This window comes from Nelumbo nucifera, chromosome 3 (genome assembly GCF_055504915.1).
Source record: "Nelumbo nucifera cultivar China Antique chromosome 3, China Antique-T2T, whole genome shotgun sequence".
Lineage (NCBI taxonomy): Eukaryota > Viridiplantae > Streptophyta > Magnoliopsida > Proteales > Nelumbonaceae > Nelumbo > Nelumbo nucifera.
Window position 1 is genome coordinate 92,438,833 of NC_142651.1, and position 144,179 is coordinate 92,583,011.

Consider the following 144,179-nt stretch of genomic DNA (forward strand, 5'->3'; position numbering starts at 1 on the left):
TTTCATTCTCATTTCCACAAAAAATACAATTTATCATCCTACAATAAACCCCAATAGGATATCTTGCTTCTAGTGATTATAAATCCCTTGAGAATTCTCCATAAAAGAGCTTAAATCTAGGAAGAATCTTTAACTCCCATATCATCTTTAATGGAGAAGGTATATGAGGGTCAATTTGCTCATTTTCTTGCTTTCAAATTGTGTTGTAAAAATCCTTCGTAGAGAAAACCCCTCTAGCATTTCCATCCACACTACTTTATCCATCTCCTATTAAGGAGATGTGTAGACAAGTCCACACTACTTTGTTCCACTCCACATCAGTCTATCCTACTAGATTACAAGGCCTCTGGCCTGAATATTCTTCCATTCCTTGGGCTCAGGACCCATCAGACATTAGTTTGTCCAAAACATCAACCCTAACCTGACCCAAAATAACCAAATCATTTATCCAACTTAACTCTATTTTCTTCAATCTGTGTTTGTGTTGGTCTAACCCAATTTAAAACCTATATGTATGTAGGGCTTCTATAGCCATACATTTGTGTGTTAGTGAGTTGATTGGTCAAGTTTATGTTTGAGTGCACCCCATTAAGATAAATGTTAAAGGTTTATATTATCTCCTTTGCAAATATTATTGATGCCATTAATATCATTATGATGTCCTTACCAACAAATCTAAATGTGGTATCTAAGTTAATAATTATGTTAGAGAATTGTAAAGCTTGAATACAAACTTATAGTCTTATTAGAACATTGTTAAGCTAAGAAGAAAACTAATAACGGGTATCAATGCAGGAATTTATCAGATTTTATGTTTTTCTTCCAAGAATTTATTGTTCCTAATTTTTTTTCTTAGAATTATTTTAGTCATTATGGGTGGTTGTTCGATAATGGATATGAGGGGAAAATGGTAAAGTGATAACAAGAATGAAAGTGCAGAGAAGAGTGAAAATGAAACTAAGATGAAAAACGGGAAGAAGACAAGGTGTTAGAGGGGAGGGAAGGAAAAAAATATTAGACTTTACAAAAAAGGTAACTTGTGGACTATGCTTGGAAAGCATTAGTTGGTGTCATTCCAAAAATTTTTTAGTAGTGATATTGATTTTATGGGACATTCGTTTTTTAGATTTTGGTTCCCATTGACCAAGATACCCATGTTCTTTTTTTAGATTTATATGGGGTCCATGGAAAATTTATTTTCCTTGGATATCACTTACCCGGGTAAGTGATACCCATATCTAAAGTGAGTAAGTAACTTCCCCACTTGGGGGGAAGTTTCCAACACTTGGATGGGACAAAATTGACCATTTTAATAATGTACTTTTATGGGTAAAACAATCATTGTCTTATTTACCTGGAAAATAAAACAACATAAGTAAATGCACTTACTTGAGTAAGTATTTGTTAGGAAACACTTACCCAGGTAAGTGCATTTATCCCAGATAAGTAACTTCCCAAAAAGCGAACGAGGGCTTAGAGTTTTTTAAAGCAAATGAATAGAACCTTGAGTCCATGGACAATTAAAATATGATAGTGAGGCTAAGATGCCCATGAAATATTGTTTCAAGTTGCAAGAACCATGAATAAAAAGTATTAGAATTTAGATCTTATTGACCTAGATTTGGGGATGAACTACTAAGTAAAAGAAGCAAAAACGATGTTGAACTTGGCACTTTTGTGCACTAGTCCATCCCCTACACTCAACCCTACCATGTTTGAAGTGGTGAGTATTGAAGGAAAGACTAAGATGTTTGCCAAACCATTTCAAACACCTTATTAAACAGTTGATGCTAATAAAGCCAAAAGATTTGTTGATCTTTCTCTATCCACTCAATCTTGGTGGCGCTTCAGATGAGGATACCTCAATGGCTTTTCCCTTTCATGTTGACAGAAAAAAAGGAGGAAAACATGACCCATCTCTATAGACTCCCCTCCTTGGCACCATCTCACTTAAACTCAACCATCTTAATGACATCTAATATCAAGCTACAGCTTCCCAAGAGAAGAGATCCCAATTGGTTGTTGATTGATGCTTTTATAGCTAATTTCGACTTCATGGACCAATTTTATTATATATATTTAAACATCTACAACGACCAATTCCCCAACTATGTTTCTAGTTCAAACTTGATAAATATATTTGATACTCAAATAGATTATGGATCTTTATAAATTCTTGTAGAGTACTTGCATGGATTTTATACGGCTAATATATGTGTTCGTTTTCTTTTATCATTTCTTGCTTCTATCATTGTGTTTGTCAAATCGATTGTTTTGTAATTAAATGCATGTAATTGTTTGACTTTATGAGTTTGTTGATCCGTATTCAACTTATAAACTTTGTAACAAGATGTTGATAATAAGGTCTAACATAATGGATGCATTGCTTTGATAATTACTGATCATTTTAACTTTTTTTAGCATTCACTATGACAATGACTTCTTGTCCCTGTGATCATCTTTCATTAGTGGTAGAGGTTACTTTTAAACCTGCCATTACATATTCCACAAGCTAGAGAATGGCCACCAAGCCCTGACATTTCCATCCTCTTGCTATGAACTACTTAGTAATAATAATGCTTTTTGACTAGCCATAATTGATAATCATATTAATAGTTATTAATTTAATTATAAGTAATTGTGATATAAGGATGGGAGTAACCAAAGTCAAGGAGCTTGTGTACATGTGTGCATATTTATACACAAGAGTTGGACATCATCTTTAACTCAAATGCTTAAACTATTGAGTTGTGGATCAAGAATTGTATACAAGTCTTTTGCAACTCTCTCTCTTTCTCTCTCTCTCTTTTTTTTTTCCAAATGTGGGACTCGTAATACTCCATATACTCATACATGAATCTTAATGATCTCTCCCTCACATATGAGTCTCTTCCACATTTGATCTTCTATACTCATCTCGAATGAAAGCCATTATCATATCACCAAGTTTGACATGCACTAACTAAAATCCCTTTGCACCTGACCATAGGGAGTCAATTATAACTTATAAGAGCACATTTTCATGGGTGGAGGTCATCATGGGAGATGAACCAATCTTGGCAACTACTTGACTATGATGAAAGCTAACAAAGCCATAAAAATCACCATGTGCATCTATCAATACTTGAGCCCTATTGAATCTTTAGTTTTGATACAAGTCTTATGCAAGGAGGGGAGTAGCTAAAACTGAAGAACTTGCATACACATGTAGGATTTATATGAAAGAGTTGGACATCACTTTTAATCCAAAAACTTAAACCATTGAATTGTAGGTAAACATAAGTCCCTTGCATCTCTCTCTCTCTTTTATTTTCCAATGTGTGAGTCTTCACTCCATACATTCACACATGAATCCCAATAGTAATTCATATAGAAAATTATTATTTTCTAACCACCTAATATAAACTTTGTTTTGTCAACTTCAACTTGTGCCTATTTATGTTAGGTTGGCTTCTTACAATGAAAAACAATACTCTTTTTTCTCTTCCTATTTGAAATGATAGAACATTTGTTGTGACTTTGATCTAAGTACTCTCTTGCTATACACCAATGAAATACAACACTAGTGTTTGAAATAAAAAAAAATGGTTGATATGATGTCTTGAATTCAAATTTTATTGAGGGGTCATAAGAGATGTTGATCACAGTGATAATAGATGTGAACTCATTTGAAATGTATACTACAAAATAATTAGGTTTTGGTGACGTTTTCACCAAAAGTGGAGAAAACATCACAAAAAAGTTTTCTCGATATTTGCTCATTTGTCATAATTACGAAAGTCATGAAGAATTTTTGTGATGTTTGTTCCACTTTCAGTGATGTTTTGCCAGAGTCACCAATATCTATTAAAAAGTCGTATAAGGAGGAATTCACAATGTTTTTTAGGCTTTTGGTGATGTTTATTAAATGTTGTAAAAGATAATATTTGGTGGCAATTGCTTAATGTTGCAAAAAAATGTCACGAAAAAATTGACTATTTGTAACGTTTTATATAAACGTTGTAAAAAACGTCTTGCAAAGTTAACTATATTTATGTAAATTACAAGAAAAAAAATGTTGCCAAAAGCCCTATTTTTTTTGTAATGGTATGACAATTTTGGATCTACTAGTGGATAGGGCCCAAGTTAAGCAACCCCTAAGCTCAACCAATAAGTTACATGTATATATGGTAAATATTATTATATAATATTTAGATAACAAATTTTTTATTAATATATAAGTAGAAATGTTGACGGGGCAAGCTTGTCCACGTCCTAGGCCCAGCCAAATATTATTACACTTGATGTGTAAGCTAGGCTAGGCCAGACAATCTTAAAAATTACTAATATATTATCAAAATCTAGCTCGAGATCTTTTAATTATTTATTTATTTTGGTTGATTAGGCTACAGAATGAGACTAACCCATCCCCCATAGCTCCTTCGACTTCAATATTATCTTAAAATAGTTAAAAAAACCCCAAAAATAATGCATGCATGGGTTGCATTCAATTTGGTTTATCCTAATTATGAATGTCACATTGCTCTTAGGAGTGCAACTTGGGCGGGTTGGGTTAGGAGAGGATCAACCCAAGTCTAATCCGAAGTTTTAAACTTCAAGCTCGAGTTTAGATTAATTTAATTACGACTAAAAAAAGTTAATATAGAGATTAACTTAACTATGACTATAGTCTAATTTTTTGTATTTACTAATATTTACAAAAATTGTAACATTTAATCATTGATAAAGTAAAATAAATAAAATAGAACACTAACAAATAATATGGAAAAAATAATTAGCAATACTTTATTATTTTTTTTTAAATTATTAATATAATAAATCCAAATTACTAAATTATTTTCGTAACAAATTATTAAAAATTAAAATAAAGACTAATTATTTTAAACAACGCTACAATTCATCCTTAGTTATAAATTTTGGTTGTTTCACTTTCCATTCATAAATCTTGTGCATCGCACGGGTCCCCTCTAGTGATACAAAAAAGTCAATAGTCCTTGTGTTGGATATTGTTTGTTAAGAAAAAAAACATTGGATACATGGTCGGTTGAGAACATATAGATAACAAATTCATATACATACACATATCATATTAAGAATTCCCACCAAGCAACCCCAAAGTAGGGAAGGACGAGATAGAGATGGAAGCACCCTACAACAAGCTACAAAGAATGATGAGCAAACCAAAAGGTTCAAAGTATCAACAATACAAAATTTTGATGTGTCCCGAGTTTTGATTGGACTTGTTCATGGATTAATGGTAATTAATACTATTGTCTGGTTCAAACACAGGATTCGAGCGAATTAGGACTGACCGGTTCAGCAACAGCCAATTGGTCCTCACTAGACCTGTTCATGGGTCGGGCTTTTACTCTTCATAAACAAGATTTTGTTAGGCCCAAGCCCGAGCCCGGCCCGACAAACGGGCCTATAACTTGGGCCCGAGCCTGGCCCTAATAAAAAGCCCAAAGCCCGACCTAACAAAAAGATAAATCGATGTCTATGTCTGTCTGTGTTCACTGCTGACCAAACAAAAAGAGAGGAATAGAACAAAAGGGCAAAGAGAAAGGACTCGCCGCCGGTGCCTGAGTTCACGTCTGATAAATGAACTGAGCTGAGATTCTGAGAGTGAAAAGGAGAAATGAGAAGAAGAACAACCGAACAATGAAAAGAGAGAGTGAGAGAGAGGACTCACCAGTCACCGTTGGAGTTCACTGGTTGCGCCGGTTTTGTCTTCTTGAGAATGTTTGGTTATGTGAGGTTGTGACTCAGAAGGGAGTTTGTTCGACTAAGAAAAAGAAATAAAATAGACGGGCTAATAGGGTTTAACTTATACAAAAGTCAGGCCGAGCTGGGCTTTTTTAACAAATCCCGAGCCCGGCCCATAAAATAGTCGGGCTCAGGCTTTTAGGCCCGAGGTCAAGCCCGCGGGCTAAAATACATGCTCAATCCCGTCCGGGGACCGAGCCGGGCCAGGCTGGCCCGTCGGGCTACCCGGCCCATGAACAGGTCTAGTCCTCACCCCATAAACATTACGGGCTATCTAACTATTTTCTACACAATTGGGAGGCCCAACTTCCAACCCAAGCCCAAAACGACTCGATCCACACTGTTATATAGGTTGGGCTTGGATTTTTTGTCTTCGGATTGGGCCTACACCCAAAAGTTCAGACTTTTTTATTTTTTGGGCTTGACCCAAGCCTAGCCCTTAGGTGGTCCGAGCCTAACCTGAACCTTACTGGACCTTATCCGAACTCAAGCCCAGCCTAACCATTTCCATAGAAACATACAAAGACATTTTTTGCATGCACACATACACATGTTTTTTTTTGGTTCATACATATAAATAAATATATACATACATATAATACATACACATTTTTCAGTATACAAACATGTTATGTCAAATTTCAGTTGGGCCCAATTGCATCAAATTTCATTGCAGGTTGGACATATCAGGAGGCTCGGTTTAGACTTAGGCCCCTTAGGCCCCAATTGGACATGGGTTGAGCTTAAACCCTACCCAGCCTATTCTAATCTGCTAATCATATACCTGATTTTGGGCTACATATCAGTAGAAGAACCTCTTGCACATTCATTAATTCAATGCATCATAAGCTGAGAATTGATGGCTAAGACGACAAGACTCGTTACTTTTTCCGCCACAATTTAACATTTTCCATAACTGCAGTCTATGATCTTTCAGCTGCAAATATTAGACTGGAGATTTGTGGAAAGGATGCATTATGAGTGAAATCCCTATAATCTACCTGATTGAGTGGAGAGTTCTGAGCTAGGAAATATTCCTAATGAAAACTTTCCCTGAAAGCCAATGAGCCAAAATAAACTTGTAATATTCTTCAGTTAAAGGATCCTTGGAGTAAGGTGTCGGGTTCAGGGCGGGGATCATATTTTCCGTTCCCACCCCCGATTCTGAAACTAACCCCCATCCCAGTCCTTAATCCTCGCCGGGGATAAAATTTGTCCTCCATCCCCCGGATTCCCGACAGGGATGGGTTCCCCACTGGGACCCAAATCCCCCAATTTTTTTAGATAATAGTATTTTTTTGAAAATAAACTTACTTAAAATAAATAAAAATTTTAAATTATAAATAATGTTTTAAATATGTTTTGATATATATATATATAAATAATATATGTTTAATATAAATAACATTTAAATATATATAAATATATAATCAAGGTCGAAACGGGGCAAGGACCTCAATCCCCATCCCAACCCCAGCCCCGATCGGGCATTCCTATTAATCCCCATCCCCAACCCCCATCGAGTCAGGGCAGTCAGATCCCCATCGAGGATGGGGAAAATTATCATCCCTAGGTGATGCATTGACAGTAGAACTGGTTAGTCTACTGTAGGGGTTAAGGCTTGAGAAACAATTGGGCTTCGACAATCTAGAGGTAGAAGGGGTTTCTCAAGTAATCAATCTCATGGACCAACAAATGGAATAGCAGATTCTTTGACTAAACAAAGGGCTGGAAGTCAGCAAATGTTTTGGGCAAATCTGTAATCTTTTGTTGTTTTGGGGCGGAATTTACACCCAAGCTCTCGTAACTCCTAAATTTTCATCAATATTTTTTTACTGATAAAAAAAAAAAAAATCTTCTTCAGTTAAAGGACTTGAGGAAATCCCCTTCCGAATCAAACATGTGCTGCTTAACGAGAGTTGGCAAGCAATTGAAGTTTACAATGCATTCTGTTCAGAGATAACAGATTACATCTGAATATTGGCCCTTCATCATCCAATTAAAATTTCACAAGGAATAATATGAAGCCCGAGTTCCCATGGTTTTAATAGTTACGTCCCCATGTTTTCAGAAAATATTTGTTGAATGCTGTCCCTGCTAAAGCAAGAATAGAGCATACATGGAGGTCAAATAGACTAATGGTGCGATGTACAACCAAAAACAATGATCAGAATATACAGACAGTATTACTCGTGACAAAATTGCCAAAACAAACAGCATCAAATATAAAGCAGAACATCAGTAACCCGTATAAGATGCAACACCAATAGACTATTTTGATACGAGGAAACCCTATTTACACCGTTCAACTAATGCACTCACATAAGCATAGTTGACTTTCAACAAGGAGAGGCATCAAATTCTATAACCCTCCTATAACTCCGACCGCAAGGTCCACAACTCTAATTAGCTCACTAAAATCCACCAGCAAATTTCTTTTCTTTTTTAATTATATATAGAGATTATGCTTTTATATAGAAACCCTAAAGTAGCAGCACTAAAAATATGTTACCACTTACCAGAGCTCAAGCTCATATACTTTCTAGGTTAATGGATAGTATACGTTAAAATTTGGATAAAATACAGAGATCTATCCTGTATTTTGGGGGTAGTGACACTTAGGTCCCCGGACTTTCATTTGCAACAGAGATATCAAGTGCTTTCAGATCCTAACACTCTGCTCCCACCATTAGCATTCTGTCAGTTATGAATTTTAATGAGACAATTTTGCCCCCTCTATTGCATCTCCAAAACCCGAGTTATGGAGAGTTGAAAGCAGTAGGTCACCTGTCACTGCCGAGGAAGTACATAGTGACCAGTACTTAGGCTCAGGAGTCAGGATGTACGCAAAATAGAAGATAGGAAGAGTTCAAAACTTGGGTTTTGGAGATGCAATAAAGGAGAGAGCAAAATGGTCTCATAAAAGTTCAAAACTGACAGAATGCTAACGGTGAGAACAGAGTGTTGCAAATAAAAGTTTGGGGAGCTAAGTGTCGCTACCCCAAAGTACAGGACAGTTTTTTGTACTTTATCCTTGAAATTTTTATCAAACAAAAGCATTCTAAGTACTACAAACCTTCTATCTAGAGTTCAAATTCAAATTGGTTTGAAAATATTCAAGAAACAAATATGGGAACTTGATAGAACAAAGCAAATTTTTTCACTCAAGAACTTATGTTCTTTGTTGCAAGAAAAGTTCGGAGGAAAAAGATAGAAATAAAAAAAAAAACGACAAAAGGAAGTTTTGGACATGAATAGAGCAGAAATGTAGATGGATGACATAGATGTAAGAGAAAAGCAAGAAGTCCAACCAAAGAACATACAGAAAAATCCAAACTAAAAGAATAAACAGGAATTCCCAAGTAAAGAAAAGCTTAGCCCATGCATATCAGGGGAATTGTTTTTTGAAAAATTAAGAGGCATAAACTCAGCTCAACTCAGCATTCCAACTCTTTGCACAAGCGTACATTACAAAAGACTGTAATTTGACTTATTTGGTGGTTATACTGTGGGGATAAGGACTTCATGCAAGGCGCCTTGGAACTTGGAAGTCAATGAACGATTGGAGAACAAGGACCATTATGTAAAAGATTCACCATTTAAATTAGAAATTCATCTTTGCACCATTTATTGGAGAACATACTATTATAATGCATCTTTATGCTTGTCCTGAAACAGCTGTTCAACAACTAATTGCAGGGTATAAATAAAATCGGTGAGGATAGGGAGGAAAGGAATACTTAAGAAACATGAGGAACAAATTCCTTAGAAATTCTACAAAAAGACAAATAAAGTAATAGAGAAGGAAATTTCATATTTGCCAATCTAACCTAAGGTTGATTATGGTTTCTGACACACCATAAAATGCCCTGTATTGATCAAAGAGAGAAAGCATGCACTCCATGCAAAAAATGACAAAATCATATGAACATGGAAGACAACACCATTACAAGATCATGCCAACATGGAAACATGGAAAATATCTAATTCTGGCCCTAAAAATTACATGGGAAGCATAACAGAAGACCATTTAATCATAAGACTACTACCAATGCAAATCCCCAATTCTTAGCCTTACTTTCTCCCCAACCACAGTGACAGTTCTTTACTAAAGCATGCAAATAAATCACCCTCAGGGAAGTCTCATGAGACGAATAGAACATTAAAATATAAATATAAGTATGACGACATTGTCCGGAAAATGAAGAGGGAATAAAACTTGTCTTACCTTAGTGACATATTTCAAGAACTCATGGTTTATTTAGTCAAGAACAATAGCAGAACCCATTTGATAAATCAGTATTCACTTAATCATTCCAGTCAATAATCTTGAAAATTATGAGTCTCAATTTCCACTCAAATCTCTCAAGGCTCAGAATATTATTGAAACTAACACGAGATTGTTTAAATAATAGGTGACAAAAAAATTATTATTGTATAAGAGCAGAACTCATTGTTCTAAAGTTCTTGGATAGATAAATATCTAATCACAAATTACTGTACAAAAAGGTTCGGACATAAGAAGACATCAAACTCTCTTATTCAGAAAATAGTATTATCCATCAAAATCATTGAAAGACTTTTTCTGGATAAGCAAACAGTGAAACCAAAACAACGAAGAAACTAACCTCTAAATCAGAAAATTATATCTTCATCCTTCTCATTTGCTGCAAACAACAAGTTGTGTGCAGAATTTACTGAAATCCCTCTCTGCAGGGAAACTTTCTCCGCAAACTGCTCCTCTGCATACTGCTTAGCCGCTGCCCTCTGCCTCTCGATCTCCCTCTTCTTGTAACCCTGTATCTTCTTCAATCTAAAGAAGTCTTCCCTCTCAAGCTCGTCCAGCTCCCCCTTGATGTAACTTATTGTGTTCTCCAACCTCGGCTTCACAACATTCTCCAGAGCATTAACCCTACGGTTCGTAGTCTTGATCGCCTCATCAAGCGTCAAGAACGACGTCTGCAGCGACGCAAGCTCAACAAGGACCTCAATCGCTTTGACATAAGCAGCACGACATAGTTGAATCTGCTGTCCACCCCGGGCTAGCCCAGTTAGATCATTTTTTGTCTCACCTTCAGTGAAGTAATCAAACTTGGGGAGCTTGACGCCAGCAACGTTCTCTTGCCGGGATCGAACTTTCAGAGACGCATTCTTGACATTCTCAAGAACAGTGTGTTTGATATTCTCTCCAGCAACATACTTGGCTTCAGTTAATGCAAAGGCGGAGGACTTCATGATCTCTCCCATGGATTCCTTAGTAGAGACGATCTTCTTAAGGATGGAGCGGAACTGCACGGTCAAGGCATCACTCTTCTTCTTCAGTAGAGCGTGACCCCGCGTTGCGCCAACAAGGCGAGCCTTCATGGCTCCAAGCATTGTAACAGTGGGAACCACATTCAGGCGCTGGCTTTGGCCCGACATCTTCGAGGCTTGATCTGTGCATGAAAAATGACAACTTGGACAACTGGGAAAAATCTCGAGAACACCATCAGAAGAAAGAAAGCAAAGAAAGGAAAAGAAACACTAATCGTTCATCTTACCGAAGATCTAACTAAAATCCCCAAAATTTTGGAAATAATCTAACCCTTCCGGAATCTCAGGAAACAATTCCGGCTGACCTAAAAGGTACGGAATTCCTAAATTCCAGAATTATGGAATTCCAAAGAGAACTAAAATACTTGAAACAAGAATCCCTTTTCCTTCTTCTCTTCTTCAAGGTAAAGCAGGGGCGCACTGTTTTTTCTTAAGAAGCTAACTCTACACCTAAATTCTGAAACGATTTTCTCTGATCCATCAATCTGCTGCTATATAAATTTTAGAAGTTTATCTAAGATATCGATCTGTTTAAAGTCTATGAATCTCGAAATCAACAACCCTACAGATTCACGATTCTAGGAACCCTAAACATTAAAAGATAGATAAAGCAGGAGAGAGATAGAAACGGGTTCGTGATTGTACCTGATCTTGTTCAGGAACAGGAAGCTTTTGATCGTGATTCGTGATCTGAGAAGAATGGAACGATGAATGCACGGGTCTCGTCTCGAGATGGAAACTGGCTCGATAACTCGATTCGCAGTTGCGTGTTTGGAAGCTGGGTCCCAGACTCCCAGCTAGAGCTAGCTAGGAACCATCTGGGAAGTTGGAAGACAGTGAAAGAAAGAGTAATTGGGACACGGGTGTTATAAAAGAGTGGCGGGAAGGGAATATATAGATCGTGGATCGTCGTTGAAGTGGGTCCTACTCGAAAGACTGAATAGATAGCAGCTGCAGGTAGTAGATTGGAACCGTTGGATCTCGCTATTCTGATGGACCTTTGAGAGTGTCTGATTTTTGCCTGTGTTTTGACAACTGATGAATCGCCCTCGTCGACTCGTTGTCGTTGAAATAGCAGTTATGTTTTATCGCTCTGTAAAATTGGTTTATGTTTCTCTAATTAAAAAAAAGCACAAAATGGGTGTTGTCATTGAGTCCAATAGATGTGCTGTGGGACGTTTTGGGGGCTGATTTGGTTTCATAAATTATTAAGCACAAATTCTACATCTCATTTTAACTAATATAGTAATGCCACGTGTATGTAAAAGTCCTTTGATGTGAGACCAAATCAGCCCCATAAGATTGCCCCCCACAACGTCTCACAGACACAGCATATCCTCTCAATGACAATACTAGAAATGATGATGTCATCATTATGAAATGTTTCCAATACATGGTGGGGATGTGCTGTAAGACGTTGTGGGGGGACTGATTTGAACTCATAATTTATCTGGTTATACGTCACTAAATAATGAGATGGGCATGTGATAGGTGATGGGATATGCTCTTCACAAATGAGCGTCTCACACGCACATCCACCGTGCATTAGGAACATCTCCCGTGAATAATAACTAATAAGAACGGGAGATGTTCCCAATGAATGATAGGATGCGCGTGTGAGGCGCCTCACAGGCGCCAAGTGTGAGGAGCAGATCCGGTCTCATGTGATAGACTTGCATAAAAGAAGTAAATGTGCTTGGGGTTAGGGCTTGGTCCATCTAGGGGTGCTCACGGTTTGGGTAACCAAACCGTGGGCCTTTTTTTTAACTGAACCAGTAGTACTGATTTTTGGAAAATTGGTAACTGGAATCGAACCAAAACTAGTCATTAACCGGTTGACCGTTTCGGTTAATCATTGGTTTGGTTTGTCGGTTTTTTGGTTTTTTAGTTTTTATAATATATATTATAAAAATATAATAAAAAATTATAAATATTATCTTTTAAATAATAAATAATATATAATATATTATAAATATATATTTATATATAATACATATTTATTAATTTATAATATATAAAATATAATACATAAATATATAGAAAATATATAGAAAAACACGTATACCAGTCGATTCGGTTAACTACCAGTTTTTTATATTGGTTAACCGAAACTGAACCGGTATCTTCGGTTTTTTAAAAACACCAAACCGAAACTGAATCGACCGATTTGGTTAACCGATTTTTTTGTTCGATTTCGGTTGGTTCAGTTTTTCGATTTTTTTTTTTGTTTTTGCTCACCCCTAAATACATTCATACATGGGGAAATGCTACACATGTTTTAGAATGAATAAGAGAGTTTCCAATGACTCGAATTTGCGTGACCTAGACATCTACTTACATGATTAGGATTCTTTGATGAGCATTACATTTCTCCTAGATTCAATTTTCTCGGACAAAATGGTAAACAATGGACAATACTTTCTAACTCCTTGTTTCCTTCCTTTTCTCGTTGACTAACCTCCTAGGCTCGGCATGACAACCCTTTAGGCTGTGCTTGGAAACGATGCAAATGGAGTGTAAATTCCGGTTTAGGGTAAATTTGCACTGTGGTTCAGTTTTGCTTGTGTTATTGGCAACATTACATTTATGCATTGACAAATGACAAACCAATGCATATTTACATTGATAATAAGATGTAAAAGTACATCAATAAAAAAAAGAAGTAAATTTGCATTCAAATGGGCTTTTGATAAAAAAAGCATATGCTTTATTGAAATTTACGTTTGCATCCATTACAGTTAAAAGTCTGTTTGGTAAGAAGGTAAATTTGTCATTGCAAAACTAACCCAACTTTGCAATTTATATGAACTGTTTTACACTCTACATATTTTCATTCACCACTTATTTGCATCATTTCCAAATGCAGCCTTACTTATTTCAAAGAGCTCATCTCACGAATATACCTCAAGATTCTCCCATTTTGTAGGTCTTTATAAGCAGTTCAGTTCAATTGCACATCTTAGTTTATCCTCTTTCCTCATCTTTATATGTTAGTCAGATTTTGACTGCAATAGATTGCCATTGCTAATGGGAATCGAGCAGATCATGATACTCGGGTCTCAAGTAACTGATCTCATCATTCAAAAGTCCAACACGATCAATAACAGACTTTGCAGACACAAAGGGTCCTGGGCTAATGACCTCAACTGGACCTTGAAGGTTCCAAGTTACGACTATTACACCCCCTTTAAATGTCTTTCAAACACATATCATGTTGGAAGTCCAAGACAAACCTTTTCTTAGGTGGCCTCACAAGCTCAAATGCAACCAAGGAAATTAGGATGAATATTGCAAATTCTACTAAAGTCGTGGACACACCACTGAGGATCATTAGGAACTCAAAAATGAAATTGGGTACAACACAAGAAAGACATGACTAAGAGATGAGCACCTAAGCCTGAAAACAAGCCAACTAGGGTTGTTCATGAAATGATAAAAACCAGCCCAACTCGACCTAAGTTGGACAGTTTCTCAAATGAGTTGGTTGGTTATGGTTTCATTGAATGTTCAGTCCTCCCCCAGAATTCTTAGCTCCACCGTACAATTGGGGTAGGTGTCAATTTGGAATCGATGCCAATACATGGGAAGATATTGGTGTTTAGGATGAAGGTGTTTGAAATTTTGAATTGTTATAGGTCAACAATGGAATTCAGAATTCTGAGGTGGAGTGCAGTCTACTTATCCCTTTTGATTTTGACCGATCAAAAAGATAAGGCATAGGTCTATTGTTTTAGACTTATAATTATTGTAATATTGTAAGTTTTCCCAACTTAAATGTTCACCATTGGATGAATCAATTTAACACATGATTTTGAGCCCATCATACTTTTATTATGGGATAAATTACACTACATTAAATTTTCTATAAGAAAACAATGAAAAAAATGTAATGATGAGCAATTACCTAGTTTGTTCGTAAAAATAGAAGGGGTAATATGTAATCAATGTAAAAAAAAAAACATATATAGTCGATTAACCGATTAAATTGGCCAAATACAAAACAAATGTTTAAATCAGTTTTAGTAGTTTGTTGGCATGTTTTAGTTTGCTTAATTATCAAGCTAACAACATTGGTTCAGTTGGCACAACTAAGAAAAATTGAACCAAACTAACCCATGTACAACCCTAAAGCCAACGTCAAGAATCAAAGCTCGCATCTTGGAAGCATGAAGAAGCTTTGTATAAGTCTTAATGAAATTTAATTTTCATTCCAAATATCTTTCTTTACAAGCAAGACAACTAGGCCCCAAGCCTCGAAGGATCTAACCAAGCTAGACTTGGCAAGGAACAATGGTTGAGCAATGAAGTCGTTGAATCAAACTTTGTAAATTAACTAGTCATGTTGACAAGCCAAGGTTTGATTACCAGTATAAACCCACGTAAGCTTTATGGGGTAGAAAATTCAACCAATGAATTGAATGGTTGAGGCCACTCAAGGGAGCAATGAGGCGGTTTCCCCTAGTCATATTGACCAAGCTATCATGACGACCAAGCCACCACCTAGTGTGGCTTACCTAAAGGCCTAACCGAGTTAGGCTTGATAGGAATGACGATCAATCAATTAAGTCATTGAGTTGGACTCTACTAACACACTAGTTGCACCAATAGGCCAAGACCCAATCACTAGTATAAGCTACCTAGTTTTCCCAAAAGGGCTGAAAGGTTCAATTGAGGAATTGAACAACTTAAACAGAAAAGACCTCGTGTAGGTTAGCTTAGCAGAACACAAATGCATTGAAGAATCAAATCATCCTGACCATCAACTTGTCTTGACTTGCAAAGGCCCCAGACAAGCCACTTTAGCAAGTTTGCTCAATCAGGCCAACTTGGCCTTTGATCATGTGTAGTTGTAACGGCCTTGGACAAAACACCTTAGTTATCACATAAAAAAACTTAGGAATGTGAGATTTGTAGTCAAAAGAGCTCGATTTATAACAAAAACTTCTATTACTTTCAAAAAGTGGCCTCAAACTCTCAAGGCTTACAAAGCATAAAAAGATACAACAATAAAATTTCACAAGCGTGCAAGCCCACTACAAGACAAGAAGAAAGATGAATCATATTGAATTGGGGCACGCCATCAGTCCTTGGTGTTGCTACCTCCTTAGTAGGGAGACTTCACTAGGGTGGCCTTGGCATTCAGAAAGCTGATATTAAGATCGAGACAATACTCAACAACCTTGGCCTCACACATCGAGAACCCATCCATGAAAGTGATCACCACTACAAGAATTTTTGGTTTAGCTGGCGGTTTCCATAATTTCTTTCTAGCGGTCATAAAATTGTTGGCAGCATAGTTTCTTAAATTAAGACAAAAATGATAAAGGTTAAGGGCCCACAATAAATACTACTAGTAATGATTAAAATATAATCATGGGCTACCTTTATTCGAGAGAGTGGTGTGTAAAGAGAGAGAAACCTCTTTCTCCCCTCAAGCCTCATGGAGTATTCATCAATGGCAAAACCAAAAGAATCTCTACCTCTACTAAATTAAACCCTAATAGTGCTCTTTATGCCCTATTTGTGATTTCTTTCCAACCACCAAAATCTAAAATTTAGAAACAAAGTGATTCGAAGGAAAAGGATGACACCATTTGTCATGACCATGCCAAAACCGTAACACACTTTTTTTATTTGAACCCTATCACCATTGTTGTTGTTAACAAGTCAGAGATAGAAGGCAGAGATTGTCCCTCCTTATATCAGCAGACACAATTCCTGAACCGTCGTCGAGGATTTGATAAAAATCCAAAACATGTTTCATTCCTAATTAGTTATCGACAAGAATATTGCAGTCGTCGCCGTAACTCTATCACTAGTTGAATTGCAAGCACCTTTTGAGGGCCGTGTTGTGGGCGTTTACTAATCCCCTATTTACCCATTGTGATCAAATCTTTTAAAGTATAACCATTCACCTTTTGAGGGCAAGTGTTACACTATGACCATTCAATACTTCTTGATTATCTCGGTTTGAAAGATATATGGGATTAGTTGTGAACAAATCTTTTAAAGTATAATTTCTATGGAATGGATATTCACTTCTCTATTCCCATAGGTTTTGCTACGACCTTGTTCTAATTTTTCTAGTACATGTTGGAATTAATAGTGAATTAAATTTCCCACTCTAGCAAACTCATTTCTCAGCCATTCATTTCCATTTTCTCTCTTCAAACCCAACAATCTTGGTCTACTTGAGGTCTTGGATGACTCTAATTCTTTAATTTAGAAACTTGCTCTTTCTTTGTTAGTTGAAATGCTCAATAATCAAGTATATATCCTTTTTGAGTTCATTGTTGCCTTGGATTAATTTTTATATATGTATTTGCAAACTTATCTCTATATTGTATTCTAGAAAGAGACCATGGAAGACACATTCAAAATTGTAATTAAAAAACTTTTTTCATTTAATAAAGGATATGGTTGCCAAGGTATATATCCTGGTTTTTTAACTCTAGCTCTTAATATAAACATACATATACACCTTGATGTTTTCTTTTCTAAGTCCTATCTCTTGTTCTTCATCCATGTTTCAAATGAAGTGGAGCATTGCTTAATTATTGTGTTAACTCAGTATTGATAAATTAGTATATGAACCACTCTCCTCGGCTTTATCTCAGTGTGCTTCCTCTTCCTCACTTGCTCGAGCAGTCCATGACAATCAGCCATATTTGCATCAAGTAAAAGCAAACATTAGTACAAACACAAGTTTGGTTGGCTTAAGGCATGTTCCCACCTACTTTTGCTCGACTTAACCCAATCTTAACTAGCTTATGCTCTTCCTTGACCAGCTTGGGGTCCTTCAAGTTAGTCATAAGGGCCAACCATCACGTCAACAACCTCCATGCCTCTGGATCAATCACATAGAAAAATCACTCATTCCAAATGTGGTTGGAAGAAGGAGCTCCTGAAAACCGAGTGCCCTTGTTCCACGACACAAAGTAATACCACCCCTTAGACTAATAATGATTCTTCAACATAGAAAAGGGTATGGAATTAAGACCTTAGTAGACATACTGCCCTAATAGATTCAAATCGTGTAGATTATAGATATAAGAAGCCTCATCAAGTTCGGGACGAGCTGAGAAAAGGGTCACTCAGTGATCCATCAATACTTAAGCCACCTGCTTGTTTATGGGGAACCGTAGCTTGACCTTAAGACTATCCTCGTATGTGCACAACCAACCCATGAGGGCTTAGCAGGTCTATTCCTTAGTGCTCTCATCCCGAACTCCTCAAGTATATGATACTGTCACTGGTATCCTCACCACATCTCCCTACCCTAAGGCATTCTTGATGAGCCAAGCACCCTCCTTAGGTAGCTCTTCAGCCATGTAAATGACAAGCCTTGAGGTTCCAATCCCAAAGGTGTCCTCAGACTCCTTAGCCTCGCTCCCGACATAGGAGCAACATGCCTTGGTATTGCTTCCTCAGCCCCCACACCAAATTTAGGATCCTCATCCCCTACCGGTCTTCGAAACTTAACCTCCTCAGCCTTGAATTTGATAGAAAACTCATCCCTAACTAGATGACTATAAGCCTTAGTCTCCCTAACGTCCATGACGGTCTCTTTAATCGAATTGCTTTGGCTACTAGTCAACTCCATCACTGAGCCAAAATGCTCATATCTACTAGATGAGGACATACTGACCTCCTAGATGTTAATGAGCACTGACTAGTATCAAGCCAAACTCCTATACGACCTCTCTCCCTCTACTCTCTCCAAGATCCAAAAGCAAATGGCAAAATCCTAGTCACTTGGGACTCCTCGTTATAAAGGATCTTCAACAGCTTAAATCGGGTTGCCATTAATAGTTAAATTTTTACTCCAATCTAGCAAATGCCATGCATCCCTCGATCTATGGGTCACTCTGTCAAATTCCTCTAAAGTTGAAGTGATGCATTAATGACCAACACCTGTGCCAACTATACAAGCTAAGGCAATGTAACCCCTAAGATGGCATGCATGGCCTACACATCATACAAGGAAATGGTTGCCTATCCATAGAATGGTAATAGATCTCAAATCTGACATCTTAGTCATCCAATAGTATTACTTTCTTTGATCGAGCTAACCTCCCACTATCTGAGCAGCAAGACGATCACCTTTTGTCTCGAAAGGGGGGGGGGGTAAATGATGAGTCCCATACATATGACCTAAGCTCGTGTTGCCATGTTTTCTAGAAGGAATTGGAGAGCTTCTGATGATCCAAATTGGCCTAGTTGCCTATTTGACCCAATAATTATCTCCCTTATGGGACTTGGACTCTTTGATGAGCATGACATCTCTCCTATGTATAGGTATGACCTCAAAAAAAAAGGTATGCAATATACAAGACTCTCTAGCTCCCTAATTCCTTGCTTTCCTCGTCGGTAGCCTCCTTGACTCAGCTCGACAATCCCTTGTTCACTAACTTAAGCATTAGATAGCTCACTCCGAAGACATATCTTGGGACTCTCCTCTTTTGTAGGTCTTTAGAAGCAACTTGATTCAACCGCTCATCTTAGTCTCTCATCTTTTCTCCTTTTTATCTGTTGGCTAGTTTTTGACTACAACATATTGGATGATTAAATTATATACATTTAGTCCATTGAAAGGAAATTTAACAATGGGAAAACAAGTATTTAATATGAGGAAATGATGCATTCAAATAATGTTTCACAAGGGAAAATTGGGGTTTAGCATGATGCATTTATATAGTATTTAATGAAGAAAAAAATTGAGGTTTAACATGGGAAAATTGTTACATTTGTAAGGGATTTAATCGAATGGGATTCAAACATTAATTAATTTTTTATACAAAAACAACATTACATGGGATCAAATAGATGAAAAGGGGATTTAAGATGACATACTTGGGACTCACTGTTCATCAAAGTTAGAGAAGGTTGATGTATGACAACTTAGAGAAAAAGGATTAGGATTCAGCCATTATAGAAAAGGAGGAGGAGGTAGAGATCAATCAATGAGGGTTAATATTTAGGGTTGGGGCTTGGGGTTCTAAGAGTCGAGAATTATGAGTGAGTCAAGAGAGTCAAGAGTTGTTTCACCCAAAAAGCCAAATTCCAAAGCTTGAATTCCATCTTTTTGGACTATGGAATTTCAACCCTCAAGTGACTTTGGCCTCCACAAGTAGGGGTGTCAATCGATCGGTATTGGATCGGATCCAATCCGATCCAAACCTTATCAAATCGAATTTGGATGGTCCATTATAATTATTGGATTGGGCCAATGCAAAATAAATTGGTCCATATTCTTATTGGTCTGAATTGGACCTAAGCCAAATTCCCAATAATCTGATCATGAGGCCAAACCCTTGTTCAATTTGAAACCGATCAAAACGGAAGCCGGCATAAAATCACTTTTACTAAAACACTTCTATAAAAGTAATTTTACAAAAGTATTTTTATGAAAACACTTTTACAGAAGCAGTTTTATAAAAGCACTTTTACAAAAGTACTTTTACGAAAGCACTTTTATAAAAGTACTTTTACATGAAAGCACTTCTACAAAAGAACTTTTGTGGAAGTACTTTTACAAAAGCACTTTTATGAAAGTACTTTTATAAAAGCACTTTTACGAAAGTACATTTATAAAAGCACTTCTACGAAAGCACTTTTATAAAAGTACTTCTACACAAGTACTTTAACAAAAGCACTTATATGAAAGTAATTTTATAAAAACACTTCTATGGAAGTACTTTTATAAAAGTACTTTTACGAAGTACTTTCATAAAAGTGCTTTTACAAAAGTGCTTTTTCAATGCCAAAAGGGTATACTTTTGTAATTTTTAGATTTTCTTCATTTTAATATATTTTTGTAATTTTTTATATGTTCTGACTTTTTATATAATTTTTGATATTTCATTCGATTTGGATTGGATCCAATGGATTGGATTGGATTTAGTTTGTATTGGATTTGGATAGGATTGGGTCCAGTCCATTTGTAAGTGGATTCACATTGGACTGGATCAGGTTGGACCAAATATAGTCCAATCGACACCTCAACTTTTCTATTACTCAAACCAAACACAATATGTATGTTGTTGATGCAGACCGACATATATATATATATATATATATATGTATATATGAATATAAAATGTACTTTGAACCTTACACCTAACCTCTGCCTTTGCCTTTTAAAACTTTGGTTCTACCTTCTATGTTCCCAGACCCCAAGATTTTTGGTAAGGTAACTTAGGAGTTAGGCTTGAGAAAGTCGAACCTTTGAGGCCCCAATAACTTGCCTTCTTTCTCATACTTGAAGGTTGAAGAATCAGGACCCACATGGGTTATGCCACGCCAGTTTACATTCTCTCTATAAATATGTATCGAAAAGCTCATAAATGAATCATTGGTTCTTCAATTGCTTCATCAAAAGTTTGTTATGGTATTAGAGCCATACTAAACTTCTACTTATCTTGAAAAATCCCTTGTTTCTTGTTGATAATTCCTTATTTTTTTTTGGTGATTTCCCTCCGATATGGCTTTTGAAGGAGTGCACGGTAGTTTTTCCATTGACAACCTTACAAGATCGATGATACCAACCAAGAATTAATGATCCTTCATTTCCATGATTCTCATCTCATGTGTACTTATAAGAGAGAACTATTTAACATGGTAGAGGGTCATGTGGAATACTCTGCAAGCGAAGAACAAGCTTGCATTCATCGACAATACACCGCCATGACCTAATTTAGAGTCTCCTAAAATCACAACATGGCTTAAGTGCAACTCAATGGTGATTGCTTGGCTCTTCAACTTGATAGCGTGAGAATTGCATAAGAGTGTTGTGCACACTTACACAACTCGCTAAATATGATGCAATTTAGTTAATCGATTATTTCAAGTAACATTCTGAGAATTTATGAGCTCAAACTAGATCTTTCTCTAGATAGACAAGGTAACCAGTTAGTTGTAGCATATTTTACACCAACCTCACAACACATCAATCCTAACCACACATCAGGGATACTCCGATACTTGTATATTAGTATTCATGAGAGATATTCTCAATACATGGTGTGAGGTGTGTTCTATGAGGAGCAAATCCCAATTTGAGCTAGCCACATTATCTTCGATCCCTATCTATAATAATTGTAATGGAAGAAAAGAAATCTTGGCTAAAGAGTATGGGATCAATTTTATCAATTCTTGATGGAATTGAATGATACCTTTAACTCAATCAGATCTAACATTATAGCCGTAAAACAACCAAGAATCCAAGTGATTCCCGGAATCAACCACAATGTGATCACTATCATTGTAATGGCCACACCAAGGAAAAGTGCTAAGTAGTTGAATGCAATGGTCATTGCTGTAAATATCTTGTTTCATCCATGAATTTTGTTGGTATGTCTCCTAACTCATTTTATTTTCCGTCCTTAAAATGGATATTGGATAGTGTGGCGTTAGATTATTACATGACCACCACCTTGGATGTGTTGTCTTAACATCAAACCACTATTGCTAGTGAAAAATTTGTTCAACTACCCAATGGATCCACAATACCTATAAGGCTGTAGCCCATCTTGGTTCGGTTAAGCTATCAGTAGATATTCTACTTGACGGAGTGTTGTGTATCCGAAACTTCCACCGTCATTTGTTGTTTATCATTAAACTCACATCAAAGTTGGGGTGTTCTATGGTTTTTCCTTTTGGTTTTTGTTTGTTACAGGACCTTGTCTCCAAGAGGTTGATTAGTTTGGGTAAACTACATCATGGTGTGTACTATCTTAAATGTCTTTTCCTCAATAAAACCAGCACACTAGCTATTGTCGTGTCTTCTAATTTGGATTACATTCTATGGCATTGTCAAATGGGTCATGCTTCTCCATCCCGCATCACTACCATTTCTAGATCTACACCATCTTACAGTGGCATTTGTTTTGTTGTGAAACATGTCATCGGGCCATACTAACTTGCTTGCCCTTTCCACTAAGCACTTCTTGGGATTCCTCTATGAGTTACTACACATGGACATATGGGGTGGTTATAGAACAACTTCTCATTTTGAAGCTCATTTTTTCCTCAATATTGTTGATGACTACAGTAGATGTACATGGGTATTTGTTGTGGTATAAATCTAAGACATATACTATCTTTACTTTTTTTCATAAGATGATCTCTACTTAGTTTAATACATCTGTTAAACAAATCAAAACAATGGATCCAAATTCTTGTCTAAACCCATGCTAGAATTTTATGCCACATGGCATCATTCATCAGCATAATTGTATTGATACACCTTAGCAAAATGGCATTGTTAAGAGAAAACATCGCCATCTTCTTGAGGTGGTCATGAATTATGCTTCCAAACACATTTACCAATTTGATTTTGGGGTGAATGCATACTTACAACAACCTATCTAATAAATCACACCCCAACTCCAATTTTTTATGGCAAGACCCCCATGGAAATGTTATTTCATAAACCACCCACATATGATTACATGCGAGTTTTGAAGAAAGGGTTAGGATCCATCATATGGATGGCCGAACCATGCTACATGGCTGGGCGAAATTTCAAAAATTTTCTAATCCTTCTGGGAATCAAATTCCCTATGTTTTGAAAAACTACATTTTTAGGATTGGTCTTGCACTGAACCGGATTAGATTTGAAACCAACCAAAGAGGGAGATGTATACCTAATACAGATACCACAAACGCAGATCCCAAAGTGAAAGTTCACACCTAAATCAGTTTTAAAACTAGCCTCCACTGAAGATGATGTAGTGTATTCTTGAAGCCAGTTTAGCAACACATTTTTCACCAAAATTGCAATCCAATTGCTTGGATCGAACTGGGGAAGGTGAGCAAGAAATTCCTCTAGATTTTTCTTGCAAAAATCAGAAGAAAACTGATATCTATTAGTCCCAAAATAGCTATGGTCAAACTAGGGTTTATTGGAAGACAAAAGATAAGAAGAGAGAACAAGAAAGAGTGGTCTCTTAATCTAGTTCACCCTCTTCTTCTTTTATCTCTTTATGGAGCACTTCTCCTAATCAAATTAGGAGATTATCCAAATCTAATTTGGATCTAGACTCTATTAAGAGATAAGCCTTATCTTCTTAAGAGGATGGGTGCTCCATACCCATTTCCGAACTCATATTCGATCAAGAGCACATGATATCTTACGTTGTTATGTGACAACTTAATCTTATTAATTTTGGGCTTTAGGCCCATTTGCTTCAAAGGCTCATGACCCAAGCTGTTGCATGGCCAACTTAGGCATGATTTGTATGGCGTGGGACCCCATAATGACCTTACATAAGTCCACAGGGGTTCAACCCAGCCTCTATGAAAAGGCTTGGCCGAATTCACTATTAAACGCAATGAACCCCTGAGCACATAACTATAGGCTCAATATGAGCCCAACATTTACACTTAAATGAACCCTTAATGGCCTCTTACACTTAACCTCTCAGCCCATAATGATCAAACACTACCTGATAGGGAATGACCTCTCCTCTTGCTACAAGGTACAGTGTCGCACTCTCCACTGGATGTGCTTTGGCTCTAATCCTAGTAGTTGAGACAAACTGTCCCAACTTCTTTGGTAGCATATCAATGTTAGCCTTGACAGGATAAACTCCCCAAGTCTATCCAACGGCTGAGAATATTCTAAACTAACACAAGTTTTGTAAGTGTCTAGTTTAAGGGATAATTCATAAAAAAATACCAATATCAACATGAAACAATAATGTACTTTTATTCATTTACAATAAATGTATATGCACATCAATCTGATTGGATCTAAGGGCATACACTGTCTAACATGTTTTTGGTCACCCACATATTCCATAAACCACCCAAAGGCCATAAGCAAGTAAAGGATCTTGACTATGATGATACTTATGCACCGGTTGCCAAACTCATAACAATTAGGTGCCTTCTTGTGGTTGTTATTGCTAAAGGATGGTCCTTACACCATCTTGACATAAACAATGCCTTTCTTAATGGGGATATTCATGAGGAAGTCTACATGAAAATTCCTCAAGGTTTTTACAAGCACTCACCAAACGTGGTGTGTCAACCGCACAAATATCTTTATGGCCTTATGTAGGCCTCAAGGATGTGGTTCAAGAAATTTGTTATCGCATTCAAACAAAATGATTTTGTTCAATCAATAGCAGCCTAATCTTTGTTCCATTATCAATAATCAAATTCATAAACCATAGTGCTTGTTTATGTTGATGACCTTATAATCACTAGAAACAATCTCTCTTACATTCAAGCTTCGAAAAAGTACTTACGTTCCTACTCTCTTACATAATTTTTGGGGTTTGAAGTTATCATTCCTTATCTGGAATTTTCTTATGTCAACACAAGTACCTTGTTCTTGTTGATCTCTTACAAGACACTAGCATGGCTGAATGTAGACCAAGATCTACACCTATGGAGTAATGGCGACAAATCTATGATTCCTATAGTATATTAAGCTTGTGAGCCGACTTGTGTATCTCATTGTTACAAGCCTTGACCAACACTTATGGAACTCCACTCAAGAGCATGTGGATGCTGCCTTACAGGTTTGACGATACCTCAATATAGGGGTGGATTCAACCCGAGCCAAGCTGAATACTTGGCTATTCAAGCTCGACTCACTGAAATTGTGTTAGGCTTGAGCTCGAACTTGGCTTGATTTAAAGCTTACAAGTTCGAGCTCGACTCTACTCGAGCTCAACTACAAGCCAAGTTTTTTTTATAAAAAATAAAAAATATACATATAAAAAGTTAAGAATTATGTATGTTTATTATTATAAAAATAAAAATATTATTATATATAATAAAAATTATTTGTATATTTGTATGTATGTATGTATGTATGTAATAAAAATATACTCGACTAGCAAAGGAGCCTAAGTATCAGGCTCGAGCTAGATTTAAACCAAGTTCAACCGAACTCGAATAGCTCATGAGAAACTCAGTTTGTGGCCAGCCCTACCTCAAAACATCTCATGGCATCTTCCTCTCTTCTACAACAGACCTAGTTCTCAAGGCCTTGTGATTCAAATTGTGCTACTTGTCCTCTAACCAGGTGTTCTACAACAGGTTATGTCACCATGTAGGTGATTCCCTACGAGCTATGACAATTGCAACTGCAGAATTACTGTGGTTGAAATGAGCCCCATCTCATTTCACCATCTTTATCACTACTCAAAAGAACCTTTATTCTATCACAAATGTGCCAAGCACATCAAGATAGATTGGCATTTTATCTGCGAGCACATTGCCAAGAAAGAAGTTGCTACTCATCATCTTCCAAGCAAAGAACCTGCTGATCTTCTCACAAAAGCATTAGGTGTTGATTAGTTCTCTTTAACTCACAAGTTGGGCATCTGACTTCCACATGCTCCAACTTGAAGGGGGCTAATGAACAACAGAGTCGGTTGTTGTAATCTGTTATTTAACCACGTGGGTTAATATTCGCATTCTCTCTATAAATATGTATAGAAAAGCTCATAAAGAATCACTAGTTCTTCGATTGCCTCTTCCGAAGTTTGTTAGGGAGAAAACCATTTTACCATTTGGTTCAGGATTCTCTTGCACCAAATACTGTAATAGATATAAACTGGGCTGAAATGCAAGCTTTTCTGTGACCAAACAAAAAAAAAAAGAAAGAATGAAAGATACAACAACAACCTAATCAGACAGCACCATAATCAACTGTTCAGTAAACTTTCCACCCAGGTTCCCTCAACCTTTTTCTACAACACAACTAAAATACATGATATGGGCCTCGCCACATTGAGAACTCCGGTGTAATCTCGACTTCAGCAAGTCACATCACATGTTTCAGGAACCTTCAGTTACAGATATGAAGAAATATCTGTTTGATTTTCTAAATCCCAAATCACCACTTTGCCATCCAATCCTGTGAAATGAGATCATACTTAGGTAAACCTTACATGACAGTTATCTGTATTAGATATGACTAACCAGAAGGTACGAGGTGACATAGAAAATCTTAAAACTAACCTGAAGTACTGAATCGCTTCACTATAGCATCCCCTGCCTTCTTTAGTGGTAAGATACAACTAGAATTCCAAGAACAACACAACATGTAATTGTCTCAATAGAATGTACACATGATAGCATAGCAGAGATGAACTTAAAACATTACAGAGTAGACTGTACTTTATGCAGTTCTCATGAACACCTCCACGAGGTCTTGAAGGTTCAATTGCATCATTCCAAAATCCTTGTTTCGTTTGGCCATACAGTTTTCCAAATGCTTCAGAAAACTGCCAAACAAATAAAAAACCAAAAAGAAATTAAGGGTAATATGAAATTTAGTGATTCAAGATATGACCAGAATGGCAGAACCATTTTGGGTCCAAAATGGTCCAAAATGGCAGAACCATTTATGAAGCAAGTTTCAGACCAAGAGTCCATGTGGTTTGTCTAATATAAAATCTTTTTTCCCTTAAAACTCTTTGAATTAAAAAAAAGAAGAGTTTGACAGCCAATGTCCCTCAGTGGATGCTCCAATAAAAGGTGGAATCGGTATTTCAAAAAAGCATATTTACACTCGCAGGTTAGGCTCATTTTGTTGGGTATGCCTCACTTGAACCTAGGTGTACCTCAGCTAACTAGCTCTTTGCTATTATTTGATGAATTAACCTTGAAGTTGATGTTTGAATAGGTAATTTACCATATTGTAGATGGTCATTATGATTTTTTTAGAGTTTAAATGTTTAGTCTATGCAGGACTTGAACCTACAAGGCCACGATTTGTCAACCATCGTGTTTATATATTATATTCTTTTTTCTTTTAACTTTTTTCCATAGCTGCCTCCTCACTTCATTCAGGCAAGCATCTCATCCTTGCACCTCATGCCCCATGCTCTAGAAACCCATGTGCTTTAGATGCATTTCTTGGTTTTAAAGCACTAGGTGAAATATAAGGACAGTCACGTAGTGGAAAAGTGAAAACATAGCCAAACAGTATAGTCCCCCGTCCATGGAGCAGAATAAGCCCAAGTGATCTGATTGACTACCTTCTCTGGTACACACGCATAACATACACATCAAGATCAACTTTGATATGGGAATGAAATTATAATTGACCAAGACTTGAGGTTTACATCTTTAGTATGCTTCTTACTTTTTGGTAAAAGTTTAGTATGCTTAGTTGTTTACTTCATGTAACTTTTTGTCCAAAGGTAAACTTTGTCATGTAATTAGATTGGATTAGCAAGTGCAAGTATTCTTTCTTTAAGCACTCTAAAGAATCAGACTCCTTGGTCTCATATTCAGTATTTTGGAGGTCAAATTTAACTATTCATTGATTACTCTGCGGCATGCTGAGACAACAAATATTGAAAAAAACATAGGATTTATACAGACCTACTAATTTTGCTGAAGATATATATTGTCCAAATAGCTAACCATTTTACCAACTCACTAGAGAAAATTTTCATATCTACAGAAAGAATTGTAGAAAGAAATGACCTACATACCTGTGAACCATATTTTGAGGTTGATGATGATATTTTCCTCTCATCAAGAAATCTGACAAAGCTCCTATGACAATACAAAAAAATATAACTACAGTAACCATAGTTTCAAGGTGTTGAGGCAAGGCTAGGTAATAGGGGGGGCACATTGTCACCTAGTTGCTTAGGCAGGCTCTCTAGGTGTCGCCTAGGTGATGGGATTTTTCTGAATAAAAACAATGAATCCTAGGGTAATTCCCCAGGTTCCAATAGCAAGCAGCAACCATCTTTCGCTATTAAGGCTGTGCTTGGAAATGATGCAAATAAGTGTGAATGCAATTATGTAGAGTGTAAAACGGTCCATATAAATTGCAAAGTTGGGTTAGTTTTGCATTGACAAATTTACCTTCTTACCAAACAGACTTTTAGCTGTAATGGATTCAAACATGAATTCCAATAAAGCATATGCCTTTTTTTATCAAAAGCCCACTTGAATGCAAATTTACTTCTTTTTTATTGATGTACTTTTACATCTTATTATCAATGTAAATATGCACTGGAAAATGTGTTTTCTGCCATTTGTCAATGCATAAATGTAATGTTGCCAAACACAGGCAAAAATGAACCAGAGTGCAAATTTACCCTGAACCGGGATTTACACTCCATTTGCATCGTTTCCAAAAGCAGCCTAATTGTCCATAATCTTTGTAAAAAATGTATGAACTTCATCACGTGTCAAAAAAATGTATAAACTTCATTTAATGCATAGAAAATCAACATATTCATGAAAAGTAAATGTAATCTCTTTGAGGTGTGCAAGAAAGCATAAAAAGTCTCTTCTGGTGGCTGATGAATCCAAGTGCTATCAAAGGTGAAAGCATTAAATCCCTCCTGTTCTAAACCTAGTGAATCACTCTCATTGTGATGATTCTTGCATTTCTTTCTTCCTGCACCTTCCTAGGATAGCAGTTCTTAGGCATCTCCATGGAGTCTTCCACCTTAATCTTAGTGGGGAGAAAAAACGGATGCAATATGCTATCCTTAGACACAGGGAGTTCGATTGGTACCAAATAATGAGAAGTGTTCCCAAATACAAGTGATATATCAGCAGATCAACAAATGGAATGTGGTTTCATAGTTAGCATCACAAAGAACAAATCTACTGGAAGAGATTTTTTCTTTTAAGGTACCTCGTAAGTACTGATTTTCAAATATAATACCTCTCAACAAAAAGTCCTTGTAGGAGATGATTCCAAATTTAACAAAATGTTTCCATTATTTAACAAGGAATATCAGATTTTGTATGAAGATTATACATCTCAATTGGGGGGGGGGGGGGGGGAGGGGAGCAGCAGAGATGCAAGTAAGAAGATGCTAATCTGATGAAACCGTAACATACCATATGCCAGTTTCATCTGCTGCGAAAACCATGGGATTACAGTCAAACCCAACACCTATCACCACTCTCTCAGAAACAAATAAGACCTGGGACAAAAAAGCCCATCCAAATGGTAAGACAAACACAAACAGTGAAACAATTTGAACAAAAAGAAGAATTGAAAGATAAATAGATGTAATGTTAACAAGAGAGGATGCTGACCCACATCACGGAGAGGCAAATCACGTATTGCTACATTTTGGGCAAGAGGAGAAGGACCAACATCATCAACAAAGTATATCATAGAATTGTGACCTGAGAAGAAAACAAATTGCAACCTGATCAAAAAACTGATTAAGATGGCTTTCATACTAAAATACCAGAGGTTCATAATCAACTTAAATATCTATAGGTCATCTATGCATGGTAAGCTTGCAAATTGCAATATGCAGGCAACGCTGCAATGAACATGACAAGGTTCAAGTAGAGAATTACACACATGGTAGTTGTCTTGCAACCTGCAACTAAAAAGAAGCATGTGTACCACATAATCTTAGGCGAGCCCAAGAAGAATTTCAAAGAGCAATAAAGGTATTCTTTGCACACCTGTTGAAAGCACTTTTTGCAATTGGTAACTGATGCAAATCAGTGCAGGAAATGCAGTTCTACCATGAGGTTTTTTCATCATAAAAGAAATACAGGAGGGAAAATTTTGGTCCTACATAACCAAAGGCATTGCCACTTGGGGACCACTTCTTTCATGATAATGAAATATAGGAGAAAATTTTCTGACCTACATAAGCTAAGGTATTGCCACTTGGGGACCACTTTACACCAAATGCCCAGCTAAATGAGAGATCAAGTTGAACGATTTGCTGCATCAACAGAAATAGAGAAGAAAAACATAAAGGAAAAAACAAATGCATAAGCACATCTAATCTTATGATTCCAAATGATGATAGTCATTAAACACCCAACATTCACATGAGCCATGTTAAATATGAAAAGAACATATAAAATAAACCCCAATAAATTATATCCTACAGCAAAATAACTCTTCATAAAAAAGCATCTGTTCATAACAAAGGGTAAAATACAAAAGGTACAACTTAAATCTAGGACAAATTCTCTAATCAACAAAAGTTATTTTTCCCAATTGACACATGTTTCAGGAGTTACTCAATTAGGCTTCATCACAGATTATTCTGAAGGAATTTGAATTGATCCAATAGTCAGAGGATGGAGACCACCTTTTTTTTATTTCTTTTGAAGGATGGATGGAGACCACTTCTAATTCCATTATTCACAGAGCTTGAAGCTTAGGATTGGTTCCTCATGAAACTGTTAGTTCAGCTTTGATGGGAACTCTCCTGGAAATCCAGGTCTTCAGGGGTTGGATCCTTGGAGGCTCTTACAAAGATTCATGTAGACAATAAATCATGGTATATTGTGGTTCCATTGGCCATGTGACTGATTCAGGCTGGAATTTCCCCCCTCTGCAAGGCCCCTTTGACTGTTATACATGTTGGACTTCTCTGCTTAATGAGATTGAGGAAGACTCCCAGGATGCAGGTAATAGGCTGGATGCATGATACTTTGTATAGCAGTGTAACTAAAGCAACCAGGTGGAACCTGGGTGTTTTGAACTGGCAAGGCATGATTTGGTGTCTCATTTTTTTCATGCTTATGGCCGATCCCGTGCTGCTCAGCTTATGCCTTAAGTAAAAAATTTCGTTCTGCTATTGACCAAGAGAAAATAGTGAAAACTCTAAGTGACCCTCGCATAAAGGGTAGTATTCAATCAATGGGGATGGTGTCCAATGGGATTTATACTAATACAAGGGCATTAACTGGGTTCAAAATCCAATGACTAAAACGTATCCCAATGAGGGGGCCCTCATGGAAAATTCTTTTGAAAATTCTGCATGTAAGTAACCTCTGACCCTACAGGATACAGAATAAAAGAATACTTGAATAGACATATCCCAATGTTAATAAACAAGACATCCACCTAAATAATAAGCATGAATGTCAATTTACAAATTATAATGCAGAAATCATCTTCTTGTCAACATATTGAACTAAGCACATGCCAATGTGCATAAACAAGACATCCAAATAAATAATACCAAGCTTGAATTTCAATGTACAAATTGTAATACAGATATCATCTTCTTGTCAACATACTCAATTACGTCAGAAAAATATTAATATGAAGAGAGAAGAATAATAGAAATTGGACCTCCCCAAATTTTGAATCAGAAGAAACACTTGTTCCTGAACCCCTGGGCATCAGCCAGACACATAATATGGATAAGTTAGTACAAAATATCTCAACAGATTGATAAGTGCATAAAAGACAAACTGATATGCTCCTTCAATTTATTTAAACATACCTTGGGTCAACACCTTTGATGAAAGTGGAGAAAACTCGGCATTTTCCATCAGTAGATGTTGTTGCAAGAAGGATCTGCAGTTGATATTAGAGGATGAAAACCCAAAGCATAATACATGGTTTCCTTGACACCTAAACTAAGATTTGGAAGTGATAATCATGATGTACTACTTCTTGACAAAAGGAAATACAATTGAATCACTATCCATGGATCATAAAAGCAGCCCTTGATGGACAATATATTGGTTTTGCAAATTCAATTTTAAGTTACAATCCTTTGGAGAAGATTTCCCTTTTGTATGTTTGAGTGAAATGATTTAAAAGGTGTGCCTAGGCGCATAGGCAAGGCACATTTTAAGGTTTGCACCTTGCCTAGGCGGTTGGTGTAACACTTTCGAAAGGCACGCACCTAGTGAGCCTTGCACTTCAGCCCAGACATGCACCTTCTCAAGATTTGTGCATTTTGCTAATGTTGTTCATTCATCTTTTTGATACAAGACAATTTTAAAAGCCAAAAGAATTATAATTAAAATTACAGAACTTATCTTTTACGTACAAAATAATAATTAAAATTACAGAACTTCTCATGGGGCTTGGTACAAAGACGGCTTTTAGAATTTTTTTATCAGAAACAGCAAGTTTCATTAACTTATAAAAGATTAATACAAAGGCAACTTATAAAATTAGGAATGCAAAATGTTTAACATCACATTAAATATTTGAAGTAATGCAATTGGGAAAAAATAAAGAGCTTGAATGTTCCACATGCTTGAATATGTTTTATATGTTATGTTTGGTTTATTTTTACATTGTCATTTTGAATATGTTTTACATGTTATGTTTATGTACTTCAATTTTCTTTTGATTGAATAATCGAAAGTAACAGATTATACATTGAAGTTTCCCAAATAGACGTGTTAGATGCAGCCTCAATTACAAATAAGATTTACAATTGAGCCCAGGAAAGATGATCTTTATGCACCCCTTGTTTAGCTAAATAGTCTGCCAGCCCAGTAGCCGACCTCTTTTCCCACTGAATTCTTAGTTATATTTATAGTCCTCCATTTAAATCTTTTCACTGCCTCTCTACAAAACAGACTATGGTATCCAGTCCCTTCAACTATCAGCCTAGAATCCCCTTCAATTAGCAATCTTTCAAAATACAGCTCCCTTGCAAGCTGCGCTCCCAGCAGTACTGCTTGAAATTAAGCATGAATGGAATCCCCCACTCCTGCAGGGCCTGAACAAATGGCCAATATGTGGCCTTCGACAAGAACCCCCCCCCCCTTTCAACTAGTGATATGCATCCTCGTTTTTCTTAATATAAAAGATTTTTTATTAAAAATAAAGAAAAATGAGATTTTTCTTCCTCTTCTTCCTTCTCATCACCCCTCAGCATAAAGCCTCCTTGCGTTCGGGAGGCTTACGCGGTTACGCCTCTTACATTCTGAACTACGCCTCATGCCTCTAGGTAGTGGAATGCCTTGCATCACGCCTCTGTGTTTTAAAACATTGCTTTTGAGGCACTAAGCAATTAGGTGACTAAGCACTAAGCGCTCCATTGTCGCCTAGGTTCGCCTTGGTGCCTTGAAAACTATGTACCTTAAAGAGGAACCTACACTAGGAGTTTAAGATTAACGACCCTAGGGAGATGAAATATTTTTTTGGGCATTGAGGTGGCAAGGTGCAGAGGATCTTCATTTCACAGAAGAAGTATGTTTTGGACCTATTACGAGAAACAAGGAAACTTGGGGCAAGGCCAGCTGATACACCTATTGTTCAGAACCACAAGATGAATGCTTCAGATGGTGAGCCAGTTAAAGATGTTGGAAGGCATCAGAGGTTGGTGGGTCGGTTGTTATACTTATGCATGACACAACCAGATATCTCTTACGCAGTTAGTGCGGTAAGTTACTTACTTATTTGAAGGGACACCCAGGTAGAGGCATATTGTTTGTTGACCATGGGCATTTGAAGTTAGAAGCTTACGTAGATGCTAATTTGGAAGGGTGCCTAGATGACAGGAGATCCACATCAGGAGTTTGCACCCTTGTTGGAGGTAATCTGGTTTCATGGAAGATTAAGAAACAATCAGTTGTAGCAACGTCAAGTGCATAAACTAAATACTGAGCTATGGTACATGGTGTTTCAGAGCTCCTCTAGGTCTAGTCCATGTTAGGAGAGATTGGAATTGAGGCAAAAGAACCTATGATGCTATGCTGTGATAATCAAGCAAAAATTAACATTGCCCATAACCCAATTCAGCATGATAGGGCAAAGCATATAGAAGTGGATAGACATTTTATATAAGGGAAAAGGTGACATCCGGAGAGGTGTGCCTACCATATGTTGCATTTACTTACAGCTAACTGATGTTCTCACAAAAGGTATTGCAAGAAACAAGCTTGAGCATGACCTACGCAACTTAGGAATGTGTGACATCTGTTTCCAACTTTCAAAGCTCCTCTAGGTCTGGTCCATGTTAGGAGAGATTGGAATTGAGGCAAAAGAACCTATGATGCTATGTTGTGATAATCGAGCAAAAATTAACATTGCCCATAACCCAATTCAGCATGATAGGGCAAAGCATATAGAAGTGGATAGACATTTTATATAAGGGAGAGGGTGACATCCGGAGAGGTGTGCCTACCATATGTTGCATTTACTTACAACTAGCTGATGTTCTCACAAAAGGTATTGCAAGAAACAAGCTTGAGCATGATCTACACAATTTAGGAATGCGTGACATCTGTTTCCAACTTTAGGGGGAGTGTTGAGATTGGGCTGATAACATTTGTTTTTTGTTTATAAAGTTTAGTTAGAGTTATTGGGCCCAAGGGCCATTAGTTTATGTTTTGTTAAGAGTGTTTTCTTATGTTCTTTAGTAGTATCTGAGTTACTAAGGGTATACTTGTCATTGTATTCAGATTTTTTTATGTGTATATAAGACAGTGAAAAGGGCAGCCAGATCTTGTTTTTGGCTTTCTCCATTGCTTTTCAATTTCTCTTCTCTTCTCTGCAGAATCTTCTTTTCTTTCTTTTCTATCCCAGGTTTCATATCAGGTTGGAGTTATGCACTTTCTACTGGGGTTTCAGTATAGTGGAGAAGCAACATGAGCTGGCTCCAATAGAAATACCTGAATGTATTATAGAAAATATACATAAATTATACAGTATAACTATACTGTATATTTCTGCTAGTACCAACACTAGTTAATAACTATCAAAAGAAAAACTCTATTAACTTCACCTTCACTAAGTTTTTTTTAGTCACTTTGACCATAAAAAGTAGGATTCTTCTTTTGGAAAACTAAGAACTAAAATCCAATAGAATTATCTGTTCCCACTTACAAGATAAAGAAATAATGTGCAAGGACATCTAAATATTTCGTGACCTTCAAAAATCAAAACTATTATTTTCAAGGATGAATGCTCAAGTTAAAATCTTTATTTATAACATAATAACATGCTTATATGACCACCGGAAGAAAAATAAGAGTATATTTGTAAACTAAGAAAGAATAGAGGAGGGAGTATGAACATTATTAGGATGCCAGGCAACACCCGTCACAGAAGAATTATGCTTTTTCCTGATAAGTTTACTGACCCACCTGGAGTAGAGCAAGCATAAAAGAATTGTTAAAATTAGAAACTGCAACCAAAATAATTTGTTAAACTCAGAAACAGATATTAGAATCACAAAGATCAGTATTCACATTATTTAATCATTTACACCATATCCATACAATAATACAGGCTTTACTTTCATTGATGAACAATACACCATATGACCATATCACAAGTTTAGTAAACACAATTAAAGGTGTTAAAGGAAAAGTCATTGAAAGCAATATGCACAGCCCACATTACACACAATCACAGATCCTCAATGTTTTCAAACTAACAACCAGAAATATTTTTATGTTCTTTAAATTAAAGAATTTTATAGTGAACCATTAAATAAAAGGGAATGTTCTTTAACCAAAAGAACTTAATCAATCAAGAAATCTGGCTAACATTAGATACGTACAAGTTTGTACAGACAATACAACAGGAAAAGTCATAACACTTGTTTTTTTTTTTTTTTTGCTAAAAAAGTCAAACTGTTTAACAACTTATACCTAGAAAGCAAGGTATATGCCAGAGAGAAAACATCATTTTTTGTGCACTTTGAAAAAGAAAAAATGATTAGTTCATTTTACCTTCTTCTAATTTCATATTGCTGAATCTATGTTCAACAACACTGTCATACAGAAAGTGGTGTTTTCATCTTTTCGTTCTTTATTCTTCCTCCAAAATTTCTTTTTACTTAGCTCTAAATTCTCATAGTCCAATGTGCATAAATTGGCCCAACAGCGCTAACCAATCCAAACATAATTTTATGTGCATCTTTACAAGAGGTTTATAGCACTTAGCCACCTATATGTCATAGGAACTGCCCTATAAGATACATGAGCCAGTTTATCTCATGCCACAGGTACTTTTGGAGGAAAAACACTTGAAGCAGACCAACCCCACCTAAGTGACTTAACTCAAGTTCTATTAGGGTTTAAAAATTTTTTGATCAATAATTAGGGTTTAAAAATTTTTAGTTGGGGTTGAGTTAAGGTCAGAAAGATTGTGCTTTTCCTTGGGTTATGCTGGGCCTTGGCCTTAGGGGTCAACCCTTAGGCTTAGTTGTTCCTAGGCCAGACCTGATCCATCAAGAAAGCAAGTTCACAGAAATGTAAATTTGAGATTTAATAATATATTACAATAGATGATTGCTTACTTATATCGCATGATTGCAAGTATAATCCAACTCTTGTAAAGGCTCCTGTCAAAAGATAAATCTAGCAAAGGCAACTAAAAGTAACTACACAAGCCCCATGGTAGGAAAACAAACATTGAGAAATGAAATTATTTTTCAGTAAAAGCAAATAAAATCCTGCATCCAACAAATTAAACCCCAACAACTATTCTTGCCCCAGCTGCTGATGTGGACCAATTTGAGTTTCTCGTGACCTGTAGATTTGTACTTTAATCCTCAAAGTTGTTGATTCTTCCATATCAATAAGATACCAAATAGAAGTTTACTGATAACCATAAATACTTTACTAATGATTCAATAATATTACATTATTACTATTATTATTATTATTATTATTATTATTATTATTATTATTATTATTTATGTGAAAAATTAAAAGATAAAGATCATTTACCAAAAAACAAGTTAAAGATAAAGATAATAATTTCATAGAAATTAATGGCATCTTTAGTAAAACACCAGAATCAAGAAACAGAATAATGACATAATTTACAAGGGAAGAAGGAAAGGAAAAACACTATGTACCAATTATTCTCCTGCTCGTAGTAGCAAATACAAACAGTTTTAGCCCCACTTCCAACAGCAAACTTGTTTTCTGGAAAAAAAATATATATTTAACTCATAAGAACCACAATTGTACAAAACATTAACTGGTAAAAAAATGGCCTTAATGAGCAAATTTTCTAACACGGAACTATCAAATGCGATTCTGATGGAAGAATTCTGCTCCAATAATTGAATCCTTTTTTTTTTCTTTTTGATGGATAACATGAAACTTTTATTGAATTATGAGAAATAATAGGGACAAATGTACAAAGAGAAATGTTCCAAAAGCACCCCAGAACTACTATGAGGGCACTAGACCCCCTCCCCCATGCCAATCTTTTACTTGAGATGCAGCGTTATGTTATCTTATACACCATTTGTAGGCCCCCACAATAGATGCTCTCTGCTAGCCCCTTGTCATGCTAAAGCATCCAGCATTCTATTAGCTGTTCTATGAACCCAACTAAATGTGGCTCTTCAGTTCCCTTGCTAAGCTGGTCACTTCTATAATGGTGTGCCTATCGCACCAATGACCTTTTCTTTCATACTTCAGCCATTCAATGACAGTTAATGAGTCACCTACAGGTTGTGATAGATTAGAGCCTTCCTAACCTTCAGACCCGGCACTAGTGCCAACAAGTCTACCTTGATTTACTATGTCCCATAGGACCTGAAAAGATTGCCAAAATTGTGCCTTCCTTATTTCTGGGCAAAGTCCCTATCTCCACCAAACAAGGGTTGCCCAGGATGCACTCATCAAAAGTATTTGGTGGCGGGGGAGACTGTGTGCAACTGTTAGAGATTTTGGCATGGATTAGTTAGCAATCTGCTGCCAGCTTCTAATTATATAATCAACATTATAAGGTTCAAAGAGAGCTTTAGTCTTAACCCAAAAGGCTACCTTAGCTGCTATGTTTTCAATCAAAGCTTCAACTGTATGGCTTTCTCATTCAAAGTTCTGGCATTCTCAAATCGCCCAAAGAATGGCAGCTCTAGTACATCTCCATAGCATCTTTCTCCTATTCTTTGGGGGAAAAAGTTGTTATCAAAGAAACTAACCAAATAAGTAGAAGGGGACCACATGCATCCAAAAAGAATAAAAAAAATGCTCCCAAATTCCAGAAGCAAAAGGGCAGAAGATTAAAAAGTAAAGAGAAGATTCATTGCTTGACCAAGGCAACAAACATGGGGTGACAAGCACCAATTAGGACTCCTTTTCTGCAGATCCTCAGTAGTGTTGATCTTGTGATGAAAGACCTCCCAGCAAAAAGCTCTAGCTTTCAGTGGAGTGGGGCCTAGCCAAATAGCTTTAACCAGGAAGTCTATATTAGGACTTAGGCTTAGGAGAAGCAAAAGTTGGAAGAAAGAGGCACAAGAGAAGATGCCAGGAGAGTGAATCCAAACAAACACCCTTTAGTGATTGGATTAGGTCCATTGCCTCAGAGGTTTCACATTCCCTAAGACCCCTCCTCAATCCCAGGTCCCAAAGAGGTTTGGACAATGAGCCTGCCAGACAACAAAAAATAGATTTGTATTTTGTTTAAGGAAATAACAGAAAATGTGTGGGAAAACAGCTTTTTTTATAGTCATTGGAAAGTGAACCAGCTGGGAATTGAACTCGGGTATGTACCATGGCAGGGTACTATTCTACCACTAGATCACTGGTGTAGGACAAGGGATTTGATTAAAAATAGACAAGGCAAACAAATCTCCTATAAACTGAGGTGGGAAAAAGGAAAAAAAAAAAAACAAAGAATTACAAATGCAAATATGGCTCCTGTGTCAATAATTTAAGGTCAATACAGTTCACATCTCACTCCTCTTCAAAGGCTGTCAACTAAGGATTAGAAATTTTCTACACCCAGCTAGATGAGACGATTAGCCTTGATGCCAGTTACCTCAATGTGTATCTAACAAGTCCCCTACTCAAAAATCACCCCTCCAGGTCCATGTATGCATGTATGTGTGTGTATATAACTCATTTTAGATTCACTCTATTATAAAATCTATAACAGAAAAGGCAAAAGATACTGATACCCCCATCCCCAAGTTTGAAACCTATTAGAGCCACAAGTTTTTTTGTACCCTTAATTGTTTCCAAAGAGGCAAAAACTCATACCATAAGAAGAGTTTACTGCCTACAAAACACACTAACATGAGGTTCCTACATATTAGAAAACCACCACAGCACCATCTTCTGCTAAAGAGACAAATCCTCCTGATGGAACTGCCACAATCATTTCCACTGATGGCCTTACATCAAATCCATCTTTTTAAAAGACCACAACTCAAAAGCTTTGTCCCAACATATCCACTTCCATTTAACGAGAAATTCTTATTTTCAAAACCTGCTTACTAAAGAAATCCATTTGAATCTTCTAACTTCTTAGAAGTCTAGGCCATCATTCACTTTTCTCAAAAGCAATGTTCAGAGAACCGGGTTGGACATTGACCCAGAAAGGGAGGAGGTTCAGACGTCAGAGGTTCAACCTTGGTTAAACCATGATGATGTATATATATATATATAAAGAGAGAGAGAGAGGGAATAGCTCTCCATGATTTCTGGAGTATTTATTGAACGAAATGCCCTGTTTTTGAATTTAGTCCATCTCTACTTTGAGGGTAGAAACTGTAATTTGAATACAACTTAAATAGGTCAATCGATTATAACATAATTAAATACTAAAAATTTAAAAATATATAAAAATACAAAAAAATAGACACATATCTAATATATATTAGTCATATTAAACAAAAATAAGTGTAATAAATAATAATTATTTTTATTAATAATGTAAATAAAATACAAAATTTAAAATTGATCTAAAAATGAAACCATTTTCCTATCTAGATGGTGAGCCAATTGTCCAACCTTTTGGACCAAATGGATCAACTCATGATGTCATAATTAAATAATATATATTTAAAAAGTAGAAACATAAAAAGTACAAAAGAACTATAGAAATTTTGTAGAAAACATTTGAGCAAATCTCTAATATTATATATTCATCATATTAAACAAAAATAAGTGTGAAAAAATAAGATTTGTTTTTACTATAATGAAAATGGAATACAATAAACTTGACCCAAGAGCAAACCAATTTTTCTATCCATTCAAGTGGTGGGGCAATGGTTCAACCTTCTAGGTCAAATGGATATACCATGATGTCATAATTAAATAATAAAAATTAAAAAAGAAATACAATACATCGTAAAATTAGAAATAAAATTTATTTTTAAGTATTCATCATATTAAGAGTATAAATGTAATAAATAAAAAATATTTTTGTTAATGATGGAAACAAAATACAAAAATCAAGGAAAAAAGAGAGTTAATGTCTAACTTGTGACCCCACTAACTAGGTCAAACTGTTCAATGGTTTAAATAGTTAGGTCCCATATTGTTGATTGAAGTAAATGGTTTTTTGAAAGCAAGCAATTTGATGATAAATGAATCCAAAATACTGATCTAATGGGTCAACTGGTTGACTAGTTAATTTGACCATGAGATAGAAAACACTAATAGTATTTTTTATGGATAGATAGAAAACACTAATAAAAGACCAATGTTCTAAAAATCAACAAAACCACATTCACTCATAGTCAAAAAGTGAAGTTGTGATGTCATAAACAAATAATAAAAATAAAAATATAGAAAACATTATAAATTTACAAAAAAAAGTTAAAGCATGCCTTGAATATTATATATTCATCATACTAAACAAAAATACTTCTAAAAATATGAGAATTATTATGATTAATGATGGAAATAGCTAAAATACAAAAAAGAATAAAGAAAACAAATGTCACATCCATAGCCCGTTGACCTAGTCAAATAGGTCATATGTTTCACCAATACACACCATTCTTTGAATACTTATCTCTATTACATGAGTTCTGATAAAAACATTAAAATTATTATTACTATTGTTGTTTTTTTGTTATTGTGTTTTATTATAATACTGTTGGTTTTGTTATTGTAGAGAACACTGATGTGGGGGGCCCCACGGCGTGGTCCCCACTGTGTTCGTATGACAGCACATGTAACCTTTGTTAGTTATGTCAGTGTTAGTTGGTAGTTATCTTAGACAGCTTGTTATTTCAGTTTATTATTAGTTTTATTTGCCATGTAAGCATTAAGGGAAATTCTGCCCTTTCCTACATTTAGTGAACATAACCTATAAATATTAAGAGAGTGGCGGCAGCAGATTCATTCGATCTGTCCCTCCTTTCAAAACCCTTGTGTACTTCTGCTTTCTTCTCCTTTCTTCTCCGTCTTTCCTCTACTTTTCTCAATCCGAAATCTTTTGGAATTCAAGACTGACTGTAGTCTTGATCGACTACTTGGTATCAAAGCCTATCTAGGGTTTCTCATGTGAATCTAGTCCAGCCGACCACATGAGAACTGTCTAGGGCTGGAAGTTTACAAAGGACTGTTCATTGGCTGATTCTTGGAGGTTACCAGAAACGTTTAGCAGCTGTCCGAAGACTTGTAGAGGCTTGGAGAGTGTTTTGGTAATCAGGAAGTATCAGAGAAGGTTAGGGTTCAGGCCACGATTGAAGGTAGCGATCAGAGTTTTCTGGGTAAGTCTTTATTTTTCCCTTGAGATTGCTGTCAGTCAAGATAGGTTGGACCTATCTAGGAGGAGCGGCCGAACTCTCCTATTTTTTCTCAGAGGTGATCAGTTTTTAGGGTTTGTCATTAACCCTACGGCTAGACTTGACTGTGAATTCTTTTGGAAGGTGCTGCTGAGCACTGTTTATGTTCTCACAAAGGTTTTCCTAACCCTACAATTAAAACCCTAATTCTGCTTCAGCATTACAGATTGCTTTCTAAGTGGTTTTCAGACCTGTTTTGGCTTCTGAGCTTGTTTTGGGGGGTGAGAACTGTTATCAGACTGCTTATATTGTGATTGCCGATTGGTTTCAGATCAGATCTGAACTGATTTCATACAAATTTCTGATTGTGATCAGTTGTTTAAGTGCTGTTTTCTATTGCAGTAACCCTAATAGTTCTTAACTACTGATTCTTAACCAAGAATGGAGTTAAAAAATCAGGGAGAAGGTGTTTTTGGGAACAACAACTCTGGTAGTATGTCTGAGACTGCGTTTCAGATTACAACTGTGAGATTTGACGGATCCAATTACTTGGAATGGGCCCAATCAGCCATGATGGCTATTGGGGGAAGGGGAAAACTTAGCCACCTATTGGGAGATGTGAAAAAACCTTCCAAGGAGAACCCAATGTAATACCAAGTGGGTTCAGGAGAACTACTTGGTTATGATATGGCTGTGCAACTCTATACAGCCACATATCAGCCGAAATTACTTGTGGGCAAAGACAGCCAAGAAGATACGGGATATCATGAAAGAGACCTACTCCCAACCCCTTAATGTTGCTAGAGCCTATAAACTGAATTGTGAGGTGAATAACCTTAAACAAGGAGAGAAACCAGTCTATGTTTATTTCTCTACCTTGAAATCTCTGTGGCATGAAATTGACCATTTGGAGACTCTTGAGTGGGAAAGTCCAAAAGATGCACAGACCCATAAAAAGCAAGTCGAGACCATTAGGGTGCTTGAATTTCTGGCTGGCCTGAATTCAGATTATGACATTGTGAGACAGCAGATACTAACAAGAGACAGTGTGACCCTATCTCAAGCCTACTCTTTGGTGCATAGTGAAGAGACCAGGAGAAAGGTTATGATGCAACATCAGCCCTTCCCCCCAGCCCTGGCAGCAGTTAAACCTAAGTCTGGGGGTGATATAGAAAGGGACATGAAGAAAAGATAAACGGGACCTAGTCTGTTAACATTGCAAGAAACCCAAGCATACGAAAGATACATATTGGAAGTTGCATCCTCATTTAGTCCCAGCAAAACTGAGGAATAAAGGGGTAATGCTCATATGGCTGTGAATACTGATTCTGCATCCTCGTCGGGCACAAAAGGCACGCCCCTAGATACCTTAGCTGCTGTTCGGGCTGCCCTAATACAGTTGGAAAAGGAGGTTGGGAATTCAGCTCAATCATCTCAATCACCATTAGCCCCTGTCACATCAGCATTTGCTCATTCAGGTACTCGGGCCTCAGCTTACCATGCTTCAGCTCCAGGTAACACTGAACATTGATGGGTAATAGACTCAAGTGCATCTGACCATATGACTTAGCTTGCCATCACTGTTCACTACTTATCACTTGTCTTCTGGTAGAAATAAAGTATCCATTGCTGATGGCTCTCTTGTTCACATTTCTGGCAAGGGTGACATCAAGTTATCTGATACTATCTCTTTATCCTCAGTCTTGCATGTTCCTAAACTTGATACTAATTTGCTTTCAGTCAGTAGTATTACAAAACATCAGAACTGTTCAGTAACCTTTTTCCCTGACCGATGTGTTTTTCAGGACTTGGAGACGAGGAAGGTGATTGGGACTGGCCGTGAGACGAATGGGATCTATTTGCTTGGAGAGAGTTCTCATTGGAAAGAGCTTGTGGATAAGAAGTCTTTTGTTTCTCAGTCTGTGAGTCCGGTTATGCTCTGGCATAATCGATTAGGTCATTTATCTTTTCGGTCTTTGAAGAGTCTGTTTCCTACTTTATTTGAGTCTGTTGAGATGTCAAATTTGAGATGTGAGAGTTGTTAGCTTGCCAAACATTGTAGAACATCTTATTCCTTGAGTAATAAAAGAAGTAGTAACTCTTTTGATATTGTGCATATCGATGTTTGGGGGTCGTATCACATCCCTTCTATGGGTGGGTACAGATATTTTCTGTTGTTTGTTGATGACTATACCCGGTTTTCTTGGGTCTACCTTATGCGTTCTCGAGATGAGGTTCCTGCTCTGACCCAAAACTTTATCAGATGATTTTAACCCAGTTTGGGGTCAAAATCAAAGTTCTCCGATCTGATAATGCAAAAGAATACTTTGCCAAGCCATTGGCCTCTTATCTACTCGATCATGGGGTTATACACCAGAGCACTTGTCCTTGTACACCACAACAGAATGGGGTTGCCGAGAGGAAGAATAGGCACATTTTGGAGGTGGCTAGAAGCATTATGTTTACCTCCAATGTGCCTATCTGTTTCTGGGGTGATGCTATCCTCACAGCCGTGTATCTCATTAATCGGGTTCCTACACGGGTTCTTGATATGAAGCCTCCGTTTACCCTTCTATACCCAGACGAGGAATTGTTTACTGTTCCTCTTAAAACCTTTGGTTGTACCTGTTTTGTTCAGCTTCTTGGACCTCATCATTCCAAATTTGACCCCAAGGCCTCCAAATGCATTTTTCTCAGTTATGCACAAAGTCAAAAGGGTTATTGCTGCTATGATCCTGTTTCAGGGAGGAGATTTGTCTCGATGGATGTCACCTTCTTTGAGGAGGCACCCTATTATCCTAGGGTTTCTCCTCAGGGGGAGAGTAGTGAGAATTTGGGTCTTTTTCCTCAGGGGGAGCGCAGTGAGAGTGGGGTTAACTCATCTGAGGTTGTTCCTTTACCCATTCCATTGAGTGATGAAGGCTGTAATGGTGAGGGTTGTCAGAGGGATCAGGAGTTGAAAGTCTATCACAGGCGATGCAAGCAGGTTGATCTCGGTCATCAACAGTCCAGGCCAGCCCCAGTTCCTTCTGCGGATCCAGATCCAGGTACTACAGTCCCAAGGCCCACTGAGATACCTTCCACTGTTGCTACTTCCCCTCCTTCTGATGACCTTGACCTCCCTATTGCAGTCCGTAAAGGGAAACGGCGTTGCACCACATCCACAGCTCACTGTATTTCCTAGTTTCTATCCTATGATCGCCTGTCTCCCTCTTACATGTCCTTTCTCACTTCCATTGCTGATATTCCTATCCCCATAACAGTGCAAGAAGCCTTATCAGTTCCAGAGTGGAAAGATGCAATGAAAGTTGAAATGGATGCCCTTTTGAAAAATAATACTTGGAAGCTAGTTGACCTACCCAAAGGAAAGAAACCAGTTGGATGTAGATGGGTATTTACTGTGAAACATAATGTTGATGGCTCCATTGAAAGGTACAAAGCCCAGTTGGTTGCAAAAGGGTTTACTCAGACTTATGGTATAGACTACTTGGAGACTTTTGCCCCAGTAGCCAAGATGACCACTATTCGAGTTCTATTAGCCCTTGCAGCAAGTTACTCTTGGCCCTTGTTCTAGATGGACGTTAAAAATGCCTTTCGGAATGGAGACTTACAGGAAGAGGTCTACATGCAGTTGCCCCCTGGATTCTATGATACAGAGACAAGTAAGAAGGTTTGCCGACTGAACAAGGCATTGTATGGATTAAAGCAGTCCCCTAGAGCTTGGTTTGATAGATTCAGACTAGTCCTTGGAAAATTCGGTTATGTACAGGCCCAGTCAGATCATAAACTGTTCGTTAAAAGAGTGAACTCTTCTTTGACCTTGCTTGTTGTATATGTGGATGATATTGTAGTGACAGGGAATGATAATAGTGAGATTGAGTCCCTCAAACAGTTCCTTCATCAAGAGTTTGAAGTGAAAGATCTTGGTGCACTGCGATATTTTTTGGGTATTGAGGTTGCTAGATCTAAACAGGGGATCTTTATCTCTCAAAAGAAATTTCTAGATCTGTTGGCGGAAACTGGAAAGTTAGGTGTCAAGCCTGCCGATACACCCATTGAACAGAATCACAAGATCAGTGCAGAGGGTGGAGAGCCTCTTGAAGACAAAGTTATGTTCCAACGGTTGGTTGGAAAGCTCCTATATCTTTGCCTCACACAGCCAGATATCAGTTATGCAGTCAGTGTTGTCAGCCAGTACATGCATTCCCCTAGAACTACTCATCTTCTTGCAGCTGAGAGAATATTAGCATACTTGACGAGATGCCCAGGTAGAGGTATACTGTTCAAGAACAATAATCACATGAAGGTGGAGGTCTATATAGATGTTGATTGGGCTGGGAATGCTGATGACAGGAGGTCTACCTTTGGATATTGTGCCCTTGTAGGAGGTAACCTTGTCTCTTGGAGGAGTAAGAAACAAAGTGTTGTTTCATGCTCTAGTGCCGAAGCTGAATACAGGTCAATGGCTAATGGAGTGGCTGAAATCCTATGGCTGAAATCACTACTTAAAGAGTTGGGTATTGATTATGAGAAGCCCTTGATGTTGTATTGTGATAATCAGGCGGCTACTAATATAGCTCACAATCCGGTGCAGCATGGCAGAATTAAGCATATCGAAGTTTATCGACATTTTGTCAGAGAAAGGGGTCTCATCACAAGAAGTGTGTCTCCTGTATATCACCTCCAACATGCAGCTCGCAGATCTTCTCACCAAGGTTGTTCCAAGGAAGAAGTTAGAGGCAGACCTATTCAAGTTGGGAATGACAAATATCTATTCCCAACTTGAGGGGGAGTGTAGAGAACACTGATGTGGACCCCACGGCTGTGGTCCCCACTGTGTTCGTATGACAGCACATGTAACCTTTGTTAGTTATGCCAGTGTTAGTTGGTAGTTATCTTAGACAGCTTGTTATTTCAGTTTATTATTTGTTTTATTTGCCATGTAAGCATTAAGGGCAATTCTGCCCTTTCCTACATTTAGTGAACATAACCTATAAATATTAAGAGAGTGGTGGCGGCAGATTCATTCGATCTGTCCCTCCTTTCAAAACCCTTGTGTACTTCTGCTTTCTTCTCCCTCTTTGTTCTACTTTTCTCAATCCGAAATCTTTTGGAATTCAAGACTGACTGTAGTCTTGATCAACTACTATTATCTATGTTATTGTGTTTTTATAAAAGTATAAAAGTATTTTATAAGCTAATGGAGAAAGTTGTTACCACTTACTAATCCCCTACCCTTTTGTTGTAGCTCTTTAGAAAAAGTTTTTTGGTCTTTTTGGTGGCAGGTGGACTGAGCCTCTGCAAATCGGTAGTCTATTTGACCCTACACCCTTTAGGTGGCCTAAGAGGTAAGGTCATGTGGAAATGTGCCAGGGGCCGAGGGTGGCTCTAGTGTGGACAGTTTGGGAGGAAAGAAATGCTAGAATCTTCAAGGACAAGGAGGGAGATGAGGCTGCTGTTTAGGAGTGTATGCTTAACAGGGTCATAAATTGGGTTAAAGTCTCAGACTTGTTTTACAATTTTGCTTTGATGACTTGTGGCAGAATTAGGAAATGGTTGCAAAAGCTTATACTATCAAAGCATGTGGTAGTTTGGAGGCCCCCTGAAGAAGGTTTTATCAAGTTGAATTTCAATGGTTGCAACCTAGGCAACACGGGGCCCTTTGGTATTGGAGGAGTATTCAAAAATGCAAGTCAGATTATTACTTTATTATCTGGTGCCATTGGAGTTGGGGATGCTGTTTAACACAGAAGCCCATACAATCTTACAGGGAGTGGAGCTTGGTAGAGAGCTGGGCTTTGATAGAATACTAATTTAAGGTGACTCTGAACTGGTAATTGGGTGGCTAAGGGAACCGGAGAAAGTGGCTTGGTCCTTTAGGGGGGCTCTGTGAAGATTCAAGTGGCTAACCACAAGCATGGTAGTGAGGTTTCAATGGGAAAGAAAATTGGCAAATGGGGTGGCAGATTGTTTAGCTAAGCAAGGGGTGCACATGAATTCAAATGTGTATCTTTCTTATTGTCTATTTTAACTTAATAAAAATTCTATTGCTTATGAGGTATATAAGGAATTTGGAATTGGTGATACAACTCTTTGAACAAATGTCAAATTTGAAGGTGAACTTTGAGAAAAGCTGTGTAGTTGGTGTGAATATGGAGGAAGGTGAGGTCAGGGACATTGCAGAAGTGCTTGGGTGTGAAGTCTTTGAGTGGCCTTTGAATTATTTGGGGTTGCCGTTGGGCGACAGCCCAAAGAGAGAGAGCTTCTGGAATCCGGTGGTGGAAAGTTTTGAAAAGAAACTTGTCTCTTGGAAAAGGAATTACCTTTCTATGGGTGGGAGGATAACACTGGTTAAGGCTACTCTAGAAAATTTACCTATTTATTTCCTTTCAGTGTTCAAGATCCCGGTAAATGTTGCCAATAGAGTGGAAAAGATGATGAGAGACTTCCTTTGGGAGCCGGGGGAGGAGAAAAGGGACCATAGAGTAGCCTAGGAGGTGGTGACTAGGAGTTAAAATAGTGGTGGTTTGGGACTCGAAAACATTAGAAAAAGGAATTTAGCTCTTCTGGTGAAATGGTTGTGAAGATTCCCACTAGAGAAGGAGAAGTTATGGGCCAAGATAGTGGTCAGCATACACGGGATGGAGCTAAATGGATGGGATGCTGAAATCCGAGCTAGGACTACATGTGTTTCACCTTGGAAAGCCATTCATGAATTGTTACCAGTTTTCTCCCCTTTTATCAGGTATGACTTGAACTTGGGTAACGCTATAAAATTATGGGAACAAACTTGGGTGGGGGATGCTCCTTTAAAGGACCAGTTTCCTTCTTTGTATGCACTCTCTAACCTTAAAAATGAGCTAGTTTCATCCTTCATATCCCCCTCCTCTTCCACTTCTGGGTTTGGGTGGAATTTGGGCTTGAGAAGGGTTGTGAGAGACTCAGACCTTGATAGTGTCTTGAGTCTTCTTCAACTTCTTGACAATGTTTTCTTAGACCCTACTAAGGTGGATTCTACAATTTGGACTCCTACCCCATTGGTTCTTTCTCCTATGCCTCTTTTTTCAAAATCTTAAGTCAGTCCACTAGTCCTGTAACCATCCCTTTTCCTGTTCATGAGGTTTGGTGTAAACCAATCCCTCCTAGGGTTGGTAGTTTTTCTAGGAAGCCTTTCTGGAAAGATTCAACACTAGTGATATGCTCCAAAAGAAACCCAATACTTGCTTGTCCCCTCACTGGTGTGTTCTCTATAAAGCTGATGGGGAGACCGGTTTTCACCTACTGGTGTCTTGCCAATATGCGCAGTCTATTTGGGAGTGGGCTCTTTCCCTATTTGGGAGTAGCTAGAACCCTCCATCAAACATGCAAAATCTGTTTTCTCCTTTTTTCAAGTGGCACATGAAAAGGGGCAAGATTATGTGGAGAGGACTAAGGGCTGCGATTTGTTGGTCCTTATGGGAAGAAAGAAATGCTAGGATTTTCTCAGAAGTAGAGAAAAGCATTGAGGAGTTGAGGGCTTTGATCCTTGTAAGGGTAGTACAGTGGATGAAATCATTAGAGTTATTCACAGATTATACAGTGGATGACATGTTGAGGAATTGGGGTGAGATTGCTAGCAGCACCCAGATCAAAACAGTGATGAATGTGTCTTGGACTCCCCCCCTTGCAGATTTCATAAAACTAAACTTTGATGGGAGCTGCAGAGGGAATCCTGAACAATCAGGGGTTGGGGGTGTCTTCAGGGATGAGAATGGGGTTGTTTCTTCCATGTTCTCAGGTCCAATTGGAGTGGGTGACTCTCTCCGAGCCGAAATCCATGTGGTTATGGAAGGAATTCAGAAAGCCAAGGAGATGAATATCAGAAAACTTGTAATTGAAGGGGACTCAGAGGTGGTGGTTGGATGGCTAAATAAAGACTACAGTGGCTTATGGAATTACAGTAATATGAGGAGGATATTTAGATGGCTGGCTCAGGAAATGGAGGTTAAGATTAGTTGGGTTAAAAGATCAGCTAATTCTTTTGTTGATGGGTTAACTAAACAAGGGGTGGAGAGGGAGTCAATGTTCTGGGCACAGTTGTAATTATTTTTCTGTTTTTCCTCATCTTTCTCTCTTTCTTTTTCCTTCTTTTGGGGCTCATGGTATAGCTGGAAGATAAGAAAGTTTGTCTTCCTCTTTGTAATTATCATTGAAAAGTTTTAATGAATTTAATGAAGTGTGTTATTGATAAGAAAAAAAAAATCTATTACTTATAAAAAAATTAAAAAACGAGACAAGCATTCAAATGGAAACTCAGTTTGCAAATAAGATGTTTCCATACCTTTTGGACTCCACTGAACACACAAAGCAGCACGGTTTAGCCTAAGAATAACAAGAGTTGGTACCCATTCAGATGCTTCTTGATTCCAAACATATCTGTAAAGAAAATTATAAATTAGAAAAACAAAAACAAAAGAAAGGCTGGACTTTGAAACCAATATCCTCATGGTTTAAAGCATTCATCTCGAGCGAGAACCTTAAAAAGTATCTAGACAAATAACAAATACTCACGAGTTTCGATCATGTGATACTGTAACTATCCTGTTTGACATTGAACTCCAATCTATCCCAGAAACAATTTGATCATGCTGTGAGAAAATTGATATAAATAAGTTAAGGTATTGATAGTTCAAATGTTTCTTCAAAATTAACTAGTGAAAACTAAAATAGGCATGAAAGCAACTCGTCACCAACACTGAATTGAGACCAAAATGGAAAAATATGCATTTGTTATGCATATATTTAGATTCACTGTGATATCATGCATATACTTTATGAAAGCAAACATTTATCTTAAAAAGATTGGAGATGTCACATAGATACAGTGATGGTATAGGGAACTGTGAAATGTCAAAAATTTTACAAAAAAAAATAAGATAGACACAGGAGATCTGTTATTTGTCCTTTTTTTTCACTTTTTTCCCCATACATCTAGATAAAATTCATGAGCAATGATTGCAGAATCACAGAATTCTAACATGCAAATAGCAATAAGGTCTTAGAAAAGCCAAATCTTCTATACAGAGACCGAAAACTATAATTCATATTCATCATCATCCAAGCCTTATCCCAACTATATGGGGTCAGCTACACAAGTCCTGTTTTGCCATTCCATTCTGTTTAATGTCATATCCATTGTTAAATTATTAGCACTTAAATCATTTCTTACTACTTTGACCCATGCCCTTTTTCTATCCCTAACCCTTTTAGCTCCTTCAACTTGCAACAGATCATTTCTTCGTATGGGTGCTACCAAAGGTCTTCTATGCTCATGACCAAACCATCTTAGCCTCCTCAAAAATAATGAAATTTCTAATGTAATGTATACCAATAATCAAGCTCAGATTAATAGTAGTTTTTTATAACATCAAACCCATATTAGTAAATAATGCTATTCACATTCCTCTAATGCAATGGACATTTTTCAATAATCTTACATACAGGATAAGTAACCAGGGAGATGAAATATCATTCTTACTAATACTGATAAAAAATGTCATTCTTACTAACAAGAAAGAACCAATAATTACAGACACAATTCATAATCCCATTCTCAAACATAATCAAATTTCTAATGTGATGCATACTAGAAGGTCTAGCACTCATCACAGCAGTAAAGAGCTTAATATATCTAAGCAGAAGTAACAAAATTTGCCAATATATTATTCCACTTTTGCAACAAAAGAAAAGCCTCGAAGAAACCACCAATTATAACCAGACCAGATGATTATCCATCACAATAATTTCAGAATTCATGTTACCATGAAGCTAAACTTTGGTAGATGATCTGTTGGAAACCAGGGCCCTTCAGGTTTGAGTCATACTTTTAGGAGAATCAAAGGAGGGCTATCCTTGTCTATTCTGGAAATATCAGACATGGAGACTCTATCAGTGCCAAGATCTCAAAACAAGGGTAAGGTTTAAGGTTGATGTTTGCTTGGGTTATGATTAGGTTGGCGTGGAAGGAGACTTGAAGTTAGGATATCCAGGCATTCTGAAAGTTGTTGCTCTCTTCAATATTTGATTGGAGAAGGTAGATCTTTGGCCTCTAGGGTGAACATCTCATTCAGTTGGTTTGAGGACCACGAAAATAAATTAGTAGAGCTATTTCTTGCAATTGACAAAAGAAATAGTGGAGGGGTGAAGAAGATTTGAATGCTTTGTTAAAAAGGGGTGGAAGATGGCAAAGGAACAGAATAGGTTAAGATGGTCACTTAACAAGAGGGGGGCAGTTGTGGAGCTCCTAGGGGAGGGGGAAGATTTGCAGGGAATAGCGGCAGAAATTGGGGAGGGAGGGGAAGAGAGAGGGGTTACACCAACTCCTTCCCTTTGGTGGGGTAATTCTCCTTTATCAGATATAAGGTGGGAAAGGGCGATAGAATTAAGTTTTGGACTGACCTTTGGTGGGGTAATTCTACCTTAGCCAAATCCTTCCCTTGCATATTCAGCCTTACCTTAAACCAAGAAGCTTCCATATCCCAGGTTTTACACCAACTCCTTCCCTTTGGTGGGGTAATTCTCCTTTATCAGATATAAGGTGGGAAAGGGCGATAGAATTAAGTTTTGGACTGACCTTTGGTGGGGTAATTCTACCTTAGCCAAATCCTTCCCTTGCATATTCAGCCTTACCTTAAACCAAGAAGCTTACATATCCCAGGTTTTACCCCCTCCCCCCCCCCCCCCCCCCCCCCCATTTCAATTGAAATCTAACCCTTAGGAGATCTCTAAGGGACCTGGAACTTAGTGAAATCACTAGCTTCTTGCACACCCTGAGAGACCCATCAGGTAAGTTTTCAACCAAATCTTGCTTCAAGGCTTTAGTTAGGGAAGAACAAACTACTGGTCAGTACCCCTACAAGAGAATTTGGTGTGCTCATATCCCTTCCAGGGTCTGTTTTTTTGTGTGGGAAGCCAGCTTAAAGATAATCAACACTTATCACCTCCTTCAGAAAAAGAACCATGGAAGGTCTTATCTATCTCCTCATGTTTGTTGTTTCTGCCTTAAAGCTAGGGAATCTACCAACCACATCCTGCTTCACTGTGAGGAAACTAGAAAATTTTGGAACTTTTTTCTATCAAGTATCATTATTTGAATACAGCTGGGTTTTCCCAGAAAATGTGGTTGAATGCTTAAGGCAATGGTCAGGAAGAGGATTAAGCAAAAGAGGGAAAACTTTATGGCAATCTGCTGCACATGCTATTTTCTGGAGCATTTGGGAAGAGAGAAACAACCGGGTGTTTACCAATAGAACAAAAAACTTTGAGGAGTTGATTTCTCTAATATGTTACAGATGCTTCTCGTGGACTTCCAGCTCAATTTACTTCAGAGGTGTCACTTTTGATGACCTCCAAAGAAATGCTGTAAATTTTCTTCACTCTAATCAAATACAACTTATCACTTCCCGCAGTTTCAGATCTGATGTGGAAGGAGAGACGACCTTGTACTTTGATGGGAGTGCCTTTGGAAACCCAGGTGTAGCGGGTATTGGAGGTGTAATTCAAAATAGAAATGGCATTATCAGTTGGCTTTTAGTGGGCCGATTGGGATAGCCTCCTCAACAAAGGCCAAAGTCATGGCAGCTCTAACCGGCATCAGGATTGCAAAAGACATGGGCTTACTAAATCAGTAAATCTTACCATTAAAGGAGATTCAGCCAACACCACTAATTGGCTTTTTAATCCTGACAGTGGGCCTTGGGCCTTAGCTCACTACTTGGCTGAAGCGAGACTGTGAGAGACATCCTCTCTTCTTTAAATGCTGCCATCTGGATTCTGAGGGAGCTAAACTCTGAAGCTAACAGTCTAGCTAAATCTGGTGCTCACAGGGATTACCTATTTAGTGATAGTTCTCTGCCTATGTAACTTTCTGAGTGCTTAATTGTTGTGTGCATCTCCTCATGTACCTCTTTTTTATCGAATAAAGTTAACCTTCTCTCAAAAAAAAAGAGGGGTTACACCAGTTAATGAAGTTCAAAGTCCTTACAGGAATGTTCAGGGTCTGGGGGCCCCAAGGAAGCATGCAGTGGTGACAGATGCTTTAAAGAGGTCTAATCCCAGTTTTATATTGTTTCAGGAAACCGAGAAAGAATTCTGGGGATCGAGCTTCGTAAATCTATCTTTGGGGCAATTACCCAATCCTAGTCCTGACTAGTTGGGGTCTTGGGAGGGGCCAGCTGAATATGAACCTAATTTCCAGCACCTTTTGTTAGAAAACCCCAACTGGGTAGGACCCAGATTGTAATACATCATAGTGGCCACGATCCATATTGAGAAGTCCTAATCCCAACCACCTTAGGAAGAGTTCATATGGTAGGTGGTTGAGACTAGAACTCTCCCACTTAGAAGCTCCATGATTTTAGGGGTTTTGAATTGGCAAATTTAAATTTAAAACCAACCCCTATTCGGTTGAGATCATGGGGCAGTTAAGAGAGAGAAAATAGGGGATTAAATTCCATCTATTTTAGGTAGTTCCTTTATAGGAGGAAACCACCCATGACAAAACTTTATGAGGGCCCTTTTCTCCCAGTCCTGACTACCATTCTCTCATCATCCATCATAGCTCCAAAACTCATGTTCCTATCAACAAAAAATGTTGAGACTGAGGGAGAAATCAAGCTAACACTCATCAATCTAAGAACAGCAAGGAGACTCTTTCACATTACTGGTATTTGTTGGGAGAGGAACCAGATCACTAGAGGAGTTTAACAGTGGCAATGGAGTCTGGAGGTAATGTTTTATTATTTAATACTGTTTTCGTTTAGATCATGGTTTACACTGAGAAAGAAGACCTGATCAATTCAGGTCTACAATGGTTGATGTTTTCTTCCTAGAAGAGAGAGAGGAGAGAGAGAGGGGAGGAGAGAAGAGAGGAGGAGAAGAGGAGATAATGTTTTATTATTTAATACTGTTTTTGTTTAGATCCTTGTCATCAACTTTCTTGAAGTCACTCTTCTTTCCCATATTGTTACCACTCATTGCAGCTAATGCCACATGTTGCCCCCTCGGTTTTAACCATCACACTCTACCTACTTTCCTCAGACTGAACAAGGGCATAAACCTCTTGAATTGAAGGTAACTCTTTTCTTCCTAAAATCTGAACTCTAAGAGGTTCATATACGGGATTTAGTCCCAATAAGAAGGAAAAAAACCCACTGCTGAGAAACCAACTTCTTATAGGCTTTAGCATTGTCATCACATTTCCATTCTATAGCCTGATAGTGGTCCAAACTAGGGTTCCCCTGTTTACAGGTTGAAGATTTAGCTGGTAACTGGTAAATCTTGGCATAGTGCCTTTGCTCAAAATAGGTGGTTTTGGCCTGTTCCCACATTTCACTAGAAGTTTCTGCCAACATAAAGTTCTTCACATCAGGTTCCATAGCTGCAAGAAGCCAGGAAATCACCATAAAGTTTCTGCCAACATAAAGTTTGTAAAATAAGAGTAAACAGAGGAAGAAGAAGAATTTGTTATATTATTCATCAATCTTGTATGTATATATACAAGTTACAAATTCTATGTTAGGAAAGAATATATTAGGAAAGAAGACTAATCAAATTCCTACAAATCAGTCCTACAATCAAGGTAAATCATATCTCCCTAGTATTTACTTCCTATTTTAGTTATACAGTCTGTAACATCATATCTCCCTAGTATTTACTTCCTATTTTAATTATACAGTCTGTAACATCTTCCTATTTTAATTATATAGTCTGTAACACTCCCCCTCAAGCTGGAGTATAGATATTAATCATGCCCAGCTTGTTACAAAGATAATCAACTCGAACCCCATTAAGAGCCTTCGTGAAGATATCTCCCAGTTGTTCTCCTATTTTCACATAACCTGTGGAAATCAAACCTTGCTGAATATTTTCACGAACGAAATGGCAATCAATCTCGATATGCTTAGTTCGTTCATGAAAAACAGGATTAGATGCATTGTGAAGAGCAGCTTGGTTATCACACCACAACTTGGCTGGTACTGAAGTTTTTAAGACCTACTTCATTCAGAAGCCGATATATCCACATTATTTCACACACAGACTTGGCCATAGCTCTATATTCCGATTCTGCACTTGAACATGAGACAACATTCTGCTTCTTGCTTTTCCATGAAACTAGATTCCCTCCAACAAATACACAATAGCCTGAAGTAGACCTTTGATCTTCCTTGGATCCTGCCCAGTCAGCATCTGAAAAACATTCAATTCTAGTATGACCATGATTGCCATACAAAATTCCTCGCCCAGGTGCTCCTTTTAAGTAGCACAAAATTTGTTCTACAGCTGTCCAGTGATTAACTGTTGGAGAGGACATGTACTGACTCACCACACTAACTGAATACGCAATATCTGGACGAGTTACAGTAAGATAATTCAACTTTCCAACCAATCTTCTATATCTCTCAGGATCTTCAAATAATTCACCATCTTTTGTGAGCTGCAAGTTAGGAACCATTGGAGTGCTACATGGTTTAGCTCCCAACTTTCCCGTCTCAGACAACAAGTCAAGTACATATTTTCTTTGAGATAAGAATATTCCCTTCTTGCTTCTTGTTACCTCAACACCCAAGAAGTATTTCAACATTCCCAAATCTTTGGTATGAAACTGAGTGTGGAGAAAGGATTTAAGGGATGAAATCCCTATAGTATCACTCCTTGTAATGACAATATCATCCACATACACAACTAACAAAATGATGCCGGCAGCAGAGTGCTTGAAGAAAACAGAATGATCAGACTTACTTTTCTTCATACCAAAATTCTCGACTACCTGACTAAACTTTCTAAACCAGGCGCGAGGACTCTGCTTCAACCAGTACAAAGACTTATAAGATAGCAAACTTTCCCATACTCCCCCTGAGCAACAAAACCAGGCGGTTGCTCCATATAAACTTCTTCTTGAAGATCCCCATGAAAAAAAGCATTCTTGATGTCTAACTAATGAAGGGGCCAATTATAAGTAGATGCCATAGAAATAAACAACCTGACAGAAGTAAGTTTAGCAATAGGAGAAAAGGTATCAGAATAATCCACTCCATAAGTCTGAGCATATCCTTTAGCAACAAGACGGGCTTTCAATCGGGCAATGGACCCATCAGGATTGACTTTAACTGTAAACACCCATTGTCCTCTAAAGGTCCAAGTACCATTGTCCTCTAAAGGTCCAAGTACCATTGTCCTCTAAAGGTCCAAGTACCATTGTCCTCTAAAGCATTCATCTCCTCAATCATAGCATTACGCCATCTAGGGTGAGAAAGGGCTTCTTTAACAGTCTTAGAAACAGAGATAGAATCAAGAGATGCAATAAAAGAACAAGAAGAGGACGACAAATGATTATAAGACACAAATGAAGATACTGGATAAGTACACTTACGCTTACCTTTACGAAGAGCAATAGGAAGATCATCATTAGAGACTGGTTCTGATGACGAAGGAACAGGATCAGTTGAGACTAGATCTACCGACGAAGGAGCTGGTGCAGGACATGGATCCAGAGGGGTTGGTCGCCGAGAATAAACCTGTACTGTAGGTGGCTTAGGCCTGACAGGAGTAGATTCAATAGGATGTGAACTAGATGATGGGCAGTATAGATTAACAAATCATCATCCTCTCCCTAACTTGAATGAGGAGTAGATGGAAAGAAAGGTGCATCTTCTAGGAAATTAACATCACCTGACACAAGATATCTGTGAAGAGTAGGACAATAACATCTATACCCTTTTTGAACACGAGAATACCCAAGAAAAACACACTTCAAAGATTTTGGATCTAGTTTGGTAACCCGAGGACGAACATCCCGAACAAAGCATGTACACCCAAATACCCTAGGCTCAATAGGAAACAGTGTTTTATTTGGAAACAGAACATGATAAGGAGTCTTACCCTGAAGGACAGATAAAGACATACGGTTAATCAAAAAACATGCTGTGGAAACTGCATCAGCCCAGAAAGGTTTAGGAACCTTCATTTGAAATAACAAAGCTCTTGCAGTTTCAAGAATGTGTCTATTTTTCCATTCAACAACCCCATTTTGAAATGGTGTATCTATACAAGAAGTTTGATGAAGAATGCCATGCTGAAGCATGTAAGTTTGAAAGGATTCTGACAAGTACTCCTTAGCATTATCACTTTTCAATATTTGTACAGAAACATTAAATTGAGTTTTAACTTCAGCACAGAAAGCAAAAAAATGAGAAAACACCTCAGAATGATTTTTCATTAAATATAACCATGTCATACAAGAGTAATCATCAACAAAAGTAACAAAATACTTAAACACAGTTTTGGATTCAACTGGACACGGACCCCAAACATCTGAATGGACTAATTCAAAAGGAGCACTAGCTCGTTTATTGACTCTAGGACTCGAACTAAGACGATGGTGTTTAGCAAACTGACAAGACTCATAATTTAATGACGACAAATTCTGAAATTGAGGACAAATTTGCTTTAACACATGGAGAGAGGGGTGGCCCAACCGACAATGTGCTTCAAAAGGGGTTACAACTCCAGAACAGGCTATGGATCTTGGAACTTGTGTATCAAGGATGTAGAGACCTCCAGACTCATGTCCCTTACCAATAATCTTCTTCGTCGTAAGATCCTGAAATAAACAATACTCGGGAAAAAATGAGACACAACAATTAAGGGTACGAGTGAGTTTGCTAACAGAAATTAAATTAAATGATAACTAACGTAAACTAAGAACATATGACAAAGGAAGTGATGGTGTTGGACTAATTGTGCCAGATCCAATAACACAAGATGTTGACCCATCTGCTAAAGTAACAAGAGAGGTAGATTTATGTGACTGAAAGGTAGAAAACATACTTGAATTACCTGTCATATGATCTATAGCTCCAGAATCAATGACCCATTTTGAAGAGAAGGAAACAAGACATGTATTGGGTTTACCTGACTCGACGATGGCAGTAACAGGAGTAGATTGAGGTTTCAATGATTCTTGGTACTGAGCAAATTTGGCATATTCATCTGCAGATATCATAACAGACTTCTCAGAAGTATCCGTGGTGGATGCAATATGGGCTGACTGAGTTTTCTTATTCTGCAACTTCCTGCAATCCTGCTTCATATGTCCTGGTTTATGACAGTAATGACACACTATCTCTCCTAACTCCTGTCCACGAGTATTAGTATTCCTATCATAGTTACTTGACCTACCACTACCACTCCTGTATTGTTGTCTCCCTGATTCAGATGTATTATTGCAGCTGACAAGGGCACTACTAGGCTGAGCAGATGAAGAACATTCTGTACGAAGGACCCTACTGAAAGCATCTTGTAGAGAAGAGATCTCTAAACTGGAAAGAATCTGAGATTTAGCAGTCTCAAATTCATAAGGTAGGCCAACTAAAAAACTCATAACAACCATCTTTTCTCGCTGAGCTTGTTGAACAGTCACATCAGTACTAAACGGAAGCAACATATTAAGTTCTTCATATGTTTTCTTGAAATCCATGAAATAGCTTGTGAGAGATCTATCGCCTTTGTCCGCCCTGTAAAAGGTTTTGCACACATCATAAATGCGGGAAATATTCCCCTTTCTGGAGTACAAGAACTCTAGATAGTTCATTAATTCCTTAACAAATCCACAGTGAGTGACTAAACCAACCACCTCACTTTCAATGGAGTTGCGTATCTGCAAGAACAAACGGGCATCCTCCCTCAACCAAGACTTTCTCGAGTCATCATTAGGAGGGTCATCAGTCAAATGGTTATCCATAGCAATACTCAATAAATATAGTTGAACAGTTTTACTCCAATCCAGATAATTACAGCCATTAAGCTTATGCTCAGTTATTTTTGACATCACTGGAATAACATCCAACATAACTACTGATTTCTTGTCTGCCATAATCTCAAAATTCAAATAAACAGAATATTTTGAACACTGAAAATCAATAGAGCACACCTGTTGAAAACACCGGAATGGATATGCACGTAACAAAGCACAAATATGTGCTATACAGGACGAGGCGAGCCAAAAGACAATGACCGAAAAAATTTTCCGGCAACAGATGTGCCTCCACGTGCCGGCGCGTGTGATTGTGGCAGAATCTTCAGGCGGTGCGTGAGACACACGCGCAGGGCTGCTGACTGCCGGACTTTGCAGAGACTAGATGCTCTGATTGCTCCAAGGAGGTGACCCGAAACACCCAGAAATTTTCCTCTACCTACTGTTTACTTAAAAAAAAAAAAAAAAACAAAAGGGCTGGCAGAGACAGATGCTCTAATACCATGTAAAATAAGAGTAAACAGAGGCAGAAGAAGAATTTGTTATATTATTCATCAATCTCGTATGTATATATACAAGTTACAAATTCTATGTTAGGAAAGAATATATTAGGAAAGAAGATTAATCAAATTCCTACAAATCAGTCCTACAATCAAGGTAAATCATATCTCCCTAGTATTTACTTCCTATTTTAGTTATACAGTCTGTAACATCATATCTCCCTAGTATTTACTTCCTATTTTAATTATACAGTCTGTAACATCTTCCTATTTCAACTATACAGTCTGTAACAAAGTTCTTCACATCAGGTTCCATAGCTGCAAGAAGTCAGGAAATCACCATATTGTTATCTTGGTCCCACTTATCATGTTTAGTTGTCCCATTCTTGGGTTCTTTCACTCTTCCATTTATGTAACCAGCTTTTTCCCTTGTTACATAAAGTTTTACACATTTAGCCCACTCCAAGTAACTCAGGCCATTTAAAGGGGTAATTGGCATAAGAAACATCATATTTTCAACTCCTATACCAGCTCTACTATGGGTTGATGTAACTCTAGATGAGGCAGAATCATCATTCACCATTGAGAGAAACAAAATCTACAAGACAAAACCCGAACCACAAGTGCACAAGACCAGTCCCCACTCAACTACCACCTCTCAGTCACAATTAGGGAACTAAACACCAAAAATTCTGCTTTTGAAATAACGAACACACTGCTGAAATCCACTGGCAGCAACTAAACAGTCCAGAAATAAAGAAAAACACTGCTGAAATCCACTAGCAGCAATTAAACAGTCTAGAAACAGTCCAGAAATTTAAATTTTAGTCACCATTGGATTACACACTACACATGCCAAATCACAGCACATACCTGTGACAAAGGGGATCACACACCCCTGTATAGCACCTGTACGATGGTGCAAATCCAAAGGACAAGTCTTCACAACATCGACCAAAGGAAAAAGAGCCTTCACAACATCGGCCCCTCCCACTAGGGCTACCTTGGTTCTACGACCAAGAACCCAGAAAAAAACAACAGGTGGTTCTGACCAATTCAATTAGGGTTTCTTGCCTTCACTATCCAAGAAATCAGAAAACTACGTGGAATGAATGTGATTCAGAGGAGAAAGAAGACTCCTACCACCCAGAATTGTGCTCTGGTACCATGTTTTCTTTCTAGAAGAGAGAAATGAGAGAGGGGAGGAGAGAAGAGGGAAGAGAGAAGAGAAGAGAAAAGAGAAGAGGAAGAACAGTGTTTGAGAGTCAAAAGGTTGGGCTGGTGGTGCTGCTTCTTATTTATAATAACATGAAGTAAATAAAAGAAAAGAAAATTGCAATCATACCCCTGGCTGCACACCCTAATAACAAAATAATTAAACAAAGAAAAGAACATGCTGACAACACTCTAGACTAACAGCACTCTAGCAGCAGAAATAAAAAAAGAACTCCAATAACAATTAATATTTTATTTTATTTTGTTATTGGTTCAGTTTCTCAGTGAGCCATATGGCCAACCTTCATCTTTTGCATGAAGTGGCCACTAACACAATCAAACCACCTGCATTCTTATACTTGTCAGCCCAAGATTTTACCATTAAACCAAGTAATGGCCTCTTTACCTACCATCATCTCAAGAACTCAAAAAAATATCCCAATGCATCAGCAAAAAACTAAACCATGTCATTCATCTTCTAATGCTCAATTCCAGTAAAAAGAAAAAGGAAAAAAAAAATGGAATGAAGAAGAAAAGAAAAATGGAAAATTTTTCTTCTGTATTCTTCACATGCCTTTTTTCCATTTCTTATTCTAAACAGTCATATTCATCAAATTCAGAAAATATTCAGTTGCTCAGTGGATCCTAAACAAATGGTCATCATTCTTTTACCAATTTGTTTGAGTTCTAATTCTATCTTTGAGTTATGATCAGCCTCAAACACTTGATCCATTTCTAACTCTGGTTTGTTTTCCAAATAGATCATTTCCATTGAAGTGTTATCTGCTTTTCTCCATAGCACCATCCTCCATACCACCTAAAGCAGTTACACCCAAAGTGGAGACTTGAGTTCTGTCACTCCATTTGGGTGAAAGCATGAAACCTCACAAATGATCAAAGAACCTTCCAATAAGCCCCCATCTCTCACCTGCTACTAGACAAACCATTTTTAATAGGTGCCAACTTGAGCCATGATAAGAATGCTCATTGACACATAGAATTCAATCTATTAAACTTCCTGAATGAACCATTCTGCAAAAATCTGGATCAACTTGACTTTTCAAGATTTTAAACTATAGTTGATGCTGAAACATAGATAGCCATAGATGTTCATGAAGAACGCCAGTATAAAAGGAAGCCAAATTTTTAATACTAATTCCACAACTCAAAGTGAAGAGAAAACAAAATTAGATTCAAGGTCAGTTTTACTGAAAGTCAAATCTACCTATATCACCAGCACAAACATTTGAGTGACATACCTTTTGAAGAACATGTATTTTTTCCCACTTGTCAAGTGAATATCTATAGATGTGAACTTCATTATTGTTGGGACAAAGTGCAACCACTACAAAGGAAATGCCAATCCATTATAAACTTCGTAAAAACTATGATGGACAAAAATGTTAAGAGGAACCTACAATGAGTCATCTTTTATTTATGAATATTTAGACAAATAAATCATAGAACCAAAATAGAAACAAATAGGAATACAACCAGCAATGCTGAATGTTGAAATCATCATTTATACTAGAAAACAATGGCCTGATATGAGGTGACATGATAATCAGAATAGATAACAACGAGCATGGACAAATAAATAATAGATAACTCTTAGCACAAGATATAAGAGGAAAAGAATAAAATAATATTATATAAGCTTTTTTTATCAGCAACAGATCAAAAAGGCATTACTAATATAATGTAATAAAGGTAGCAAGACCCCCTCCCATCAAAGCAACCAAAGAGGAAAAGAAAAAGTGTTGTGCACTGCCCTACAATATTGTTTATTGTTTTTATAATTATTGAGGTAATACTATTTAAATATTAAATAATAGAATTAATAATGGATGGATTGACTAAACACATTCAGAAGATCCCATGGTGCATATTGTTTGTTGATGACATAGCATTAATTGATGAAACTAAAAAATGATTGAATGTAAAATTCAATATATGGAGAAATACCTTAGAAAGGTAAAATCTTGTGGAGATGTGTTAGAGCTGTTGTTTGTTGAACGGTTTGGGAGGAAAGAAATCAAAGAATATTTCATGAAAAAGAAAAAAGCAAGGAAGCCGTCATTGAATTAATATACGTTAGGGTGGCTCATTGGGTCAAGTCTTTGAAGCTCTTTGAAGCCTATTCAGTAGGAGACATTATAAGAAATTGGGAAGAAGTGGCTCAGTCAGCTCCCATGTCTACTGCTCTTAGTCCAGCTTGGACTCCACCAGATTCGGGTTTCATCAAATTGAACTTTGGTGGTAGCAATGAAGGAAATCCGGGCCCTTCAGGCATAGGTGGTATTTTCAGGAGACCTATAGATTGGGGGATTCACTGAGAGATGAAATCTTGGCAGCTCTAGAAGGGATTAAAAGAGCTAAGCAGTTGAAAATCAGTAATTTTCTGGTGAAAGGTGACTCTCGGCTGACTGTTAGATGGTTGCAGAAGGAAGAGTCCAGCCTGTGGAAGTTTTCAAATGAAAAAAAGAAAATTAATCAGTTAACTCAAAACATGCATATAAGGGTTCAATGGGCCAAGAGGAGTGCTAACTCTATGGCAGAACCTTTGGCTAAACAGGGGGTGGGAAGAGCAAATTTCTTTTGGGCTCTCTTGTAATCTGTTTTTTCAGTTGTGACAGGGAGGGTTAAGACTTTTTACCTCTCCATTATGGTTGTAATTTTCCATCTTATTTCTTAATAAAAGTTACTGTTATTGATCAAAAAAAAAAACTTAGAATAGGTCTTAAATAAATGGACTGAAACAAATTACATACAATGTAAAACTTTTTTTAACAGAAGTTAAGGTAGTGTATTCATCTTGTATATGCATATTAATACAAAATGGTGAAATGTGGATAGCCTGGGCTCTCAGAGTATGGTTTCCACACGGTGACAACACCACATGCGCAGATTTTTGTGTTTTTTTGCTTGGTCTTGCATCTCACATGGGTGTGGTTCAGTGATCATAATGACTAGCTGTATCTTTTGATAGACTGTTGAGAGTTTGCCTCTCTTCTTTTCAATCTGTTTGTTATATTTTAAATTATAACTTAATACATGTCCTGCTGTCTATCTACCTTTCTCTATCCACCAGATCCACCCTCTCTCTCTGTTCGAATCAAGTTTGTAAGAAATATTATTTTATTGATGAAAGGACAATCACATCAAGACTTCAGGGGTTATAATGGTGTTTTAATATTTTAATAGAAAAAAATGGCTCACTTTTCTTTTTTATTATATTCCATTTTTTATTTCCTTTTTTAAAGACAGAGAAAACGTATGGTCAGTACCAATGGATAAGCAAATTCTGTGGTTTATCATCAAATTTTCCATTGCTACAGACATTGGATATGTTTACAGGAGCTACAAGAAAGGCGCTCATTAGAAAGTAGTTTGGACAGACCAGAACTGCACCCTTCAAAGCAAGACATGTTCTGCCAAGGGCACCCCAAGTAAAAACCATCAAGCTTAGCGTTGATGGCAGTCCTCTATGCAACCCAGGATTCTCAAGAATTTGAAGGAACAATGATGGTTTATTATCTTGGCATATAGTGAACAGGTTAGCGAAGGCAATTATGTAAAAGCTTATCGCATTCCTTTTATCAAAGACCTTAGACTGTCAGAGTTCCTACAAGTTAGTGAAGGATATCCATGAGAGAGAGATTGTGGCAGGATGGAGGGGAAATCTTTGATATCAAAAGTGAACCTCTTATTCCATTGAATTCCAAGATCAACGAACTTGACAGACCATGATATTGCTAGAGATTAAACACCAAGGAGTAAGATGATCCAAGATCTTCCTTCTTTTCCTAGAGGCTATATCTTGTAAAGGAGTCTGCCTACCAGGCCCAGGCACCCCGTAGTCCTTATTCTAGTAATTGAGATCTATGGAAATTGTATTTCAAAATTAAGGACGAAAAAATTGTTACTGATAAAAAATAAACAACAATATGACCATAGTTTCTTAAATTGATTATCTGAAAAATCTAACTAAATAAGTTAAACGGCAACAAACTCAAAATGTGAGAAGTAGGGAGACAAGCCAAATATCCCTCATTGTCCAGAAGGTAGCATTCCAATACGTTTGATAGACAATCATAAGATTTTCATTTTCTTTTTACATGTTTTGTATTATTTCCTCACAAATATCAAATTTTATTAGCGGAATGTGAGATTGGGGAGATAATAACAAAGTAACAAAAACGATTTCAGACGCACGAGATCCACGTAGAACTGAATGATCGGATCCGAATTAAGAGCAATATGGTTATAACAGAAAGATTTAAAAGGAGCAAACTTTCTGGTTATTCCATCCAATTTGGTTGCAAGAGCTAATCCAAATCGTGCTTGCTCGACTCGAGTGATACAGAAGAAAATTCGGAAGCTTACTTGTGTGATCAGGACTCCAGGCATGGCAAGTGATGCATTGAGCGAATTGATGGACCGAAACGGCAGCCATTTGTCTGCAACCAACAACCAAAGATTTCGTTGAACATGTCAGACTTACAAACATTTTGCCCTTTCCCTTTGGATTTTCAGAATATTGACGACAAAGAAGTGTACCTAGGACTGGACCAGCGATGAAAGAGAAACGAGCCCTAGGCGAGATTTCAGTCTTTCTACTTTGGACTCCTTTAAAGGAACGAAGGATGACTGTCACTACAGACTACAGCAGGGGAAGATAGTCGATTCTGTAAGTGCGAGGGGTAATTTAGGGAATGGCAGGTAGAGATGGCATAGTCCAGAGGAAAGCGGCATCTATGTAGCATCCCCGCCGGGAAATTCCAGGTTTGAGCCTAAGTTTTACGATCAGGCCCGGCTCGCAAGCCCGGCTCCGTCCGCATATGTTTAAATATATGTATTTTATACTCTTAAAAAAATATAAGTATTTTGTATATAATGTATATATGTGATGTTATGTTATACCATATTATATTTAAATATATTACAATATATGTTATATATAATATTTTATATTATATATTGTATAAAATTATATATATGCCATTTTAATATACATATACATATATATGTTATATGTTACATATATACGTATATTATTACATATATGACATTAAATGTATATATATGTTATTTTACATTATATTATTTATTTTATATTTAAATATTATAATATGTATTACATACAATATTTTATATTATATATTGTATAAAATAAAATTATATGTATATTATATGCCATTTAATATAATACATTACATATATGTACTATTTTATATATAAAATATATAGGTCCGGAATCATGCCCAATCGCCCTGGACCTGGACTTATGTTTTAAGCCCAAAACTTAGGCATCAGGCTAGGCCTGGACCTAAGTTGTAGCTCTTATCATAAGTGCAAACCCCAACCAGGCCCATGATCAGTATCATATGTATTGCATATTACACTTACACAATATAGGTAAGGGATGTGGGCTAAAAAAAATACAAATAAGAGATGTCAGAAGGTTTTGAGTGGTAAATGCACACCAACTTAACCCTGTCAGGCTAGGTAGTTTTTTTCAAGCAAAAAGGTTGGAAATTAAATCATAGTGGACTAAATGAGCCCACGGGCTTAACCTCGGGGCAAAAAGCCTGGCCCGCAATAAATTCGAGCCAGGCTCGGGATTTGCCAAAATAGCCCGGCCTGAGCCCGGCCTAGCTCGACCTATAGACTAAACTTAAAAAACCCTAACCTAAACCTCTCTTCTCTTCACATCCTCTTCAGTCCTCACACTCTCAGGCAGCCACACAACCGGCGAGGCAGCAAACATTCACCAGCGCAACAACTCCGACGGCGAGGCGGCAAACCTCTCTCTCTCTCTCTCTTTCTCTCTCTCTCTCCCTCCCTCTCTCTCTCTCTCTTTCTCTCTCTTTCTTTCTTTCTCTCTTGTTCCTCTTCTCACTTCTCTTTCAAATCTCAAACACCGGCGAGGCGGCGAATATAGGCACCGGCGGCGGCGGTGAGTTCTCTCTCTCTCTCTCTCTGACGCAAACTGACACACTTTTCATTGTTAAAATCACAGCTCACCACGAACTCAGTTCTACATTGTATCCATGGCTCTACATATTGATCCTTGGGCAGTAATGTATTGCCTATGACCAAGTCATTCGATGATAATACCAATGCTTGCATTGTCAGTGTGTTGATCATATGATCCATCAGCGAATACTAGATAATGGTTTTCAGTTATTGGACTTAGAGATAATGCATTTAACTTGTTATGGCAAAGAGTGAGACATGAATCAACAATTATTTCATTTGCTTTGTCCACCAGGAAGACGGGATTCACATCCTTATTAAGATGAAATTTATTGTTGTGTGCCTCATAGAACATATATAGGAGTACCTGAAATTTGGAGAGAAAGCATAATCTCATATCTGCATTAAATGATTGTTCGAGTGATTGAAGCCAATCTGAAATAAGTTGTTGTAGAAGTTCACCATTTACTGTTGTAGGATTTATACCAAGTTGGGCTTGACACCAGCTCTTACAAAGTGGCATTTAAAAAATAGATGTGAAAAAGTCTCCACTTCATGATTACAAAAAGGGGAAATCTACGATGTAGAAAAGATATGATATGGAAAGAGTTTTGACCAATCAAAACCCACCCATGAATTTTGATAAATAACACCTTATTTTCTACCACGTTTGTGAGAGGGAGAGATGGAAGGGATTAGGCACCATTCTCACCAATCGGTGTGAATGTCGAAATTCCCTCTTTGTTTACATTCGAATTAGACCTAAGAACCCATGTTTTCTGACAATAAGGAAGGGTATGAAGAACGCTCCCTTATCCTTCAGTCTAGACCCTTTTGGACGCAGGGGTCTGAGCAAAAGGGTAGGAAACCCTACCCCTTTTCTATCAAAACCCCCACCTTCGGACTCAGTTGGCTAGTTTGAAGGGTCGAAGGAGTGTATCAATCCCCACAAAACACCTAAAAACACCATTGTTCTCGCGCTTGTAGGAACAAGATGAGAAAGAAATAAAAGAACAAAAAGAAAAGAAGCTAATGAAATAAACTGAACTAAATCAATAGCTCTAGCTATCAAACAAGTATGTGAGGCTCAAATCTAGAAGACTGAGATGAGGTAAGGGCATTACCTCGATGTAGCCTTAGACTAATGAAGCAATGTTGCTATTGGATTTTCTAGAAGTTACGAAGACACAACAACAACTCGAAGGCACAAAGGATGGCACTTCACCTTTTCCTCTCCTTGATCTCTTCCTTTCTTTTTAGCTCGAAGAAGCCTCTCTCTCAGCCTCTCTTGATTTCTCTCTCAAATCCCCTCATGGTTTCTCTCTTTCCATTCAAGCTCTTTCTCCTTCTTCTCGATTTCCCCCTCTCTTTTACGCTCTCTCTCTCTCTCTCTCTCTCTCTCTCTCTCTCTCTTTCTCCCCTTCAGTCTCAACTCAGTAGCTCCTCAAAAAGGAAAGAACCGAGAGCCTCTACCTTCCAAACTCCTCCCCTTCAACCCCTCTCTTTTGCGCTCTCTCTTTTCTTAGAAAAACGGGAGAGCTCTTTCTCCCTTGAATTTCTCTGACCTCTTTCTTCCTCTCTCTCTCTCTCTCTCTCTCTCTCGTCTGACCCCTTTCTCTCCCGGGTTTTTGGGCCTAAAATATAAGCCCTAGCCTAGGTCTACACAGGCCTGGGCCAGGCCGAGCCTGATTCTGGGCCAATGTATTTCATATATATAAAACATTATATATCTATAATATTTTATATTAAATGACATAACATGCATATAAACTTATTTTATACATTATATAATATAAAATATTACACATAATATAAATTATACATGTCATGTTACAATATTCATATATAAAATATATAATATAATGTAAAATAACTTATATACATATGTATACATTATACACAAAATGTGTAAGTTTAAATACATGCGGGCCGGGCTGGGCTTGAAGTATTAAGCCCAAGCCCGACCCTAAAATTTATGGGCCTAATGTGGGCCCGGGGCCGGGCTAGGCTTGAACACAAAACCCAGGCCCAAGCCTGAAATTTCCGGGCTGAAATGATCACCCCTATTAGGGGGTATTTGGTAATTGGTCTAAGGGGCACTTTGGTAATTTGGTTAAGGGTATTTTGGGAATTTGATCAAGGGGTATTTTGGGAATTTGGTGCAAGGGTAATTCCGATAATCTAGTCAAGGGTATTTTGGGCATTTGGTCAGGGGGTATTTTGGTAATTTGGAATGAGGGTAATTCTGGTAATCTGGTCAAGGGTGTTTTGAGCATTTGGTTGGCGTATTTTGGTAATTTGGTTAAGGGTATTTTGGGAATTTGGAAAAGGGGTAATTCAGGAATTAGGTTAGGGGGTATTTAGAAATTGGTCCAAGGGGTATTTTGGTAATTGGTCAATGGCATTTTGGGAATTTGAAATTAAGGGGTATTTTTGGAAGTTTAGGGCATGAGGGGATTTTTTGGTGACTTGAAAAGATGGTATTTTTGGGTATTTGATGTGAAGGGTATTTTGGTAATTAGGTTAATGGCATTTTAAGAGTTTGGAAATAATGGCTATATTGGTAATTTGGCAAATGAAGGGTATATTGGTAACTATAAAAGAAGAGGTATTTTAGGAATTTGGGTGAAGGGTATTTTGGGAATTTGATAAATGAGGGGTGTTTTGGTAATTTTGAAAGAAGGGGTATTTTAGGAATTTGGGCTAGGGATATTTTAGGAATTTGGGTTAGGGGTATTTTGGGAATTTGGAATGAAGGGGTATTTTGGCAATTTGGAAAGAGGGTAATTTTGGTGATTTGGTTAAGAGGTATTTTGGGAATTTAGAATGAAGGGGTATTTTGGCAATTTAGAAAGAATGTAATTTTGGTGATCTAGTAAAGGGGTATTTTGGTAATTTTTAGCTAAAATTTGGTAGGGTGGGTGTTTTGGACGTTCTGGGTCGATTGGTGGGGTCAAATTGGCTCAATTGGGTCTAGGTTAGGCAGATTTAAAAAGGGCTTGATTCGGCTTGTCCGGAACCTTGGGATAGAATCTTCAGAGGACGGGGCAAGCAAGGACAGTTTTGGGTGAAATTTCACAGGGTAAGGTTTTTGGGCAATTTGAGGTGTTAGATTGGGCCAACTGGGCCCACGGGTAGATATGAGATCCGGCCAGCTTGCGGTCGTGAAATGGAATCTTGGTATGGTGGATGGTAGATGGTAGATGGAGGTATTTTGGGCTGAAATTTGGTGTGTAGGTGTTTTAGTGTTTCTGAAGTCTAACGATGGTGTATGATCAATTCAGAGGGTCAGGATCGTAAAAATTTGAGTCAACGGGATTTGTTTGAATGAAATCTTGGTTTGATGGAAAGACAAATGGGGGAATAGGGTTGAAACCTTATGAGATGGTATTTTGATGTATCTAGAGTTTAATGGTGTGGTTTGATTGGTTCGGATGTGTTAAGATGAAGGGGATATGGGTTCCAAGTGCTTAGGCTGAAGTGGAAGTGGGGGTTGATCAGGGCTATCGGATAGGTATCAGGTAAGTTTAATGGTGAATTTGGGCCTAAAAGTTGGGATTTTTTGGTTTTTTGGTGTTCTAGAGAGCTGGATGGGTCCAATCAGATGTTTGGGGCAAATTGAAGGTTTAGACGGCAAATTGAACAAAAATCGGGTGTTGACACCTGGTATTTGAAGGGCACTTTAGTTTTCCAGATTGACGACCATTTAAAAGAGGAGGCAAAGGAAGATGGCTTTTGGTTGAGAGAAGTCTGATATGTAGACTTCACAATATAAGTGCCTAAATTATTTCTCTTCCAAATAAGCTTATCGATGCTTAGGGACAGTGTTATTGCATAATGCGCTCAATTGAATCCTAAGTAAATGAATTTTGAAGTAGAGAAAGACTCTATGTTCCATTGGCTTAAAAAATGACTTACTTTGGTATCACTTGTAACTCGTGAATGCAAAGTGGAAGGAGTGCCTCCTCTAATGTTGAAACCTAAGGATTAGAATAAGCATCTAGACTTGTATCATCATGAACTACCCATAGAAGAAAATTGAATATCCCTGAAAAGCTTTTGAGCCTACCTACACCGTGGTGATGCCCAAATACTGTGTTTGCTTTTTAATGGATTATTAGTGTGTGAGAAATATTTCATTTTGATATTACTTGCCCAAAGAGAATTAGGATTGGAGAGTAATCTCCATATTTGTTTACCAAACATTTCCTTATTCATCAAATAGGTATCTTAGAAGCCCATACCACCTCTTGATTTTGGCAAGAAAAACTTGGCCCATGACACTCTATGTAGAGTGTTGCTAGTGGATGACCCTTACCACTAGAAGCTTCTTTGAATTTTGTTAATCAATCAGAATTGTTTTGCATGTCAAGTTTGCATTAAGCTTTACATGACCCATTAATATATATGGGATGTGGTGGGGCGAGTTTTGGTTTAAGGTGAACCCATGTTGAACCTGACTATGCAACATTTAAATTTATACAAGAGGAGACGAGACTAAACTTGGAAATCGGGCTAGGTTGGATCAGGTTTGAATTGGGCTAAGGCATTTTTGGGGTTATGTTGACCTTCAAGTTGGGTTGGGAAAGGCTAGACCCTAACCCTAAATAATCAGGCTAGTTTAACCCATGAATCAATGGTTCAACTACTTGGTCATTTAATCTTTGACCAAGTCAATGATTTTTTATCAAAAGAACAAGTTAATCATTCAGTTCAAATAGTTTGAATAGTTCAACTGTCTAGATCAACATGTACCTCTCCCCCACCTCTTTAACCATTAGGTTGAGATGAACCTATATCGAATCCAACCTAGTGACATTTCTAATCCATACCTATCTGTACTTTAGTTCCATTTGGTTCACGGGAATAGGGGTTCGTAGTTGGAATAAGAATGGCCAATTCCAACTGTTTGGTTGGGCAGAATTGGAACCCAATTCCTATTCTTGGTGGAATGGTCATTCCCTCCCCTCCCTTTGGAATGACAATCCCATTCCAGATGATTTCAATTCCAATTCCAATTCCCATATAAACCAAACAGGTAGAGAAAAAGAGCATTTCGAGGGATTTCAGTTCCAATTCCAACTACAAACCAAACGGACCCTATATTCTAACATGCATTTGTTTATGTCAAACTCCTCATATAGCTTCCCAACCCTTTTAGAATTTTGTGTTTTTTTGAATTTTTAAAAATATAAAATTAAATATGGGGTTATATAAGCTCACCCACAATCAATTTAATTAAGAAACTGAATGTAGCATGGGCATCTTTTTGACACCAGCCCATGCATCATACATGTCTCTTATGGTATATTAAAATACGGCTTTTTTTGTGTTTTTTTGTTCTTATAAAAGCGCCAAACATAGGGCTTCACGTATGTATGACCACCATTCACTAAAGAGCGATTCTTGATCATCTTTTATTTCTTATTTTCTATGAAAAAATAAGATAGGGCTCCAATGTTGAGTGAAACAGTTCATCTTCCACTCTACTAAGATTGGAAAACACTACTTATCTTCCATTCATTCTCAACTCATTCATATTTCTAGAAAAATAAAAAACATCAATGCTATGAAGAGAGCATTCCAATTTTGAATAGTACATTCTAAGGTTCAAGGAAGAACTTTTTAAGTTTGGTTTTATATTTGTTTCACGTTTATTTAGTTATAGCTTTTTTGTTCCATTTTCATGTTTTTGTTCTCATTTTATTGTAGTTGTTTTCTTTTATTTCAAATCAATTGAATAGCACATTTTGAGGTTGAGAGAAATTTTTAAGTTTGGTTTAACATTTGTTTCATGCTCGTTCAATTGTAGTTTTTCTTTATCTTAGTTGTTTACCATTATTCAAGTTTTTCTTCTCACTTTCTTGTAGCTGTTTTCTTACATTGCAAAACAAATTTTAAGTTAGAGTTGCATCCAAAGTTAAGCCAATAAGTTATGTGTTTTTAGTTTTCCTTCTCATAGTATAAATTCTAAGAAACGTGCTATCTTCTAATTTGGTAAGCTTTTTGCCTTCATTTTCATAAGAAAATAACATGGAAGAAACTTTAAATATAAAAATAAGGGCCATAGATCTTTTTAGGGCAATTATATGCTTAAAACAAAAAAAAAAAAAAAATCAAATCAACGATCCAAATTTTGGAAAACTCATTTATTAGACATGGATGAGGAACGCAATTGAAACGAGTCAAGATTGACCCAGTTTTGAAGGTTTCATTTCATGTCCAATTCAAGGAACCTGGTTTGCTCCATTCGGATACCCACTTTGTGTTAAGCTACAAAACTCATTTGATGGATGAACAATAGACAAATAAAATTAGATGCATTTTGATGTGCGTACCTATCTAGATGCCATTTTGTGCTCTAACCATTGTTGTTAAGTGATTCCCCTTTCATTCTTTCCTTACTGCTTGAGTTCACTAGTCTCTTTAGATTCTGAGGCCAACCATGATGGGTCCAAAACCACTAAGTAGTTTTTATAACCCCATCTAGAGGTGATTGGGATTTTAATACATTTGTATAACTGATTGAGATTAATTACACATCAAATTAATCTCAATATAGTCTTATCGTGCTTAGAATCCCACTTCAAATTGGAGTCTATCTCCAACTTATAAAACACTCTCATGGACTCGCACGTGTCATGTGTTTATCCAATAATATATATACTATACCATACTAGTAAGTGGGCACATGTGTTGCACGTGGGAGATTGTCATGGTAATGATTAAAGTATGAAAAATTAAAAAGAAATTAAAGAAAAATTTTCAACATAGGGCTCACATATAACAAGAAACTCATCTGGATGAGATTGTTCAAAGAATCACGTGGCAATGTTGGTGGTATTGTCACTTGCCAAAAATTAGTCTTGGGTTGCCTCTTGAGCTGCCATTGAATATGAATCTAGGTATTCAATGTTTTTGGGTTGATCAAAAAATTAATGAGAGACACCCTAATTCTTGTCATTTCCTTAGGCAATCACTTGCCATTTCCTTAGATGTCAAGCATCACTTAGGCACATTTATGTTGACACCTAGCCTTAACACAATGAAATGAATTAGAAAGGTGCTCTCCTAGCCAAGAAGTTTTTTTTTTTTTCCTTTTTTTTGACAATAAACTAAAATTGATAAAATATCAAAAGGTTGTTGCAACAAACAATATAAAAGTTTTACCAATAAATAACATAAAAGGAAAATTGATAACATAAAATATCTGCAACTACAAGGTCTAAAGTTGGCCAAAATTAATACCAAAATCTGAGCATTCCAAATGTTTAAACTTTGTATGGTAAATCTGCTACTCTATCATCCGGAAAAAAATTCATTGTTTCCCTTCAAAGATCCTTCTATTCATCTCCTTCCAGATATCCCGAATAATCAATTAACCATAAATTGAAGATGTTTATCCCACCTTCGATTTTGAAGTCTGCATTCTGATTCGACTATGACTTTTTATTGGTAAGTAGAAGTGGATACGTTATTAATTAGGGTTTGGAGTTTGTTTGCACCTGGCCCTACATTTTCGAAACCAGACTTCAACTTGTCATGGTTTCAACTTCAGTTGTAAAGCCAACACTTCCTTTTGTTTCTGCCCCCAACACAAAATATCAAAATAGGACAATTTTTAGTGATAAGAAAAAAAAAAGACTGCAATTGCAGGGAAGATGATAACCGAAGAGGGTTATCATCTGCGAAGGAATGAGTTACAGGATTCAAGGTTTGGTTTTGTCTGAAACTCTCCTAAGGGACAAGATTGTTCTTTTGTGAGGCGGAGCTTCTTACGGTGAGGGCCTTCACCACCACCACCACCCAAGTCGGTCTCTTCTTCTTCCCCACTTCCCACTTCTTCTATGCCTAAGGGGTTTTGATTTATGTCCAACTCTTTCATCACACTACCACCATCTATAAGGAAGAAGAAGATTTGAATTAGTGTTTTTCCTTGTTTAGAAATGAAACCCATCTATTATAAACCAGAAAGAAAATAAAAAAGGCCAAAAATTTACAAGCGGATCAGACTAACTACTAAGAGAGAAAAGATTGATCCAATATCCTCTAGAAAGCCATAAAGAAAAAGAAACGAAGAGACTCATGTGTTGGCAGAAAGCCAAGACTCCATCTGAAAATAAACTTGATCATAAAGGAAGAAAGAAAAGGAGACAAAACATACTTCAATGTGAGCAAAAAGAGAGGAAAAGAAGAAACAAGCAAAACTAAAATGGAAGAAAACTCAGCTATAAACTAGATCCAAGACATATACATAAGTCGATAGACAAAGAGATTAAAAAAAAGTCTAGTAAATTAGAAAGTTTGAAAGAATACAAGTTTTAATATTACAAATCATAAAAAAATTGAAAGCCCATAAATAGAGAAGGCACGAACTTGAATAAATGAACACAATGATAAAACCCTTGAAAAATTTTGCTCTCCCTCAGCATTGCCATCTTCGTCAGATTTTCCAGAACCACTGGTGTTCTCGTTGCTAATCTCAACCGTGTCTTCTCAGCCTTCACTTCCACCTCCATGCTTGCCACTATTGGTGTGTTGGCATCTCAAGAAACACCGGCCTTCAAGCAGAACCCAAAAGAAAATGAAGGAAAAAAATCAAAAAAATTTGAAAAAGACCAACTAAATTAAAACCAAAAGGGTTTTTTTTCAGCTACTCCAAGTAGAATAGTAACCGTTCATAGATAAACCATCATGGAAGCATCGATCTCTTTGAATGCAGGAGATGAAACCGCTTGGAGGAAAGGTACTCAAAAGTAGGAGATGAAACTGCTTGCAAGGAAGTTACTAAGAAGTGGAATAGTTTGTGGGAGAGAGAGCGTTGTTTTGCAGTTTCTAATCCAGTGAGAGTAAAGGACATATATGCCCTCTACATATGCATAGAGAGGGGGGCAGAACATGTCCAATGAAAATTCAAGAAATAGAGGGTAGTCGCTCTTATATATACATACATATATATATATATATATATATATATATATATATATATAACAATCTCCCACTATTTGTAATAGTTTTAGAAAAAGGTTTGAAACAAAAGTCATCCATTAGGTTGAACCAAGTTTTGAAATCGAGTGGCCACTCATAGAAAGAAAACAAACATATGTGTTATGAGAGTTATCAGAGTGCAAGGATCAATTCAATCCTACTGTCAATATCCTTATAGATGCCTAAGCAGGAGAGACCTATGCTATTATGCAACAATGACTCATTTCCATGGTCAAAGCATCTATAAGTATATTTTCCACTGGCTAAAACAAAAGTGGGAATGGTGGTTTAAAAATCCATCAAAAGCATCTCCAAATATGGTCACTAAGCTTCATGTATCAATCAATTGATCAAACACATGTCACTTGGATGCCAAACCATACATGTGGTTAAGAAAACCACTTTTAACAAGCATACTATCGAGTGAGGGCTTAATCAGTGATGTCCAATTACCATGAATGCCCAAGCCATTAAATCTATATGGATAGTCAAACTTCCATGTGGGAAACCAAATGTGCACATTTATATTTCTAAACAAATTATAAAATATCAAATGAGGCATCATCATTAAGGAACATTAAATGATATCAATGTCAAAACAAAATAAGGTAAACATAAGACTTCCATTAATCAAAATAATTCACTAGCATTTATTAACTTATATTAGGTATGTGATGTTGGACGGGTTTGATAGGTAAACCCTTAGTCAAAGGGTCATCCAGCATGTCCTTAGTGGGCAACTAAGATATTGTTAATTCATTTTCAACAACCCTTTCTCTAATATAATGATATTGGACCTTTATGTCCTTTGATCTTGCATGATGATGTGCCTCTTTAGTTAAATGTATGGCAATAGTGTTATTACAATAGATTTGAAGAGGTTTGTGAATGGAATCCACCACAACCAAATCAATCACAAAGGTTTTGAGCCAAAAAGCATGCCTTAAAGCTTTACAACATGAAATATATTCAGCTTCCATTATCAAAAGGGGTGTAGATTATTGCTTTTAATTTCTCTAAGAAATAGCACCATTAGCAAGAGTGAAAATGTATCATGAAGTGGATACTTGAGTGTTAAAGTCACCTTTAAAATCTAAGTCAACATATCCCATAATCTCCAATTGGTCTACTTAGCCGAAACTAGCATGAAGTGCTTAGTTCTTTGTAAGAATTTTAAAAACTTTTTAGTAGCCTTCCAATGTTCCATCTCAGGATTTTATTGAAATCTACTAAGCAATCAATAGCAAAGCAAAATATCTGGATGGGTGCAACTCGTGATATACATGATACTACCAACAACAGAAGCATATAGAATGTTTTTCATCTCTTTGCATTCTAAATCATTCTGTAGATATATATTCCCCTTGTGCAATTTATCTCCTTTTACAATAGGAGCTTCATTAGGCTTACAATTTGTCATCCCAAACCTCTCTAGCACTTTCTTTGCATATCCTTTTTATGATAATCCCATCATTCTCTTACATTTATTATGTCGAATTTGAATCCCCAAGACATATGAGGCTTCTCCAAAATCCTTCATGCTGAAATATTTAGACAAGGAAGCTTTGGTGTTAAGCAACAATGCTAGACCATTAGAAGATAGGGTGATATAATCTAAGTATAGTATAAAAAATATGATGTTGCTCTAACTAGTCTTGGTGTGCATGCATTTGTTAGTAGCTAGTACTCTCTTTAAATCCGTAATTAGTGATAATTCCATGAAATTTACAATATCACTATCTAGAAGCTTACTTAAGCCCATACAATGATTTATTCAACTTGCATACTTGCTTTTCATGTCCTTTGTACAAATCCCTCAGGTTGGTCCGTATAAATAATTTCATCTAGATTACCATTCAAGAAGGCTATTTTCACATCTATTAGGTATAATTCATAATCAAAATGTGCCACAAGAGCTAAAAATATTGTAAAAGAGTCATCTCTTGAGACAGGAGAAAAAGTTTCATCATAATCAATACCCTCTTTTGGTGTATTGTCCTTGTTTATGAGTCTTGCTTTATGTTTCTCAAATTGACCATCTAAGCTTCATTTACTCTTAAATACCTATTTGCAACCAATGGATTTTGCACCTACAGGAGGTCAAGTAATTCCCATACAGAATTTTGTTCCATGGATGTCATTTCTTTTTGCATAGTAATCATCCAACTATTTGAGTTCTTATAAGTTAGGGCCTTTTAGAAACTAATTGGATCTATGACATCATCAATAGACAAGCCAAATAGATGCACAAGAAAATTATTTGATATGGTAGGTCTTCACTCTTTGGGGGTGTTGAGGTTTGTCTTTGGGAATTGTAGGAAGATTAACAGATCTGACGGATGTGAGTCTGAATTCCAAGAGTTCTTCAAATTTTATTTGTCTTCTCCCTTGTGATTTAGAAGTCTCTTCTAAAAATTCCACACCTCTAGGATAAAAAATTTCAACGCTTAGGTAGATGAATCAACTAATTGATAATCCTTAAATCTTTTAAGGTATCCAACGAACAAGCACACTTAATTGCTCTACACAAAGTTTTAGGCAAACTTGGTTAGTTAATCTTAGCTATAGCTTCACAACCCCAAATATAAAGATGATTTAAGCTTGGTTTCTTTCCGGTCTAAAGTTCAAAAGGAGTTTCCAATGCTTCTTTGGTGGGTACTCGATTCAATATATGGGAGGTCATTTTTAGTGCTTCTACCAAAAAAGTTTCAAGTAGGGCTGATTCAGTCATCATACTATGCACTATGTCCATCAATGCCTTATTTCTCCTTTCTACAACTCTATTTTGTTGTGGAGTCTTGGATAATTTAGTTTGATGAATAATCCCATGTTCTTAAAAAAAAGGCATCAAAGCTATCATATTCTCCTCCCTCGTCAGATCTTATTACTTTGATTTGTTTCCCTAATTGCTTTTCAACCTCAACTTTATAAATTCTGAACATGTCTAATGCATCTGACTTGTGTTTCATTAAGTATATATACCCAACTCTTGAGTAATCATCGATAAAAGTCACAAAGTATTTTTGTCCATTTCATTAAGTATATGTCTAAAAGGTCCATATACATTAGAGTGAATCAACTCTAAAAGGGAGTCTGACCTAGTACCCTTAGGAAATGGTTTGCTTGTCGTATTTCCTTTTAAACAATCTATACAAACTCTCAGTTTCTCTTTCTCTCAACATTGATTAAGCACCTGAAATGCAATATGAGCTGAACCCAAATGAAACCAATGTAGAATGCCTAGAATGTAGTATGAGTCAAACTCAAATCACCCTTCAGATCTCCCTATCCCTATTACCAACTTACCATATGTTATTTTATCAAAATGTTAGTTTTATTGTTTATTATTTCTATAATTTGAATAATCACTGAATTGAAAAGCAACTAGGAGTGGAGACTTATGTCATTCTAATTTTTAGTTTTATCATATTTTGAAAATTTTTAATTCACATTGGGTTTGTGTTTTTGCATTTGATATTTTGATATAAGTTGGTAGTGATATTCATCAATCAAAGGTCATCATTATACCTGTTCATGGGTCGGGCCGGGCCGGGCTCGGGCCGGGCTTTTACTCTTCACTAATAGAAATATGTTAGGCCCGAGCCCGGCCCGACCAACGGGCTTACAACTTGGGCCCGAGCCCGGCCTTAATAAAAAGCCTGAAGCCCGAGCCCGACCTAATAAAAAAAATTAGATATTTTCCCTATTCAATAATTAATATAAATAAGAATTTATTTACATTTAAAAAATATATAAATTCAAAATTTATTTATATTAAAAAAAGAATATAAAGAAGGGAAAGAGGATGTGGAGAAGAAGAATTCAGTTGAAAAAAGAAGGGAAAGAGGTGAAAAAAAGAGGGGTATTTGACTAGGATTTTTAGGTTTAGTTATAGGTCGGGCCAGGCCGGGCTCGGGCCGGGCTATTTTGGCAAATCCCGAGCCCGCTCGAATTTATTGGGGGCCGGGCTTTTTGACCCGAGGTTAAGCCCGCGGGCCTATATAGGTGTTCAAGCCCGTCCGGGGGCCGGGCCGACCCGTCAGGCCACCCGGCCCATGAACAGGTCTAGTCATCATATTTAGATATACTTATTATTTAATTCATGTTTGGTGTTATTTTTTATTTTTAGATTTATAAGATGGGATATTTTGCTTTCTAACTTTCATCTCTAGTTTTAAAATATGGAAACTCAAGTTGAAAGTTCTAAATCAGGGACACCTATTAGTAGCAATCAATCTCCAATTGGGGTTGAACTTGAGCACTCTCAAACTCCAGCTTTATCAACTCCAATTGGTTCTCCAAGTGAGTCACTCATTGAATCTCCCGCTCAAAATTCTAATGAAATTTTAGTTGATGATTTAGACTCGCCTAATCATGCCCTCGATGCTAATGTTGGTGTAAAAAGAAAATTAACATCTCTGTTGTTTGGAATCATTTAAAAAAGATAAAAGTAAATGGGGCGGATAAGGCGGAGTGTAATTATTGTCATAAAAAACTTAGAGGCAATAATAAGAATGGGACAATTCATTTGCATGACCATTATAAGACTTGTCCAAGAAGGTGTTCTGAAGATATAAGGCAACATGTTTTAGTAAAAGAATAGAGAAAGGCTGATGGGAAAGTTTGTTAGTAATTATCATTTTGATCATAATGCTTCAAGGAAAGACGTAGCTACCATGATAATTTTACATGAATATCTACTTTCAATGGTTGAACATTGTGGATTTAAGAAATACATAACTAGTCTTCAACCTCTGTTTAAGGTTCCTTTTCGGAATATTATCAAAAGTGATATCTTGAAGATATATGACTATGAGAAATAAAAAACATCGCACTTTTTGGAGAAGAATCCTAGTAGGGTTGCAATAACTACTGATATGTAGATGGCTAGCAACCAAAAGAAAGGCTTTATGGCTATCACGATGCATTTCATTGATGATAGTTGAGAGATGCAAAGTTGGATTATGAGGTATTTAGTTTTCAACATGTTACTTTAAAATTTAATTTTCTTAGTACATTGTCAAAGTTCTTTTTGTATTACTAGTTTATTACAAACAAAGTAATTTGATTTTAAAACAAATATTTGAGACGTTCTTACTAGTAAATTAATGTTGCATTTTAGGTTTGTTTATGTGTTTTGTCCACAAACTTCGGAAGCACTTCCTAATGTTTTAGTGGATTGCATGATGGATTGGAATATTGATAGAAAGTTGTCAGCAATAACAATTGATAATTGCTCTACTAATGATTCCCTCGTTGAGATTATCTTGAATAAGTTTAACACTAGTGAACTTATGTTAGATGGGAAATTGTTTTACATGCATTGTTGTGTTCATATTTTCAAATTGATTGTCTAAGATGGTTTAGATCTATTGATTGAATTAAATGAACAAATGAATGGTAATAAATTATATATAAAATATGTTATATGGATGTAACATAATGAAATTAATATTGATGATAGTTCCGATTATGTGATCATTGGCAATAATCGTATTACTTTTAAATATGTGCAAATTTTTTATTAACAACAATTAAAGATATTAATAACGATAGCTAAATTAATATTGACAACCATTTTTAATTGTAATTAAATACAATGAAGAGTAATTAATGAAATCGGTAACAATTATTCACTTGTTTCTAATTCAACAAGTCTATAATTACTGTTGCTAAAATTATTATATGCAACAATTGCAGAATTGTTGCTAACTATATCCGCAACAATTAATTAGAATTGTTTTGTCAACAATTCACAACAACTATATAATTGTCTTTATTTCAATGAGAATTGTTACAAAAGCTAGTTATAACCAATAATTGATCAATTGTTGTTTATGCTTTAGCAACAATTAATGTGTTAGTTTCTATTAACATATATGACTACATTTAGCAAAATTTTGCAAAAATTACTTTTTAACTAAAATCAATAGTAATTGTTCCAAATAATGTATATTAGGATTAGGCTTTATTGTTACAAAAAGACAATCTTAACAACAATTATATCAACTATTGCTATACATCATCATTAGCAACAATTGATTGTAATTAAAAACTTTTAACCATGGCACTATCAGCAACAACCAACTTGGTTGTAACTAAAACCTTTAGGAACAATTTTTTAACACGTAGCAACAAAGTTGTGACTGTTGCTAAAGGCTGACTTTCTTGTAGTGAGGGATCATTGGAGAAGGCATAGAAAGAGTTAGAAATAGTGTAGCTTTTTCAGTAGCATCACCCAAAAGAGAGAAAACTTTTAGAGAAGCAGCACATCAGATGCAAATATCAAGTTCAAAAAAATTGGTTCTTGATTGTAAGACCCGATGAAACTCGACATACCTGATGCTTAGTGTTGCTTTAATTTATAAAGATGTGTTTCATCGGTTGAAACAATGAGAGCCTTTGTATAAATGTTTGCCAATTGATAAGGATAGGGATTTACCTAAAGAGATTTGTGAAAGGTTGTGATTATTTTATAATGTAACTGAAATATTTTCTAAGACTAAATATCCAATGACAAACAAGTTCTTTCCATTGATTTATGAGATTAGACTTTTATTATCTCAGTTGCTCTCATGTTCTAATGAGATTATTAGAACAATGACATCAAGTAAGTTAGCTAAATTTGACAAGTATTGGTGCATCATTCATGGAGTAATGGTTGTAACATGTGTTTTGGATTCAAGGTTCAAGTTGAAGTTATTGGAGTATTTCTTTTCTAAACTTTATGGAAGTTTTGCTTTAGATGAAATTATGAGGATTTGTCAACTTTGTTGTGATTTACTCCATGAGTATCAATCAAGATTTAACTCATCACTCAATAGTATCAGTATCATATTTTGTATCGGTCGATATGCGCCAATATGGACCGATACACGGGTGATTCACGTTTTTGCACGTTCGCGCGTCTAAATTAAAAAGAACAGCGGCTTATGAGGCTTGAACCCAAGTCATTGCGCATACGCGTAGACTTGAACTTATCTGTATGCCACTAAGGCAACCATTAACTCTAGTTAAGAAGTGAAACAAAATTATTATTTATTAATGCCTACATGTAATCCTAACAAATAACATATATTTATGTTCAATAATTCTAAGTAAAGATTAAATAATAATCCTAACAAATGTATCTTAAAAATTTTATAAATTATTAATTAATATTTTAATTTTCATTAAATACAAATATTTATTATTTACAAAAATGACAATTTATTTCATAAAATTATAAAAATAATAATATTAATAATAATATAATAAGTTGAGTAATTAAAAATTATAAATTTTCATACGATATGTATCTTAGAAATTTTAGTATCTTTGACAGAGTTTAATTTAAGATTATATGTTTTTATAAATTATTGTTTGATATTTTAATTACATTTTATAATAACATTTTTATTGTTTACCAAACATTTGAGAGTTAATTTTTAGTTGGTTATTTAGTTAATGTTAAAATGTAAAAATATAAAAATAAAAACAATTGATATAATAATTACATATAATAGTTGCATGTGTTTTGTCTCATGAACTTCAATTGAAAATAAATAATAGCTTTGCACATGTATTAATTTGTGAAAATTTATATAATATATTTTAGAACTCCAAATTGATATATTATCAATAAAAATTGTATGATTTCTATGCATTTCACTATATTAATTATAATATATTTATTCACAGATACCATTAGAATATACATTTTCTATGCATTTATACATTAATTTTGACTATTTTAGCCTTAAATGTAATGTTATTAATATATTTATGAAATTTATATGCATTTCCTAATGTGTCCAAGCGTCTCCATGTTTTTTCATCCGTATCCAAGTGGTCCGATACGATACCCGATATTGATACTTTAATCCTTGGTGAATCATCATAGTAGACTTCATGTTGAAACTTTGGAAGCATTTAACGTGTGCTCAAAATTGGTTATTGAAGCAAGTACAAGGTATTGGAATTAATATTATAAACTATTAATTTTCTTTGATGTATATCTAATTTGGTGCCTTTAATTTTATTTTATTGAATTTTCTTTTTAGGTGTTCATTCGAAAGTTACAGATATATATTACCACACAATTGAATATGATTCTGATGTTGATGAGGTAATAAATATGCTTCTTAATTTGATTATTGATGTTCATAAATTTTGTGTTTCTTATTTATATTTGTAATTGATAATTACTTTAATTTTTGTAGGAAAGTGTTTTGACAACAAGTCAATCTCATTCAAGTCAGACTACTTGAATATTTAATGATGCCATGATAAACCATGAATGGGCTGTTTTGAAGTTAAACTATTTTTTAATTTAGTGCGTTTTACTTGGTGTTGGTGGTGTTGAATATTGGACAAATTTTAATTTCAATGTTATCTTGGTGACTTACTCCCTTTTAGTTAGTTGTTTTTATTGATTCAGGTATGTTAATGGATTGCATATGTGCAATGTCTTTATTGATCCAGTTATGTGTTATAACCATGTAGTTGCTTCTCTCTCTCTCTCTCTCTTCATTACCAAAGTCTCTCTACATTTGCTTCATGTCTAACCATTGCTTCCTAAACTCTTCTTTTGAGCCATGTTGCTAATAAAATAACATTGTCATGGGATGGTTGGCACACTGCAACTTATGCTTAGTTGTTTATGCAGAATATTCCTCTGCTGATATATCTGCTCTAGTATATACAAGAATTGGGGACATGGGATCTGTAAATGGTTTTGGGCCCTCCATAAGGACATTAAACTTGTCATGGGATCTGGTAAATCATTTGTTCTTTCTTCCAAGAATTACCTCTCCCCTCTACCTTCCTAACAATCTTGTTAATTGTTTTTCTTTTGCTTCTATATTCTATGTGTTTGGTATTTGGGTTCTGTTTTCATTTCTTAACCTATTCCTTATTGTGTCTGATTTTGTGCTTGCTAGTCTTTCAGTTATTGCAAATAAAATGGCTGCATTTTATGGACGCATTTTACCAGTTTTACTTAGTTTGGATCCATCAAGGTCTGTTACCAAAGGGGTGCTAATTTCTGGTGCATATCATGCTCTGAAGAATGCTTTCCTCTCTTGCTTGAATTATACACACCCTGGTGCTATGCCGGTATTATTCTTTTTCCCTTAATTTTATATAGGATGTATGCATTAGATGTTTTGTCTTCTTGTTTTTTTTTTGGTATAGTGGTTCATGGACACATTGGTGCAACATCAGACCTATAATTCAACATTAAATGTGCATATTTGAATACCTATTTTTGGACCCTGAAATAAGACATTACTTTTCCTCTAATAAGACATTTGAAAATATTCCTTTTCTTATGGTATGTTTTACATGGGAAATTTAGTTTATATTTTTTGAAGAAGATAAAGAAAATTTTGAATTAATCATAGAAAGAAGGGGAAGACGAATCACAAATAAATAGGAAATGAGATTTTAATAGATAAATAGGAAATAACTTAGTTTGATCCAATAACTTAACGGATCACAAATACCAATCCAATTTGATTTGTTTAATTGCTAACAAATATCCAAATTGAGAATAAACAGATTGGATCGTATTTGAATCAAATTGGTATCTGATTCATTTGCAGTCCTAGGCTCAGAAGGGAATAGGGCCCATTGGTCCAGACCAGCTCACGATTTCCCCAGCTCACTGTTGAGTACTAAAGCTCCAAAAAAACATACCCATTGTGCTAATCCTAATAACCATTGATCATGGTATTGTGATTGGAAAAATTTGTTACCTTCAGGGGATCTTTTTATTTCCACTCAGATGCTCAAATTTCAAAAAGCAGCAATGGAAACAAATCCTCCTTTTTTTATGAATTGGAAAAAATCATCTTCTTGCAAAAACTGGTTTGCAATTGCAAAAAAGAGATCAACATCCAATTGAAAATACAAAGAAATACTCCTTTGTGTTCCACAATATGGGGAAATGGATCACAATCCCTTTGTCTATTCAAGGTTTTACCCCAAATATGTTTTCCAATGGGGCCCATGTTTCGCTGATGGAACTGTTATCCCATTTATTGAGTTCTGCATGATTGTAGGAACATGTATGATTGCATCTAACTTTTTTTTGTACTTCTTTTCATGAAATATCTGTAGAAGATCTGCCAATTTTTGCACTATAAGATGATAGAGTTGTTGGGATACAGGGGGATCCTGCAGGGTTGCACAAGGTTGTTGAGCTAATTGCTTCTCATCTTAGGAAATTTTTAGTCGATTGTAGTGTAATTCCCCTTTTTGAAATGCATGTAAGTCTATTGTTATCATCCTTTTGAATAATAGCACTCTAAAGTCATTCTGTTTTGTTTACTGGATTTTATGTGATATGGACATGCAATCAAATGAAATTATTTTGTTTTAGTGAACTGTTGGACCTTTCTCCTAGCATATGCAAATGCCAAATCCATAGATGGAACAGAACATGCCACCTCATCAGGCTTGGGGTCCCCCTTCACAAGGACTACCCCCAAATGTTGGTGGTGGCCCTGGTTTTGGTGCTAATCCTCAATACATGCCACCACCACGACAACATGAAAATTATTATCCTCCATCTGACCTGCCTCCTTTGGACAAACAACCACATCAGGCTTTATCAGCATATGGTAGAGAGGCTCCAATGGGTGTTCATTCTTCATCTAATGTGCCGCAACAAGCACCGGTCATTACACAGGTAATCTCTTATTGCCTTTTTATTTGTAAGATTAAACCTATAAAAAGAAAAGAAATGGGAAGATAATTATCATTGGGTGTTCTATTAGTGCCATCTCTAGAAACCATCCAAAGCAAGCCCATAATTTTCTCCATGAAAAATTTGAACTGCAGTGCAAAATCCACCTTCCTGTTGGTGGGAATCTAGCCTCCATCCAACTTCCTTTCTCAATTTAATTGGACATTTCTCCACTGATCCCTACCATATTGAATCTATCCTCCATTGTAGTTTGCCATTGAAGGTTTGGTTTTATGCTTATAGGTCACACAACACATGCAAATTCCACTATCCTATGCTGATGTTGTGATTGGGACAACTGGTCCAAGTATAAGCTATATACGATGTTCCAATGGGGCAACCATTACAATACAGGAAACAAGGGGTGTGCCTGGGGAAATGACCGTAGAGATTAATGGCTCCGATGAGGAATACATCCCCGTCGGAGTAGGAGGTGGAGGAGAATTCTTTTCCCCGACAAGGATCGGGGATGGGGACGGGGGTGATTTGGGGGTCAAGGTCGGGGATGGGAAATGTAATCCCCGCCCCGAACCCACCCTGAACTCGACCCATTGCCATTCCTAACTTTAGTAGTATCAACATCATATGACTCACTAATAACCCAATCCACATACTCTAATTTACATTGGGGGTCAAGAACAACTACAATGAATAACATGGTGTTGATATTATTGACATTTTCCCAATCTTTGTCATACTTCCTCTTCATCTTGGAAGCCATCAAACTAATAGGGAAATCATCACTATTACACATCCAAGAAAGAACAATTCCAATACCATAAATTTCTTCCATGTATTTATTTCTGGTTACATAAAGTGAATCAGGCTATTTCAATGTAATTTCACAAAAGAAAACTTAAGAAAATGTAGCGAAACATGGGCATATTCCCAATCTCCATTAGTAGGCAAACCCTTGTTTTTTGAATTAGCAAGATTCTCTACATACCTTTTATCAACACTCTCCAACAAATCAAATGCCTTTTGCAATTTCAAAAGCAGATTCTAACATTAAGTAGAGTTCCACTTAGTTTCAACATCTAGGCAAACAAGACCCTTACTCACTATCTTTTCTTTCTTCACAAAATTCTTAAATCTTTGCAACCCTGTTGGTGAAGATCTTACATATTTCACTGTAGAACGAATCCTAAAAATAGAATAATCTACCTTTAACAACCCCTCTTTGACAATTAAGCTCAAAATATGTGCACCACATCTCATGTATAAGAACTCACTTTTTAAGACACTTCACTTGCAATTATTAAGTATTTTCTTTAAGTATTGAATCCTTACATCATTCGAACTTGCATTGTCCATTGTTATAATGAACACTTTTCCAATGCCCCAATCAAGTGGACATCTCTTAATGGATTTATCAATTATCTCTCATGAATGACCAGAAATTGGACAAAAATTTAAAATTTTTTAATATAATTTCCACTCATCGTCAATGAAATGAGCATTGAGATACATTTTACTAATATTTTGAGATGATGTCCATGTGTCTATAGTGAAGAAGGCCCTTGATGACATTTTTTTTTTTAAAATTGTTTCAACATTTTTTTCTCCTCCACATAAAGACTGTAACAATCTCTAGCTACTATGTGGCGTGAAGGAACTACAAATCTCGGTTGCATCTTACCACAAAAACCATGAAACCCCTCTTGTTCCATATGCTTAAAAGGTAATTCATCTACAATAATCATCCTAGCAAGTTTCTTTCTACATTCATCTTGATCAAACTTGTAAAGCACAGTTGATGGTTTGGTGCTCCCCTCTTTAGAACTTTGAAATAAAGTTTCCAAAGTATTTCTGCTTGTCTATATTATTAAAGGGATACTATTTACATCTAGACAAGTGATTATTTAAGGAACTAGTACCACTTGTAGATAGACAAGCTAGGTCTTTACCACAATAGTTACACTCCCCCTTTGTTTACGTCTGTCCTTACAATCAAGCTTAGTAAAATAATCCCACACCCAAGAATTTTTCTAAAAGTGGTACAAACTTTTGAATCAATCTTTGAAATAGCTAGGTTAGATGAATTACTAGCATTACTTGAATGTATAGGAGAGATAGGTTTGTGCTTATGGTTCTAACTAGAGGATTGACATTTTGACTCTTTGTTATTGTATTGTTATCACCCATACTTGACATCTAATAAATAAAAAAGCCACATGTTTAATTAGAAAAAAAAAATAATCAAATGTAATGAAACTGAAAGACAAAAGAATCAAAGAAGACAAGGGATGTGTTTGAACATAAGATACGCCACAACCTTGAAGCTTCTCTAACTAGAAAATGTGCAATTGAGTTCCATGCTTTAAGCCTCTTAGAAATCAGAATGTAATTAATTTATTAAAACATAAAATTAAGAATCATCTCATCTCCATGTTAAATCAAGAATCATCTCATCTCCATGTTAAATCAAGAATCATCTTTGTTATTTATGCAAAACGAAAAATCCAAAAATAGACAACTATTTATTCCAAAAAAATCATTCATTCATTCTAAGTTTTAACAATCCAAAAAAAATGAAAAATAGACTAATGTTTATGTAAAAAAGAAAAATAAACATTCATTCATTCAACGGTTTGAAAAAATGAAAAGTATACTGTAGTTTATGAAATAAAAGCATTCATTCATTCTAACAGTCCCGAACAATGAAAAATAGACTAATATTTATGCTAAAACACCACAAGAATAACAATGACAATATATTCCTAAATGTGTTGTAGACCAAGTTATATCTATTGCATTGATTTGGGTCAGACAACAGTCCAAAATATACAACAAGCTACACTATTAATCAACATTCATTCAGTAATAATTCAAAAAAAAAATGAAAAATACACTATTAGTCAACATTCAATCAACATCTAATCAACATTTAATTTAAAACAAGTTGAAGTCGAACTTGGACAGTTGGATAGAAGAGGGCAGAGTGGTGGTGATTTGCTGGTGTCGGACTGGTAGCTAATATTGTTGCCTAAATTAATGAAGCGACTAAAAGTGAAGCTGGCCCTGGCCACACAACCCTGAAGTGAAGGAATTGAAACGTTGGTGCTTGCTGATGTTGCCACTTGGCGGGGATGATAGATGAGAGAGAGATAGAGAGTAAGAGAGATAATAGAGAAGGGAGAGGGAGTAGCCGCTGGAGAATGACCGTTTACTAATGCCGACGATGAACCAGTGAAGGAGGAGGAGGACCAGTGTTAGAGGAGAGAAGGGGAAAAAGGTCAGAGAGAAAGGGTTTTCACTTTTCAAACATTGGTATCGAAGAGAAAGAGGGAAAGGGTGATTAAGCGATTTATTTTGATTTAAAAATAAAAATTAAAATGTAATATATATGTAATATAATACATATATATATATATATATAATATTACTATATATATATCAGTCAGTTCGGTTAATTGTCGGTTCTTTTAAAAGTTAATTGAAACTGAACTGGTACCTTCGGTTTTTTAAGAATACCGAACTGATTAGTTCGGTTAACCAGATTTTTCGTTTGGTTTCAATCAAATTTTCGGTTTTTTTTGCTTACCCATATCTAGAAGTTTGCTTAAGCCCATATAATGATTTATTCAACTTACATCATTTCCTTTCATGTCATTTGGCTACAAATTCCTCAGGTTGGCCCATGTAAATAATTTCATTTAAATCACACCATTCAAGAAGGTTATTTTGACATCGATTTGGTGTAAATCATAATCAAAATGTGTCACAAGAGCTAACAATATTTTAAAAGAGTCTTCTCTTGAGACAAGAGAAAAAGTCTCATCATAATCAATACCCTCCTTTTGGTTGTAACCCTTGGTTATGGATTTTTCTTTATGTTTCTCAATTTCACCATTTAAGCTTCGTTTACTCTTAAAAACCCATTTGCAACCAATGGATTTTTCACCTACAAGGAGGTAAACTAATTCTCACATAGAATTTTATTCCATGGATCTCATTTCTTCTTTCATAGTTATTAGCCAATCATTTGAGTTCTTATGAATTAGGGTTTCAGAGAAATTAATTGGATTTACGACATCATCAATAGATGAGCTGGACAGATACACAAGAAAGTCACTTGATATGGTAGGTCTTCACTCTTTGGGGGCATTAAGGTTCTTATTTGGGAATTGTAGGATGATTAATAGATTCAACGGATGTGGGTTTGAACTCTATGAGTTCTTCAAATTCTATTTGTCCTCCCTTGTTATCTAGAAGTATCTTATAAAAATTCTTCACCTCTAGACTAAAAAATTGTAGTGCTCTGGTTAGTTGAATCAACCAATTAACAACCCTTAAGGTTGTTTTTGGTGGCAATGCAAATAAATTTGTACCGATGCAAAACCATGACAGTGTAAATGATTCGAGTGTAAATTCTGACCTAATTTTGCTTCAAATTTTAGCTTATTTTGTTTGATTGCATTACAAATGAAGTAAATTAAGACATGAAGCAAAATAAAGTAATATCCAAAGCGAAATTGAACAAGAATTTGCATTTTTTACATTTGCACTCCCATGCATTTGTACTAGTGCAAATAAATTTGCACTACAAACAAACACAACCTAAATTTTTTAAGATATCCAACGAACACATACACTTAATTGCTCTACTCATGATTTTAGGCAAACCAAGTTTGTTTAGGGAATGCTTGGTGTGAATTCAATCCAATTAATGGAAAACAAAACAACTGATTTCTTTGTTTCATTCCTAGTGCAACAGAGAAATGCCTTAGATGTTCACATTAATGGTTCTTGCTCAATTAAATTGATGGTTGTTAATTCATTTGGTCTAATCCTTTTGGGCTGATCATATCTCATCCGTCATTCCTGTGGACTATCCGTTGGTCAACTTATCTCCCCTATATTGCATTCATAGACAATAAGCAAATGACAGTATTGAGCAAAGGAGAAATGCAAGTTCCCTGGGTTCAGATACTAAGGCTCAGTTTGGAAGATGTATAAATACAAATATCTAGAGTGCAAAACCCTGTATTTTGTATGTATTTATACAATAAATATTTGTATTTATATTCTTTTCAAATTAAGCCTAAATAATTAACTATGCTGCTCCATCTCCATCCATGTACCATGTTGATGACAATATCAAGCAGATGGAGAATGTGAATTCTGAAGTGGGTTCGGTGTGGTTCCAATGTTTCCTGTTGAGAAGGACTTGGCCAGCTGGGATCCCTTGGCTCCTATTATTTGCACTGCAATTCCATTTGCAGTATTCTGGAACAGTACTGTTGCTTCAACTTTTATTTTACTTCATCCAACTTGTAAACAAACAAAATAAAACAAAACCAAATGCAAAAGAAAATCAACTTAAATGCATTTAGTACTTTTATACCAGGGCAAATGAAATTACACTACAAAACACTGTTAGAATTGATTTTCTCTTTCCTTCCTTTTCTCTCTTTTCTGTGGGGAAGTGTATAGATGTGAGACACGTATGCTGATCCGATGCCTACATCTCATATATATATATATAGAGAGAGAGAGAGAGAACCGCGTAGGTGATTGATGATTGAAACATATGGAAGAAGGATTATGGGAACAACGCGGAAGAAGAAAGCAATAGCGCATAAGATAGATGCCTTTAGCCCTGTACCGGACTGAAGAATCTGAGATGGAGACTTCTCTAAGTTAGCTCGTACAACTGTGAAGGACCAAAAGAAGGGATGAAAGACTGGGGCCATAGAAGGGTCATTTTCCTGAAAACAATAAAAGAGAGAGAGATGTACCAAACTTTACCTGAAACCCTAGCTAATCTGTGATGCCACGATCCGTGTCTGCATTCTTTCTTTTACCTCATGAACATATGTAATCTAATTATAAAGTTGAAACCAACACTTACATATCTCCTTTATCATCTAGTTGCTTATGTATGACACATATGCATGTATTTAACAGTCAGACATGCCTTCATATGTGAATTTCACCTGTTTGTTTGGTGGATTATTTGAGCTTGCACTCATCTGATACAGAGCATGTTTCTCTGATGCATGCATGCACGCATGTATATCTGAATTTAATGGGGACTGTTGTTCATGCATGCATTGATAGTTAACATTGGGTTGTCAATGAGTCGGGCAATTAGGGGGTTCTACAACATGAATATTTTTGTTTTCATTTGCTTTTGGAATCGCTACATCAGCCAATAAACAACAACATGTTCTTGAATTCTGTTTTTGTTTTTAAAGTGAAAAATATGTTGGTTTTTTGTTTTGAAAAATAATATATGTTTTTGAAACCAAGAAAATATTGGTTTTTAAAACGAAAACAATTCTTTTAGTATAGGAATTATATGATTTGTAGAACATGATATTGAATAATAAGATGAAAATATGTTCTTGAAACCAGATTTAGAAACATATTTTTTGTTTCGGTTTTGAAAACTAAAAACATGTTTCTTATATTTTCGTTTTAAAAAAAATATGTTTCTAAACAAAATTGTTTTGATTTACTTTTAAAATCGACAACAAGAAAAACAATTCACATTGTAAAATGCCCCCAAGTATACCTGATCCACAATAGGTTAGGCTGAGTTAAACCAATATAGAGCTTACCCATGCATCACTTAGTATATCAACATGGTGGTTGGATGTTGCTTGTGCTAAGGTATTTTGGTCATATTGTGTTATAATGTAAATCTCTTGACTGTGACCCTATAGGGTTAGATTGGGTTGGGGTGGGCCACATCCGTATCTAACCTGACCTCTTGAGTACAAATTGGCCTTTCAGAATTTGTTTGGGCAAAAGCATGCTGGCGAATCCTTGGGCACGTAGAATTATCATATGATATTTTGTTATGACATGGATTGGTCGCTGTAGCAATCGGGCAGTGTCATGGCCCGGCCCATACCCTGGTTGTGCTGGGCTTGGGTTTTGAGGCCTGTGAGCTGGCATGGTGCAGTACAATGAAATGGGTCGGTATGGTAAAGAATGACCCATATATATGACATCATTACACCAGTACAAAAAAATGGACTGGCTTAGCCCACATGACATCATTACATCTCTATTATGATCAAACAACAAATATAGCATAATTTTGATGTTATTGTCATCAAACAAAGAAAAAAAGAGATGCGTTGATACCCTAGATTCTAATTGGTGATAAGAAGCCCCCCCCCCCCCCCCCCCCCCCAAAAAAAAAAGAAAAAAAACGAAAAAAAGTAAAATACTCATCGAATATTAGATAATATCAAACTGATGATATTGGATTTTCAGAAAATTTTTATAATAATGGGTTGAGAAAATTGTATTTAGTTTGTTAGAAGTCCCCAATACTACTATAAATATTTGAAATAATACAAACAATAAATGTTGTATATTCAATGAATGCTATTAAAGTATTAATAAAATAAACTTTATAATTTGAAAGTCCCATCATAAAGATTTTGAGGCCAAATCAAGCCAAATTTTGATTGTTTTTGAATGGCCAAAAACAAGGATACCACTCTTTTGAAAAATATCTATTTACATTTTGATGATCAGAGGCATCTAATCAAGCTGTTTTTTTTTTTCTTTTCTTCTTTTGTTCCAGGAAATCTCTTAATAAGATCAGCTATTTGCAGATTGAAAAGATTCTCCACTAATTCTAGCAGAAGCACTGAATTCATGGTAGAACCAGATTTATTGAATGCTTATCCATCTGTCAATTATTATATAGATTTGGAATAGAAAATAGAATGTAACTAATACAGCCAGCCAGAGTCAGATTTGATAGAATTTAGATTGAATGGCCTGGATCAAAGAGCATTTCCGAATGGGTTTAAGTTGAGGGAAGAGCATGACGTGAAATGTCTTGATACTTAAATATTTGAATTTGGATAAACAGTATTTAATTAGTGAAGAATTTTTAAAGTTACGTTGAGAACCATATAAGGTAGTGGATCTCATGCATGGCATCGATCCGTGTGACCCTTTCCCTTTTTGTGCATTCACTGTACATGTGACGTGTGACCATGGTCAATGGAGATGAACTAATACTTTGTTTGGCTGCCATGAAAATGTATAAAACCATGGATCTAAAATGGATTTATTACAAAATAATAACAAAATTATTTAAAATTAACTTATTAGTACAAAATAAAATGGGTTTATTATAAAAAATGAGTCAAGCCATTTTTGGTGACTCTGGCATGGACTGAAATGATTCATGCTACCAGGAAAATGAAATAAAATGTTCCATATTTCAAGTGGCACCCAAACAGGCCGAAGTGAATTAGAATCCTTATTCAATACAAAAAGTGGAATGTACTAGATTTTTTTTCTTTTTTTGATCCTAGAATGTACTAGATTTATTTATAATATATCAATTACTACCACAAATATTTGAGTGTTGACATAGAAAACTAATCAATATTTTAAGTTTCAATGGATGTAGTACAGAAGATGTAATTGAACGGGTTGGCCCAAAATCCATCCCTATATTGTATCCATATTTTGCGGGTTTGGGTTGCTAAAATGACATGAATTCAAGAATGGGTTGGACAGGTTTACTTCGATGGATCATATTCAGATCCAACTTGGATATGAGCTTGGATGTGAGATCCATTTGGATCTCAAAGCCTTTATAAAATTATAATGTTTTACATATTGATATATATTTGTCCATTTAATTAGTTATTAGGGCTTTATTCACATTGGAGGGAAATAGAACAAACCTCTCTAGTCTGATCTCTTTTATTTATGTACATCTTTATATGTTTTAAGTATCAAATATAGGAATTGGATTCTGCTTGCTGGATCCAGCCAGATCATCAACACATCTGGTAAGATCTAAAGCATTTCAGATCTGAACCCAAACCAAGTTGGACTGCTCCAGATTTGGCCCATTACATTCTCTAGTGTGTAGTATGTATTGGTGGCTGGTTAAACCATGAGAAACCTGAATGTTAGAAGAGAAGGGGCTTTCATGGTGGGAGGGTATTCATCTGATCATCATTCTAATAAATCAAAATCTTAATTTTGCACTGTTTGCACAGTGATCACACATTACTTTGTCTTCCCTAGGGAATCTATATATGGGAGGAAATTCATGGAGCTTATTAACATTTTCAAGTAGATTTCATACCTTCTTTTCTATTTTTTCCTCATGGGAATCTTGTTACTTGAAAAGCTCCTCTGCAATGGATAAACCCAAACCCTCTCCCCAGCTCAGAAGATTCTCCAAGATAGCTATAGCAGAAAATCCTAAATAAAGAAAAAGCAGTTTTCATTTATCAAAAGTGCCCTCAATCAATCCCTTTATTTATATGCATATTCCAGCTAAATTAGCTATTCTAAACTAAGGACAGCTTTGTCATTCCAAAACGTGCAGCCCTACCATTGGCCATATTTCTGTTTCCATGAATATAGATTTGTCAACGTGCAGCTTATTATTCGCTGAATAGTGAGACAAAGAGTGGTCCTTAACAGGTAATGATCAAGAGTAAATATCTTAAAGAACATTCTCGCTTACAGAGCTTCCCCTTTAAACAGTGCAGGCCACCACCCTTGTATAAATAGGTCTCCATGGCAGCTCAAGTTCATCACAGAGTAGTACTCCAAGTAAATTCACAAGCTTCCTCAGTTCATTCTCATCAGCTTGCTCTCCCACATTTCTCCCATACTTTTCTGTCCAAAACTTAGATTAATTTCCTCAAGTTTCTACCACATTGACTTAATCTTCAATATTCTAGTGAAAAAGATAGTGAAGGAGTCTTCTTGAGTTGTGGTCTCATCAATGGATCGAGTGCTGGCATTAGCTTCAGAGGCGCCAGTGGTAATCTTCAGTCAGAGCTCTTGTTGCATGTGCCACACTGTCAAGACTCTCTTCTATGACTATGGGGTCAACCCCGCCATTTATGAGCTTGATTTGGACCCACGAGGAAGGGAAATAGAGAGAGCTCTCCTGAAGCTAGGATGTAACCCATCTGTACCTGCTGTGTTCATTGGTGGTAGACTGGTTGGTGGAGCCAGGGAGGTTATGATCCATCAACTTAACATCTCTCCAACTCTGAGGAATTTGCTCATTGGAGCCGGAGCAATCCATCTCTAACAAGCTAGTAGTTCTCATCAGCAAGCTCTGATACCATGTTATCTTACTATGAATAAGCTCATCTCAGTTATGTATGCTACATTTAAGGGCTTTGTAGTTTATAGAGACTCCTGTCTTAACTAATTATTAGGCTAACTTGTTCTTGTGTTTTGAATGTACCTCCCTTTTGTGTATTGTTAATTAATAAAGTGGGATTCTCTTAGGTTTTCATTATCTCTTTCCAGATGTCAAAACAGACTATGCTGTTGGGGCAAAGTAAACCCAGTGATTGTCATACTTAGAATAAAAAACTTTGTAGGGTTCACTTGATGCCTATGAATCTGGGACAAGAAGAATACGAACTTAAGTATACATAGTCTTCAAATCAAATTCTTAAAAAGCTATATATGGTGTTCTAGTGGTGTCTCCTAAAGGAATATTTGAGACTGTAGAGGTGAAAATTGGGTTGTGCTGGGCCAGCATGACATGACCCGCATGTGCCCACACAAAGTGCAAGCCATGTCATACTGGTCCATGGGGCGTCCCAGGCCATGCCTCCCTCCCCTAAGATAATTTGGGGGGTCGGTTTGGCACGGCCCACGGCTCGAGCCTGTATGGGCTCATGCTGTGTTGTGGGATGGGTTGGTCCATGGGCCGAGCCTTGGGTCAGGCCAGGTCACAGAGTGAGCCAAGCTATGAAAGGTCCATTTAAAAAAAATGAAAAAGATGTTTAAATCTTTATTCAATACGATTTTTTATGTATACAATTGTTTATATATACAATTAGACCTATTCATGGACCGGGTAGCCTGATGTTCCGGCCTGGCCTGACCCGTTATTTTTCAGGCTTAGACAAAATTTCAGGCTCGTGGGCTCGTGGGCTCGGGCTCGAGCTTTCTCAAATAAGCTAGGCCCAGGCCCAAGCCTAGCCCAATACTATTACATATATAAAAAAGTACTTATGATATATATATATATATATATATATATATATCTTAAATTATTAATAAATATCAATTTACTATTAGGAAATATAAATTACTTTATTAATTTATTAAATTATTACTAAAGTAATATAACATTAGTTTATAAAAGTATACTGGCAATAAGATATTTTGTGTACAGATCGGGCTTCGGGCTTTATATAAGGGCTGGGCCCGGGCTCAAGATCTAGGTCCAATGGTTGGGTCAGGCTCGGGTTTGCACATTTCCTGTTTATAAAGAGGTCCGTGTCAATTATAAAATGATTGCATTTATTTAAAATAAAGTAATTTCTGGAAATTATCATATTTTCATAAATATTGCTAATTTCTTGGCTAAAACTAATTAAATGTAATTTTCTTGTAATTAAATATAACTTTTTGGTAATTAAATGTAATTTTCTACTATAGATTAAATTATAATTAATGTTAATTACATTTTAAAAATAATTATTTTTAATTATATTACTATTAATAATTAAAATACATTATTTTTTCATTATTATTCAGTATTCTTTACAATAAAGTACAATTAATTTGATTTTTTAATTATTTTTAGTATTTTAATTAAGCTTTAGGTTTTTCAGAATTTTCATATTTTTAATTAATTTTTGGTGTTTTTTCATTATTGTTTAGTAATTTTTTCATATGAGTATTTTTTTTATAATTTTCAAAATTTTCAACATTTATTTTTACATATTAGTCACTACAAAATTAATTTGCATTTGCTTTTAGTAAAAATAAATTAAATAACTAAATAAATACCATAGTTAATAAAAAATACAACTAATTTTTAATATTTTTCAATAATTATCGGCTTGGGTATTTTTTAATAAATTAATAATAAAATAATTTTAACTGTACTTTTTAATTATTTTAGGTAAATACCCTTATTAATAAAAAATATTGCTAATTTTCAATATTTTTAATCATGTTTAGGTTTTTCAGAATTTTCTAGATTTTTAATTAATTGTTGGTATTTTTCATTATTATTAAGTAATTTTTGCATGAGTAATGATGGAGGGTGATTTGACCCGACCTCCTGAGAAGGTGACACCTGGACGTGACTCAACATAAGCAACATCTCAGTGCAACAGCCTGGCTGCGACTGAGTAACGAGCTCGCAGGACAGCTCGCTACATTACAACTCGCCACAAATTGTGCTCGCTACAGCGTGAGCTCGAGAACCCCAGTATACTGAAAGGGAATACTCCAAGACAAGTCTATCCCAGCTCACAAGCTGGGATAACCAGCTCGCTCCAATACATAGGCAGGAGAACTGCCCCAAAGGCGACCTTAGGCAGAATCACCTCGAAGTACCTCTAGGAGCTCGCTACAAGGCAGCTCGTTACGAGATAGCTCGCTACAAGGCAGCTCGCTACTAAGCGACGCGACGTTTTCAGGAACCTTCTTATCTGACAAGACCGTACCCGTCAGATTGCACCACGTCTCCTGACTGACGGCGCAGTCCCTGCCAGCCCGGCAGACTGCACCCACGTCTCTCGACAGGTGGTGGCGTGTCTGTCCTTTCCGGGTCGTGTCACTCATCCAATTGGATAGTACTCTGCAACGGTTACCTGCGCAGCCCTAGAAAAATAACGGCTGCGACAGGGGTCCAGTGGCGGTTACGCCCGATTTGACAAGAACACCCATATTTAAGAGCCCCATGGTCGAAGGGGAAAATGGATCTGGAGTTAATCTTGAACTTTCATTGATCTAGCGCTACCTGCACTCTTAGCTCTCGTTGCACTCCTTACTACTCTCTCAAGTGTTCTAACTTAAGCATCGAAATATTTCCACCGGGCAAGTCCCTCAGGAATCCTTCACCGTCTTCTTCTCAGGTACTGTCCGTCGCCAGCTAGGAGCCAATCGACTGCCAACTAGGAGTGTCCGGATTGCGCAGCACCATTTGGTGTCGTCTGTGGGAGCGCTTCAAAAAGCCTTCCTCTAATCTCTGCAACTCTCTCTAAGAACTCTGCATTCATGGCTTCCTCCAGCAATGCCGGACGTGGTGCCGACCAGAACGCTTCTGGGGAGCAACCCCTGCTTCCCACTTTCTGTATTGGATAGTTCATCGTCCCCCTCTCTATAGACGGAATTCCCAACTTGAACGTGCCTCTCACAAGGGCACCCGTGAACACTCCACTCCCTTCCACGGTTGGAGCGACCTTCGCTGAGCCTTCTGTTGTTCCCCCAGTGACCAACCAAAACTAGTTGGAAGACCTAGTACAGTGCATGTGAGCTATGCAAGCTCAAATGCAACAGTTCCAACAGTTTCAACTCTACCAGCAGCAAGTGCTGCATCAAGTTTCTCAGTACCAGTACCAACAATAGTTCCCTTCATTGCCTCAAACCTAGCAGCCGCTTCCCCCTCGGCACCCAGCCATGAAGCAAGCCAAGCCCTCCCGTCGGAGCGAGCGTCCTCGCCAGGGAGAGGCCTCTCAAGCCCAGAATCCTTCCAAAAGCCAAGCCTCGTCCCATGGTAGGAAGGAGAGACAAGCCACCCCCGCCTCGCAACCTATGGGCAGGTCGGGGGCCTCCCATTTGGTCAAGCCCGCATCACCTCAGCACTCTCAGTTCGAGCTCCCGCTCGCAGAAAACTAGTTTGAGGTCCTAGCCGCAGACTATAGGTAGGGCCCTTTGGTTCAGAGCTATCATCAGTAGTCCGAGCCGGTTGAGATCGGTAATACTGAAGCAAGCAGCACCAACGCTGAGCCGACGAAGCAGCAGCAGAGGTGCTGACGAGCTCGCCGAACTGCTACTCGCGTCTTGCCTAAGCTCAGGGGTAAGGAGGAGGTAAGCTCAGACGAAGTAAAAGCTACTCCTATCCTTTCAGTTCCTTCCCCTCTGTTGCCAGAACTTCTTGCTGTCCCTATGCCAAAGGACTTCAAGCTCCCTCCCCTGGATAAGTATGATGGATCCTTCGATCCGAATGATCATGTGGATGTCTTTCAGTCTCAGATGCACCTGGCAAGAGCCAGTGAATCCTGTATGTGTGTGGCCTTCTCCACCACCTTCAAAGGAGTGGCCCGCACATGGTACCGAAATCTCACGCTCGGATCGATAAGAAGCTAGGCGCAGTTTGTGCAAGTCTTCACCTCTCATTTTCTCACCAGCAAGAAATGCCCAAGAACTCAAGAAAGCCTCCTTGGCATAGTTCAGAAGGAAGGGGAGTCCATTCGGAGTGACATCAAGTGGTTCAATGACGCTTGTTTACAAATACCCGATATGGACCCTGCAGTTCGTCTCACCACGGCCAAGCGAGGCATTACCCATAAAGAATTCAAGTGGCACGTGGTTGTTAATCAGCCCAAGACCGTGACCAAGTTCCTCAAGCTCGCGAATCGGTTTATAGGGACGGAGGAAGAGATCAACCAGAAGGGTGAGCAGGCCCTCGAGAAAAGGAAAAGAGAAACAAAGCCCTCAACTCAGGGTGATAGCAAGAAGAAGAAGGACCAAGCTCGGGGGGCAAGGCCGAATCAGCCTTTCTGAGCTCCAACAGCAAAAAGGGCAAACTACATGCCCCTAAACACGAAGCAGGCCGAGATTCTTATGGCAATCAAGGACGCCCCGTATGTGAAGTGGCCACCTCGACTGAAGGCTGATCCTAGTGTAAGGAATAAAAATTTGTATTGTAGTTTCCACAAAGACCACGGTCATAGCACCGAAAATTGTAAAAACCTCCACGAGGAGATAGAGGAGCTCATCCATCGTGGGTACTTGATAAATTTTGTACAAAATAATAATAATAATAAAGCAGGTTGGCAGGGGGACCAGAATAGAGATGCTCCCGAATCCAGCAGGTAGGCAGAGCAACCGCAGAGGCAGCCCCCGGAAGAGAGACCAATTTGGGGGACCATCCACGTGATCGTCAGAGGTTTGATTGTTGTGGGCTGTACCACAGCTGCAGCTCGGATATCAGCTCGCGAAGCCGCCAGGGAAGAACAGAACCCGCCGAAGCGGCCAAGGACAAAAGATCCGATCTTCTTCACAGACGACGACGCGCGTGGGGTCCACTACCCCCATGATGACGCACTCGTCATAAAGATAAAGATTAATGACTTTGAAGTCAGGCGTGTTCTCGTTGACTCCGACAGCTTGACAGACATCCTCTTCAAAGCAGCATTCGACCAACTCCAACTCCAAGAAAGTGACCTGAAGTCCGCGAACACTCCCTTGGTAGGCTTCAGCGGAGAGGAAGTCAGGCCCCTGGGAAGGATTACAGTACTTGTAGAAGTCGACACCTGGCCTAGCATTGTGAGGCTCAACCACGACTTCTTAGTGGTCGCAACCCCCTCCCCGTACAATGCCATAGTAGGTCGACCAATCACCCATGCCTTACGAGCTGTGGTTTCCACTTACTATTTGGCTATGAAGTTCCCCATGGACTTCGGAATCAGGATAGCGCGAGGTGACCCGCTTGAGTCTCGCAAATGCTACGTCGCCGCCCTCAAAGGGAAAGCCAAGGTGGCCAACGACCTCGATCTAGAGCGACCTATGGAGCAGTGCGGGGAGCGAGTTGCGCCCACGGAAGAGACCGTCTCCATCCCGGCATCGACGGAGGACCCAACCCAGACACTTCAGATCGGCGCTTCCATTGGGGAGCCTCTGCGATCTAAACTGGTATGCTTTTTACTTGAAAATTTAGATGTTTTTGCATGGTCCACGGCAGAAATGCCCAGCATAGACCCTAGCATCATAACTCATAAGCTTAATACTGATCCTGTAGTTAGGCCCGTTAGACAGAAGAAACGCAACCTAGCCCCAGAGCGATGGAGGGCAGTCGACGAGGAGGTCAGGAAGCTCCTCGTAGCCGATTTTATTAGGGAAGTCCATTACCTGAGCTGGGTGGCCAACCCTGTTCTGGTAAAGTAGGCTAACGGTAAATGGCGCATGTGCGTCGACTACACCGACCTGAACCGAGCCTACCCAAAGGACTGCTTCCCACTCCCCAGGATCGACCGTCTGGTGGACGCGACCTCAGGGCATGAGTTGCTGAGTTTTCTAGACGCCTATTCGGGCTACAACCAAATCAGGATGGACCGAGCCGATGAAGAAAAGACTGCCTTCATAACCGAGCTTGGCCTGTATTGCTACAAGGTCATGCCCTTTGGCTAAAAAATGCCGGGGCAACCTTTCAGAGACCTGTAAATAAATTGTTTGAGCCATTGATTGGCTGGAAAATAGAATGTTATGTAGACGACATGGTCGTCGAAACCCAGTTTTCACATGATTTAATACAAGACTTGCATTTAGTTTTTGAAATTTTGCATAGATTTAACATGAAGTTGAACCCGAATAAGTGTATCTTTGGTGTCACCTCGGGTAAATTTCTCGGGTACATCGTTAACTGGCGCGACATTGATGCTAACCCGAATAAAATAAAGGCCATCCTAGACATGAGACCACCCTGAAAAATGAAGGAGGTTCAGAGGCTGAATGGCCGAATAGCTGCTTTGAGCCGCTTCTTGTCCAAGTTGGCAGACCGTTGCTTACCTTTCTTTAAAGCAATTAAATGCAAAGGGTTTGAATGGACCGAAGACTATCAGCTCGCGTTCGACGAGCTAAAAAAGTACCTCGCTAGTATAGCGGTCTTAACCCGGCCCGAGGAGGGCAATGTTTTAGAGCTGTACCTCTCAGCAAGTGACGAAGTGGTCAGCTCGGTACTAATAAAAGAGGTAGATAGGGTCCAACGACCTATCTACTTTGTTAGTAAAGTGTTGTAGGGAGCAGAGACGAGATATCCAGAGATAGAAAAACTGGCCTATGCACTAGTTATCGCAGCCCGGAAGCTTCATCTGTAATTCCAAGCTTACACCGTCATTGTCCTCACTAACAAGCCTCTGAGGCAAGTTCTACTCAAGCACGAGGTTTCAGATAGACTGACGAAGTGAGCCGTTGAGCTCAGCGAGTACGACCCCCGATACAAACTGCAAACTGCTATCAAGGCCCATGCCTTAGCAGACTTCGTCGCGGAATGCACTTTCAGCTCCGAAGTGTTAGACAGTTTTGTATGCCCTTAGCTTCAATCCGTTTTGATGTACTTTTGTTATTTAGTAGAAATAAATTAAAGTGCATGTTTGATTCATGTTGTTTGATATAATTTTGTGTAAGACCCTAAAACTGGACACTTATAGAGACTTGTGTTAGCTTTAAATGTTCACAGCCATTGGATAAGTCTGGGGAGATTTATCCTGCCAAGGCTGATACTGGTGTGCCACCAAGTGTTGGGATGGCCTGTCTCGGCCACCAGGGCAAGACCCAAGGCACATGCAGTATGGGATTACTTGAATCCTTGAACCGGACCAGATTTCTAGTATTGTCCTGGACCTTGGAGACAGATGGGCAAAACTGGAAAGTTACACCCGACCCCTAGACTCGATTATGACACTTCACTGGGTGTCGGATCGGGCTGTCTTTGATATGCCAATCAGTGAGATCCTTAGCGGGGATCAAAACCTAGGTATGTTGGGACAGTCCGAGAATTTATCTAAGTGGGTGATCATAGTGACAGGATCAGCCCCTTTGTCGGACAAGGGCAATGATCGGGAAAGACACTCTCTCTGATGGAAACCAAACTGCCGGCAGTTGATTTCAATCGTTGGAATTTTGTTTTGCAAAATTAATATATATATATATGTATATGTACGGTTTCAAAATGTTTGCAAATGGTTTTAATTCCCGGGATCCATGTGAGTAGAGAGTGCGGCACTGTTCCTTGCAGCCGAGGGAGATGTCCTCTCTTGTCGGACAGTGCTTGATCATTAAGGGCTGAGAGGTTAAGTGTAAGACCATTTAGGATAGTACCTGATGGGCTAATCTTGCACCTGCCCACAGTCCCTGGGTTTCTATAAGATGGCTTGGCCCAGGGACCACTTAATGTAAGTGTTGGGCCCATAGGGTCCATATGATGGGCTCAGGGGTTTACTAAGTTTTTTAGTGAATTCGGCTGGGCCTTGTAATAAAGGCTGGGCCGACCCCATGTGTAAGGTGTGTAGATCAATGCTTGGGTCCCACGCCATACAAAGAAGCCCAATTGGGCAGCAGATTGGAAACTAGTTAAACACTGAACACTAAATGGGCCAAAAGCCCATTTCGAGCTGGGCTGATATGATCACCCATTTATGGGGCGAATCTGAGATTAATGTTAGTAAAAGGATTGGGCCTTTAACCTTATCCACTCTAGGAGACCAAATTCAAATTAGATTTGAATCTGGTAACCTCCTGATAAGATCAGGAGTAAGCTAACTTAATCTGCAGATAGGATTAAGATTATCCCTTATCCAAATACTGATTTGGATTGGGATAACTCCTAATTAGGAGTTTTCTTAATCAAGAAGAAAGGAGGAAAAACCCAAGAGAAATATATCAGATTTCGAACCAGGGTTTTGTACACAAGGGATACCTCCTGTGAATTAAGATTAGATCTCATACCAAAAACTCCAGAGAGAAGAGAAGCAAGTTCAGCCATCTTCGTCCCAGGAGTTCTCTTCTAGCCGCCACCATTCCCTTTTGCAAGATTTGATCTTTGCGGCAAAAGGAAGTCAAGAAATCAGTTATTGACAGCCATCTTCGTCCCAGGAGTTCTCTTCCAGCCGCCACCATTCCCTTTTGCAAGATTTGATCTTTGCGGCAAAAGGAAGTCAAGAAATCAGTTCTTGACATCAGTCTTGCAAGAAAGACTGAAAATACTCAGTGTTTAGAGTTTCCAGAGGGTTCTTGCGAAGGATCCAGTGTGTAGGACGCACCCTACTGGTTCTGTTCCATCCACAGCTGTGTCATCTTCAGCAGGAACGGATCTTGGTGTATTTTTTGGGCGTGAACACCAACTTTGGGAGATACTGCTTCTCCGGATCAGGTATATTCCTCCCTTTTGGTTTTTGTTCAGATCTGGTTCGATTATGGTTCAAATAGGATCGTTGAATATTGTATTCTAAATTTAGGGAATGTGATTCCCAATTGGGAGAAGGTAGGAAAATTTTTGAAATTCGCCCACCCACTCCCCAACCCTTTTGGCGTCCATTAGATGGATCCTACCATTCTTTCAGTGGTATCAGAGCCACAGGTTCAAATGTTGAACCAAAAGAAAATCATATCTGACTCTGCGCAGATGGACAGAAGATGTTCTGCCAAGATTTGCGCATATTGCTTTCTTTTTTTTTTTCAAGAAATGGTTTCTTGTTAAGGGCGATTGATCTGAAATTAATTTTTGTTAAATCCAAAATTTATTTAGAATTGTTCTTTATTTATTTTTGATTTAATGGACTGTTCGAACCTGGAGATCGTAGTGCAGTTTTGGCGCAGATGGTCTGCGCACCCTTTTTCATTTATTTTATTCAATTCGGTCTGTAAATAATTTTTATTTTTCTAGACTGAATGTATAGGATTTGATCAAGAATGTAATTAATTAATAGAAATAGGATTTCTGTTATTTATTTTCTTGATTAAAGAAGAAGGAAGAAGATGGCGGCGCTGGAGATTTGCAGATGGAGAAATCGCTTCCTACGATTTGCAGTTTATGAAACTGCAACATTAGTGATTAACCTCTGTTTTGCAGGTGGTGCAAACAGTCCATAGTTGATTTGTGTTTGTTTAAAATCAAGATTATTAATTTCAGATTTTTCTTGAATTAATTCTTGAATTGAAAATTAGTTTTGGACCATTTCGGACTAGATTGGACCAAAACTGTTTGGACCGAATCTGGGGTTCGAAAGGGGCTGTTTTTCAGTCCATATTTCTCACACTTTCTGTTCCAAATCTGATGCTCAATTACAGGAATTAATTCGGCCCACCTGTAAAGCCCAGTTTTAAAGGGTTAAAACTGCAAGAGCCCATTATTGTGAGAAAAGCTGTATGGGCCGAACTGCTAACTGCGATTCAGCCCATACACCTAGTAGACATTACTTGTTAATGATTTAGATTTTAAATGGGCTATTCGATGGGCTTTACAGCAGTTAATTGATTGGATCAATTCCTCCTTTACATGTGATGTTTGGATGTTTGATGTGCTGCGACCATGGGCCATAAGCACTTGGCCCATGATGACTCGTTAGTGGCTCTTGCGCACACCATGGCTAAATGCACATCATTGCCATGGTGTCCCTTATGGTCACTGGATGACCCCTCCTTGCTTGGTGGGCCCCACAACCCTGAAAATGGATGCGTACGGAACCCCTAGCCGATTAAGGCCCACCAGAAATCTGACTTTATGAAAGTCAGTGGGAGCCACTCTGTTTTGACCTAAATTAGAACTAGGGCATAATTTAGTTCCCTCTAGCAAATATGAATGCATGTGATGGGAGATCCATATGATGGACTCTCTAAAGGCCTTCCGTCATTAGCACAACGATGGGTCCTTCAGTAATGAGGAAACACACCATAAAATTGGGCTATCCATTTGCTGTTGGATCTGTCAGAGTGTTTCATAAGATGATAGGGGCGTCATAAACCGATGTGGGAGGGGCTTCACCAGAAAATGGGAACTCTCTCACGGTACCTTGGCGTAACCTGAATATGAGGGGTGAGCACTCACTGGACAGAAAGGTTTACCTGAAAACGGCTCTGAACCTTGTCTGACAGAGGCCAAAGGGATACTCATTTGATGAGTGGATATGATCCGTCATAGAAAGGTGGTGGGGTTTTGCAGCTGAAACAGTTGGCTTCACGCACCCCATGTGATTTCCCACATTTCCAGAGACATTTCGTCGTCTCCGTCCCCGAGAAAGGAGGGAAATCTCAGAGATGAACAAATGGGAATGGAACATAGGTTAAAAACCATATCTATGTAGGTAACATGAATCAAACTAAGGTTGTGGACTAACGTCTTTGCTGTTTTATCAGAAAATGGCAAACGGTCAATTTGCAAAGCTTCTAGACGATAACAAGCTTAAGGGCCCAAACTATGCCGACTGGTACAGAAATCTTATGCTGGTCCTAACTTCCGAAAAGTTAGACAAGGTGGTGAAAAATCTTGCCCCGGAACGTCCGGGTGATCGGGCTTCTTAGGCCCGTAGGAGGAACTACCAAGATTGGGAGGATAAGAACTCCCTAGCCTGTTGTTTTGTCATTGCCTCATTAGACAACTCAATACAGAGGCAGTTCGATCAGATCGAACTAGCCAAGGACATATTGGACAGTCTAAGAACAATGTGTGAAGAGCAGAACTGTTCTACTCGACAGAAGGTCCTGAAATTGTTCTTGACCGCGCAGATGTCCAAAGGGCAGAAAGTTCATGACCATTGTCTTCGGATGATGGGATACATTAACGAACTCGAAGCTCTTGGATCCGAGCTAGATCTTGGAACGCAAGTGGATGCCATCCTGAACTCTTTGCCCTCTTCCTTCAATGCGTTCACAATGAACTACAATATGAATAAGCTGAATGTCAGCGTCCAGGAACTCAACAATATGTTGTAGAGGGCCGAGGATCTACTCAAGAAGGATGAGCCTGTGGTTATGCTTGCTGAAGCTAACAAATCGGGCAAGAAAAAGAGAGGCAAAGAAGCCCCAGAAGAAAGCTGCCAAACCCAAGAAGTAGAAGAAGAACAAGGCATCTGATGTCTGTCACTTCTGCAAGCAGATCGACCACTGGAAGAGGAATTGTCCTGCCTACTTAGAATCTAAGAAAGGTAACATCGAAACTTGTGTCATAGAAACTAATATGTTAGTTACTTCTATGTCCTGGTGTGTTGACTCCGGGGCTTCAACTCATGCGTGTAACTCACTGCAGGGGTTCAAAGTTAGCAGAAGATTGAATGAAGGCGAAGTGACACTATTTTTGGGAACAACTGCAAGTGTTGCAGTTGCGGCAATAGGAACCGTAGAATTAGTTTTTAGAGAAGGAGTACTTGTACTTAAAGATTGTCTTTATGTACAGAACTTGAGAAGAAATTTAATTTCTGTTTCTAAACTGTGTGCTGATGGATATACTATTTATTTTAGTAATATGATTACTGTTAAATGGAATAATAAATTCATCGCATGCGGGGAACTGGAGAACGGTCTCTATGTTCTACATCCTTCTCTGGAAACTAACTTAACCGAAACTACGTCGGTCAAAAATCCCAAGAAAAGGAATCATGATACAGTAAATCCCACGTGCCTCTGGCATTATCGACTTGGTCATATCGGTGTTGACCGAATCACAAGGCTGATAAAGGATGGTCCTTTGGATTTTCTAACCGTAGAAAATCTTCCCACTTGTGAATCTTGCCTTCAAGGTAAGATGACTAAGCGGCCATTTGACGGTAAGCCTGAAAGATCTGAAGGCACACTTGACCTAATACATACTGATGTATGTGGTCCCCTGAGTGTTAGGACACAGAATCAACACGTGTATTTCATCACCTTTACAAATGATTTTTCACAATATGGTTACGTGTACCTAATGAGACACAAGTCTGAATCATTCGAAAAGTTCAAAGAGTTCAGACGGGAAGTCGAGAAACAGTTAGGGAGAGAAGTTAAGGCCCTTCGATCGGATCGAGGTGGCGAGTATCTCTCTGACGAATTCAAGGACTACTTAAAGGACAATGGGATAGTATCACAACTAGCTCCTCCTGCTACACCTCAACTCAACGGTGTTTCAGAGAGGATGAATAGGACCTTGTTGGACATGGTCCGGTCACTTCTCGTATGCTCAGAATTACCCACATCCTTTTGGGGATATGCATTAGAGACTGTTATCTACGTGCTGAATCGGGTTCCAACCAAATCAGTTCCGAAAACTCCATATGAACTATGGACCGGAAGGAAGCCAAGTGTAAGACACTTGAAGATTTGGGGTTGTCCTGCACATGTTAAAAGAACAAGTGCAGACAAGTTGGAATCCAAAACCAGCCGTTGCCTATTTATAGGCTACCCAAAGGATTCAGTGGGTTATTTATTCTATGACCCAAGTGAGCAGAAAGTGTTTTGCAGTTGAAACGCCCAATTCTTAGAATCCGAATACATCCTGGACACCCATCGTCAGGAAATAGTTCTTGATGAGGAGAGCTCAGGAGCAGTGGGAGATGTCCCACAAGTTCCAGGTAGTGACCAACCTAGAAGGTCCACCCGGGTATCCAGACCACCAGTCCGATATGGTTATGACCAGGATAGTTACCTGGTGGAAGCCTTGACTAGTGAAGAGGATCCCGTGACTTACGCGGAAGCTATGTTAGACATAGATTCCCAGAAGTGGGTGGAGGCCATGAGAGCTGAGATGGACTCGATGGAGACCAATGGAGTTTGGACTCTGGTAGATCCGCCCTCCGGGGTAAAAGCAATTGGTTGCAAATGGATCTACAAGAGGAAGAAGGGCCTCGATGGCAGGATTGAGACCTACAAAGCTCGCTTGGTGGCGAAAGGGTATACTCAAAAAGAAGGCATCGATTATGAGGAAACCTTTTCGCTCGTGGCCATGCTTAAATCCATTAGGATCCTGCTAGCTATAACAGCGTACCATAACTACGAGATTTGGCAAATGGATGTCAAAACCGCGTTCCTGAATGGAGATCTTAGTGAAGATATCTACATGCAGCAACCGCAAGGCTTCATTGTTGCTGGTCAGGAACACATGGTTTGTAAACTCAATAGATCCATATATGGACTTAAGCAGCCTTCTAGGAGTTGGAACATCCGTTTTGATTCTGCCGTCAAAACGTTTGACATTGAGCAGAATCCGGATGAGCCCTGTGTTTATAGGAAGTCCAGTGGGGATAAGATCACCTTTTTGGTGTTGTACGTGGACGATATCCTACTCATTGGGAATGATGTAGGAATGTTGACTTCGGTCAAGGTATGGCTATCACAGCAGTTCTCCATGAAAGATCTTGGAGAAGCTTCATATATACTGGGTCTTCGACTCTATAGAGATAGATCGAAACGGATAATTGGATTATCACAGGCTGCTTACATTGACAAAATTGTCAAAAGGTACAACATGGAGAACTCCAAGAAAGGAAACGTTCCTTTTAGACATGGAGTCCCTCTCTCCAAGAAGATGTCTCCTAAGACTTCTGAGGAGATTGAGGGCATGAGAGACGTTCCTTATGCCTCAGCCGTAGGGAGCATCATGTATGCCATGCTGTGCACTCGCCCGGACATAGCTCAGGCGGTGAGTGTGGTAAGCAGATTCCAGGCCAACCTAGGGCAGGAGCATTGGACTGCTGTGAAGAACATACTTAAATACCTTCGAAGGACAAAAGAGTTTTGTCTGGTATTCGACGGTAGTTCACTACAAGTTCTAGGGTATACCGATGCCGATTTCCAGTCGGATCCAAATGATGGGCTCAGGGGTTTACTGAGTTTTTCAGTGAATTCGGCTGGGCCTTGTAATATAGGCTGGGCCGAACCCATGTGGCTGGTGTGTAGATCAATGCTTGGGTCCCACACCATACAAAGAAGCCCAACTGGGCAGCAGATTGGAAACTAGTTAAACACTGAACACTAAATGGGCCAAAAGCCCATTTCGAGCTGGGCTGATATGATCACCCATTTATGGGGCAAATCTGAGATTAATGTTAGTAAAAGGATTGGGCCTTTAACCTTATCTACTCAAGGAGACCAAATTCAAATTAGATTTGAATCTGGTAACCTCCTGATAAGATCAGGAGTAAGCTAACTTAATCTGCAGATAGGATTAAGATTATCCCCTATCCAAATACTGATTTGGATTGGGATAACTCCTAATTAGGAGTTTTCTTAATCAAGAAGAAAGAAGGAAAAACCCAAGAGAAATATATCAGATTTCGAACCAGGGTTTTGTACACAAGGGATACCTCCTGCGAATTGAGATTAGATCTCATACCAAAAACTCCAGAGAGAAGATAAGCAAGTTCAGCCATCTTCGTCCCAAGAGTTCTCCTCCAGCCGCCACCATTCCCTTTTGCAAGATTTGATCTTTGCAGCAAAAGGAAGTTAAGAAATCAGTTCTTGACATCAGTCTTGCAAGAAAGACTGAAAAGACTCAGTGTTTAGAGTTTCCAGAGGGTTCTTGCGAAGGATCCAGTGTGTAGGATGCACCCTGTTGGTTCTGTTCCATCCACAGCTGTGTCATCTTCAGCATGAATGGATCTTGGTGTATTTTTTGGGCGTGAACAACAACTTTGGGAGATACTGTTTCTCCAGATCTGGTATATTCCTCTCTTTTGCTTTTGGTTCAGATCTGGTTCGATTATGGTTCAAGTAGGATCGTTGAATGTTGTATTCTAAATTTAGGGAATGTGATTCCCAATTGAGAGAAGGTAGAAAAATTTTTGAAATTCGCCCACCCATTCCGCAACCCTTTTGGCGTCCATTAGATGGATCCTACCATTCTTTCACGAAATCCCCAGGCCGGTTGAGCACGAGGCCCCCAGCTCGGGCGAGCCCGAAGCTCCCAGGCCGGTTGAGCTCGAGCACCATGAGGTAGCAACCAGTGCGACATCTCTCCTAGTTAGGCCAAGCGCGAACTGGGATGAGGAGCCCTGGATCCTTCACATAGACGGCTTCTCAAACCAGTAGGGCAACGGAGCCAGAATCGTTCTGTACGGCCCAAGCGGCACAAAACTGGAGTATGCACTACGTTTCGAGTTTGCGGCATCCAACAATGAAGCGAAGTACGAGGCGTTAATAGCCGGGTTGACTCTAGCCAAGCATATCGTCATCTGCAGCGATTCCCAACTCGTGGTCAATCAAGTCACAGGCGAATACGAAGCTCGCGAACCAACTATGATTGCCTACTTAGCTAAAGCAAGAGAGTCTCTGCTCAACTTCCAATCACACTTCATCAAGCAAATCCCAAGGTCAGAGAATGATGAGGCCGACGCCCTGTCCCGGTTAGCCAGCACCAGTGATAACACCATGAGAACTGTGTATATAGAGAACCTGCCTCGACCTAGCATTCTCGAGGGGGGGGGCAGAGGAGGTCGCTCTTGTCATTCAAGCAAAGCCGAGCTGGATTGATCCGTTTGCGAGCTTCCTACTACACGGGACCCTCCTTGCAGACTGCAATACTGCCAGAAGGGTAAAGCGTCAGGCGGCCAAATATGTCATGATAGATGAACGGCTGTACCGAAGATCTTACACGCTCCCCTACCTGCGCTGCTTGCGACCTTCCGAAGCCGAGCTCGTGCTCTGCGACACTCATGAGGGCATGTGCGGTGGACACTTGGGGGGTAGGGCCCTCACCCAAAAAGCACTACGACAGGGGTACTATTGGCCAACAATGAAAACAGATGCTATCGATCTTGTCAGAATGTGTAACAAGTGCCAGAAGCATGCCAATATTCACCATCAGCCCGTTGCCGACCTCAAGTATCTCACCAGCCCATGGCCTTTCGCACAATGGGGGATCGATATACTCGGACCCTTTCCACCAGCGACAGGCCAGAGGAGGTTCTTAGTGGTAGCAGTTGATTATTTCACCAAGTGGGTAGAAGCTGAACCTCTCGTAACAATCACAGCTCGGAACGTACAGAACTTCTTTTGGAAAAATATAGTGTGCCGCTTCGGGTTACCTCGGGTACTGATTTCCGATAATGGTAAGCAGTTCGAGGACATCAAATTGTAGAACTAGTGCCAAGACATGGGAATTCGATAGAACTTTACCTCGACCGCACACCCTCAAGCAAATGGTCAAGTGGAAGTCACAAACAGAGCTAGCCTCCACAGACTAAAGGCACGCCTAGACCGAGCTAAAGGACTATGGGCAGACGAGCTACCTAGTGTTCTATGGGCTTATCGGACCACCATGAAGACCGCTACAGGCGAAACCCCCTTCAACCTCACCTACGGCATTAAAGCAGTCATCCCAGCAGAGATCGAGGTTCCTTCGCTACGACTGGAAGCATATGATGATAAGGCAAATGAAGACGAGCTACGTACCAACCTCGACCTACTTGACGAAGTACAGGACCTCGCATACATTAGGACCGCGTCCTACCAACAGAGAGTAGCTCGGTACTATAACGCTAGGGTCAAGAAGCGGAACCTCCGCGTCGACGACCTGGTCCTTCGTAAAGTTATGGTACCTGAGCCCGGTGTTGGCAAGCACGGGCCAAATTGGGAAGGACCCTACCGAGTAAAGCAGGTGCTCGGGGAAGGAACATATGAGCTCGAAACCCTAGAAGGGAAACAAGTACCTTGGTTGTCGAATATTGTCAACTTAAGGCAATATTACCTATAAATAATTGAGTAGACCACGAGTCACTCCCAGAGCCTAAGGGCCAAAATGCCGAGCTAACAAAGACCTCGGCACGATAAGACCCAGTTGCCTCTATGGCATGAGAGAACTCTAAGAGTGGGCTAAAACGCCAAGCTAACGAAGACCTCAACACTGTATAAGATATACCCGTTTCATCGGCAAAGGCCAAGTAGGCAGCTCGGGTGTGAACCCTATGAAGTGTAGCTCGTCTTAGTATACTAGTTAAACCCAATAAGGGAAGAACAGTTCGGGCATACATGGTAACCACTTTGGGGTATACTATAAAACTACCTCAAGTACCAAGGAACAACTCGGGGTAACAACTACCGAAAGATCCTACTTCGGGTATGTATCTCTAACAGCTCGAGTGATAAAGTTGCTTCGACAGAATGTAAATAGCACACCATACTTAGTAGGAAAAACAAAATATTTCATTGATAATTCTTAAAAACAAAAAAAAAAAATACTAGGCCCAACCGCCCAAGAAAGTTCATCAAGAGAAATATTTAAAACCAGGTTCAAACACCCGGGAACAATCAGAATTCATTCAAGAAAAGAAAAAAGAGCAGCCAGCTTCAAGGATCCGCCGCCTCCACGTCCTCCTCGTCCTCCGGAGTATCAGGCTCCTCCTCCTCCGCCAAGTCCGTCGTCCCTAGTTCCAGGCCCTTCATCGTAATGCCCTCAAGGTTGAGCCCGGAAAACTTCTTCCGGACCAGCCAGCGGCAGAGTTTGAATCCAGAACGGTAGGAGCTCGAGCCATACTCCACCTGGAGGTCGTGATACTCCTGGGAGTCCTTGAAGTCCCACACCGCCTTAGCTCGCTCAGCCTTCACCATGGTGTCGAAGTTCCGAGTCCGATCTTGAAGCGTGGACTCCAAGTCCTGTACCTACTGGCGAAGAAGCTCCCTCTCCGCTGCCACCCTCAATGACTCCTCCCTGTGTGAGCGCTCTCCTCAGATAGCCGGGTGATCTGTGCCTCCTGGTCTCGGACAAGCAGTTCCTGGGCCTCACTCCCCTTTCGAGCCTGAAGGACTTCACCTCAGGCCCGGTCGAGCTCGCCCTGGAGCTTCTGCACGTTGGATCTTTGGGTGAGAGCGTCGCCGGAGTGGATGTTGGTCTGGAGGGCCATGGCATGAATGGCGGAGTTCAACTGCCAACAAAAGACTGAGGTCAGAAAAGAGAAAAGAAGAGAAAAGAAAGGGAAAGAAGAAAAAAGCCACTTACCACCATGTAGTGGGTTGAGGCCAGCCTGGCGAGCTGCTTAGGGTCCATCCCTCCCCAGCTGGCGACCTCCTCGTGGGTGACTGCTTTCCGGCTCCTTCCAGAAGCCATGGCGAAGTCGGTAACGCTCTCGCAGTTCCTAGTGGGGAACTGCGCGGAGACATAGGGGTGGGATGGCTCAGAGGGAGGGTACTGCCCTTGCGCCGGGAGCTCGCCTTCTTCAAGGCCACCTTCCGTGGCTACTCCCCCGAACGAAACTGGTGGGACCTCAGGCGGTGGCGGAATGAAGGTTGGGTCAACAACCTCAAACTCAGCGCTCCCGGAAGTGGAAGCTCGGTCAGGGCACGACCTCTTCGCCCTGCGCTTCTGGTTGCTTGAAAGAAGGCGGCGCACGTCTACACCAAACATATTGGCTGCCAAAAATCACAAGGCATTACTCCAAAAAAAAAAAAGAACAAGGCATTGTGCGACCTAAAAGGCAACCTACCAGGGCTCAGGCCTGCCTGCACGAGCTTATCCTCGGTCAAGTAGTCCGACCAATGGAAGCCAACTGCTGCCCAGAACTGCAGCGTTTCCTAAACCTTTGGATCCAAGTCCACCCCCGAATCTTGGACGGCGGCCCTCTAGTGGGTTGTAAAGGGCCACCCTTCGGGGTTGTGAACTACAAAATAATCCCGCTTCCAAGCCGGGATCCTGTTCGACAGCTCGTGTAAGAGCTTGAAGCCAAGATGAGGAGAAAAGTAGTAGGAACGCTTTTCTGGAGGTGCTCTGGGGAAAGCATTTTTAATCGAAAGAATGGTGGAAAAGATGTCAAGGTCAAGGGGAAGACAATATTCATAAAATAAAGAGATAGTCCCAACTACATTTCGGATCGAGTTGGGGTGAAGCTAGTCAATAGTGACATTGAAGTGGTTCAAAACCTCCACTATCAGAGGATCAGGGGAAGACGAAGGCCAGCGACGAGCTATTCCTGGAAGATCACGATCCCGTCGAGACCGTGCTCCCAAGGATAGTCCCCGGAAGGGAGACTGTAGATGAGGTCTCTGGGAAGGTTAAACTGAAGAACCAAGGTCCTAAGTCTCTCCATTGACATGGAGGAAGGACCGAAGTTGTTCGGCTCCCTACCCCGGGAGGTGGAAGCTGTCTCGTCGGAGGCCTCACAAGCCTCCGGAGCCTGCCCCCAAGCTCCCCATGAGCTCGAGGGGACGTCATCTTGGTCACCGCCCCGGGGAAAGTTATTGTACGAGTACCCAGACATACTGACAAAGTGATAAGACTCACTAGGGAAAGCTGAACCGGAAAGACGGTGTGAACAGAAGAAGAGCTTGAGCAGCTAGATGAAGGCGCGACCTCAGAATCCGGAAGCAAGGCAAGTCAGCGTAAAGGAAATGAGGCCTGAGGCCCTCCTATTTATAGCCACTGTGCCCTCAAATCGACGGCTCAGATTAAGGCGGATTTGACGGTTCGCAGTCAAGCTGACCGCACGTCTTTTAAAACCGAAATGTGACTGGCTGCACGTCTCCCATGATTAAGGTAATGTCAGCTGCACGACTTCTGGAACTGAGAGCCGTTTTGGCACGTTTTTTGGCATTCGAAAAATCCAGGAATCCCCTGACTTCCCCGCGTGTATTTAATGCAATCAGTCAATCAAATTTGAATTTTGGGTCAAATTCACCCGTCACGCTCCATGAACTCCTTGCGCTAGAGTAGAATCCTTAGCTCGAGGAGTGGGGGGCAATTGATGGAGGGTGATTTGACCCGACCTCCTGAGAAGGTGACACGTGGATGTGACTCAACATAAGCAACAACTCAGCGTAACAGCCTGGCTACGACTGAGTAACGAGCTCGTAGGACAGCTCGCTACATTACAGCTCACGACAGAATGAGCTCGCTACAGCACGAGCTCGAGAACCCTGGTATACTGAAAGGGAATACTCCAAGACAAGTCTATCCCAGCTCGCTTCAATACTTAGGCAGGAGAACTGCCCCTAAGGCGACCTCAGGCAGAATCACCTCGAAGTACCTCTAGGAGCTCGCTACAAGGCAGCTCGTTACAAGATAGCTCGCTACAAGGCAACTCGCTACAAGATAGCTCGCTACAAGGCAGCTCGCTACTAAGCGACGCGGCATTTTCAGGAAGCTTCTTATCTGACAAGACCGTACCCGTCAAACTGCACCCACGTCTCTCGACAGGTGGTGGCGTGTCTGTCCTTTCCGGGTCGTGTCACTCATCCGATTGGGTAGTACTCTGCAATGGTTACCTGCGCAGCCCTGGCAAAATAACGGTTGCGACAGGGGTCCAGTGGCGGTTACGCCCGATTTGACAAGAACGCCCATATTTAAGAGCCCCATGGTCGAAGGTAAAAGGGATCTGGAGTTAATCTTGAACTTTCATTGATCTAGTGCTACCTGCACTCTTAGCTCTCGTTGCACTCCTTACTTCTCTCTCAAGTGTTCTAACTTAAGTATCAGAGTATTCCCACCGGGCAAGTCCCCCGGGAATCTTTCACCGTCTTCTTCTCAGTTACCATCTTCTTTTAAAGGGTACATTTTTTAAATGTTTGTAAAATTGACTAAGTATACCCTTACTGTTTGACTATTGTCTAATGCTAACTTTAGTGTTTTTTTCTCACAATTGATTAGCTCTACCTCTACTGTTAGCATTCGTGATGCCTTTGCACATGTAACCCCACGTGACCTATAATTTTTTTTTCAAAACCCAATATTACCCTCGTTCTCAAACCTCCCCCTCTGCCTCTAGTCTCTCTCTCCTTTCTCCGTTCCCAGACCTCCCCTCCGCCTTTGTCTCTCTCTCTTCATTCTCAAACCTCCCCCTCCGCTTCTCATCTCATCTCTCTCTCTCCTTCTCTCACCGGTGAGCTTAGGGTTTGGAGGCATTAAAAGAGCACTTCAAGAACTCAAAGTTCGCGTTCGAGACGGACGAGTACCTACCAGTGGTGTTTTCTCCGCCTCGAGATGGGAAGAATTTGACGGAGCCAATGGCCATTGACGGCCATTCAAACGCAGTTTCCAACAAAAAGGCGGTTAATAGCAATAATGGGAATATTACGAGAGAAGATGACGAGATGGATGGTGGAGATGGGTTAGATGGCGACGAAGGTGATAGCTTGAACAATTTCTTCAGTAGTAATGGTGATGGTGACTGGGACGGTGATGACGACGATGACATTATTGGTGATGGGGAGCCTCGGCTTCCGAAGAAGTGTTTAATTCCACCAAAGGCAGCAGATACTCTTTTTGAAACATGGAAGTATCTATTCTTCTGAGTTCACATCCGCCCCCATGGCGCGGAATGGAGTAAACAGGACCATCATCCATAGTTGGTCACCTACAGGTCAGTATTGGTCCTCTTTCTCCTGAATTCCCATCGCCGGAATGAAGTAAACACACAATTCAGAATCATCTCCGCTTCTGGCACGACGATCACTTCGTCTTTGTTGTTTCCAGGATGACGACTGTCTCGCTTCAGGTACAACGAGCAGGTGGTCGACAGAGACAGAGACAAGTGGTTGACATCCCTACCACACCAACTGGCAATGTGCGAAACAACAACATTAGGAGCCTATTGGGGTGATTCAAGCTCATCGTTCGCCACTACGAGAGGAAGGTCCCTACTTCGCCTGAAGTTGCAGCAATGGTGCCCAAATGATGGTAGAGAAGAAGAGAAGAGAGAAAGAGAGAGAGAGATGAAGGACGGCAACCAAATGGTCCGCTCCATCATGCTTGTTCTCCTTCCTTGCGATTTTTTTTTCCTCTGTTTTGGACGAAAACAGAGCTGGCTTCATGGGTCATCCTATGTGTGAATTCTGCAGAACCCCATTTTATGGAGATAATGAGCTCTACTCACACATATCTACTGAACATTATACCCGTCATATATGCCAAAGGTAGACTCTGTTTTCTATTATTATGACGTAATGTTGGTGGTCTTGCAATTCAAAATAACCAAACCATGCATTGAACCATTATATTCTGTTCAATTTAGGCAGCATCCAGGACAAAATGAATACTACAAAGATTATGATGACTTGGAGGTGAGATCTCATAACTTGTAATGCATTACACTTTCCGATTTCCTTGCTTTCTTAGGATTTTGTCTATGTTAAGTTTCTCTTTTACAGATCCATTTCCGCCTAGAGCATTTCCTATGTGAGGATGAGGTCTGTCTTGCTAAACAAATTCATTGTTTTTGCGTCTGAATCCGATTTGAAGGTGACTTTATTATGGAACCTGAAATGTGCTCTTTACTATGACATTTTTCTGAACTTAGCAAATTCATGGTTTCGCCGTGGAAGGGGAAGGGGACAAGGACGTGGACGAGGATTTCGTCCCGATTCCTCAAAAGGTCAACTCTCACTGTCCATTCAAGCCAGTTTTGAAACGGCCAATGCAGAGATGTCAGCCCATGATCCATCCTCCAGTGGGCAAGATATTTCTGATCGTAGAGAGAGGATTGAAAACTACAATTGAATCTGAGCCATCTTCAAGATACCTCAAGGCACTTGGCCATAGCTCTAGGAACACAGCTCTGGAAGAATCCTCCTTTCCTCCTCTTCCCACAGCACCAGGATGGCATATGCTTGTCATCCGCTGCATTGTCGAGATGGATAGGTGATCATCGGGATGGTGGAAATGGTTTTTTGGTGAAAAACTCTTTCTAGAGCGGAGTGGTACAAGGGAAAGAAACACCTCTTTCTGGACCGGATTGGACTGGAGTGGTACAAGGGAGTGCGAAGGCAGTTTACTGGTGTACTTCTCCAACACCAGAGTCCTGAATAAGTACCTCCTATAAAATTTTCCCTCCTCCCATGCTCCTTCGTGGTCTTCGGAGCTCACCCAGTCAAGCTGTGGTTTTCCTCAGTTTTTTAGTTAGGATTTTCAACCTGATTTATTGTTTGCCTCATTTCATGGCTGCCGTTAATGAGCGTTTCAGAGATGTTATTAAGTGCCTGTAATTGAACCAAAAGGGGTTCTCGATTACATGGTAGGGCTTGAATTGCTGAACGTGTTTAGAAGCAATGGAGAGTTTGAAGAAAAATAAAGGGTAAAATAGTCTTTTTATGTCTTTATGTTATACTTAGTCAATTAACTAAACCATAAGAGTAGTTTAAGAAATTATTGAAGCTAATCTACTGTTTCATCTTCTCAAATTTGCGACACAAGCGACATCTCTATTCTTCCAGTGGTGCTCCTTCTTCCCCGACCTAGAGCTCACAATAGTGGGTTCTCAGTGGTGACATTCACAGTATTCCCTATTTTCTGGCGAGCATATCACTGACTATTTATTCCGTTTTTAACCTCTCATCGCCGCATTTCCATTCATCTCCATTTTCATCATCCCTCAACCTTCAAACAGTCACCTTGTTCTTACTCTTTCACCTATTAGGAGTAAACCACAGTAGCAGCGGCTACTTGGATCCATTTTTTCTCGGTCTCCGGCAAAATCAACACCTAGAGGACTGTAGCTTCCTTCCAAGCACCCGGTTGCAATCCTCAATTGCCATTGTCACTCGAAGAAGGGAAATTAGGAGCGACATATCGGTTCCCTCTCAGTACATCATTCAAACTCAAGCCAAGTTCCATCCCAGGTAAATATTATACTCACTGTGCCTCCCTCTATTCTCTTCATTTATTTCTTTCTTACTTCTCTACATCTTCCTATGGGAAAACTGATATTCGGATGATCATTACACCAGGTGATGACGCTTCTGCCAAACCGGTCTCTGTAAAATCATGGACATTCACCCATTACAGTCGTGTTATTATCCCCATAGCTTGGCTTACTTGGACTCGTTTGTTGTCCTGCTATATTCTAAAGGAATGCATGTGTCCTAAGTTCTGTGAAGGATGATCGATTATTAGTCGCCTTCAATTTTGTCATTGTTCTCTTCTCTAATGATACTTGATAATGCTGGTTTTCACTTGATAAATCAAATTTTGTTTGGATAAAAAGGATGAGAAATCTCGAACCTTGATATGCTATTTGTTATGCTCAAAACGGGAATCAGCATGAAATTTGCCTTGTTTTTCGTTAGTTGTTTATTTGTTTAGATTTGATATTCATTTATCTTTCGATTATGGGGTTGGGGTTGAACAACCCCTAGATTGAGCCTCCTATGTTTGGGATGATTGAGATTTCCAGGGCCATTTTGATTTTGGTTAAGTTACTTGTACGGGTAAATGCAGTTACCTAGGTAAGTTTTTCTTGGGAAACACTTACCCGGGTAAGTGCATTTACACATGTTTTTTTATTTTTCATGTAAATAAGGCAATGACCATTTGTCATAAAATCCATTATTAAAAAGGGCATTTTTGTCCCATTCAAGTGTTGGCAACTTTCCCCCTAGGTGGGAAAGTTATTTACCCACCTAGGAGATGGGTATACCTAGGAAAATAAACTTTCCCTGTTCCTCACATAAATCTGAAAAAAAAAGAAAAAACATGGGATTCTTGGTCAATGGAAACCAAAATCCCATTGACCAACTTTCCCCCTCTCGAAATCCAAAAAAGATCACTCCCTCAGTGTTAATGAAGCAGGGTGATCTCACTATGTACAGAATTAGAATAAGGAGGATGATGGGCGAGGGAGGACAAGTTATCCCAATCACAAAAAAAGGATCACTGGAACCTACAATGCAAGAGGACCACTTCATCTTGTTTGTGAAGAGTTCTATGTTATTCAACAAATAGTCCCTAAAACCAATTTGGTTGAGAAAATGAGAGAGGTAGATGGCCAAATCATCAAAGAGTTCCTTAGGGAACCCCATTAAGTGGAAGAAAAAAATTACACAATCACAAATAGTTTACCTTTTAGGATGAAACTTGATGGAGGATGATTTGGCCCGACCTACGAAACGATGACACGTGGACTTGAGTCAGCACGAGCAACAGCTCAACATCATAGCTTGGTAACGGCTAAGTAACGAGCCTATAAAGCAGCTCGCTATATCATAGCTCGCGAAAAAAGGAGGTCACTACAACACGAGCTCCGGATTCTCCGAGCTACCCCTACCCCTCAGTGTTAATGAAGCAGGGTGATCTCACTATCTACAAAATCAGAATAAGGAGGATGATGGGCTAGGGAGGACAAGTTATCCCAATCACAAAAAAATATATAAAAAGAAAACAAAAATAAAAAGAAATTGGGCAAAGGTGAAATGGAGAAGCTATTTCATTAGATTCAATTATACTTAGGTCACGAGGGAAGAGAATAGGTCATCAAAATAAACAATAATAAAAAAACATAACAAATGAAAATATAAAAATTTAAAAAACAAAAAAAATAAAAAATAAAAAATGACAAAGTAATATAACAAAAAATGAATAAATAAAATTGCTAATCCAATAAAATCAAATAAGGTTCCATAAGAAAATAACCTAAACAATTGATAAAATAAAATTAAAAAAAGATAAAAAAGATAAAAATATAAAATAATAATAAATAAAAAAATAGAAATAGAAATAGGCTTGATTCTCTTGTGTTGGTTTGTTCTTGATTTACTTTGATTTATTGATTATTAATATGCTCATAGTTGATTGAAGAAACTACTGTTTGCGCTTATGTTTATTTTGAATCCCATCTGGGCCCCACCTTTTGGATCTGGGAGAGGGGTGCCTGACCACTTCCCTCTCCCACCCAAGTCTTGCCCAGATTGGTTGAGTTAGTGCCTTGGGTCTTGGAGTCACTATTAAATGAAAAATATCATCATCTCCATTTCACTCCATTGATATATAGGTGGTGACTCCAAATCAGCCCAAATGAGTCATTTTCCGATGCTTACATATATTTTAAAACTCTAAGGGTCCATTTGGTTTGCAGTTGGAATCAATTAAAATCAGAATCAAAATGGTCTATTCCCATTGTTTGGTTCAAACATGAATCGGAGTGGAAATTGAAAACAGCTGGAATGAGATTTAATTCCCATGGGAGAGGGAGGGAATGACTGTTTCTTCAAATGGGATAATGTCATTCCACCAGGAATGAGAATATGATTCCAATTCCTCCCAACCAAACAGTTAGAATCAGAATGGCCAATTCAGATTCCGATTCCAAACCCCTATTCCCATGAGTCAAATGGGAACTAAGTTTTCCAATGGTGTCCCTATCACCTTGTTTTTGCATTTGTTATCCATGCGGAATAAAATGACCATTGATTATTATGATAGAAATTCAATGGTACACAATCCCACGTTGTGCTTATCTAGACGGTTAGATTAAAAGGGATTTTCTTTGTTATAAGAGATTAATAAGAGGCAAATCAAGTTTCTTCTAGCCGGTTCATAGTGTAGAAAGATGTGGTCATAGTTTTTATCACCACCCAACAGTAAGGACAAGCTACCTTTTTCTCAACTTTATTTTTTATTTCATAAAATTTTATATGCCTAGAATAGTCTATATGTCTTAATGACTGGTGGGAAAGAGAGGAGTGATGTAGAGCATATTTTTAGATCATCTCTTCTCTCTCTACACCAAACTTGTGGACAGTTTGTCAAGATGCAATAAAAGAGTGAGAGCCATACCAATGTAAAATATTGAAATCACTTTATGTTGGGTTCTCAGAGCTAGGATTACCCTTCTTGAGTAGGTTACTAGCCACATGTTTGAAGGGAAAACCCTCTTGTTTGAGGGCTTTTTTAGATGCCATGCCACAATTTACTTTTTCCATCCAAAATCAGCTATACCAACATAACTAGAACCAAATAAAACTGGATTTTGCCACTTTTCAACCGAATAATAAAAATGAAATAATGTGTTTATCGGCTTGTTTATCAAAAATAATATAAAGGGTAAATTGTAGATTACTACCTTGTATTTTGGCCTAGTCTCACTTTGGTATTTAAATTTCAACATGTGCCAATCTAGCATTTGAACTTCCAAAATGTCCTAGTTTTGTCCATGCCATTAACTGTCTGTCAGTTATTTGTATCATGTGATGACATGTGCAACTTAAAATTTTGAAAATTTCAAAATTACCTTCAAAATAAGACTGCTCATCATCTTTTTCCTCAAGAATCAAGATTGAAGCAAAGCAATGGTGAACAACTTGAAAGGACATTTGGATGGTTGATAAGAAAATTAAATGACACTTAAAGGGCATTGGCGTCCTTTTACATGATATTTAACGATTGTTAACAATTTTAGACTAAACTGGAATGTCTTGAGTATGGGTGTCAACGGTATTCAAAAATCCGATTTTGAATTCGAGATTCGGCATAATCGAATCGGATTTGGATAATTCGAATATCTAACCGGTCGAATTCGGATATGACCTGATTCAATTTGATAAATATCCAAATTTGATCGATTATTTAATTCTTATATATAATATATAAAATTTTTAAATGTTTTATATAATTTATATATATAATAAATAAATTATATAAATAGTTTATATATTTATATAAATAATTATTTATTTCATATATTTATTAATTACCTAAAATAATTAATTAGTTGAATTCGAATTGAATCAAATATTCGAATATTTAATTGGATTCGAATTTGAATATTATTTTTCAATATCCGCCGGATATCGAATCAAATTTTTTAATTGGATTCGAATTCGGATATTGCCTGATCCGATTTGAATTCGATCCGTTTGCACCCCTAGTTTTGAGAGTTTAGGTACTAGATTGGCATGTTTTCAAACTCAGGTGCCAAAGTGAGACTAAGCCCAAAATACAGGGTACTAATCTGCAATTTATCCTAAAATAAAATAAAAATGAAGCGATGGGTTTAATGACCCATAAAATTTATACATAAATGAATATAACAAGGACAACCAGCGAGTTTAGAGGGAATGGTTTGCCAAATCAAAAGTTCTTGAAATTCCCTTGCACCAAGACTCCAGACTCCTTCAATTCCTCATCTAACTTGGGACTAAAAATAGTGGCTCTCTCTACCCTTCTGCAAAAATCTCATCTTGACTTCCCAATATATCTACCTACAAACCATTAATATGTCAAAATTCATGGAAACATTCTACAAGGGAAGTAGGAGATCTGTAATTAAATAAAAGGGGAAAAGGAAAAATAGAAAAGCAAGTTTCCAAAAGCAAAAGTTTGTGATTCAATCTAGTAGTAAACTTTGAGGCTGTGTTTGTTTGAAGGAAAAAATAGGGAAAGGAAGGGAAAAGTAGGGAAAGCTTTACAAACCTTGTATAGGTTTCCCTATTTTTCCCTTCCTTTACCTATTTTTTCCTTCAAACCAAACATAGCTTGAAGGATATTGGCAAAGGAATTCCCACACCAAAGAGGCCAATTTAGAGACAAACAATAAATGGCCACCCCTTCTAGTTATTTTTATCATAAAGAGAATATTGAAGGATCATTGGAACCTACAATGCAAGAGGACCACTTCATCTTGTTTGTGAAGAGTTCTATGTTATTCAACAAATAGTCCCTAAAACCAATTTGGTTGAGAAAATGAGAGAGGTAGATGGCTAAATCATCAAAGAGTTCCTTAGGGGAACCCCATTAAGTGGAAGAAAAAATTACACAATCACAAATAGTTTACCTTTTAGGATGAGACTAAATAAGTTCAAGATACCAAAGAAGTTGTCATAGTTGTATAAGAAGTAATGAATCCATAGATAGCATCCATGTTTGTGAGTATCTTAAATCTTGGTTGCACTATTTAAGGTCCTACATGTTAAAATAAAAAATCACTATTAGACTGAAGTTTAAGATAGAAATGGGATAGTTTCTACCATAGTTATAGTTGTCTGGGTGTACTGTCATCCATGTAACCTCCAAACCACTGCACATGGGTAATTAACTTGTGAACAATGATGCATTACAAAATGAGCACTAATATTAATGATGTGGATGGGTTAGAGGATGGTTTATAATCAACCTACATTTTAAAAAAATAAATAAATAAAAAGAAATTTACTATATATTAGGTTATAGTTTAAGAAAAAAATGCAATATTTATTACAATGTACATAGATATTATACCTGTCTATGAGTGTCGCTATCTATGTAACCTCCAAAACATTGCAGTTAGATGGCTAGTAAACGATGCATCATGTACTAACTCTAGTAATGATGCATCCTAACCTTAGTACTCTCACCACCAACATATATTAAGTTAGATCAAGTATCATTATAAATAATCAAATACCCTTCAAAAAAATGTAAAATAAAACAAGATTTATTACCTGGCCTATTTCATCCGTTTATCAATTATTAGTAAACGTACATATGCATTTGTACGTAGTAGTATCTCTAAGACAAAACTATTTATAACCCATGAACAGTTTTTGAATGGTTATAATCGGACAGTTTCTAAACGGTTATAAGTGGATAGTTTCTAAAGTGAGAATAAATGACATATATACAATGTTTTTGAACCATCATTAACTCGAACGGTCGGACCGTTCATCTAAAAGATCATTATTAGGCTGAAATTAAGATGGAAGTGGGGTAGTTTCTACCATAGAGGGGTTATACTTGTCTGGGTGTAATGTCATCCATGTAACCTCCAAACCACTGCACATGGGTAATTAACTTGTGAACAATGATGCATAAAAGATGAGCACTAATATTAATGATGTTGATGGGTTATATGATGGTTTATATTCAATCTACATTTTAAAAAATAAATAAATAAAAAGAAGTTTACTATATATTAGGTTATAGTTTAAGAAAAAAATGCAATAGTTGTCACTATGTACATAGATATTATACTTGTCTATGAGTGTCGTTATCTATGTAACCTCCAAAACATTGCACTTAGGTGGCTAGTAAATGATGCATCATGGCCTAACTCTAGTAAATGATGCATAACCTTAGTGCTCTCAGCAACCTACATATATTGGGTTAGATCAACTATCATTATAAATAATCAATTACCCATTAAAAAAATGTAAAATAAAATAAGATTTATTACCTAGCCTATTTCATCATTTTATCAATTACTAGTAAACGTACACATTCATTTGTACGTTGTAGTATCTGCAAGACAAAACTATTTATAATCCATGGACAGTTTTTGAACGGTTATAAATGGACAGTTTTTAAACGGTTATAAGTGGATTGTTTCTGAAGTGAGAATAAATGACATATATGCAATGTTTTGGACAACCGGTTCCATTTCACCCTTAACCCGTTATTGGGTCAAAACCCATTGATTTTGTCAAAAAACCACTAACCCGGGTGGTCGGACCAGTGATTCGTTCGACCCGGTCAGTGGATCGCAATATAAAGTTATGGAGAGAACTCGATGATTCAGATCTGAGATCAGACACGAACTTAGATCTCGGATCTAGAACAAAGAAGAAGAAGAAGAAGAAGAAGAAGAAGAAGAAGAAGAAGACATGAACTTAGATCTTCCCAGATCTCAGATTTGAGATCCAAGAAGAAGAAGAAGAAGAAGACACGAACTCAGATCTTCCCCGATCTTAGATCTGAGATCCAAGAAGAAGAAGAAGACATGAACTCAGATCTCAGATTCATATTTGTTGCCGCCTCCTCGCCGTTTCTGGTGAGCATCCAATCATCCTCATCCTCTTCCTTCTTCTTCCCTCCTCTCCTTCCTTCTTCTTCTTTCTTTTTTTCTATTTCAAACAACAGTTCTCTTTCTGCTCTAAGCCGACATCTCTTATGAGGTTTGCATATTAGGGCAAATCTCAAATAAACATTTGCCCTAATATGCAAACCGCCCGAACCGTTCGACCCAGATGGTTGAACCGTTGAGCAAAAAACCGATAGCTAGAATGGTTCGGTTTCCGGGTCGGTTTTTAAAACCTTGCATATATGCCCTCTTTTATGTCCACTGTATGCTTAAACAAGGGGGTAGAAAATGTCCAATAAAAATTCCAGAAAGAAGGGGCATTCACTCTTTTATAGATAGTATAGATATTGATTTTTCGTATTTTTGGCATTAACACACTAACATATTAGGGTGTAGAAGTGAAGTTTTAGTAACTTACAGTGGAACTAACACCTCCTTTATTGTTGACAATAGCTGGTATTCATATTTAGATGACTGAATCAATTTCTTCCTTTGGTCTTTGTTGCATTGTATGAAAAACATGGAGAAGATTTCTTGGACATGCTGAATAGGGAACATTCCAAAAAGTTCACTGGTATTTAGGTTGATGGCTGGATAGGATTTCAGTAATACACATTTTCATGTTGCGGGTAAAGAAGATGAATACAATGGGTTTGTCACACTCCACTTTTGTAAAGCCTATGATCCATGTATAGTGTGGATATATGCTTTTTGATGATCATGGAGGATAGCCAGAAACCTCCATAGTCCATAGCTCAAGAGTCGCTACTCAATAATGGACAATACAAGAAAACTGGTCAAAGGCGACGGTTTAGAGCCGGCGGTCTTAATGACCGCCACTATAGTGGTATCTGAGGTGGCAGTCTTTGCGAGACTGCTGCCTACGTCGGTTTTAGAACCTTATGCGACGGTCCATAAGAATCTATTCAACATATCTTACAAGCGGTTAGATTTAAACCGGTCTAATGTTAAATGGACCGGTATAGGTTAAACGCGCGGGGAGGCAAAAAAATTTTCACTCTCTCACGTGTAGTCTTTGCAAGGCAAGTTCATTCTACAAGACAAAGGTTCTCTGCAGAGGAGAATCATTGTTCATGGAGAAGTTGGGCAAGAAATTTAGGGTTACAAGTGTTATTCATTGAGAAGGGGAGAGATACCTTTGTGCGGCTAAAGGTGATATCTGGGTGATATCCAATCACTGAACCTTGTTCGTTTGAGCATACTATTGGCTAGTCAGTGTTGTTTGTTGAGAAGGTAACCTGATGTTTTATTATTTATAGTTGTGTAGGGTTACCCGATGTTTTATTGTTTATAGTCAGTGTCGTTCATTGAGAAAGTAACCCTATGTTTTATTGTTTATAGTTGTGTAGTCAGGATCTTTGCAACTATCTTGTATAGCATACTATTGGCTTATAACCCGATGTTTGTTCTAGGGACTTTTCCTTTGAAGTCAAAACAAAATTAGTATTGTTTAACAGAACATTTGATCTGGAAGAATAGAGCCTTGAGGATGTTAGATGTTGGGGATTTCAAGCTAGCTTGAACAAAGACCACCATCTTGATTTCCTCCTTACCCAAAACATTTCATGGAGTATTTTTCTCTTCCTTTGTAATTTCAAAGTAGCAGGTACTCTAAGCATGGAAAAACAGGCCTTGAGCATGTAATTGGAAGTGGCTTGTTGGTGTTTATTGAATCCCTTTTGGCTTTGTAGTCTATCTCCCCTATCAATTTTTATCCAATCAATTATGGTAAAACGTCTGCAATTTTATCACTGAAAAGTGGAAGTAGCTAGTTTTCCTATTTCTTTCTCCCAAATTCCTTGGCTCTTTTGAACCCAATAGAGTTGCTCCATCTCTGCCCACTGTTTGAGCTCCTCCATTAGCTTGCGCTCCCTGTTGCTAATATTGTTAATTGTTGGCACCTCCTGTACAAGCATGATTCTCTATTGCAGCTCCACTTTTTTTTGAGTTTTTTTATTGTATATTACCAATTCCCCTCTACCCCATTTTGGTTGTTCAAACTTTGCTTCTCATTTTACCATGCACTCTCTATTGGTTTAGTTGCTCCAAACCTGACCCATTTTCTCCTTGAAGCCTTTTATTCTGGTCCAAGTCATTTCATATTTTGTACTTAGCTTGTATACAAGTTCTACACATACTTTTTTTCCGTTAGAAAAAAAGGGAGACAAACCGATTAGAATTCATCGGATCCACTAAGAAAAATTGTCCCGTTAGCCCAAGAAAGAGTTACAGTACATGGGCTTAAACCCCAAATTTTTATTGCAATACTTAAAAAAAAAAGGAAATCCTAAATTTAAAGTTGTCAATCAGAGGACAAATTTCCTATATCCTAAAGAATTCTATTTGAAAAGGAAATTATACAAGAAGGCTTGATGGAACAAGCCAAAGTTGGGAAGTCTTTTGGATTCTCATCTGTCAGCTTCGTCCGCAGTCTGTGGTGGTTCGGTGGTTTGGAGATGAGTTTATTACCTTCTGTTGGTGATTTGTCCTCACCGTTTCTCATTTGTAGAAGATCTTTTGATCCTCCTTCATCCACTGTCTTATTTTATTCTCTTGAGAATTTGTTCATGGATTTTCTGATTGGCCTCATCGGCCTTTTTTCTGTATCAATTTCTTGATTGAATGAAATTTGATGTTTATAAGCGATTTCAAAAAAAAAAAAAAAAAGGTTGGGAAGTCAAGTTCGGCCAAAAAAGGAAAAATTTTGGGAATTGCATGGATCCAACTCCTCTTTGCCAAGTGACATTGGTCTTTAAATAGGAAGGGGGACAAATCCAAATTCCCTAATTAACTTCTAAATAGGATCATAAATTGATAACAAGAGGGATTGATTAATCGGCCAAGTTTGGAAGCCAATTCTAGCCAAATAAATTCGGAGTTGCATGGGCCCACCCCCTTTTGCCAAGTGGCATTTGTCTTTAAATGGGAGGGGAACAAATCTAATTCCTTTTTTAATAATCCTTTAAATCATATCACAAATTGATCATTCAAATTTTGTGGGTCCCCCAAATTAAATGCTTGATTCTCAATCAGATCGGAATTGGGCAAGCTCCTTCACTATAAAAGAAGATGGGAGTCTTGTTCGGAGGGTCTTTCACCCATTCGGCTCCCCCCTCTTCAACCACCAATTTCATCTTCGACTGCTTTCATTCGTCTCTGACTGCTTCCGTTGCTTTTAAAAAAGAAGAAGAGGAAACGGGTTGCACTAAGATCCAGGAAGAAAGAAGAAATACTCCAACTCTTCAACTACCGAAGCACCGAAATTGCTACAACTTCATACCACATCAACCCGTTTAATTTTGATCTTCAAATTCCCGTGATCCAAAAGGGTTTTGTCAATTCTATAAGCGAGGACATTTCTTTCAGTTGTTCACGTTCTAATCATTGATTGAGCGTGAGTAAATTTTTGTTCACACAAGGTTGGGCATTACTTGCTTCTCATAATTGCAAGTTCTAGTCGCGGTTTTGGATTTCATCCCAGACAAGAGAACCAAAGGGTTTTCTTTGCTAAGAAAAAGAGAATTTGTATCCCACTTAAATTTCTGCAAAAAAAAATTAAATTTCTTTGAATTTGTTCGCATTAATTTTTGTGCTCCAAACTTACGGTGGTACCTCTCTTTCCTCTCATCTCTCAAGTCAATACATCAAGTTTGTTTTTGACAAACGGTTTGGACGCATGGCTCCAAAGAGAACCGTTTCAAGCATTGTCGGGAATAACAAAAATGCCACATATAGCTCAAGCTCATCCGGATCAAGTGCATTTTTAGCCCTTCAACTACAAGAGGATAACCAATCGTCTCATGATGAGATCCAAGAATTCACAATTGGTTGCATCTCTTGCTCCTTGTACAATTCTAGGGGTCCCTTCAAAAAGCCAAAACACCAAAACAGAACCTTTAAGGCTACCAGTGGTGAAGGGTGCTACTAAGGAAGGGGTAGCTCCGAGAAAAGAGTTAATCTCAACAACTCCACTTGAGCATCCAAGTGGAAAAATATCCATGTAACCCTAGTATCGGCTCAAGGTCCGACTCTCATCCCAACTTCCCTAAGACTGGAGGGTCCGATTACATACAAACACACTCCTACACTTCGGTAGCACCCGTTATGATGGCGGGAGCTCCTATAGTGGAAGAACAACTTACGAGATGGCTGCGACCATCGCTAAGTTAAAAAAGATAGTGGAAGTGAAGGACCTTCAAATTTCTTCTCTCATGAACCAAATGGAATGAAGGCAAACATTGGTATCCAGCCAGGGGCCTTTACACCCACCAGGGTTCACCCCACAAGTAAACCTTACTCGAGAGGAGTTGCCAGAATGTACTAACATATGGGACGCCCAACCCCTGAAGTTTTAACAATTTGACGGGAAATGTAACCCTAGGCAACATATTGCATACTTTGTGGAGACATGCAACAATGCCAGAACTTTTAGTGATTTAATGGTAAAGCAATTCGTACGATCTCTATGAGAAAATGCTTTTGACTGGTACACGGACCTCCCTCCTGGATCAATCAATAGTTGGGATCAATTAAAAAGAGAGTTCTTAGATTGCTTCTACAGTACTCGACGTACTGTAAGCATGTACAAACTCACTACCACAAAACAGAGAAATGATGAACCAGTTGTTGACTATATTGACAGGTGGAGAAATCTCTACCTCAATTGTCGAGTCAAGCTCTCAGAAGCTTCAGTTATTGATACGTGTATCCAAGGCATGCGTTGGGGTTTGCATTACATCCTCAAGGGAATAAAACCTTGAACATTTGAGGAATTGGCCACCCGCACCCATGACATGGAACTTAGCTTGGCTACCTTTGGAGAACATCACCTGGATGATTTCCAAAGGGAAAAACAAAGGAAAGATGGTGAAAATGAGATGAAATTGTCTAGGCCGATGCAAGTTCTAGCAACTTCAATAGCCCCTCTCAAGGTTATTGGGAAGAAAATAAGCAACAAAGAAATAAAATCGAATACTCAACAAGAGAAAAAAATCCAAAACTCACTCTTAAGGAATTGGAAGTGAAGGTGTATCCATTCCCTGACTCAGATGTCCCAGAAATGTTGGATGCCTTTCTAGTCGAAAAAACTTATGGAGCTTCCTGATAGTAACGATTAGAAGAAGAAGGAAAAATTGATCATCCGAAATATTGTCATTACCATCGGGTAATTAGCCATCTAGTTGAAAAATGTTTTGTTCTCAAAGACAAGATAATGCAATTGGTTGAATCAGGAATGATCGAACTAGATCCAAGTGAGGACATAGCGACCACCAACATGACAACCGCTACATTTGAATCCTTTGAACTTGAAGCTCTCCAACACCCTCATTGTCCTGTCATCTATGAACTTACACTGGGGGCATCACTAAATCAAACCAAAATCCCTACTGACCCTTCTACTTTTGGCAATACACTAGGGGCAATACTAAATCGAGCACAAACATAGGCTTTAAGTTCCAAGGAAATTCCTTCATCCCGGTCCACCACGTCATTCTCAAAAGATTATTGGACAATTTTTACATGTTGGGAGCGTCATGCGACACACCAATCCACTCTACCTTGTGAACAATCAAAGCAAATTAAAAGGAATTTTTGATCACAGAAACTCCCCAAAAGAAAGAAAAGACAAGGCAAGAACGCTGCTACCCAACCACTGAGAGTGGTAACTAATGATGTTTTGGAACAAGTCCCTTGACTTCCAATTACTCTACAAGAGTACATACAAAATGTATTCTTTTCTAGAGGATGTGTAGTTGTGCATATAGTCCCTTGTTGCACGAAAAGAAAATGACAGTTTAAACTATCTGTGCTCCCAGATATGAGCCTAAACTGTCTATTAAAAAAAACACTCAATCCACTCATGGATATGAGCCTAAACTATCTATGCTCCTAGATATGAACTTAAACTATCTATTAGAAAAAGAAACTCACTCAATTCACTCCTAGATATGAGCCTAAACTATCTTCGTAGGTATGAGAATAAACTATCTATTAGAAAATGAAACTCACTCAATTTGTTCCTAGATATGAGCTTTAACTATTTGTCCTCGCAGATACGAGCCTAAATTGTTTATTAGAAAAAAAAAACCTCACTCAAATATGCTACTAGATATGAGCATAAACTATCTACGAGACTCCTAAGTATGAGTATAAACTACTCAACTTCCTAAACAACTCAAAGTGTGCTCCCAGATACGAGCCTAAATTGTCTAGTAGAAAAAAACAAACTCACTCAAATACGCTCCTAGCTATGAGCATAAACTATCTACGAGACTCCCGAGTATGAGTATAAACTATTCGACTTTTTAAACAACTCAAAGTTTGCTCTCAGATATGAGCCTAAACTGTCTATAAGACTCTAGGGCATAAGTATAAACTTCTTTACACCCTAAGAAGTTAAATTATATATGCTCAGGGATACAAGCATAAACTGTCTACAAGATTCCCGAGTATGAGTATAAGCTATTCAACATCCAAGTTTGCTTTCTGATACGAGCATAAATTATCTGCAAGACTCCTGAGTATGAGTATAAACCATTCAACTTTCAAGTCTGCTCTTGGGCATGAGCCTAAACTATCCACTAAGCACTTCGAGATAAGGGATTAAACTATCTACAAAGCCCAAAATCGCAAGTACAAATTACATTGTGAACTACGTCATGACTTGATCCCTCTAAAGGGTATGTAGGCAACCTAAAAAGGTGCAATCACAAATTAAACTATTTGCATTACTCTTGGCCCGCATGAATATAAACTATGAATGGCAAAACCAAATAAAAAAAAAATTGTCTTACTCGTGACCTACAAGAGTATGAACTATTGAAGGTATGAAAAAAAGAGGGAGAGAGAGGGAAGATTCTCTACTCCTATCCTACAAGAGTAAACTTTGCAAGTCAGCGGTTGCATTGCCAATTATAATAACAACCGCCAACTTGGGGGCATTTGTTGATGAAAAAAAGGAAAAAGGGAGACAAAACTGATTAGAATTCACCGGGCCCACTGAGAAAAATTGGCCTGTTAGCCCAAGAAAGAGTTACAATACATGGGCTTAAACCCCAAATTTTCATTGCAATACTTAAAAAAAAGGAAATCCTAAATTTAAGGCTATCATTCAAAGGACATATTTCCTATATCCTAAAGAATCCTATTTGAAAAAGAAATTATACAAGAAGGCTTGATGAAGCAAGCCAAAGTTGGGAAGTCAAGTTCGGCCTAAAAAAGAAAAATTTTGGGAATTGCATGGATCCAACTCCTCTTTGCCATGTGGCATTGGTCTTTAAATAGGAAGGGGGACAAATCCAACCCATTCCCTAATTAACTTCTAAATAGGATCATAAATTGATCACAAGAGGGATTGATTAATCGGCCAAGTTTGGAAGTCAAGTCTAGCCAAATAAATTAGGAGTTGCATGCCCAACCCCCTTTTGCCAAGTGGCATTTGTCTTTAAATGGGAGGTCAACAAATCCAATTCCTTTCTTAAAGATCCTTTAAATCAGATCACAAATTGATCATTAAAATCTTGATTCCCAATGAGATCTGAATTGGGCAAGCTCCTTCACTATAAAAGGGGATGGGAGTCTTCTTGTTCATAGGGTCTTTCTCCCATTTGGCTCCCCCTCTTCAACCACCAATTTCGTCTCCGACTACTTCCGTTGCTTTTGTAAAAGAAGTAGAGGAAACGGGATGCACTATGATCCAGGAAGAAAGAAGAAAGACTCCAACTCTTTAACTGTCGAAGCACTGAAATTGCTACAACTTCATACCACATCAACCCATGAAATTCCGATCTTTAAATTCCCATGATCCAAAAGCCTTCTATCAATTCTATAAGCGAGGACATTGCTTTCAGCTGTTCATGTTCTAATCATGATTGAGCGTGAGTAAATTTTTGTTCACACAAGGTTGGATGTTACTTGCTTCTCATAATTGCAAGTCCTAGTCGCGGTTTTGGATTTCGTCCAAAACAAGAGAATCAAAGGGTTTTCTTTGCCAAGAAAAAGAGAGTTTGTATCCCACTTAAATTTCTGCAAAAAAAAAATAGATTTCTTTGAATTTGTTCACATTAATTTTTGTGCTCCAAATTTATGCACAAAATTTGTGTTGACAAAACACAAACTTCGTGATAAATTTGGAGCAGAAAATTAGTTTTGACAAATTCAAAGAAATTTATTTATTTATTTTTTTGTAGAAATGTAAGTGGGATACAAACTCTCTTTTTCTTGGCAAAGCAAACCCTCCGATTCTCTTGTCTTTGACGAAGGCTGAAACCGCGATTAGAACTTGCAATTATGAGAAGCAAGTAACACCCAACTTTGTGTTAACAAAAATTTACTCACGCTCAATCAATGATTAGGACGTGAACAGCTGAAAGCAACGTCCTCACTCGTAGAATTAACGGAAGTTTTTTGGATCATGGGAATTTGAAGGTTAGAACTTCATGGGTTGATGTTGTAGCAATTTCGGTGCCTCAGAAATTGAAGAGTTGGAACCTCTCTTCTTTCTTCCTTGATCTTAGTGCAGCCCGTTTCTTCTCCTTTTTCAAAAGCAAAGCAAAGGAAGCGGTCGGAGACGAATGAAAGTGGTGATTGAAAGGGGGGAGCCTAATGGGAGAAAAATCATCCCAACAAGAAGACTCCTATCCCCTTTTATAGTGAAGGAATTTGTCCAATTCAGATCTGATTGGGAATCAAGCATTTAATTTGGGAGACCCACAAGATTTTAATGATCAATTTCTGATTTGATTTGAAGGATTACTAAGAAAAGAATTGGATTTGTTCCCCTCCCATTTGAAGACAAATGCCACTTGGCAAAAGGGAGTTGGGCCCATTCAACCCCTAATTTATTTGGCTAGACTTGACTTTCAAACTTGGCTGATTAATCAATCCCTCTTGTGATCAATTTATGATCCTATTTAGAAGTTAATTAGGGAATGGGTTGGACTTGTCTCCCTTCCTATTTAAAGACCAATGCCACTTGGCAAAGAGGAGTTGGATCCATGCAATTCCCAAATTTTTTGTTTTTTTGGCCGAACTTGACTTCCCAACTTTGGCTTGCTCCATCAAGCCTTGTTGTATAATTTCCTTTTCAAATAGGATTCTTTAATATATATGAAATCTGTCCTTTGAATGATAGCTTTAAATTTAGGATTTCCTTTTTTTTTAACTCTTTCTTGGGCTAACAGTCCAATTTTCTCACTGGGCCCGGTGAATTCTAATGGGTTTGTCTCCCTTTTTTTTGCATCAACAAATGCCCCCCAAGTTGGTGGTTGTTATTATAATTGGCAATGCAACCACCGACTTGCAAAGTTTAGACTCTCGCAGGCTAGGAATAGAGTATCTTCTCTCTCTCTACTCCCTCTTTTTTTTTGTACCATCAATAGTTTATACTCTTGCAGGTTATGAGTAGGACATAATTTTTTTTTTTTTATTTGGTTTTGCCATTCACAGTTTATACTCATGTGGGCCAAGAATAATACAAATAATTTATTTTGTGATTGCACCTTTTCAGGTTACCTACGTACCCCTTAGAGGGATCAAGTCATGACATAGTTCATAAAGTGATTTGTACTTGCGATTTGGGGCTTTGTACATAGCTTAGGCTCTTATCTCGGAATGCTTAATAGATAGTTTAGGCTCATGTTGGAAGTTGAATGGTTTATACTCATACTCAGGAGTCTTGCAGATAGTTTATGCTCGTATTTGGGAGCAAACTTGGAAGTTGAATAGTTTATACTCATACTCAGAAGTCTTGTAGACAGTTTATGCTCGTATCCCGGAGCATAGATAATTTAATCATAGGGTGTAAAGCAGTTTATACTCACACCCTTGAGTTTGATAAACAGTTTAGGCTCGTATCTAAGAGCAAATTTTGAGTTGTTTAGGAAGTTGAGTAGTTTATACTCATACTCGTGAGTTTTGTAGATACTTTATGCTCATATCTAGGAGCATATTTGAGTGAGTTTTTTTTTTCCTACTAGACAGTTTAGGCTCGTATCTGGGAGCACACTTTGAGTTGTTTAGGAAGTCGAGTAGTTTATACTCATACTTGGGAGTCTTGTATATAGTTTATGCTCATATCTAGGAGCGTATTTGAGTGAGGTTTTTATTTCCTAAAAGACATTTTAGGTTCGTATCTAGGAGCACAGATAATTTAAGCTCATATCCGGGAACGAATTGGTTGAGTTTCCTTTTCTAATAGATAGTTTAAGCTCATATCTAGGAGCATAGATAGTTTAGGCTCATATCCCGGAGCGAATTGAGTGAGTTTCTTTTTCTAACAGATAGCTTAAACTCATTTTTAGGAGCATAGATAGTTTAGGCTCATATCCAAGAGTGGATTGAGTGTAATTTTTTTCTAATAGATAGTTTAGGCTCATATCTAAGAGCACAAATAGTTTAAGTTCATATCCAAGAGCATAGATAATTTAACTTCATAATCCCACTGAGCGTGCTAGAAATTTGTAAACACTAATTTCGTGCTAAATTTAGAGCACAAAATTAATGCGGACAAATTCAAAGAAATTTAATTTTTTTTTTTTTGCAGAAATGTAAGTGGGATACAAACTCTCTTTTTCTTGGCAAAGCAAACCCTCCGATTCTCTTGTCTTGGACGAAGGCTGAAACCGCGACTAGAACTTGCAATTATGAGAAGCAAGTAACACTCAACCTTGTGTTAACAAAAATTTACTCACGCTCAATCAATGATTAGGATGTGAACAACTGAAAACAACATCCTCGCTTGTAGAATTAACAGAACTCTTTTGGATCATAAGAATTTGAAGGTCAGAACTTCATGGGTTGATGTTGTAGCAATTTCGGTGCCTCAGCAATTGAAGAGTTGGAGCCTCTCTTCTTTTTTCCTTGATCTTAGTGCAGCCCGCTTCTTCTCCTTCTTTTTCAAAAGCAAAGGAAGCAGTTGGAGACGGATGGAAATGGTTGGAGACGAATGGAAGTGGTGGTTGAAAGGGGGGAGCCGAATGGGAGAAAAACCATCCGAACAATAAGACTCTCATCCCCTTTTATAGTGAAGGAGCTTGCCCAATTCAGATTTGATCGAGAATCAAGCATTTAATTTGGGGACTCACAAGATTTTAATGATCAATTTGTGATCTGATTTAAAGGACTATTAAGAAAGGAATTGGATTTGTTCCCCTCCCATTTAAAGACAAATGCCACTTGGCAAAAGGGGTTGGGCCCATGCAACTCCTAATTTATTTGGCTAGACTTGACTTCCAAACTTGGCCGATTAATTATGATCCTATTTAGAAGTTAATTGGGGAATGGGTTGGATTTGTCCCCCTTCCTATTTAAAGACCAATGCCACATGGCAAAGAGGAGTTGTATCCATGCAATTCCCAAATATTTTCTTTTTTTGGCCGAACTTGACTTCCCAACTTTGGCTTGCTCCATCAAGCCTTGTTGTATAATTTCCTTTTCAAATAGGATTCTTTAGGATATAGGAAATCTGTCCTTTGAATGACAGCTTTAAATTTCGGATTTCCTTTTTCTGTTTTAAGTATTGCAATGAAAATTTGGGGTTTAAGCCCATGTACTGTAACTCTTTCTTGGGCTAACGGGCCAATTTTTCTCAATGGGCCCGGTGAATTCTAATCGGTTTGTCTCCCTTTTTTTTTTTGCATCAACAGTCGTATATTTGTCTTCCATTTCTAATACATGTTACTCACAGTGTGCAATCTTAGAAACTGAGGCATTTTTTTAGCTCAAGATCCTCAATAATGTTGGTACATTTCCTTAATGATGACTTGGTCTGCTCATTCCTTTCAATCTCAAGGAATCGAGATCACTCTTAAGCCCTGTATCTTTCCACTGTACAGGTGCAGTGGCTTTATAAAGTTGGGTTATTTCAAGTTGGCAATCTGATGCACTGATATAAACCTGAATTTCATTTATAACATCCAAGGAATTAAAATAAATATAGGAAATGTATACAAAATGAAACCAATGAATCCTAATCAACTAAAGTCATAACCATCTCAAGAAAGTTGATATAAAGGATAACTCATGTATACAGAAATATTTACATAAATCTTGAGCAAAAACCTCTATTAGAAATATGCCTAGTTTCCAATTTTGTTTTTGATAAGTTGTATGGCAAGAAGACTGTATATGAGGGAATAAACAAAATCAAACGCATAATTATTTTCCTTTTTACAAATAATATCCCTTGAATTTTCTTAATAGTTGATCTTCTTGAACTCTTTATTTAAATAAGCAAAGGGAAAAAGAAGTTTTATTTGGTTGGGCTAAAATTTGCTTCACTGGAATGGGATAATATGGTGTACCAAGTGGAGCCTTTATAGGTTGCCATCTCAGACACACATGGAGAAAGGATACTTTACTGCTTTGGTAAACATACCTTCAAATACTAAGATAGAAAGAATGTTCATGAGATTGCAAGATTTAAGAAGTTGATTGTTTTTGGTTTTAACTGTTTTCGAGTGGAATATTCAATGGGAAGGAAGGAAGAATACCTGGGCAATCTTTATTGTCTTCATGCATTCAGTTAGTTTAAGTGGGCACAAAGTAAAACATCTGAAGAAAGTACAACTGAAAAAGTGAGATGGATAAGAATACATGATAACCATAAGCAGAAAATCAAGATTTTTCATTACCTCATGAATCAAAGAAGTTGCATTAGCATATAGAGGGGCATCCAGAGAGTTGACAATGTTCTGGAGCTTTGAAAACAACTCTTTCATTGATGAAAAAGTTGCCATTTTGACTGGCCCCAGGAGTCCCATGGTAGCAATAGTTACCAAAATAAAGACAATTAAGAGAAATAGAAAAGACAAACAATTAAACCCAAGAGATTATGTTCAATTTACAATGGATAAAAAAGATACCTGTCCTGACAAATGACGTGAATGCCCCTTTTACCTGGACAAGGACTACAAATGGGATGGCCAACACTTTACCTTAGAAGGGGGTCTATAGCCAACAACAGTTTTGGGCTTTATTATAATTATGTTCTTGGGGTTTGTTTTTTCAGGATTCTGTAATTTTGGGTGACTGGATACCCATTCTACTATAACTTGTTTTTCACACATTAATATAATTAACCTTTTTCCTGCTGACCAAAAAGAAAAACTTATAACACTATCTAAATAGAAACCTGACCTAAACAGATTCAGCTTGAGTTGTGTTTGGGTTGAGGAAATAGCCTCTTGGGTGGGCTACATGTTAAAGATGAGGCTAGATTGGCCTTGGGCTGGTCAAATGGACCCAACCTTTTACACCCATAGGTGACCCCTTATACAAGGTTTGTTGTGCTTAGTGTTTTCCTAAACTACTTAGAGCCTTAGAGGAGGAAATAAATATCAGAACTAAGACAAATTTCATGGCAAATATAGAAGTTAAATTGTGGTATTCTGAAGGATCTTGTTTGTGACTCAAATGTTCCTATTCAGTATGGAAAGATAACAAGAACAGATCTGAATGTAAGTTGCAACTAATGTTTTGAAAACCAGTCTGAATCTGTTAAACCTTGGATACTAAATGATATGCCAAAACGCTTTATATTTATTCTCGAAGTTTTTTTTTTTTGATAAAAAGGAAATTTCATTAATCAAACAAACCACCACCATCCCCATATGGAAACATGAACAAATCCTTAAACAAGTCGGAAAAATGACCAGCATAGAACAATGGATACACAGTTTCCTACAACCAATATTCTTTGCGAACTTGATACCCATGAAAATGTCATATGCTTCAGAGAAAACAGGTAACCCTGCTACGTCCAATCATGCTTGCCCATCCATAAGCGTACCCTTGGAATTTGTCACCACCACATCATGCCCAATTTGATTTTCCTGCACAAAAAGTTGTATGAACATGGATTATGTTATAACATTCGTATATGATTTGCCTGAAAAAAGTTGACTCCTTGATATTGATCTTCAAGACTTTGGTGGAGGCTGTGCAAAGCTATTGCCTCCTTCTCTTGCCATGCCCTGTTAACATGCATGGTAAATTACATCTTGTGGGGGGTGAGAGATTACCCATAAAAATTATACTATTTTTATTTTCTGTTACAACACAAGTCCCTTGACGTAGTTGACAAGGAACTTCAGCTTTTTCTTTCAAATCTCTTATTTGAATAGATTTGCTTATAGAGTAGTCTATTAACTTTATGACTTTTGTTCTACTTTCAATTTCACAGATCAACAAACTGTTTAGAACCAGCCAAGGTAAAGTCATTTGCTATTTTAGTCATCACTTTTTTCTTTTCGTTTTTTTTTAAAGCATATGAATTAAAGTTTTGAAGTAGCCAAGTTAAGAGGTGAGTGAGTCATTTTCTATTTGAATCCTCGCTTTGTTTTTGTTGTTGTTTTGGAAAAGCACATGAACTATTGTAAGAATTCCTGGGTTTTTTGCTTGATATCTGAAACAAAACTTATTAATGTATACTTTTCCTTTGTTGAATTTTACTTAAATAATCATAGAGAAAAGTTTCCTAGTTTGTTCTAATACTAATAGGAGGGAATGGTAAGAGGAAAGTGGAATTGAGGTTTTTATTTGGTTAGCCTTCTTCCAAATAGTCCAAGTGGATAGGATAGATGAGAAATGTCTATAAATAAGTTAAAAAATTATATTGAACCTAGTAAATTGCATTCTATACTAAATTTTATCACAAAATAATCGACAACAATGATGCCGAAAATCATGTGAGGAATGAAGAAATACAAAAAATAACATTTACATGTATTTCAGCTTGGCACTCAAAGGATTAGTATGAAATCTAAATATTTTGCAGGGGAATGGCCAAATGTGAGTAAGATCAAAGACTATAATGATGGAAAAATAATATGTATTTAAAACTCCAATCCATCCTGATTCTTTGCTAGGGTTGATTTGCCATTTGTCAATGGATAGCACGCCTTGACCACTCAAATTCTTCCCACTCACTAGTCCGACCATCGTAGTGGAACAGCAGGATGGTGAAGTTCTCTGAAAACTGCAGTAGCACACAATAAGTGACCAAGACAAACACCCACTTCACATGAGTCAAAACATGCTCACACAGACATACACACAGAGACTCCTCACTGACCTTTTTAACTGCTGCATCAATATTATTCTTCTGTCTGATGGTTACAAGATATTCCTGTAAGTGTAAAAAATGATCAAAACCAATCGATAAGAAACATGCTTCAAGGCATACAGATCACATGGAACAAAGAGCTTTTCTATCAATAAAAAAACTTCAAAATATCATTTTCATTTATTCTTCAATTAATTTACATGCAATGGATCTTTTATTTTCCCAATTGTATAGACCTAATATTTTGCCTCATCTTCATCACTAAATATGTTTTAAAGGTGAATGAGGCAGAATAGCTATGGTTGATTATCTAGTCTTTAATTCCGTTGTTCCTAAGGCTCACAGAGAAGTCTTATTTTGTAGGGTGCACCGACCTAGTTTGTTGCTATATGTTTTTTATGGTATCTTTGTAGAAATTCTTTCTACACTACACTAGATAAGCTGATCTTATTCTTGAATTTTCCTTGTAAACCTGGTTTTCTTGCAAGAAAAAATTCAGTACATCAAGTTGCACATCAGGAATATCTCCTGTACATATATGTTAAATTCATAGGGAGATGTTCCCATGTGTGGTTGAACGGTCCATCTGACTGTGTGCAGAGTTTTTGCTTTCTGGAGATCCATCCAAATCATTTATGTCACTCTTGGAATCCATCATAAATTTTCACAGTTTTAGAACAACCCCCTACAGTTGGCAGAAAATTAATTTCCTTCAA

The 144,179-nt window shown here is 38.0% G+C and overlaps 2 protein-coding genes and 1 pseudogene across 4 annotated transcripts; 1 reads left to right on the forward strand and 2 right to left on the reverse strand.

Moving 5' to 3' along the window:
* Nucleotides 1-10,169: 10,169 nt before the first annotated feature.
* LOC104609008 (V-type proton ATPase subunit D-like) lies at nt 10,170-11,947 on the reverse strand. Of its 2 annotated transcripts, none has more exons than XM_010275174.3 (2): nt 11,725-11,947; nt 10,170-11,201 (listed from the first exon to the last, which is right to left on the reverse strand). In XM_010275174.3, the coding sequence occupies exon 2, from the start codon at nt 11,185-11,187 to the stop codon at nt 10,402-10,404; it is 786 nt and encodes a 261-aa protein (XP_010273476.1). In that variant the 5' UTR covers nt 11,188-11,201; nt 11,725-11,947; the 3' UTR covers nt 10,170-10,401. The 2 variants fall into 2 exon arrangements, with proteins under 2 accessions (XP_010273476.1, XP_010273477.1); XM_010275175.3 differs by having other exon boundaries at nt 10,170-11,230; nt 11,725-11,944.
* A 14,661-nt stretch (nt 11,948-26,608) lies between these two features.
* Nucleotides 26,609-66,587, reverse strand: LOC104609009 (actin-related protein 2/3 complex subunit 1A). 2 transcript variants are annotated; one of them, XM_010275176.3, is made up of 16 exons: nt 66,315-66,587; nt 66,141-66,214; nt 63,014-63,099; nt 50,799-50,875; nt 50,569-50,663; nt 37,629-37,698; nt 35,835-35,904; nt 32,295-32,368; nt 32,141-32,183; nt 30,692-30,773; nt 30,125-30,213; nt 29,920-30,005; nt 28,545-28,608; nt 27,220-27,326; nt 27,061-27,119; nt 26,609-26,956 (listed from the first exon to the last, which is right to left on the reverse strand). In XM_010275176.3, the coding sequence occupies exons 2-16, from the start codon at nt 66,208-66,210 to the stop codon at nt 26,892-26,894; spliced, it is 1,137 nt and encodes a 378-aa protein (XP_010273478.1). In that variant the 5' UTR covers nt 66,211-66,214; nt 66,315-66,587; the 3' UTR covers nt 26,609-26,891. The 2 variants fall into 2 exon arrangements, with proteins under 2 accessions (XP_010273478.1, XP_088755685.1); XM_088899559.1 differs by lacking the exons at nt 66,141-66,214; nt 66,315-66,587 and adding an exon at nt 60,217-60,534 and having other exon boundaries at nt 63,014-63,083.
* A 30,405-nt stretch (nt 66,588-96,992) lies between these two features.
* On the forward strand, nt 96,993-97,720 carry LOC104609010 (monothiol glutaredoxin-S2 pseudogene; annotated as a pseudogene).
* Nucleotides 97,721-144,179: the final 46,459 nt, after the last annotated feature.

Coding starts and splice junctions, on each gene's coding strand:
- LOC104609008 (XM_010275174.3), bottom strand. CDS start 11,187: ATGTCGGGCCAAAGCCAGCGCCTGAATGTGGTTCCCACTGTTACAATG.
- LOC104609009 (XM_010275176.3), bottom strand. CDS start 66,210: ATGGCTGCCGTTTCGGTCCATCAATTCGCTCAATGCATCACTTGCCAT. Junction 37,699..50,568: donor TGTTCAGTGGAGTCCAAAAG/GTATGGAAACAT, acceptor TTTTTTTTCCAG/AAAACAAGTTTGCTGTTGGA. Junction 30,774..32,140: donor CTGATTCAAAATTTGGGGAG/GTCCAATTTCTA, acceptor CTGTTGATGCAG/CAAATCGTTCAACTTGATCT.